We start from the raw sequence: 116,589 nt of genomic DNA, 5'->3' as shown, positions 1-116,589 counted from the left end.
AAGCCTAAGGACCCCAGGTTGAGGCTCAATTCCCCAGGACCCACGTTAGCCAGATGCACAAGGGGGTGCATGCATCGGGAGTTCGTTTGCAGTGGCTAGAAGCCCTGGTGTGCCCATTCTCTCTCTCTTTCTCTCTATCTACCTCTTTCTCTGTTACTCTAAAATAAATAAAAATGAACAAAAATTTTTTTAAAAATGAGAATAAAACTCCATTGAACATCTTTTAAAACTGATTACTGAATGCATTATTAAACAACACCAACTTTAATATTTTGAAGGAAAGGCTTGTAATAGAATTTAGCTTCTTTTCAAAGAGTATTTACTTACTTGCATGTGTGTGAACATGGGGAATATGCCAGTGTCTCTTGGTGCTGCAAACCAGTGCCTGTACTACTTTACATAGGTAACTGGGAATTGAACCTGGGTCAACAGACTTTGCAAGCAAATGCTGAACCATCTCTCCAGTCCCTAGAATTTAGCCTCTTAAACTTAAACTTCTTGGGGATTTGAACACCCCCAAATTACAATAGTGGAATGAACAATGGTTTTAGCATACATTTCTTTGGTTACAGCTTTGGAACTTACTTGTAATACAATTTTGGGGAAGTCATTTATTCATTCAACAAACATACACTGGGGGCCTACTGTGTGCCAGGATTCAACAGCTCTTGTCCTCCAAAAGTGCCTCCCAGCTCAGAAAGATGCACATGAATCGAAGTCAATGCTGTAAGTACAGTGACAGAACTAGTCACAAGGGAACTCAGGAGCACTGGCGAGAAATACTTAACCCCACCACTTCCTGGGAAGGAATAGAATAGCAAGCTCTGCGGGGGAAATTCACCCTTCACTGTTTTTAGAAAAATGTGCAACTAGAGAGCAAAGTTAGGCTAGCCAAAAATGGGCTCAAAAGCAGACAGAAACAAGGTTCCAGAGAACTTTCAATTTCTTTTTCAAGGGCTTTGGGTTTATCCTGAGAGTAATGAAATCAAAGGAAGGATTTGAAGCTCAGATCTATCATGACCTTGCTTGTATTTGAGCTTTCAAAGGCTTATGACTGACCAGAAAGGTGGGAGCCAGACCAGAGGGACCCTGGCAGACCTCTAGGTGAGAGATATGGTGAGCCTATGCTAGGGTTCCCATGTCTGTGCAGAGAAGTGACAAAACTCAAGAGACAGGAAGTAGAATCCCGGTTCCTACTACGTGGATGGTGAGGACCAGAGACAAACGTGACTTTCAGGTCCTGGTTTAGGGAACTGGGTGGACAAAAGAACCTCAATTGAAAGATTAGAAAGGTGCAGGGAGGCGTGGGGTCAGGGCAGGCGGGGTTAGGGGCAATACAGAAAGGTTGCATGTGCTTAACCCTGCCTGAGACACTGTAACCAAAGGTGCTTCTGTGGGCAAGGGAAGTTGCATATTGTATACATAATCTGTCTCAAGTTGGTGAATATAAAGGATATGGTTACATGTCCCTTGCCTCCAGGACTCCTCTGATAGCGGGTGAAATCATCCAAAGAGAATATATGTCCACTAAGGAGGCCATGAAGACTTACATTGCCAGACCAGGATAAGAAAACAAAAGAGGGACAAAGAGGAGAAAGTGAAAGTTCAGAGTAGTCCTGGAACAATGAAGCATGTGTGATTATCAGGGTGAGGGGCAGAGGGGACAGCCAGTGAGGTAATCACCAAAAAACATCCCCTGGATGTACCAGCCTGTAATCTCCTAAGTAAATAGTCACGTGTAATCCCAGCAAGAGGAGTTTCTATGGGTTAGAACCTAGAAAACCGTAGATGAAAAAAGTAGCACCTGTTTGGTGCAAATTGGAGAAAACAACTGTCAGTCTCTTATTTTTTTTGCCACCTATAAAGCAAGTACAATAATGCCTTGCATAATCATTATGGGAATTAAAGAATGCTGACAAGGCATATTAGTACATCGTCAAGAATACAGCAGGTCTTCACAAATAGTAAATAAGCCTTTTGCTATATAAATAAGAATGAATTACAGATAATTTGCCCTGATTGGCCTTTTTCTGCATTGTCCATCCAAGAAAGCCTTGCAATTATAAGTAAGTCCTGCAGGCACCTTCTCATTGCTGGACAAACACTACGACCAGAAAGAACCAGCTTATAGGAAGGAAGGGTTTATTTCAGGCTTAGAGTCCAGGGCAATAGCACCAATGGTGGAAGAAGGTGGCTCACTTCTATAGATGCAAGCAGACACCAAACCACCAGCAAACACCAGCCCTAGCAAGCCGCCTGAGCTCCCAAACTGCTCTTCAAACATGCGGGGGATTAACTCAAGATCTGTCCCCAAACACACCTTAGGACTGGATCCCAAGATCTGCCCCAGTAACACACCTCTTCCCCTGTCGGGCTCTGCCCACTGGAGACTCAAGATCCAAGCCTGAGTCTATGGGGCCATACATTCAAACTAACACAGTATCTATGAGAAAGCAGTTGAAAGCATGGGCTCTGCAGCCAGATTGCATACACTGGCATTCAGGTAGGTACCTCACTTCACTACTTTTTCTTTAGGTAAGTAAGTCATTTAGACAAAATGCCTTAGCATTCCTCACCTCTAAGTTGAGAGTGATTATTAATAGCACCTAACTCACAAGGCTGTTGTGAGAACTCAGACAGTCTAGTTACTACAGGATCGGGCACACAGGATGTATATAATACATGTTGGCTGTGTTTCTCACTGCACCATGATGCCTGCTCTCCCTGAACCCTGCACTGTCAGTGGTCACAACATCTGTGATCACCTCTGGCGATTGCTGGTGGCCACTAGTCTCTCACAGTTCCCCGGCGTTTTATTCTGTCCTGCCTTCACTTTGGGTTTGGGCACATCCCAACTTGGAGTGCTTCATATTTTCTTCCCTCATGGACTCAACATCCGTCTCCTTCTTACCGGCGTGTGCAGTCCTTGCTTCCCACTTGCTGTCTCCTAAGTCCCTTCTGTTCAGTTCCAGCTTGTCAAAAGCGAACACTACAAGCCACTTTTGCACTAGGTATCTCCTTTCTGCCAGGAATCGTCCTGAGACTTCCCACTCATACACATTTCCTAGTATACAGCAGACTTGCACGTTACGATTCTCTATCAGATGAAAACACATTGCTCAGAAACATTAGCTTACAGTAAACTACATAGTCAGGAAATCCAACTGACATGTCCTCACTCTAAACCTCACTCACCTTGACAATCTTCCAGTTAGCCCCCAAAGGGGTGATCCAAGATCAAGGAGAAGAAGGCAAACAGACCTCAAAATGGAATTCCAAGGGTATTTCCATCTAGATTTCAGAAGCAGGGAGAGATGAGCTCACAATTTGGCAATCTGGCTGGCAGAATGGCAGGAGCAAAGCCCAAGGACGGCAAATTTGAAAAGCACGCATGCTGAACCAGAGGGTGAAAGGGAAAAAAAGTTAAACAGGGAACACAACACCAAACCTTAAGAGTTTAAGGTAGTTAACTAGCTATACTTGACATAGGTTCCTGCCAAGACAGCCCTGCCCAGCACTGCCATCCTGACTAGAACACTATCTGCCAGTCCTTCACAAGCACCTGCAGGGAGACTTTGTTCTGAGCTCAGCACACACCTAAAGGGCATGGAGAGAGGACAATGTCATAGCTTTTGGATGACAGTCCTTCTCAAGCTTGGACCACGAGCCAAGAAGAAACTCAGACCCTCAACCTACACCCGAGGCTATGTCACTGGGCGAGGACATCTGGGCAGTAGTCCCTTCCACACTCAGCTCCACCTCAGCCTCATACTCTTGACTGACCTTGCCTCTCTTCTGCTTGGTTATTTCTATTTTTTATACTGTGCACACACTGGTGGTTATCCTGGCTTCACAATATGCAGTTTGGGCATGCCCAATCCAAACCATCCTCTAGCCTGTTGCTTACATTGTCTTTTTATCTATTTTTGCTTATTGATCATTTTGGTTTCTCAAGGTAAGGCCTTGCTATAGCCCAGACTGATGTGGCATTCACTATGAAGTCTGAGGGAGTGGGGGGGGGGGACTTCAACTCTTGGTGATCTTCCTAACTGCCTTCTGAGTTCTGGGATTAAAGGGGTGTGCCAGAAAGAAAAGTTCAATGGCCAATGAGACCCTGTAAGCCTTCTGAGCCCTACAGGAGGAAGGACTAAAATGGAAATACCTAAGAAAAAAATCAGAGGCACAACCTTAGAGCTGTGAAACACTAGGAGAGGTCTTCATGCCAGGTGGAGGTGAAAATGCCAAATGATCAATTACTCCACTCCTTTAACTTTATCCTGCCCTACTCAAATCAGGATTTCTTTTTTTTTCTTTTCTTTAGAGAGAGAAAGGAAAGAAGATAGAGTTGGCACTCCAGGGCCTCCAGCCAGTGCAATTGAACCCGACGCATGCACCACCTGACCTGACACCAGTCACCTTGTGCACCTGGCTTATGTGGGATCTGGGAGCTGAAGCTGGGTCCTTAGGCTTCACAAAGGCAAGTGCTTTAACAGCTAAGCCATCTCTCTAGCCCAAGGTTTCTTAATATTGACGTCCGGTTTTAGCCCATGTGACATTTGGCTGTGACACTTATTCCTCCACTCACCCCCCCCCCAAAAATCCTCCTTAGGCTCTTCAAGCCTGTTTTCAGAGCTTTCATATCCCTTTATTACTTCCTCTGAACATTTTGTCAATTTCCCAATCTCCTAAATATCTATTGTCTAGTCATCAAGAATCCCCCCACACACACCCCCCTCAATTCTTTCTTTAGGGTTAATGGGTGTAACATTCATCTTCCTAGAGTTATAAACGATCTTTTTTTTTTTCTTTTTGAGGCAAACCCAACAGACTGGCCTTTTTTTTTTTTAATGCAAGAGAGCAAGAGTGTGTGTATGAGACAGAGGGAGAGAGAATTGGTACACTGGGGCCTCCAGCCACTGTAATCAAACTCCGGATGCATATGCCGCCGTGTGTGTATATGCAACCTTGCACATTTGCGTCACCTTGTGTCTGGCTTACGTGGGACCTGGAGGGTCGAACAAGGGTCCTTAGGCTTTGCAGGCAAGTGCCTTAACCACTAAGCCATCTCTCCAGCCCTAATTGTTCATTTTTATGTAACATCCCCAACAACTCTTTTTTTTTTTTTTAATATTTTATTTATTTATTTGAGAGTGACAGAGACAGAGAGAAAGACAGATAGAGGGAGAGAGAGAGAATGGGCGCGCCAGGGCTTCCAGCCTCTGCAAACGAACTCCAGATGCATGCACCCCCTTGTGCATCTGGCTAACGTGGGACCTGGGGAACCGAGCCTCGAACCGGGGTCCTTAGGCTTCACAGGTGAGCGCTTAACCGCTAAGCCATCTCTCCAGCCCCCCAACAACTCTTAAAAATGGGTGCACCAGGGCCTCTAGCCACTGCAAATGAACTCCAAACACACATGCCATCTTGTGTATCTGGCTTATATGGGTCCTGGAGAATTGAACCTGGGTCCTTTGGCTTTGTAGGCAAGCACCTTAGCTAAGCCATCCCTCCAGCCTTTCTTTGTAATTAAAAGTTCTCCATTTAAATATTTCAATAACTTAAAAATGTGAAAAACAGAAACAATGTTCTGTAGGTGAACATCTATATAATACTCAAATCATGTTGGATGCAGTATTTCATTCAATCACTGTTGAACTGAATTCTCTGCTAAGCAGAACACTACATGCTGAAAGGCCAATTTTATCAGAGACCTCTTCTGACCACCCGGGATGAGTGAACACCCTCAACCGTACTCTACCGCCTCATTACCTGGTTCTATTTCAGAGCAGAGCTCATCTGTGGATACTGCACCACTAGAATGTCTTCTAAAAGCTTTCTGCACTTCCGCCTCCTCTTGCCAGGCCCGCCCAGCCTCACATCTCAACAATGGAAAAATCAACTGATAAAGAAAATGTTTGGTGGGGAATGGCTGAAGGGAGGGAAATTCCAATAACCTACTTTTTTCCTCTAGGCCCCACCTCCTAAAGGTTCTCCCACCCCCACCCCCCCCCAATGGTGCCACAGACTGGGGAGAACAAGAACCAAGCCTTCTGAAGGACATTCAAGATCAGCAGCCCAAGAAATATTTTCATCTTGAAACCAAGTGATGCCTGCATGGAATCAGCACCTGTTTTCTAAAATACCTCCCTTATCTATCTATAGCCCCCAAATTTATCAACTTCTAAAAATTTTTATGTTTATTTATTTGCATGGATGTATAGGGTGTATGCATGCCACAGCACACATTTTGAGGTCAGAGGACAACCTCGAGGCATCGGTTGTCTTCTTCCACCTTCAAGACAGGGTCTCCTGTGCTTGCAGACAAATTCTCATCTACCTAGACCTCAATCTGCAGATTCTCCTGGTTCCATCTCCCATTGTTTGTAGCAGGCTGGGACTAGAGCCACAGGCACCATTGCTTCTGACTTTATATGGGTGCTGGGAATCAAATTCAGGTCCGAAGGCTCTGCATGCATGAACCTTTAACCACTGAACCATGCCATGTCCTCAGCGTCAAGCTTATGAATTTTGACATCACTGCTTCCTCTGTAAGTGCTCAAACTAATTCTTGTTTAGCCTAAATTTTGGCAGCCTCTTTCTGGAACTCCTCTTTTTCTCTCTACAATTTTCCAAAGATATCTGTCAAGTTTCTCTGTAAAATATATGAGCCCAAAGGTTTGTAAAAAGCAACTAAATATCTTATAATGTGTCTATTTAAAATGTTATATAGAGCTGGAGAAATGGCTTAGTGATCAAGGCACTTGCCTGAAAAGCCCAAGGACCCAGGTTCAATTTCTCCAGTATCCACATAAGCCAAATGCACATGGTGATGCATGCAACTGCAGTTTGTTTGCAATAGCTAGAGGCCCTAGCATGCCCATTCTATCTCTATTTGCCTCTTTCTCTATCAAGTAAATAAAAAAATTAATTTATAATATACAAAAAATAAATGAGCTGGGTGTGGTAGCACACACCTTTATACCCAGCACTCAGGAGGCAGAGGTAGGAGGATCCACCAAGAGTTCAAGGCCTGTGAGACTACGTAGTGAATTCCAGGTCAACCTGGGGTAGAGAAAGACCCTACCTCAAGAACCCTAAAAATAAAAATAAAACATATTTTGTTGGGGCTGAAGACATGGCTCAGCAGTTAAGGCATTTACCTGCAAAGCCTAAGGATTCATGTTGGACTCTCCAAGTCCCACACAAGCCAGACACACAGTAACACAAGTGCGCAAGGTCGCACATGCGCACAAAGGGTACACGCATCTGGAGTTCAACTGCAGTGGCTGGAGGCACTGGCACGCCAATTCTCTCCCTCTCACTCTCACATTAAAACAAAAAAAGGCAATCTGTTGGGCTTGCCTCCAAAATATAGTCCCCCCCCAAAGAAAGTAATTGATGAGGTACATACAACATAGAGAAAATTAAGTAACTAGCTTCTGTACTAATTACAAGTAAAATTCACAACAGCCAGACAAGCTTTACATAACTTGAGTGGAACTGTTTAAGCCAGAATTTGAATGTCTAGCATACGTAAGGGCTTGAGTTTGAGCTTCTACACTGAAAAAAACCAAACCAGCCAGTCCTGCAGGTAACTAAAATGCTTGTTGCTCCTAAACCATTATTGTAGGAATTGAGCCAATTGGAATATAATGAATTGCTCTAGCCAGAAATCATTCTCAAAAGGGTTTAAAACAGTTTTTGGGTACATGGCAAATGATAATCAAAACTTCTCCTTCTGCTCTTCAAATCATCAAGTGCAGTTAACATTCTACTCATTAAGCAAGTTACAGCAGGCTGCATATACTTTCAGATCAAAAGAGTAGGTAAACTGGAAACACCCATTTTCTCAGTCATGTAGCAGCAAGAAACGAAGGTGTGGAGCCCTGCACGTGTTCTGCTTATCTGCGGGGTGTTAAGAACATGGCGCTGTTCAGTCACACAAAACATGCTGAACACCAAGAACAAGCCGACACTTCTGACCTAGCAACAAAGCCAGAATCATGACTTTTTTTTTAATCCACTTTGATTCAGAAAACAAAATCAAGGTATCATTTGACCTATATTGAACTTCCTTCAAAGAGTGACCACAGTTGTGAAGATTCTCAAAAACTCTTAAAAATATATACTTATATCTTCCTGTATTTTCTAATGAGTATTAACATGGAAAAGCTAAAGTTATAATGCTATATTCCTAATTTATTAACTTAGACATCAAGTGTTTCTGAAAGACAATTTCCAGATTCCAAGCCAAAAGCTCCCCTATAACAAGAATAATGGGGAGCAACATTAATAGCATTTGGAGATAAAAATTATGAGATTAAGAATTGACAGACTTTATTATATTATTTGAACCTTTTCACCATGTGCATTAGCAAAAATAAGGGTATCATCTATAATATAATAAGCTCTAGCTGATTATTAATTTAGGAGAATTCAACTGATGCTGTCAAGCTTCTCATTTCTAAAAGGAAACCCTAACTTTAAATGCTACATGAAATAATCCCCGTTTTTAGGTGCTATCAATACTTTTAAGTGCTGTATTATAAATGACTCATATCCCCAGGCTGGAAACTACATTTTAATACAAATCCCAGTAATACCTAACTACACAGCTGTTTTCTAAGGTTGTTCTCTTTAAAAAGTTACTTCAAGTAAAACTCATGCTTATAGAAATAAGGCACGGGTTTAAGACATCAAAGTGCACACTAGGTATTGCTGGTGCCCTTATTTCTGTGCACTCCAGTTACAAGAGGTCCATGCACTGTTTCAGCGCTCTTCTTGGGCTACTTTACAAAAACTCTGCTCTATTAACACCAGCTCACTCACTCCGGGGTTTGCTACAAATACCTGCATCTGTGATACAAGGCAGGACTTGCTCCTTTTTAAAGAAGTCTGTTTATTCATTGGCGGGGGAGACAAAGAGACAAAAGGAAAGCATTATCAACATTAATAATAAAAGAATGTTTACTATATACTCATTCTGCAACAAATTTTCAACTGTTTTTCTTAATGTTTGTAGGATTTTACAGCCGTAAAGGTAAGCATATGTAACTTTTATTTCCATTAAGCTTATCTACTCATAATTTCCTTAATAAACAAAGGAAAAGGACAATGAAATATGAATTAAAAAGCTTTAAGAGCAGTTACAGTAAAGGGAAAAATCTGCATACCAGTGCTTTAATTATACTTGTTGACTTCTCTTTCCTTAGTGGGAGAGGCCAGGGCTGCCACCCAGTGGCAACATCAGTCTTCAAATTATTTCAAGATTTAAATAAAAAATATTTAAACTAAAAAATGAAGAAAATAATCATAAATACACAACTTTCATTTTACCAGTTATAATTTTTATCTATTAAATGTTTGTTTGTAACAGCACAGAACAGAAATATTCTTATGCTTAGGCAGCATTGGGGCAATTTTTATGTGGTTTTAATAACATTAATGGCCACTTTTCTTAGATTTAGATCTCCAGAATAATGAGGGGAAAGTATGGCCATGAAATACAACAAACAACTGGTTTTCTTCTGTGGCCTACAGAAAACTCAATTCTTCAGTCAGTCATTCATACATGCAAGCTTCTAGTTGGTAAACAAAAACAATTTTACCTAACTATGAACACATTCCTTTTTCCCCTCAAGCATACCATTTTATCTGCCCCCCCCCCCCGCACACACACACACACACACACACACACACAAGGTAAGGTCTCGCGGTAGCTCAGGCTGACCTGGAATTCACTATGTAGGCTTAGGGTGGCCTCAAACTTAGAACTCATGGCAATCCTCCTACCTCTGCCTCCCAAATGCTGGGATTAAAGGCACACACCACCATACTCGGCTTAGGTATACCATTTTAGTGTCCCAGTTTACAAAGCTCAAATATCAAAGGAGGGGCTAGAGGAATCACTCAGTGGTAGAACACTCTAGAGGGAACACTGCTCAGCATGTGTGAATCTTGGGGATCAATCCCAGCAGTGCTACAGTTTAAAAATAAGCCTAATCTGATTTTTGGGGGGGGGGAGGCTAAAATAGCATTACATTGGCTCTCCAGCACTACACTACAAAAATAAAATAAAATTTAAATACATAAAAAGAAGGAAATGGGGGAGGGATGGTAGGTGGATGAGTTAGAAGGATTCAAAAAGGAATCACTATCCCTTACTGAGGTTTAGAAGGAAAGGAAGAACAAACAAACTCACACATCTCACTATCTACTACTTCCCAAAAACTTAGCCACAACTCACTTCACATTGGCATAATTTTCACATACTTTGGTCAAGTTACACTAGTAGAGAAAACAACACTAAAACATCCATTTAATTTTAAAAGCTAAATATGTCAAACACTGCTTTGCTCTTCTGAATATCTAGGTAAAAAATTCTTAATAATTTGGTGATTTCTGTTTAAAGTCATAAATTAAAATATGCAAGATGTTCCTAACCTATGTTCAATCTGTTCTGTGGTACAATAAAGACAATGAATTTTTTTTTAAATGGCACATACAACATACTTGATATTTACAATGGCTTGTGACAGATACAATACCTGAAAATAATTTCTAATTTTCCATTTATTATTGCTATTTAGTCACAGAAAAGATTAATGTTTTCCAAGAAATAATATTTTAGCATATGCCATATATAGATATAATTTTCTATGAAGAGAAACTATGGCGGAACATATAGGGTGCCTTTGCAAGGAAATAAAGGCAACCAAGAAATTTTCTATATAAAGACTCTGATCTGCATTTTCTGATTTTTTTTCAAAATGCAAAACCTTTAATTGTTAGAAGAGAAAAACAGCAAAGAAATGGTAAAATAGGAGAGCAAAAATAAAGAATTCTTCAAAGCAGATGCAGTGCATACGTAGTATATATGTATGTATGGATCGAGCTATAACAAAAATATGTATGTATTATATAGTTCATTCTCATACAGAGTTAGAAACAGCAATTTCCAATCAAGCACAACTGGACCGCTATTTTCTCAGTCTTCAATTGCATGGCGAATTAAAGCTGTGTGATCGGCAGTATCATGATAAATGCTTGACGAGATACAATTTTTCTCCTTGTTCACTTGTAAAAATAGGTGCCTTTTTGTAATGTTCTACAAGTTCTTCCATGGTGCTGAATTTTCGCTGCCCAATGCAGTAGACAGTATCTTTTAGTTGGACTTTAAAATGCTTGTTTTTCCCCTGTGCTTTTAGTGATACTGAGAAATCATTTGGCTAAAAGAGAAAAAAGGAGGGAAAAAAGTGAACATTTTGAAAGTCATCTATCCGCATTTTAGATTGAACTGCTAAATTATGAATGATAGCGAGATTCCTCAGTGGGTAAAGTGCACCTACTGCAAATGCAAGGACCAGAATTCACATCCCAGCACCCACAGAGAAGCCATTGTGCTGAAGGAGCTGTTACTCCTGCCCTAGGAAGGCAGAGAGAAGGATCCATCCCTAGGGCTCACTGGCCAGCTAGTCTCGCCCAACTGGTGAGCTCTATGTTCAGTGTGAGACCCTGTCTCAAAAATAAGGTGGAGAGTGATGACCTCTGGCCTCCACACATATGCATATACATGCATGTGACCACACACAAACACAAATACACACATAAATAATCTGGTAATATTTGATCATTAACCAAGGACTAGGCTCTGTGTCAAATTACTTACATAGATTATTGCCTTTACTCCTCAAAAAAACAAAAACAAAAACATCTTTTTTTAGTTGAAAACACTAAGGCTCTGAGAACTTGCCCAATTTCACTGATGTTGTTAGACAGGATTCACGCCTATGCATCAAGAGTCTCTCAATATCCACAGTGCCAACAGTGTAACATTCAGAGAAAATTCTTTAGTTTTTTGAGGCAAGAGCTATCTCTGGGCAAAAACATTAGAAAATGCCAGACATCCACGCCATGCCTTTCAATTTGGAGTTACCAATAACTTACTAAAAACACAATGCTCTGATTTTTTTCAAAGATAAGGATCAGACAAGTAAGAATTTATCTAAGCTCTAATAAAAGGTCAGAAACAGAAATTTTTAAGAGGGCCAAAGGAGTAATGTAAGCAGGTGTTAGAGTAGATGGAAGAGTGTATGGCTGATGTAAAGAAAGCAAATGCAGGCTAGAGAGATGGCTCAGTGGTTAAGGGAACTTGCTTGCAAAGCCTGTTGGTCCATATTCAATTTGCCAGTACCCATGTAAAGCCAGATACACAAAATAAAACATGCATCTGGAGTTTGTTTTCAGTTGCAATAGGTCCTGGCACAGTATTCTTTTCCTCCCCTCCCTGCCCTCAAAAATAAACTGTATGTATGTATGTTTGTTTGAAAGACAGAAAGCAGAGCTGGAGAGATGGGCTCTCAAAGCCTGATGGCCTGGGTTCAGTAACCAACATAAAGTGGTACATGTGTCTGGAGTTCACTAGCAGTGGCAAAGGGTCCTAGTGTATTTATTCTCTCCCTCTCTCAAAAAGTAAATAAATAAATAAATTTAAAGAGAAAGCAGACGCCTTTCATCTGTGATTGCTGTGGTGCAGAAATAGACTCAATGTGGACAGGTCTTTCAATTTTAAAGAGAAATCTAAAGTCTGGATTTTTTGGATTTGTTTTTTTTCTTTAAAAAAAGATTTTATTTTATTTATTTATTTACGACAGAGGGAGAAAGAGAGAATGGGCACACCACTGCAAACAAACTCCAGTTGCGTGTGCCACCGTGGGCTTACATGAGACCTAGAGAATCAAACCTGGGTCCTTAGGCTTCACAGGCATGCATCTTAACCACTAAACCATCTCTCCAACCCTTTTTTTTTGGGGGGGGGGCTTTCTGAGATAGGTTCTCAATCTACCCCAGGCTAACCTGGAATTCACTATGCAGCCTTAGGCTGTCCTCAAACTCACAGTGATCCTCCTACCTCTGCCTCCCAAGTGCTGGGATTAAAGGTAATCACTACCACTACCAGTAGAAATCTGGGTATTTTAAAAATAAAGCTCTCATTATTTATGTATGGGCAAATTCAAATGTTTTAAAAAACGTACAGGCCAAACAAAACACACCTATTCAAGACCTTTAACTTGGGGCTAGGAGAGGGGCCCAGTCTGTAAAGTGCTTGCTATATAAACTTAAGGACCTGAGTTCAGATCCTTAGTATCCACATAAAAGCTGGGTGTGGTGGTACATGCCTGTGATCCCAGCTTTGGAGAGGGGCTTTCTGGCTAGCAAGCCTAGCTGAATCAATGAGCTCCAGGTTTAGGGAAAGCCCCTGTCTCAAAAAATAAGGTGGAGAGCAACTAAGGAAGATATCCAACATCAACCTCTGGCCTCTGCCTAGATACATATGCATGCACACCACATATACAATGAAAGAAAAAAAACACTTCTAACTTAAAAATTATGTTGCCAAGAGCTGGGCGTGGTGGCGCACGCCTTTAATCCCAGCACTCGGGAGGCAGAGATAGGAGGATCACCAGGAGTTCAAGGCCACCCTGAGACTACAGAGTTAATTCCAGGTCAGCCTGGACCAGAGTGAGACCCTACCTTGAAAAACAGAAAAAAAAAAAAAATTATGTTGCCAAAAATAATACTATATTTTGGCTACTATTGTGCTTGACCCACAAGAACAAAATTCTGTATTTAACTGTGGTAGCTGTTTTCAACCTCACACTCTTCTTACAGCACATATCAACCTTAGAAGCCCATTTTATTCAGTTACCTCCAAAGTTCCAAATGGTGGGTCACACATCAGGCCTCTAACAGAGAATAGATTCAATTACTCCTCCATCCATCTGCTCTTCTGTGATGTTAAAGGCCCCACTTCCCTGAACTTCACATCAGGAAGTTCTATTAATCTCAATCTCTCTCACATACATATTCTTTCTTTCAACCTTCTTTGCAAATATAGGCATTTTTTAATATAAAACACATTCACACAAACCAACATTAATTATAATTTGATAAGTAGAAAAGTACTAACATCATTTATCAAGAGAAAAGTCAACTTTTAAGGAACATGAGTACCATCAAAATAAAATATCCAAGGCAACAACCAAGACACAAAAAACTATATTATCTTTGATTTGTATAGTTTTCTTTTCTTACTGGCACTGCAACATAGCATATTTTTATTGCAAGTACATTTCAAACAGCATTAAAATAGGTTGTTGAGGTACATAATAAAAGTGCATTTTAACTTCTAAACAGCTAATCTGTGAAGAAACTTATTTTTTTTCTATGTAGAGATTTCTTATAAGGGCTATGACGATCTTGTTATATATTATTCAGTAGCAATTTAAGATGTTTGCCCAATTCAAACTACTTCATTATTCTACCCTCAAAGAAAAAAAAAAAACAACCCACGGATCCATCTTCCAGTTTAACGAGAGAGAAAAATATTCCAGAAATACAAAACCAACCTAACTGGACAAGACCTAATAATCCAGCATAACATCACCACTACAGCTACTTTCTGTTCAGGAGCACAGACTTCAGATTCCCAATATTAAAATGTGGTGCTTGTCTTACAATGTGGCTCCCTTTAGTGAAGATACTTAACATATCCAAACCCAGTTTTCTAATACCCAGAGCTACACTTGCATTTACCTTGTAAATCAACTTACCGAAGATTCACTATCACGGATGAGGAAATCCCCTTCATGCCCTCTTTCATTTAATGCCATTTCTGCTTGATGCCTGGTGACTTTGCCATAATACCAAGGATTGCCAGCAAACTTTCCAGTGAGTGAAGGCCTAATGTAATCACATTGTGGAGGTGATGGTTCCAAACCTGAGGTTAATGGATTATTCTGCATAATGGTAACATAGTTTTTTGGCACTAGACCAACCATGCCATTGATTTTCCTGCATTTCCACCACTCTGGGTCATTTTCTGGCTTCTCAATAACATCCATTACATCACCTTTCTCAAAATTGAGTTCTTCGTCATTTGATGAGCTGAATGGGTAAAGAGCCTGTACCACATGCAATACTTGCCCTGTATTTAGGTTGTTGACAACTGCTGCTAATTTCTCTGACAGAGAACCCACATGATCACCCAAAGGACTGTCACCTTCTTCAGTTACATAGTTTGAAGGAAACCATCCAATTTGTCCGTTGTAGCTACCACGCCACCACCCATCACTGCATTTCTCCATGACGATCACCTTGGTCCCTTTTATCAGTGATAATTCATCTTCTCTCTCAGCCATGTAGTTAAATTTCACATAAGCAGGCATGTTGAGGTCATAGAGACGTTCCCCTGGGTCAACAAAGCTATCATCGGCAGGAGATGCAGTATCTGGAACACTAGGTTTTCTCTTCACTTTTCCAATGCCTGTTTAAAATAAAAAGAAGACAAAATATAAAAAGATCTTCAGTTTGGTGTGGTGGTGCATACCTTCCAGCACTCGGGAGACAGAGGGAGAAGCATCACTGTCAGTGTGAGGCCAGCCTGAACAACACAGTAAGTTCCAGGTCAGCCTAAGCTACAGTGAGACCCTACTTTGAAAAAAAAAATGAAGAAGGGCTGGAGAGATGGCTTAGCATTGCCTACAAAGACTAACCAAGGTTCGAATCTCCAGGTCCCACATAAGCCAGATGTACCTGGTGGCACAGGTGTCTGGAGTTCATTTGCAATGGCTCAAGGCCCTGGCATGCCCATTCTCTCTCTCTCTCTCTCACTCTGTCTCTAAAGTAAGTAAAAATAAATTTTAAATTTCTTTAAAAAAAATGAACTAACAAAAAAAGAAAGACCTTCCACTCTACATAATTATTTTAAGCTGTAAACATAGATAACAAATTTTTACATGGCACAATCCTCTTTTTGGAAATGAAATACAAATTCCCTTCCCATATCCAAATAAAGGCTTAATTTCAATTATGTGAGTTTTCCTTCCCATTTTTTCTTGCCAAAATCATGAAATAATTCCATATTTATGAAGTTATCAGAGTCGATCAATTTTCTCTTAATGTACTTTATTTTTCTTGTAGCTACAACCTAAATACATAGACATTCCATGCTTGCCATCTTGGTTTATTACCATAGATTTCATAATTAGCTGCACTAAAATAGTTATATTAGAACTTTATTGGCAATATGAAATAAGTTATTTCTTGGTAATCTTATTTGCTAATTTCATACTTCCCAGGGCTATTATCTGTTTATTAAAAAACAAAATATTATTTACTTTTCTCCATTGCAATCATATATAACTCCAGAAGGGCAGAGATTTGTTTGCTTTATTCACAGATAAAATCCAGAGGGTTTTATGGAGTTCTTAGCAAACAACAGACACTTTACAATACTCTTGCTGAAAGAAGTGAGAACACGGGGCTCTAACAGCAACCTTGAGGTTCATCAAGCACGACCAGCATCTTCAGGGCTCCTTCCTAGTTGGTCTGGTTGTGCTTTACTTAGAAAACTGGAACTTCAGGGTGCAGAGATGGCTTAGCAGTTAAGGCGCTTGCCTGCAAAGCCAAAGGACCTCGGTCAGATTCCCCAGGACCCATTGTAAGCCAGATGTACAAGGTGGCATGTGTCTGGAGTTTGTCTGTAGTGGCTAGAAGTGCTGGCTTGCCCATTCTCCTCTCTCTCTCCCCCCTCCTTTCTGTGCATGTGTCTGCCTCTTTCCCTCTTTTGCTCTCAAATTAATTAATTAATTTTTTAAAAAGAGGGCTGGGGAAATGGCTTAGTGGTTAAAGTGTTTGCCTGAGAAACCTAAGGACTCCAGTTCGATTCCCCAGGACCCATTTAAGCCAGATGCACAAGGAGTCACATGCATCTGGAGTTCATTTGCAATGGCTAGAGGCCCTGGCATGCCCATTCTCTCTTTCTCTCTATCTGCCTCTTTCTCTCAAATAAATAAATGTGTTTTTTTTTAAAGGAAAGAAAACTGGAGCTTTTCAGGCTGGAGAGATGGCTTAGCAGTTAAGGGGCTTGCCTGCAAAGCCAAAGGACCCAGGTTCAATTCCCCAGGACCCATGTAAGCCAGATGCACAAACTGGCACACCCATTCTCTCTCTCTACCTCTTTCTGCCTCTCTCTCAAATAAACAACATTTAGAAAGAAAGAAAGAGAGAGAGAGAGAGAGAGGAGGGAGGGAGGGAGGGAGGGAGGGAGGGAGGGAGGGAGGGAGGGAGGGAGGGAGGGAGGGAAAGCAAGCAAGCTAGCTTGAACTTTTCGAAGTAAAATGCTCAAATTCCTTCTCACTATCTTAAAAATACCATCAGTCCTACTCTCTGTGTTCAGTCAAAGCAGGAACGTTGATACTTCCAGGTTTTTTGTTGTTGTTTTTGTGGTTTTTTTTGTTGTTGTTGTTGTTGTTTTTAAGTTTTTCAAGGAAGGGTTTTTCACTCTGGTCCTCAAACTCGCAGCGATCCTCTTACCTCTGCTTCCTGAGTACTGGGATTAAAGGCGTATGCCACCATGCCCGGCTCCTCTGGGGTTCTTAATTATGTCCTAACTCTTGGTATTCTTAGCTATCCCTTTTTCTCTTATTCCATCTCATCTACCACCTAAAACCACACTAAAATTTCCTCTACTCCAAAGCAAAGTAAGTTTGCTATGTTTTTTAAACTGTGTCTTTCTTTAAAAACTAGTCTTCTACTTTTCTTTCAACTTTTTCACCTACCATTCACTTTCTTTATAATCTGGTTCTTTGTCTCTATAACTGTATCAAAACTATTTGATTAAAACCTTCCTTATGGGTTGGAGAGATGGCTCAAGTAAGAACAGTTGCTGTGTAAGTATAAGGACCCAAGTTCAGATCCCCACTGCCCACATGCAAATGACAGGTGTGATTGTGCATACCTCTAATCCCTGTGGTGAAAGGGCTAGAGACAGGAGGATCACTGGGGCTCACTGAATCAGTCAGTCTAAGTAAACAATGTAAACTCCAGGTTTAGGGAGTGATACTGTCTCAAGGAAACAAAAAAGAATGACAGAGGATACCTGGCATCCTCCTGTGGCCTCTTCTCATGTATATGCACATATACCATGCCATACACTCATCTACACACCAAAAAAACCCAAAATAACCCCTTTCTTGTGAAAACACTGCCATCTCCTTTCACCTGGAGTTCCAGGCCAGAGGCCTGCCCCTCCCCGCCTTCCCAGGGGGAATTCAGACATCAGACAGAGAAGTAATGATGGAAAGAATTTTAATCAACATGGAATGTTGAAAAGCTGGAGACCAAGCATCTCAGCCAAATTTCAGGGAAGCAACAGGAGAGAAAGAATTGTGACATAACTAAGCAATCTTGGCTAAAATAGGTCTACTTGATCATTGTCTCAGTCCTGTTTCTGCAAAAGTCCTTATTGCTTAAAGGGACAATATGGCCCACATGAGACAATTATTTCTTCTGGGGAGGAGGAATCTCATCATTTGAGGGCCTTGTCTATCAAACTTAACTATGGAATCCAAAGTGACTACAGATTTAGGAGAATAAAGGAGACTTTACAGGCACCTTTTCTAGGGATCTGGAACAGGATAGCATAAAGACATAAAAACAGTGAAATGCCTTAGCTACTCCTATCTTTTGTTTGTTAAGCCTTTAAAGGGGATGTGATAGGCTAGGTATCATCAATTTTCACACAGATACTCCTTGAATAAATTGCCTATACACAATGTTGAGCGGGAGGCTCAACCCAGAGTACTGAAAGGAAAGGAGACTGATAGAGTCACCAGGCTTTTCAGCAAAATAGTTTCTAAGTACCTGTTACATCCTTGCCACCAAATGAGTGTCCTTAGCTTTCTTAATCTCTTCAAGTGATACCTGAAATCATAGACTACCCCCCCTCCATGTTTTCATACAACTTTCTTGAGAGTCTTCTGTTTTTTCTCCTGACTTATTTATATATTCTTATACATAGGTTTTGGCTCCTTTAAACATGTAACTTTGCATTGTACTTGTTTACCTTGTTTGTTTTCTCTTCCTGAGGACAGAAAACTAGATCTTGCTATCTTCTATCCCCAGTGCTTAGCAGTACCTATTATTAGTATTCAGAACAAACTGACTGCTACAGAAGTAAACATGTCCTTAGTTAAAAGTATTTTCTAAGATGCTATAGTTGGCCGCCTCCTCTATTTCAAGGAAGTTGCCACTTTCTATGGAGAAATTTCTCAGATTCTTTTTTCTAAGATTTTACTATTTATTTATTTATTCATTAGAGAAAGTGAGACAGAATGGGCACACCAGGGACTCTAGCCACTGCAAACAAACTCCAGATATGCATGTGCCACCATGTGCATCTGGCTTACATGGAACCTGGGGAATTGAACCTGGGCCCTTAGGTTTTGCAGGCATGTGCCTTAACTGCTACGCCATTTCTCCGGCCCTCAGAATCTTTATGGATCTAAGCTCTTACTCTTTTTGGAATCCAAGTACTAGAGTTCTGATTGTTACTAGACACCTACAGATTATATTACCAGCACCTCAAACCCAATCCCCATGTTCCAATAAAAATGATTCCTTCTATACATAAATCAACTTTCTCAATTTTCTTCTTTTTAAAAATTGTATTCATTTATTTGAGAGAAAGGGAAAGAGGCAGAGAAAGAGCATGCGCCAGGGCCTCCAGCCACTATACATAAACTCCAAATGCATGAGCCACCTTGTGCATCTGGCTTATGTGGGTCCTAGGGAATCAAACTGAAATCCTTTGGCTTTGCAGGCTAACACCTTAACTGCTAAGTAAATTCTCTAGCCCAATTTCCTCACTTCTGGTTAATACTATCATCTTTCTGAAAAATCTTTACATTAGGACTGATATCAATAAAAATGAGAAGACAAATACTGTCGGTTAGGAGCTCTGGAATCTGATAAGAAAAGCAAAGAAAAACAACAAACACACAACAAAACCCTACGCCAAGGTTTAGTGGAGAAAGTTACTTCTGCTGCAGTACAGAGAATGTTGTGGCATTTAAGTTACCTGTCTACCATTGCCCATGCCCCAAGATGGTGAGGGCCGTGAGGACAGCAACATAACCCCTAATGCCTTGTGTTCGCCTGTCCGGGGGCATTTCAAGGGCTATGGTGTCTTCCTGGGTGGCTTTTACCTGAATCATTTGATTAATGCAGATTGAGGTAAGGGACTACTGGGACAAAGATCAAAGAGATCTCAAAAGCCTGAGAAGGAAAATATTAGGGAAGACTAAAATGGGAAAAAGAAGAGACTTTAAATGTTCCTATTTATTATAGGGACTCAAGAAAGCTACATGCATGCTAGAAAAGATGGTAGGTCTTCACCTGTCTAACCCACAAGTTCTGGGCATGTGCTTGGTGCCAACTGTAAACTACTTGGCTAAATGTTAAGAGTGTACAAATGTATAAGAATCTGCAAAAATGGATCTCCAGACCCACTCCTCACTTTTTCTTCTGGTTCTCCATGTCTAAGAAAGTAACACTAGCTAAAGCCAGGTGTGGTGGCCCACACCTTTAAGGCCAGCACTTGGGAGGCAGAAGTAGGAAAATTGCTGTGAGTTCAAAGCCAGCCTGAGAACTACAGTTTGAGTTCCAGGTCAGCCTGGGCTACAGTGAGATCCTGCTTAAAAAAAAAAAAAAAAAGCTAGCTGAAACAGATTTCAGTAGACACATGACTAACAATACAGACTTTACAAAAAAAATGTCAAATAGTCCCTCAAAGATGAAGACATTTAGATACTTCAGATATAAAAACTAAAGTAGTTCATCACTATTAGACCTAAGCTATAAGAAAGACTGGGCCCCTCTCCCCCAAACCAATAGAGACTACTGCCAGTACTCTTGGTTGCCCACCAAAACTAGATGATAAGATCCTATTGTTGAAGGCACCACAAGATCTGGTTGTAGGACAAGGAGAAATCAAGCTGAGACTGATATGAAAGCTTCCTTTCTGTTAAGAAGCTTTCATAGTGGCAGAAGGTGCTCTGCAGAATGCTGGGGAAGAAAAGTCTTACTCAGCTATGGACCCTGCATGTTATTTTAGTAACCTACCATCCAGGATGTGCCCACTGGTATAATAGTGCTATAACAGTTATGGGGGTAACCAGCTGCTTTCTCGTTGGATTTGAAGCCCACCCTACAAAGAGAGAATTCACATTTGGTACACTTGGTCAAGAGCCCATGACTACGGAGTTCATAGGTCCTAGCAGGAAAGCTACTCTGTTGTTCTGCAATATGTCTATCAAATTACCTTCTAATTATTTATGTTTATGGCCACAAATTATTGCCGCTCTCAGCTTTTGTCAAAGAATCTTCTTTTTGAAGTGAGCAGCAGTTACCAGAGAGACCCATGACTAGTCAAAACACTGAGAATAAGTGACTAATGAATACTAAGATCTAAACTGAGTATCACAAAGGAGCAGGCAGAAGAATTTATGAGCCAGAGAAAGAAGTGGAGTGTTGTGAAATGCTGGCTTCTATTAAGTTGCCCATGATTACATAAATAACCCCTCACTGCACCACTTATAATTAAACCTAATTACATTCACAAAATAAAAAGAAGAGGGGCTTTATCCCCTCTTTCCTTCTGTTGGACAGGATCTCTTCAAAATACTTCTTCTTTCTTTCTCTTAATGTAATAAAGTCTCTAGTGTTTACCCTTTGGTTTGTGGATTTTAATTCTTGAATTCGTAAGAATCTGGCTGGGGCTACAGGGTGAGTTCCAGGCCAGCCTGGCATAGAGTGGGACCTTACCTTGGAAAACAACAACAAAAACCAAAATATTGTAAAGCTATGTGTGGTGGTTTGATTCAGGTGTCCCCCATAAACTTAGGGGTTCTGAATGCTATGTTCCCAGCTGACAGAAATTTGGGAATTAACACTTCCATGAGGCAGTGTATTGGTGGGGGTAGGCTTGTGGGTCTTATAGAAAGTTTCCCCTTGTCAGTGTTTGGCATACTCTCCTGCTGCTATTGTCTACCTTACATTGGCCAGGGATGATGTCCACCCTCTGCTCATGCCACTGTTTTCCCCTGCCATCGTGGAGCTTCCCCTCGAGTCTACAAGGCAAAATAAACCCTTTTTTTCCCCAAAACTTCTCTCGGTCGGGTGATTTATGCCAGCAATGTGAACCTGACTGCAACAGCATAGTAAATACAATGTTTACTCACATAGAAAGAGTGCCTTCAAATAAAATTAATATATAATAAAAAATAATAATGTCTACGGCGCTCATGGCACAGGAAGTGAAGTATCCTCATTCCTAAGGAGCCAAACCCTAGGGCCATCAGAGACAGTTCCCTGAGGCCTCTAGATTCTTTGGGACTTTGCCTTGTTCTTTCTCCCACTCCTGCCTCACTTTAAACCTCAGACCCACTAGCTGTCACATATTAATGTACCCCTCTCCATCCTAACTCACAAAACCTTTAACTGTCATCTTACATGACTGACAGGACTTTGCGATTGTGGAATCCTGTGGCAGAGAGATTATCCAATTATCTGAGTGGGTCTGAGTTGTAAATGTCCTTCCAAGATAAAGACTAGAGAGTTAAAAAGCCATATGACACAGGTGCACAGATGAGAATGTTGGGGGGGGGGAGCCAAGAGCCAAGGGGTGTAAGCCACCACTAGAAGCTGACAGAGGCAAGAAGCATATTCCCCAGACATGAACCTATGTGAGACTTCTGGCCTATAGAATATGAGATAATACAACTGTGTTTGCAGTCTCTTGGTTCCTGGTAATTTGCTACATTAGCAAGTAGAAAGTTCATTAGCCATGTAAGAACCTCAATCCAAAATTTTCTCATCTGTGAACTAAGAATAATATGCCCACCTTGAGGTATTGTGTTAGAAAAAGTATTTGTTAAAAGCCTGGTTCATGCCAGGCATGACAGTGCATGCCTTTAATCCCAGCACTTGGTAGGCAGAAGTAGGAGAATCTCCATGAGTTCCAGGCCACCCTGAGACTACATAGTGAATTTCAGGTCAGCCTGGTATAGAGTGAAATCTTACCTCAAAAACAAAAAAAAAGGAGGAAATGAAAGGAGAAACAGACACTATCTGGGAAGAGGAATGGTATCAACAGCAGTGAGAGAAGGGCAAGAAATAGGTAATGAAGGGGGCATAAATATGATCCAAGAATATTACATACATGTATAAAAATGTCATGAGAGCCATTATTATGTATTATTAACATATGCTAATAAATGTACATAAATGTGAAAGGGAGTCTTCCAGAAGAAAAGACCACCAGACAGAAATTCAAAGTCATACAAAGTAATGAAGAATAATGGGAAAGGCAAGTTACAAGTAAATAAAAAGTAAGATTCCCCCTCCCCTTTTTTTGGTTTGTAAGTCCTCTTTTATTTTCATGTGATTTAAACTTAAAACACATAAAACTCTAATTTCAACCTAGGTAAATGGCAAACAGTATATAGAGATGTAAAGGAGCAGTTATATGTACTATTCAAACTAAGCTGGTATTGGCCTGGAGACATCGCTTAGCAATCAAGGCCTTTGCCTACAAAGCTAAAGGACCCAGGTTCAATTCCTCAGGACATATGTAAGCCAGATGCACAAGATGACACATGCGTCTGGAGTTAGTTTACAGTGGCTGAAGGCCCTGGTGCTCTCATTCTCCTCACTCCCACCTGTCTCTTTCTATCTCTCTCAAATAACTCAAATACTAAAATAAAAATTAAAAACAAACAAAAGTTGGTATAAATGTACCTTCACGTGTGTGTGAAGCCAGAGGACAACCTTATTCTTTAGGCAACATCTACCTGGTTTGTTCAGGTACGAGTTCTCATGACCTGGAAGTAGGCCAGACTAGATGACAACTGAGAAAGCCCCAAGGATATCTGCATGTCCTCCTCTAGGATTACAAGTGGGTACCACCACCATGCCCATCCATCTTTTGTCACTTGGATGGAAAATGGTCCTCATTCTTACAAGGTAAGCATTTTACTGATTGAGCTATCTCACCAATTCAATTATACATTCTTGAACGATCAACAGGTGAAACAAAAAACTTACAAATAGAATTAGAAAATATTTTTGGGACAAATATCAATGGAATCAGACATATATACTCTGCAGTAGGAGGACTGCAGTGAGTTCAAGGCCAGCCTATGGCTACAGAAATGAGTTCTAGGTCAGCCTGGACTAGCGTGAGACCCTATCTTAAGAAAGCCAAAAATTAATTAATTAAAACTAAATGTGCAGTCAGGTGTAGTGGTGCATGCCTTTAATCACAGCACTTGAGAGGCAGAGGTAGAGGTTCCACCATGAGCTCAAGGCCAGTCTGAGGTCTGCCTGGATTAGAGCGAGACCCTACCTTGAAAAACCAAAATAGGGCTGGAGAGATGGCTTAGTGGTTAAGGTGTTTGCCTACAAAGCCTAAGGACCCAGGTTGAACTCCCCAGGACCCACGTAAGCCAGATATGGAAAAAGACATTTGCTTACAATATGACAACAAGAAGGTGGAGCATCTTCTGTTTAGCAAAATGCAAATATCCACCAAAGCACCATGAGCATTAATTCTGGATTCACAAATGTTAGTAAGTATATGAATTCAAAAAGCAGAGTACTAACAAACCAAATCTAGCAGTATAGTAAGACTACACATCATGACTAAGAAAGATTTATGAAAAGATGGTTCAACATATAAAGATCAATGTAATATACCACATTTATAGAATGAAAGGGGAGACACAGTATCACTCTCAATTGATGCAGAAAAAAAAAAGACAAAAAAAACCCTTTCATGATAAAAGCACTCAGTAGCTTAGGATTAAAAAGGAATTTTCTCAATCTAATTAATACAAAGGCCATTTAAAAAAAAAAAATACAGCTAACTCCATACTTATTGGTGACAGACTTGGGTGCTTAACTTCTGAAGCAGCCATGTATTTTTATCATAAGCTTTTTTGTGTGTAAATGTTGATATAGCTTCAAATCACCCTGCTACTATCTTTACTACTATCTACTCACTCTCTCTGTTCCTCCTGCAATGTTTCTTAACCAGAACAATGCATTGTAAGTTCCTTAACCTGAGTTAAACCTTCTTCTTCCTGAGATAAATTTTGTACAAATGCAAACTTCCTTGTAGAACCTAGTTTTCAAATCCTTGATATTACTAGATGTCAGTAGTTGTGAGTAGTGAGTTTCTCAATACCATCATTAAAGTAGATAAATTCTGACATGCTTTAATTGGCCAGCACCAATATAGGGAAGCTACTGCATCCCACATCTAAACACCTCTCAAAACTGAATCAAGGGCTGGAGAGATGGCTTAGCGGTTAAGGCACTTAACCTATGGAGTCAGGGGTTCAATTTCCCAGTACCCACCATGAAGCCAAATGCACGAAGTGGTGCATGCATCTGAGGTTCGTTTGCAGTGGCTAGAGGCCCTGGTGTGCCCATGCATGCATTCATTCTCTTTCAAATAAATAAAGAAAATTAAAAAAACTAAATCAAGGCCCCCACAAACTGTGATGAGATTTTTACATTTACAGAACCACAGCTGCTCTTACATTTTTCTATATTCTGTAAGCTTTTTTTAGTTTCTTTTACTACATACTGCTCCAGCATCAAGCTGTCTTATTTCTGCATGTCCTTTTTATCTAAATCACTGAGTACATTTTCAAGAGACTGGATCCAAAGAAAGCATTACTGCTGCTTCTTATTCCCCAGTGCACCACTGTTTTGTTCTTATGCTCACTTCTTCAAAATCAACTCCCTGGTGGATTTCCCAATCCACATGACACACATAAGACCACTTGCCTACCAGGACTGTCATCAGATTCTAGAGTTAGAAGGTACTTTCCAGGATCATCTAGTTTTGTCCAACTCTCTCTATCCAAACAGGAAATCAGGAAATCACCCACAGGGCTACTATATGGTTTAGCTAAGTAATTCTAAATATAAATCTATGGCATTCTTTCTAATACAAGTTTTAATCTATTTTGTATTCCACTTATTTATTCATTTGAATGAAATAAATGCTAATCTTTTTGTTTTATCTACAACACTGTAAATTTTGTTTTCAAAGGCATTCTGGCTACCAAACAAGGAGCATATCTTGTTTTCTCTACTTTTCAAATCCATTCAGAGATTAGATGAACAGCCTGTCTTTACTCTGACAAGCTGCTTAGCAAAGTAAATATATATTTTGGAGTGCTGTAGAGATTGAGGAAAGGAGTATTTTAGTTATAAATCTCAAATTTTTTCTCCAGACTACAAACGTATTAAGATTAATCATGAGCCACCTTAATCCCAGCACTTGAGTCTGAGACTACATAGTGAATTCCAGGACAGCCTGAGCTAGAGTAAGAGCCTACCTTGAAAAACCAAAAAAAAACCAAAAAGGATTAATCATGAAATTTCTAAGACTCATTAGAGAGTATCACTGCATTAATAAAATGTTATAAACTGGGCGTGGTGGTGCATGTCTTTAATCCCAGCATTTAGGAGGCAGAGATAGGAGGATCGCCATGAGTTCGAGGCCACCCTGAGACTACACAGTTAATTCCAGGTCAGTCTAGACCACAGAGTGACCCTACCTTGAAAACAACAAAAAAAAAAAAACAAGATGTTATATACTTTATCACTGTATCAATAATATAAATTTCTTTTTTAATCTTTCAAACAGCAAGCTAGTTAATTTATGATCAACATCATTTATGACCACAACTAGATATGAAAACTACTGTATTTTTAATAAATGCTACCTATCATCTAACTCCCAGTAGAATGTGAGTACTATGAGAATTAGTATTCCACATTTATTTTTATCTGGCTTTCAGGAGGCTCTCAATAAAAATGTGTTGATAAATTAACAAACAAATTAATGTTATTAATAAAATTAATTGGAAAGGTAAATATCTAAAAACTTAGTAACTCTCCAAAAAGTAAATAAAGTTATGGACATATTCCAGAAGGATTCACTTAGCCATCAAACAAATGAGTCCCCATATTACAATTACAACATTCTTTTCTAACAAAGTGCTTACTCCTTTTCTGTTTTGCCCCTTTCCCTGGAATCTCTCGTTAATTTACTCTTTGCTTCTCTCTAGGGACCTTTATGCATAAAAGACTTCTAGAATAATTTCTCTGTTCATTTTTTAGAAAAACCAAGTAAATACACAAGGAGATAAAATTAAGTACACTATTACAAGATCATTAAAATGCCATCAACAACAGCAAATTAGTATTAGTATTTTACTGTAAATTAGTATTACTATTTCATTGGTGCTTTTATTACATGTTATCATGACACTGTTTCAACAAAGCCTAAGCAAAAAATAGCAAAACATACCATGTTTGTCCAAAGGTCAAGAATAAATAAAGTTTATTTACCTAATTTTCCCCTAATGTCTTTAATGTTTGTAATTGACTTAATTCACTTTACATGCCTTTGCTAAGTTGAAAGTTAATGAAACAGAATTAACTGCATCAAACTCAAACCATTAATATCTTTCCCTATTTGTTATGTAAATGTTCTTGTTAGAACATTCTAGACTTAGCAAGCCAAAAACAAGAGCATTTAAAATATCACCATTTATCTTTTATTTACATACATTACTAGCTTATATCAACCCACCATGTTCTCTTAATTTCCCTTCTATCACAAAAGTGAAAAAGCTAATTCAAAAACTACAAGAAAACAACAGATTTAATAAACACAATAACTTACTGAAAAAATCTTTAAAGATGTTTAACCAATCCATCTTGAATAAAAATTCTGTGCTGTTTTTTGAAAGTCTGTTGACAAAGCTCGGGATGATTTCCAGTGAGCTTCCTGGTCTGCTCTGTAACACTGAAACTTCCCACACCCAACCCATGTGACCTGGCCCACACCCAAGCAATAGAAAGTTTTCAAAACTAAGGATTCTCTCTTTCCAATACTGTTTCCCCCTGCCCTACACTATAAAAGAACCTGTAAAACAAGTAGTTTGTGGTGGCAAAAACTGACCTTGTCATTCAGACTTCATTTCAAAGAAACATTCAAGCAAGTATATTTTAATAGTTAAAAATTCATACACACATTGTCCTTTGTTTTCTCCTTTTCTTTAATTTCAAAAGAATGTCTCTACTAGTATGGTAATTATAAAACATAACCATTAATATAAGATACTCAAGTTACCAAAAAGGGTACAGAAATTCTCAGAAAAAAGAAGCAGCTGTCTGATAAAGAGCTAAATTTACATCATTATACAAGCTAAACATCACCAATCTAACACAATGTTTCCAAACACAAGAGAATATAGGTAGCAATAACTAATATTACAATAAAGTTAGCCGAGATTTTTAATGTTTAAACATAAAATGTTGTCTGGGAAGTCAATGTTATGGTGACTACATTTATTAAATTACCTTTAGGACACTGGAAATGCCCTTAGTTCAGAAAATTATTTATCAATAGATTATGGAGTTCTTACTTTGTACTGTACTATATTTTAGTTTTCGCAACTTACAATGGTTAAAAAAATTAAACAATTGTCTTCTATTGCTGACAATTTAAAGACTATAATAACAAAGTAACTTAAAATAAAATTCTGTATTTTTCAATCATGTTCAACCATTCCATCTTGAATAAACAGTTTCAAACATTTTGTGAGATTTTTGTATACATAAAGGTAAATTGTACATCTGACTGAACACAAAAATTAATTTATGTCCCTCCCAATTCCTTCCTGTCCACTAAGAACAGTTAAATTAAGAAAAAATGGGGGAGGCTAGTCTTTGCCCTTCTTATATCCTTCCTGTCAGCTTAGCCAAGGCCACAGTGAATTTAAGTAGGTTCTACCATCTCCAGCCTTAATAAAAGCCAGCAAACATTTAAAAACAAACAAAACTATATAAAGGAAGGAAGAGGGCTGGAAAGATGGCTTAGCGGTTAATGATGCTTGCCTGCAAAGCCAAAGGATCCAGGTTCAATTTCCCAGGACCCACATAAGCTAGATGCAGAAGGGGTTGCATGCATCTGGAGTTGGTTTGCATTTGCTAGAGGCCCCAGCACACCCATATTCTCTCTCTCTCTCTCTCTCTCTCTTTCTCTCTCTGTCTGTCTCTCTCCCTGCCTATTTTTCTCCTCTCTCTGTCAAGTAAGTAAATAAAATAAATTTAAATTTAAAAAAAGAAGAAAAAAAAGAGAAACAGAGCTAGGCACTGTGGCTCATGTCTTTAATCCCAGCGCTTAGGATATTTGCCATGAGCTCAATGCCAACTTGGAACACAGAGTGAGTTCCAAGCTGGCTTGGGCTAAAGTGAGACCCTGCCTCCAAAAACAAAACAAAACAAAAAGCCGGGGAGAGGGGAGGGCTGGAGAGATGGCTGAGCAGTTACCCATGTTCAACTCTCCAGGTCCCATGTAAGCCAGGCACACAAAAGGTGACACAAGCGCACAAGGTCACACGTGTACAAGGTGGAGCACACGTCTGGCATTCGATTACAGTGGCTGAAGCCCTGGTGCAACAATTCTCTCTCTCTCTGGCTCTTACTCTCTTGCATTAAAAAAAAAAAAAAAAAAGGTGGAAAGGGATCCCATGTTGGATGCTGACCTCTGAGCTCCACACATGGTCACATACAAACATGCATGCAAACAAACAAAACAATACCATAAAAAAATAAAGCCAGGAAGGGTGGTACATGCCTTTAGTCCCAGCACTTGGGCAAAGCAAAGGTAGGAGAATCACCATGAGTTCAAGGCAGCCTGAGACTACATAGTGAATTTCAGGTCATCCAGGGCTTAATAGACCTTACCTCGGAAATAATAAATAAATAATGAAGAGAAACTGGACAGCAGTGATCAACCCTACAGATGCTAATATACAGCAATAATACATAAGTGTCAAACTTATCAAATGAAAACTAAAACAATTGTTTTTTAAAGCAAATTTCATTAGATGACAAAATCTAGTAATGTGCCATGTAAAATAAATTACCTTGATGCCCAAGGAGGCAATTCTACATCTTACTTTTTCCTGTCCCAATTAGAGATAAAATTTGCTTGTAAATCTAGATTCCAACTATATTGCTCAACTACTGTGTAATTACATTGATCAAGGATCTCTTGCCAGAAGGTCAAAGTTCTGGTCAGCACCATTTGACTTTTGAACTTAGATCTCAATTTATAGAAACTGCTGACATAACTTCCACTGGGCTCCTGGCTTAACACCTGCGATGACCCAAACTTACATTATCTAGCTGAAATGCGAGACCTGGCCTTTTTTAGGTCAATTCTTTCCACTGCTATCAGGATTTTATACAAAGAACTAAACTTCAGAAGCCATTTAAAAGGAAGTTGCTGCTGTTCTGTTAATGCAAAAACAACTTACCTAGCCAGGTATGGTGTCACACGCCTTTAATCCCAGCACTCGGGAGGCAGAGGTAGGAGGATGGCTGTGAGTTCAAGGCCACCCTGAGGACTACAGAGTTAATTCCAGGTCAGCCTGGGCTAGAGTGAAACCCTACCTCAAAAAAAAAAAAAAAAAAAAAAAACACAACTTACCTAAAGTATCCTTTAGGTTTTTCACAATAGATGCTTTCCGAGCACTATTTTTCCTTTCCACATAGTTAGAAGGGACAAAACCCGTTTTATTCATGGAATTTCGAACTCGCCACCAGGATTTAGAATCATCCAGAAGCCATAACCTCTCATTCTTCTTGATATCCAGCTCTTGTTCTTGTTGGGCCACATAGTCAAATTTGGCTACAACCACCACTTCTTCTGCCATCTTTCAACAGCTCCAGCACTGTAACACACAGAAGATGTTTTCTTTCTTTAAGTTTTAAATTTAATTTAGCTATTTGAGAGAGAGAGGGAGAGAAAGAGGCAGATAGAGATACCAAGAATGGGCATGCCAGGGCCTTAGCCACTGCAAAAGAACTCTAGACACATGCACCACTTGTGCATCTGGCTTATGTGAGTACTGGGAAATCAAACCTGGGTCCTTAGGCTTCACAGGCAAGCACCTTAACTGCTAAGCCATCTCTCCATCCCTGGAAAATGTTTTTAAATAAAGCTCAATTAGGAATAGTCTACAACTTTTCAAAAAAGACATACTTAGAACTCAAAGGAAATTTGATTTGTGGAGGCTCATGCTTGTAACCCCAATACTCAGGAGGCTAAGGCAGAAGGACTGTCATAAGTATGAGGTTAGCCTGGTCTACAGAGTAAGAACCAGTCTCAAAACAAAATAAGGAGTAGGGGACAGGTCTGTAGTTTGGTTCAGTTTCCAGCATCACAAAGAAGATGATGAAGAATAAGGTTATAAATCAATATACCTATAAATGTGTCAATAAACACAGTAAAAGGTTAAATATGAAAATAACACAATAGCAAATACTGTTTTAAAAACCAGTGTAGCTATTCAATATCATATAAGCTAACTTTACAATAAAAACAACTGCTAGCAATAAAGGCCACTACACAAATGATAGAGGTAAAATTGAAACTTTTAACACACATGCTTTCTGGACCTTTTCCTTTCCACATAGATGGCACAAAACCAAAATAAACAGATACTTAGTAACAAAACAATTAGAGACAAAAAAAAATTAGAAAGGTTAGAGAAGAACTGGCACAGCATTATTAATTATAACAGACACATACAAAGTATTACTTCCAAACAAAGAATATATATAAACCAAGACAAATTTAAATGCCAGACTAAGGTATCACCCTGTAATCTTAGCATTCAGGAGGCTGAGAGGTTTTATCACAAGTACAAAACCAGCCTAGGTTACATAGTGAGACTCTCTTAAAAAACAATTTGTAATAATTTTCAAGTAGTATGACAATAGATGTATGAAAATGTATAATGAAACCCATTGCTCTGTATGTTAACCTACGAAATGAAATTAAAAAAAAAACTTTCATGCAACTGGCAAAATAATTTGTGAAAAGAGAGGCCTTTAGTTTTGTTTCATAGTATATTCTTTATTATTTTTAGTTAGTATACTAAATAACAAAGTCTTCCGCTATTTTCATAGATATATAATACTGTACTCTGCTCATATTGGCCTTTTCATCCTTCCCTATCATTCCTCTTAGCCTCTTGCTGGTTCCCTTCTTCCCTTCCAACAGTTCTCCTACTACCATCATGTCACATTGTGTGTGTGTGCAAACACATTCATATATTCCACATATGAGAAAATACATGGTATCATCTTTCTTCCCCTCCAAATACCTTTGTTCCTCCTTTTAGCTCACTTCTCCCTTTGTAGTCCCCTTCCTACTTGAATCACACACACACACACACACACACACACACACACACACACACGCTACTTGTCTATCTAAGTCTAGATAAATTCACTTGATTTTCTCAATTCCATCCTTTAAAATAACAAGAAAAGCTAAAAACAAAACATAAACCCAGCTGCTACCAGCATAGCCCAATGGGAGAGGAATGCTTGGCACTCAGTAGTTAATCCCTTGTCCCCTCTTCTCCTAAAAGAATAGCTAGAAATTAATTAATTGGCTGGGCATCTATCTTAAGCAAACAAAAAAAGTAAAATTTAAAATGTGGAAAGAAAATAACAAAAAGTAGGCAGAACTTAATGAAACAGGAAACAAAGATATACCATAAAGATTATATAAAATAAAAAGGTAGTTCTTTGTCAAAACTAATGAAAGTGACAGTCTGGAGAAACGAATTAATGGAAGTCAGAAAAGGTACACCCAGTCAGCTTGTGGCTCCTCTGCTTTCCTTGAGGCAGGCTATCTCATGGAATTTGGAGCTTACACTTTTTTGGTTGCATCAGTGGGCCCCAGCAATCCTCCTGTCTCTAACCCCAAGCACTGGGGTTACAGGTGTGTAGGCACACCTGCTTTTTATGTAAGTGCTAAGAATCAAATTCATTGCTTACACAAGAAAACGTACTTACCCACGAGCCATCTCACCAGCCCTTGAGCTGGGTGTGGCAGCACACACTCAGGAGGCAGAAGCACAGGCAGGAGGATCACCATAAGTTCAAGGTCACCCTTATCTACATAACAAGTTCAAATCAGCCAGGGCTGGTGGGGGAGGGGGTGTGGAAGGAGAACTCTGTCCTAAAAAGGAATTTTTTTGACTCAAGGCAAATCTTAAGTTTAGCCATACACCCAAGTGGTTTCAGCTTGTGCCAGTTTGTCATAAAGGCAACTGGATTTAGTTGTCTATGTGTAGCCCTAGTAAATTTAGATGACCATGTTGCTTTGTCTAAAACTGTAACACGAAGTAGAGATGGCTCAGTGGTTAAAAGCACTTGCTTGTAAAGCCTGTCAGCCTGGGGTTCAATTCCCCACTACCTATATAAGCCAGATGCAAAAAGTAGGGAATACATGTCTTGTTCTTTTGCAACAAGAAGCCTTAACATCCCCGTTTCCTTTCTTTCTCAAGAAAAAATGTACTTCTGTGATGAACTGGTTAATTTAAATTTGCTGATATGATCGTGTCTTCAGAACTGCAACATGGGGCTTGAGAGATGGCTCAGCAGTTAAGGCACTTGCCTACAAAGCCTAAGAATCCAAGTTCAGTTCCACAGTATCCATGTAAAGCCACATGCACAAGGTGGTACTTGAGTCTGGAGTTCGTTTAGAGTAGCTATAGGCCCTGGCACGGCCTTCTTTGCCCTTCTCTCATAAATAATTATTTAAACCTACAAAATACATTTTTCTAATGCTCCTAGTCAGTGGGGTCATTTTAGCATTTTATGTCTGAAGTACAGCATTTTCTGGAAGTTTTCCAAAGGGAAGGGGGCACTTAAAACATGGGTTATATGGGATGGGAAAATGGTTAGGTGGACAGGTAGAAGTGCTTGCCCTACAAGGATGAGGGCTTGAGATCTCAGTTGGATCTCTAGCACCCATGTTTTAAAAAGAAAAAAACAGTGATGCTAATAATTCTAACAGAAATTTTTCCAATCTAGTCCTTGCTTATGAACTTCATTCTTAGAAATGTCCTTTTTAAAAAATTATTTGAGAAAGAAAGAAAAAGTGAGTATGGACATACCAGGGCTTCCTGCTGCTACATGCACCCACCAATTTGTGCATGTGGCTTTATGTGAGCACTGGGGACTCAAACCCAGAACATCAGACTTTGCAAGCAAGGTCCTTTAATTACTAAGCCTTCTCTCTGGCTTCAGAGATGTCCTTTTTTCAATGGTACTGTTTTTGCAAAGTGTCAATGTAAAACAAGAACCCAGAGCCTCAGTGGCACATGCATCTGGAGTTCACGTGCAGTAGGAGGCCCTGGCATACCCTCCTCCCCCCCCCAACTCCATGTCTCTCAAATAAATAAAGTTAATTTAGAGACTAGAGGGGAAATGTCAAATGGAAATGAACAATGACCACTCCCTAAAAAGCAAGCAGGGCCAAAAAAAGATCACAGCAAAGTTAACTTTGTTAGCTATCCTTCCACCAGGTGGAGCTATTGGATACACTCCAACATTAGCCCCTTCTGCTCAGCTAATGGTTATTTCTTTCAGGTACAAGCAACTGGCTCTTTTTTTCTTATATGCTGTAGGTTCCCTTGTTGGGATCTAAGCAAATACAGCAATCAACACCCAACAAGATAATTCAGTGTTCCAAACTCCTCAAGACAGTAGGAGATGTGGGGAGGGGATTGAAATGGGGCCCAATTTTTGGTCCTATTCCCACAGAAATGGAAATGACAGCTTACTAGTGGAAACTTGAAAACAATGCTAACTCCATTTGTTTCTGACTCAAAACACCCTGTTCCATTTCATTCCTTCAGAGTTTTTCCTCTATAGTTAGCTTGGATCCCAGCAAGAGACCTGATGAACTTAAGGCAAAGAACTGAAAACTACCTCATAAGCAACAGAGACCTTCTCAGCACCAGCATGGCTCTAGATGGTCGACCCTGAGATAATGAACAGCCTGAGGTAATGATCAACCAGAATAGTCAGATCTAGAAGATCTGTACTGTTACTATGGAAACCCCTAGTACTTACCCTTGTTTCTCTTTCCCATAACACAGAGACCTGCCGTAAGCACTAATGCAGATTTTTCAATCATTAGAGCTAGGTCTTTCCAGGCCTGATCAGTTATCTCTTTAGCACATGCTAAATCTCACTCACACCGAAGATGCTTTACCATAATGCAGAACGAAAATCTTTGCTACAAAGTTGGTCAGTCTTATGCTTTGAATGAGTCTGTCTTTAACCAATGAAACTTAATGTCCTGTTGTTCAATATAAATATTCACTAAGTTCTGCATACCTTCAAAATGTTCATTTTATACACTATCATCAAAATTCATGGAGCCTGCCAAATATCCAGAATGAAAAGAAAATTAATATCCTTGTATTATGAAAACAGCTTTGAGTTTATAAGATCCCTTCAACTTTAGAAACCTTAGACAACTACTAACTTACATGTATACATGAATACCAGATGAAATTCATAAAGCCTGTACTTATAGTCATTAGGTGTTTGTCAAATGAAATTAATTACTATACATGATATACAAACTGTGAGGAAGGATACTGTTTCCCATATATGTGTGCGTGTGCGTGTGCGTGTGTGTGTGTGTGTGTGTGTGTGTGTGTGTGTCATGATGTGATCTTTCTTGGCAAGTCATTACTTTATGAAGAAAAGGAACCAACTAATGGCAGAAAAAATCATCTAAAAAGAAATCTATCATGCTACTACAAACACATTTTTAGACTCTGCTGTACTTTAACACATAACTTGACAATTTCCTGTGTCAGATAAGAATCAGCTAAGTAACAATACTCGAGTAACTAAATCAGGAAGTTTGGCTAGTTACAAATCTCTTAGTTAAACAATGAAGGGAGAAAAATCCACAAATAACTTTGATATGACTTAAGGCAAAAAGACAAGTTTTAACTAACAAGAAAATTTTACTATTCTCAACTTTTTAAGCCCAAACAGCTTATCTAGTAATTTTTTAAATTTACTTACTTGAGAGCGACAGAGAAAGGGGGGGGGGGAGGAGAGAGAATGGGTGCACCAAGGGCTCTAGCCACTAGATGCATGTGCCACCTTGTGCATCTGGCTTATGTGGGTATAGGGGAAACAAGCCTCAAAACAGGGTCCTTAGGCTTCACAGGCAAGTGCTTAACCACTAAGCCATCTCTCCAGCATGTTGTCTAGTAATTTTTTTTGAAAACATTCATTTTATTTATTTATTTAAGAGAGACAGAGAAAGAGGCAGATAGAGAAAGAGAGAATTGGCACATCAGAGCCTCTAGTTCCTACAAACAAACTCCAGATGCATGTGCCACCATGTTCATTTGGCTGGCATTGGTCCTTGGGAATCGAACCTGAGTCCTTTGGCTTTGCAGGCAAATGCCTTAACCACTAGGACATCTCTCCAGCTCTATTAAACATTCTTATTAACAAACCTGTTAAGAGTCTCAGTACTCTCTACCCATCCCTCTCTCTCTCCTCCACAAGCTGGCCATGGGACTCTAAGTGTAGTGGAGGGCAGGCCACCTTCCCCAGTGTACAACTTTGAACACTACCCAAGGCCCTACTCACTGGCAGGGCAACTTCTCTCGTCTCTCCATCCCTCACTAGTTCTGTCTCCCCTGCTTCAGGTGCATGCAAACTCCCCTTTCCTCCCTCCCCTCAATATGTACCCCCATTTCTCTCTCTCTCCTTACCCCTTCTCCCTCTCCCCATTACAATAAAGTCTTAGATCCAAGAAAGTATGTGCCTTGGTCCTCCACTGTGAACCTCGAAACTAAACAAAAACAATAGATGAAACCTTCAACCACTGGCAAAAAAACAAAATCTTGAAAGACATAAGTAAATGTTAACTTAAAATCAAGGTTGTTAAAACTTAAAATCGAGGTTGTTTTTAAGATAGTGGCATGTAGCCTAGGCTGGCCTCAAGCTCACTAAGAGGATGACTCCTGATTCCAGCACTTAAGCATTGGGATAACAGACCTGAACTGCCACACCCAACTAGGTTTTGTATGTTGTTTTTAGCCTTTGGGGTAGATAAATAAAATGTCATCTTATTCCATTCACTTTTGGAAATAGTACCTTGAAAACATCAACAATAAGAAAACATAGACACGCAAAGCAAAGCACTGTGGATAAGAAAATTCACTGTTCATTCAACAAATGTTTACTAAATAATTATAGATTAGAAGGAATCTCAACCAAGTAATGAGAACTAAGATATGTCATTCTAGTAACTTGCTCATAAAAAACTCAATTCTAGTGGTATTGCTTCAACAGTTTTTAATGCCTTCTACACATCACAAAATTTTACTTGGCATCTTCTCTAAATTATAATAAACTGATCTGAGATCAAATTAATCAGAAGATAATATTGATAACATTTCATCCAATCAAAAAGTAGCCATGGTGCCGGGCGTGGTGGTACACGCCTTTAATCCCAGCACTCGGGAAGCAGAGGTAGGAGGATTGCTGTGAGTTCAAGGCCCCTCTGAGACTACACAGTGAATTCCAAGTCAGCCTGAGCTAGAGTGAGACCCTACCTCAAAAAAACAAAAAAAAAGAAAAGAAAAACAAAAGCAGCCATGAGCTGGAGAGATGGCTTAGTGGTTAAGGCACTTCATTTCAGAGTCAAAGGATCCAGGTTTGATTCCTAGTACCAAAGTCAAAGGATCCAGGTTTGATTCCTAGTACCCACATAAAGCCAGATGCACAAGGTGGTATATGCATCTGGAGTTTATTTGCAGTGGCTGGAGGGTCCTGACATGCCAATTCTCTCTACCTTCCCTTCTCTCCTTGAAAATAAATAAAAATATTAATTAAAAAAAAACTTTAAAAAGCAGTCATTATGTCACCACTAAAGTAGTATATAATCTTGATAAGCAAATTATGAACACAATTACAGTATAAATATGAAAATGTGCAACATAATGAAAAATGTCATAATTACAACAAATGTTGAGCAAACTGCTCTAACCCTTATTGTACTGCATCTATTAAACACAAATGAGCACATAATTGACTATAACCATATCTTGTTTTGTTTTGTTTTGATTTTTTTTGAGGTAGGGTCTCACTCTAGCTCAGGCTGACCTGGAATTCACTATGCAGTCTCTGGCATCCAACTCACAGTGATCCTCCTAACTCTGCCTCCTGAGTGCTAGGATTAAGGCATGTGCCACCATGCCCAGCGCTTAACTTTTTAATTGTGATAAAAATAAATCTTATGGACTGAATTGAATCTCCTCAAAATTTCATATGCTGGGACTATATGTAGCATGCAAGAGGCCCCATCCTCAACACAGCAAAAACAATAACAAAATCACATGTTCAAGTCCAAATCTCCACTCCCTCGCATATAACTGTATTTAGATATAGAATCTTTAAGGAGGCAAATGAGGTTATTTATAGGTCTTGATCCAGTATGGCTAGTCTTCTTATAAAGAGATTAGTTGAGCTGGGGAGATGGTTCTGTGGTTAAGGCGCTTGCTTGTAAAGCCTACTGGCCTGAGTTAAGCCCAGGTTCAACTCCCCAGTACCCACATAAAAGCCAGATACAGAAAGTAGCACATACATCTGGATTGTATTTGCAGTGGCAAGAGGCCCTGATGCATCCATTGTTCCTCCTCCTACCAGGGACACCCTCCCCACCCACCCACCCACCCCGCCTCCTCACAAATAAATAACTAAAATGCTAAAAAAAAAAAATAATCTGAAAGTGAAGCAGGGAACTAATAATAATAAAATAAAAATAAAACAAGGCTGGTGAGATGCTCAGCAGTTAAAGGTACTTGCTTGCAAAGCCAGCTGGCCTGGGTTGACCCAGGTTCGATTCCCCAGTACCCATGTAAAGCCAGATGCACAAAGTGGTGCATGCATCTGGAGTTCATTTTCAGTGGCTAGAGGCCCTGGCAAACCCATTTATTCTTTCTCTCTCTTTGCAAATACATAAATAAACATAATAATAATTAATAATAATAAAAGTTCAGAGGAGGCTCTCAGGAACTATGCTGACACTTTGATCTCAGACTTACAGCTTGCCAAAATTGTGAGGAAATTGATTTCTGTTGTTTAAGCCACTAAGTCTGTGGTACCTTGTTAATGGCACTCTTAGCAAACTAATCAACACACATAGAAATTACTATGTGAGCAAAGTTTTAACCATTTTTAAGTGTAAAATTTACAGCATTAAATGCATTTACAGGGGTTAAGGAAATGGTTTAGTGGATAAAGTTCTTTCCAAAATGCAAGCATGAAGACCTGAGTTCAGATCCCCCAGCACCCACATAAAAGCTGGGTCCATAGTGCATGCCTATAATTGCAATGCTGGGAGGCAGAAACAGAAGAATTCTTGGGGTTTGCCAGCTGGCTGGTCTAGCTCAATCAGTGAGAGACCCTGTCTCAAGAAAGTAAGTTGGAAAACAATAGAGGAAGACACCTGTCAGCCTCTACTGTCCACATGCACGTGCTTGAGTACACACATGCACAAACGCAGTTTTTCATGCTTCCCATTACCCTTTTAGCCCGTATATGCCATACCATCTATTGGAGGTATATGGAACCAGTCTACTATTTAAAAATTCCAGCTATGCAGCTGAAGAGATGGCTCAGCAGTTAACATTTCCTGTACAAGCACAAAGGCCTGGGAGACCACTAAAGTTCACCTGGGTGTGGCTATATATGTCTATAACCTCAGCTGGACAAGGAAGCAGAAAACAAAATTACTGAAGCTCACACACACACACAAAAACAAAAAAAGGCTAAAGAGATGGCTTAGCAGTTAAGGCACTTGCTTAAGAAGCCTAAGGACTCATGTTCAACTCTCCAGGTCTCACATAAGCCAGACACACGGTGACACAGAGAGCAAGGGCACACCTGCACACAAGGGGTAGTGGTGCATATGTCTGGAGTGTAAGTGCAGTGTTTGTAGGCCCTAGCACACCAACACACACACACTCACCTCCCCCATGCACACACAAGGAAAAAAAAGGCAGTCCATTGGGTTTGCTTTATAAATTCTAAGGTTTATGTCACAGCAAACACACATACACGTTTTGGGTTTTTTTTGGTTTTTGGTTTTTCAAGGTAGAGGTAGGCTCTCGCTGTAGCCCAGACTGGCCTGAAATTCACAATGTAGACTCAGACTAATCTCTAACTCACAGCAATCCTTCTACCTCTGCCTCCCAAGTACAGCATGTGTCTCTATGCCTCTTAGAGACCTTCTGCTATGTCTCAAGACAACTTCTGTTATACACTATCATCCAGTAAACAGTATCACCATTAATCCAGCTATCTGGATTAATGAACTCTATCAAGTCAACCTCCATTTCAATTCATGTGACTTTTACCCTTAGAAAAAGAGGGAGGGGAGCCGGGCATGGTGGCACACGCCTTTAATCTCAGTACTTGGGAGGCAGAGGTGGGAGGATCACCATGAGCTCGAGGCCAACCTGAGACACATAGTGAATTCCAGGTCAACCTGGGCTAGAGTTGAGACCCTACCTCAAAAAAACAAAAAATAAAGGGGTGGGGCTGGAGAGATGGCTTAGCGGTTAAGGCATTTGCCTGCAAAGCCAAAGGATCCGGGTTCTACTCTCCAGGACCCACGTAAGCCAGATGCACAAGGGGGGCATACATCTGGAGTTTGTTTGCAGTGGCTGGAGGCACTGCGGCACCCATTCTCTTTCTTTCTCAAATAAATAGTTTTTTTTTTTTTTTAAACTGTGTGTAAGGAAGGTAGGAGACACACACCATGCCCATAACGTGCATATGGAGTTCAGAGGACAACTTCAAGATATTAGTGCTCCTCCACCTTCTTTGAGACATGTCTCTTGACCTGCAAACGAACTGCCAAACTACATATGGTATTCTTATAATAGCAAAATGGTCTGTTACAAAAGGTACTTGGCAGGTCAGGAACTTTAGATCGTCTGCTTCTGCTAGGAATGCTGGGATTACAGGCTGTGCTAGCTTTTCTTCTTCCTTTTCCTTTTAATATTTGAGTGAAACACCAAATATTTTAAAAAAGCTCGTTTAGAATGGGAAATGCAGATCATGCAGATCTATTCTTTTATGAAACAATGATAGAAAAAATAGAGCAGAGTCTGAGAGTTAGGTCAGTAAATGAGTACTTCCCAGTCCTACTTTACTCCCCAGAACTCCTCCTTACCCTTCCCCCAAAAGAATCAAACTGGAGTTGTAAAACACATAGGCTTGCTTAAAAGTGCGGTAAATCTGACTATAAAAAGTCAGAAATACAATCCTCAATGTAGTACTAAAGCCTTGGTACCAGGATTTAAATGTGAAAATAGGCTTGAGGTAGTTCTCAATTCATGTTCTTCCAGGTTACAGGGGACAGGAGAGTTACACCTGATAATGCAGACCAGAGTCGGGGACACTGAGTAAAATCAGAGATAGGGTGCAATTTGTTATACTTTTGAGTAATAATAATTTCAAATACTGGATAGTTCCAAAATTATGACCAAAACTAATAAACAATATTCCTGAAGAAAATAAATGATAAAGCATTAGGTGAACACAGAGGACATAGGAAATAGCTCTAAGAATCAACAAAGAGGACTACATGAAATTTGAATGTTTCTGCAGAGCAAAAAAAAAAAAAAACATCAAGAAAATGAACCAAGGTTCGATTTCCCAGGACCCATGTTAGCCAGATGCACAAGGGGGACGCAAGTGTCACACCAACGATTAATACATTTCTGCAAACTCATTAATCTTGATGCCTAACTATAGAATCTTGACATATTGTACTTCAAGTGTTTAGAGGAAGGACCCAGGTTTGTTTCTCCAGTACCCATGTAAAGCTAGGGGAAGAAGGTGACACATGCATCTAGAGTATGTTTGCAGTGGCTGGAGGCCCTAGTGGACCCATTCTCTCTCTCTCTTTCCTCTCTATCCCCTAAATAAATAATTAAAGTGTTCAGTGGACAGTTCACAAAATCTGCTAAGTGTTTTAAAACATTCATCTACGGGCTGGAGAGATGGCTTAGCGGTTAAGCGCTTGCCTGTGAAGCCTAAGGACCCCGGTTCGAGGCTCAGTTCCCCAGGTCCCACGTTAGCCATATGCACAAGGGGGCGCACGCATCTGGAGTTTGTTTGCAGAGGCTGGAAGCCCTGGCGCGCCCATTCTCTCTCTCTCCCTCTATCTCCCTCTATCTGTCTTTCTCTCTGTGTCTGTCGCTCTCAAATAAATAATTAAAATAAAAAATAAAATAAAGTGCCAGTGTTACAACTCTGATTTAAAAAAAAAAAAATTCATCTACACAGCAACTACATGAAGTAAAATTACTATTACCATTTGTAACTGGAGAACAAAGCCTTCCAAAGTTCAAAGAACTCGCCCAAGGTCATAGATAAGAAGTAAATCTAATTCTCAATTTTATAACTTTTATTTTACAAAATCTAAGGCAATATTAGGGGCTGGAGGAATGGTTCATCAGTTAAAGGTACTTGCTTGCAAAGTCTGGCATCCCCAGTAGCCATGTAAAGCCAGATACAGAAAGCAATACATGCATTAGAGGCCCTGGTATACCCCTTCTCGTCTCATCTCATTTTTCTTTCTCCTTGCAAATAAGTAATATTTTTTTAAATAAAGCATACATTTAAGATAAAATGAAACATTTAACCTCATTACTTGAAACCTGGCATGGTGGCACATGCCTGTAATATCAGCACTTGGGAGGTGGAACAGACAGGTCATCCTCAAGTTATAGGGTAAGTTGAGGCCAGCCTAGGATCCATGAGACTGTCTCAAAGAAAAAAAGTTTTTAAATAAAAATAAACTCGGGCTGGAGAGATGATTCAGCAGTTAAAGGAGTTTGCTTGCAAAGCCTGCTGGCCCAGGTTCAATTCCCCAGCACCGAACTAAGGTCAGATGCACAAAATGGCATGTGTCTGAAGTTCATCTGCAGTGGCAAAAAGGCTCTGGCAAGCCCATCCCCCACCCCTTCCATTCTCTCTGCTTGCAAATAAATATTTTAATAAATAAATAAATAAACTCATTACCCAGCTACAATCATCAAGTCAAGGGCATTTTTCCACGTCCAAGAATTCCCAATTCCTCACTGTATTACTGTGAAATAAAATCCTTTTATCTCTAACCATGTACGCCTGTAAAAGTATTTTTTTGTTGAGGATTTATTTATAATTATATTTATTGGTGGTATTAACAATGAATGAAGAGCATATAATACAACAAAATCAGCAGTTAAACAATGATCTTGAAAATGTGACATATTTATATGTATTGGCTAATCTTGAATAGCTATTTATATTATGGAGGTAAAGGTAATTCTAATTCTTTTGTTCTGAGCATACTTTGAACTTGAGTTTTAAATCTAGCTTTTTTTAATGCAAGCCAAACACAATTAATTATACCAAACACAATTTAACTAAAAGTAATATTCTGCAAGCAGAACCTGAAGCAGCCAGCCAGTCAGGATAAAAATATTTTATCTATAAATATTTCAGCATATATTTCTATAGAAACTTAAAATTCTACCCCTTATAATACTCAAGCTATACTTTCTCAGAGAGAAGCAAGCTCTGACCTCAAAGTACCAATGAAGTTAACATTTCAGCAGCTTCAAAGGCACACCACAAGAAGCAGATAAGCTAACCCTCTTTCTTGAAATTCTCTGCTGTTTTCCCTAACCCTATATTGAATTGGTTCTCTTCCTCCCCCCTTTTACCTACCTCTATTTCTTTTTTAATTTTTATTTATTTATTTGACAGAGAAAGGGAGTGAGAGAATGAATGGGCACACCATAGCAAACAAACTCCAGACATGTGTGCCCCCCTGTGTATTGGACTAATGTGGGTTCTGGGGAATCAAACCAGGGTCCTTTGGCTTTGCAAGCAAGCGCCTTAATCGCTAAGCCATCCCTCCACCCCCTACCTCTGATTTCTATTCCTGACTTCTCTTTGACCTCCTTCTCAAGCCATCTGTTCTACTCAATACACACCTTATGTTTTGTTAACATTTACTTTCATTGCCTCATCACTTTCACTTTTGCTGGTTAACTCCCAAATCCGTAATTCCCATTTTGTTTTCTTATCCAAGCCACTGTTCTTCATTATTTCTACTTAAATGTCTTGCTAACACTTTAAACTCAACATGGACCAGTATCAACTCATCATGACCTTCAAACTGCAGGTCTTCCATCATCTTTTCCAGTACTGTTAATTATAAATCTTCCCTTTCAACTTCCCTTAAGCTATACATTGATTTGTGTTCATTTTTCCTCTGCAATGTCTCTCATGCAGCCTTTTCTGCACAAGTACCCCATACTAACCAATTGTGCCCGGGAGCTCCCAACCACTAAAAATTCAATCCTTCAGCAATTCACCTACCTTAAGAACACTTGATTATAATTTATTCTCTCCAGCCTCCAGTCTGTTCTATTCAATAGCCATTCATTCTTAAAACCCATTTAGTAAATAATTAGTGCATGCTAACTACTTAGCTAGGTGCTGCTGGATACCATAGCAAGCAAGACAGACACCTTTTTTAGCAAAGGGCACATTTAAGAAAACAATTTTTTGTGTGTGTGCACATGCATGTGCATGTGCCTGCATAGGCCAGAGAAGAATTCCACTGCTCCTCCATCGTTCACCTGCCTGTTTTTCTTCAAGATGGAGCCTCTTGTTTATTCCAAGGCTTGCTTTTACCTTTCCTCCTCCACCCATTACCTCCCCCCACTCACATGCCCCAGTAATTCTCCCATTTCTGCAGCCCACAGGACTGGGGTTACAGACGTGCATGGCCATGCCTAACTGCTTACACAGATACTGTGGGTATCAAACTTGGGCGGGCTCAGGCTCCCAGATTTGTTAAGTCTCAACTGGTCTTTTTGCTTTTATTTGTTTTAATTCCTTCATACAGCAGCCAGAGAAATGTTTTTAAGACTTTTACATTAGTCACATGATATGCTAACAAGTTTAATAAACCACAGATCCTAGTGACTTAACACAGTAGAAGTTTGTATTACTTTCAAACTCACTGTCCAGGCTGGAACATCTTTGCTGCATCCAGTCACTTAGGCAAAGTATATCCATGTTGCTGGGCAGTCAGTCTCAAATATTTTTCAATTCTTGCAATATGTAAACTTCATACCCATTAAACAGACCCCCAGCCCCTGCCTCCTAGCACCTGGCAACCACTTACTATTTTGCTTTCTTTTGCATTAAAATTGTTTGCTCACAAGTGAAATCATACAGCAATTGCCCTTTTGTAACCTGGTTATCACACTTAATGTCTTTGAGGGCCACCTATTTTGTAATTTGTATCAAAATCTCCATTTTCTGGCCTTGACATTCATGACCTCAGTGGCTGATGCTATTTACACAAGACCTGCTTAATAGGAGGGAAAAATAAATGATGACATCAAAATAGAAGAAAGACTAGTTGGAAAGAAGGGACTCAGTGGTTGGTGGGATCGGGGAAGAGGGAGAGTGGGGGGAGAGGATTATGATCATGGTATATATTGTCTATGTGTATGGAAGTTATCAATAAAAAGCTTAATATTAATATTTAAGATGAGACTGAAGCAGGTAGATCCCAAGTTCCAAAAGCAGCCTTGGTTGATAATAAAGACTGTTTCAAAAAAGAAAAAGAAAAAAAGAAACAACTTTTCAAGGTGACTTTTATAACAATTTAAAAAAGTAAGTTAAGAGCCAGGTGTGGTGGCACACGCCTTTAATCCCAACACTCAGGAGACAGAGGTAGGAAGATCGCCATGAGTTCGAGGCCACCCTGAGACTATATAGTGAGTTCCAGGTCAGCCTTGACTAGAATGAGACCCTACCTCAAAAACTAAAAATAAATAAATAAATAAATAAAGTAAGTTAAGAGACCAACAATCCAAGTAAAGCGATTGAACTAGAATACGGAAAAGAAAGGTATCACGTATGACACAGGGCTTTTAGCAACTAAGTAGACAGAAATAGCATTCAATGAAGTAGGAAGACAGAAGAATGGACAAATGCAGATGGTGGATGTGACTCAAACACAAGTTAGAATAAAGAAATCAAGAATTTGCTGATAGTTATGAAACATGAGCAGCAGCATCACAGATAATGCTCAGTATATGTGGCAAATTAGGTTTTTCAAAGATGGCTATGATAATATCCAAAAACAGCTCCTCGTGTGACTTTGACCCCACTTATCAGAGGAGGGGACACTTACTGTTCCCGTTCTTGGCTAGCTACAGCAGAAGTGAATCACGCAGGACAATATATAGATTGCTTATTCTTGAAGTCCAGCCACCATGCTATGATGAAGCCCAAGAAGCCCGTGAACAGCTTCAACCCACAGCCGAGGAACTCCCAGGCCAATGTTAACAGCAACTTGACAGTAACTAAAGCAGCTTAAAAATTCCAGGCACCAAGGGAGCACATAAAACAGAAGCCCCCTTTATCCAAGCCCCACTCCAAATGGCAGATACATGAGCAAAAGAAAAGTACTACTGTATTTATTTTCATTGTCATTTTTGGGTTTTCGAGGTAGGGTTTTGCTCTAGTTCAGGCAGACCTGGAATTCACCACATAGTCTCAGGGTGGCCTCAAACTCACAGCAATTCACCTACCTCTGCCTCTCAAGTGCTGGGATTAAAGGCGTGAGCCACCATGCCCAGCATACTACTGTCTTCACAGCACTCACGCAAGGAGTGGTTTTTCACAGCAGTTGATTAACACAGGACTAAGCTCAGAGCTTGCCTGAATACATAAATTTGTCAATTAGATACCAGTAATACTACTAATTCCCAAGTGACGTTCTAAAACCAATATAAAAGGCATCACTAGTTAAACTCTAAAGTCTTCATATAAACTTCCTCCATCAGATTTTCTATTAATTTTACTGATACGGTTTCACCAGAACCTTCTGTCATACTCAAATTTACACAGTTTAAAACTGCTAATAATTTAACATTCAGGGAATTTGCTATTATCACCTTAGGGAGTCCCTTTATCTCTCTAGAATTTAATCTCCTGGTTCTTATTTGCCTTACCTTTGTTGAAGTTTACTCCTTTTTGGCACCAAATCACATGTGGAAAAGGGCACTGGAAAGAGAAATTTTGCTTGTCTTAAGTATCTTTATTCTAAATTGTTTGCTTGTTTTTGTTTTGTTTTGTTTTTAGAGCCAGGGTCTCATTCAGCCCCAAGCTGGCCTCAAACTTGCTATGTAAGAGAGACTGCCCTTTAATGCCTGATCTTCCTGGCCACCATCCAGATGCTGGAATTACAGTGTGTAGCACCACACCCAGCTACATTCTATCTTGCAAGGTTACAGCTGAGAATACTAAATTGAATGTAACTCATTTCTCATACTATCCTTGGAAGGCTGTAAACCTGTGTCCTACATAATGTGAAATTTCACAATGTCTGTCCCTTGGCTTCAAAACTATTGCTTTTGGCATTTTGTGTTTTGCCTAGCATTTTCAGAACAACCTCATCACACTTCCTATGATACCGTTACTTCCTGATAACAACTGCTCCTCAGAAATTGAGTTTTAGCTCCTCTGGGCTGCTCTTCAAACTTCTAACTTCCAGTAATCCCAATCCCTGTTACTCCATCCCTAGGGCCGGTTATTACTTTTCCAAAATTACTTTCTCTGTGATACTTCCTTCAATCATCTTTTTTCTTTCTTTATGAGACAGGGTGGGTCTCATTATACAGGCCAGGCTAGCCTCAAACTAACAATCCTCAGATTCTCCAGGCTTACTCAGCCAAATTCTAGGATTACAAGGGTTTACATGCATGTACCACCATACCTAATCATTGTGTTTATTCCAATCATCTATTGTTGTATTAGTTGTCCAGGGCATCCTTGTAAATAAAACAACAGAAACTGTCTCTCAATTCTGGAGGCCAGAAGTCCAAAACCGATATACTGACAAGGGCCAGTTCCCTCTGAAAATGTTAAGGGAGGATCTATTCCCAGCTCACTCTTAGCTTCTTAGTCTTGGACATTGCTTAATACGACGACCATTTTCTCCCTGGCTTTCTCTATGCATTTGTGTCTACATTTCATTTAACTTGATTACTTCTGTAAAGAGCCTTCTTTCCAAATAAGGTCATATTCTAAGAGGACTGGGGCTTCAACATACCACCTGCAGAGGGGGGAACATATAATTCAAAACATAACATCTGGATAAACAATTCTCTTTAATATATTTTATTTATTATTTGAGAGAGAGAAAAAGGGAGGGAGAGAGATAGAGAGACTGGGCATGCCAGGGCCTCCAGCCACTGCAAACAAACTCCAAATGCATGAGCCCCCTTGTGCATCTGGCTTCTGTAGGTCCTGGGGAATCAAAGCAGGATCCTTTGGCTTTGCAGGCAAATACCTTAACCACTAAGCCATCTCTCCAGCCCCAACAATTCTTCATATTAAGTTATATAAGTTGTTTGGTTCTCATTCTCCTGACTAGACCCTAAATAAAAATATATATCTACTTCCATTCATTTTTCCAGGACACCCAAAAAGACTCTCAGTCTAGAAAATAATGTTCCTCAACTGAGGGCATTTTTCTTCAACATTTTACTGGTAAATTTAATTTCTTTGCTTTTTATGTTTTTTCTGTGTTCTTTTCCACGAGCACTTATTATTTAGAAGTTGACCTTTTAAGTCAACTTTTTTTTGGCATGTGTTATTTACATGTATATGCAAATGCACAAACCCCATGCACACAGGTACAAAGGCCAGAAGAAGACATGGGTATGTGTTCCTGTACTGCTCTTCCACCTTAGTTCACTGAGACAGTCTCCCTGAACCTGGGCCTTGCCTCAGTCCTGCTGTCTCCTTGTGTTGTTTCAAGCACAAATGGCTATGCTCAACTTTTTTATATGGGTGCTGTAATCCAACTCAGGTCCTCATGTTTGCACAGCAAGCACGCTTACCCCTGAGCCATCTCTCCAGCTCCTTAGAGTGACTTTAAATTTATCATTTGCTTTCTATTTTCTTTGTGGAAAGGTCAGCTAACTTGCATCCTTTATTATTTTGTTACTTTTGTACACTCTTTCAAGGACTTTTTTTTTTCATTCTGATTAATCCAAATTCTATTTTCCTATTTTTTTTTAACAACACAAATGTGTGCATATGTGGGCATGTGTATGGAGGTAGAGGACAACCTTAAATGTTGTTCCTCAGGAATGTCATCCACCTTTTTTTTTTTTTTTTTTTTTGAGATGTGTCTCTCATTGGTTGGCCTACAGCTTATACCACTTACCAGTTAGTCCACACCGGTTGGCCAGCAAGCCCCTGGCACCCTCCTGTATCTGAACCCCCAGCTCTGGGATGACAAGCACATGCCACCACATCCGCTTTTTTTTTTTTTTTTTTTTTTAATGCACACACCAAGGTCTCATTGCAAATTCATGCACCATGTAATTTTGAGTGCTGGGGAATAAAATCCAGGCCAACAGTCTTTGCAAACATGTTCCTTTAACCACTGAGCCATCTTCCTGGCCCATATCCAGAATTTTTACATGGGTTCTGAGATCTAACTCAAGTCCTCATGCTTTCAAGGCAAGCACTTTACTGACAGAGCTATCTCCACAGCCCTTTTTTCTTATATGGAAAGTTTCCCTCCTGTGATGCTTGATTGCTCAAACTGAAGCATTCTCTCATTTTTAAATAATCTCACTATGTAGTTCAGACTGGCCTTGAACTCTATCCTTCTGTCTCTGAGTACTATGATTACAGACATATGTGACCACACCCAGCTCTAAGAACTCCTCAATTATCATGTAACTGCCAAGATAATGGGAGCAAGAAATGAGGCTCAATAAGGGTACAATACTGGCACTTTACTTTAGTCAGGAGATTTCTCTGGGACATCTGTCCTTTAACTGTTGCTAGTATCCATCCTCAAATGCACACTGCAGCACTCATACAGGATACATCTTCAGTCTTCTGCTGTGGCACTAAGGCAGGCAGGCAGTCATTCAGCTATACATCTTACTACTACATTACATTTTACATTTATCACATTTTTGTAAGTTTTACTGAAATATAATTCATATGCTAGAAAACTCACCTATTTAAAGTATACAGTACTTTTTAGTAGATCCAGAAAGCTGTACAACCGTTACAAGTCAATGTCATTATTCCATAAAGAAGTATCATGTCCTTGAACAGTCACTTTCCACTTTCTTATCCTCCCCACTCCCAGTTCCCAGCAACCACTACTTTACTTGGTCTTAAGAGATTTACATTTCCTGAACAGTTCACACAAACAGAATCACACATGTGAGGTCTTTTTATATCTTTAGCATTATGTTGTAAGGTTTATGCAAATTAAAGTGTGTATCATACAATATTGTAGTTTTTATGACTGGGTTCTTTCACAGCACAATGTTTCCAAGAATGTTTCCAAGGTTTATCCATGCTATAACATGGATTAGTATTTCAGTCCGTTTAGTGCTGAATAATATCCTATTTCACTGACCTATTTATCAACTGGTGGGCATTTGAGTTATTTCTGTATTTTGGCTATTATAATTGAGCTATTTGGGGGAAGGACGTTAAAATTCTATTTCAAGCCTTGAATAGCTTAGACCATGGTAGATTCAAGACCTATGCAAAATACCATACATAGCTTCTCAGCCTTTTAGCTAAGATCGAGTGTAAAATAGCATACATTAATTTACCAAGACACCAAAAAGTGTAGTAAAATTAGCACTTTCCATTGTAAGAAGTGTTACGAAAAGATGACACATTTCTATAGATACAGTTCAGTCTTTACAGGCAGGGTCCATAGGTCTAGGCTACAGAGCAGCAGTGGGAAGCAGATCTTCCGATCTGGCACTGGGTAACCTGATAATAAAACTGGTCCCTAACTTTTATTTTTTTTTTATATTTTTTTAATTTTTTATTTATTTATTTGAGTGCGACAGACACAGAGAGAAAGACAGATAGAGGGAGAGAGAGAGAATGGGCGCGCCAGGGCTTCCAGCCTCTGCAAACGAACTCCAGACGCGTGTGCCCCCTTGTGCATCTGGCTAACATGGGACCTGGGGAAACGAGCCTCGAACCGGGGTCCTTAGGCTTCACAGGCAAGCGCTTAACCGCTAAGCCATCTCTCCAGCCCTGGTCCCTAACTTTTAAAGTTGGATGAATGTATTGCATTTTACATCATGTATGGTTATCAGTTTATGGGGGTCATGGGCAGAATATGGTGGCTTGATTCAGGTGTCCCCATAAACTTAGGTATTCTGAATGCTAGATTTCCAGCTGATGGAGATTTGGGAATTAATGCCTCCTGCAGGCAGTGTATTGTTGGAGGCAAGCTTATGGGTGTTATAGCCAGCTTCCTCTTGCCAGTGTTTGGCACACTCTCCTGTTACTGTTGTCCATCTGATGTTGGCCATGAGGTGATGTCCACTGTCTGCTCATGTTGTTGTTTTTCACTGCCACCATGGAGCTTCCCCACATGTCTATAAACCAAAATAAACCCTTTTTATCCCCCAGAAAATAAAATAAAATTGGTCCCTAATACGGCTCTGGCCTCACAGGCTAACCTGAAGTAGAGCTCTGGAAATAGTAAACAGAATACTTTCTAGAGGGGAGAACTTTAAGTAAGATACACACGTGACAGGTCATTATAAAGTTTGTCAAGTTAAGCTGATACATACTTGTGTTCACTTTGTATCCAAAAACAGTGCATGCCATCAGCTGCTGTTGCTGCTACATCAGTACAATAGGTAGTTTATTCAGACAGCCAATGCCTCACAGGCACTTCCCGTAATTTGTATTGCTCTGACCTCCACTTCCACCACTACCTCAGTTGCCTCAGTAGCAGTGGTTTCCCCATTTTTGCGATTATTTTTTACTTAAGAGTCTACTATGTTGCTCAGGCTAATCTCAAACTCTGTCCAACTTTAGCCCCCAAATAGCTGGGACTCCAGCTGTGATTCACTGTGCCCAGCTTCCTTTCCACCATTCTTCAATGTCTATGAACCTCAGTTCTGCACTTCCATGACAAAGCAAAACAATGGACATAGATACTATTTTCTGTGACTTCTAACATTTTGCTTTTTTACTCTTTACAATTTCACATTAGGGCGATTTAAAGTGGCTGAATGGAGGTGCCTGGCACATTTCCCTCCCTCCACAGGGGAAAAAACAACAGCTAATTTACTAAAGTATTTGAAGTAGTGTTGGGAGTATAGTGGGTATAGTGGGAATGTGAGAGAGGTATGAAAACATACAGTGGCCTCATTAAAAAAAAAAAAAAAAAAAAAAAAAGGAGGGGAGGCTGGAGAGGTGACTTAGCAGTTAAGGCATTTGCCTGTAAAGCCAAAGGACCCAGGTTTGATTTCCCAGGACCCACATCAGCCAGATGCACAATGGGATGCACACATCTGGAGTCGCTGGCATGCCCATTCTCTCTCTCTCTCCCCCTCCCTCTCCTTCTCTGTCAAATAAATAAAAAATAAATAAAATATTTTTTAAAAAGGAACTAAAGACACAGCATTTGAGATCAACCCTGAAAGTCAGGAAAGAGTAACAAATAAGCAAGAAGCCAAGGTATTCCTTACTTATGCCACAGACATCTGAACTCAGTTTGGCTTCTACACCATTGCATTACCACGGAAAAAGAGCCCAGTCACGATGTACCCTCCTTACATCCAGGTTCTTTCCAAATACAGCCATCTTAAAACCCCACTCATCCAGGGTCATATAAGGTATCTAGGCAATTGCCTCCAACAGCACCTTCAATCCAGCTCTCTATTCCAAACACACACACACACACACACACACACACACACACACACGCACGCACTCCCCCTCTCCCTCTCCCTCCCCCTCCCTCCCTCCCTCCCTCCCAATGCCCTAGCAGTAGCTGGATGGTCACACCATGCACATCAAAAGCCTTCAGTGAAGCCCAGTGTGGTGGCACATGCCTTTAATCCCAGCACTCAGGAGGCAGAGGCAGGAGGATCACTTGAGTTCTTTGAGGCCACCCTAAGACTACATAGTGAATTCCAGGTCAGCCTGAGCTAGGGTGGGACCCTGCCTCAAAAGATCACAATAAATAAATAAATAAAGCCTTCAGTGAGCAGTTTGGCTAACAGTTGCCCAAAAGTAGTCCCACCCACCTGTGACCCCAAGAGACAGTAGAGCACCTTTCCTGACAGACTTCACTTGCCAAGGCCCCCAGGAAGCATCCTGTGGTCCCAAGAAGTTGAGTTGATGTTTCTAAGAAATTTGACCTTGATGCTAAACAGCCATGTTCACCCACCCCTGTGGCTGGGCTGAGCTACCTGACAGGGTGCTCATCTGAACCCTCTGGTGAGGCTTGACCACAAGCAGCCCTCAGACACTGGCAGGCACCACACTCTGCTCCCCTCTACCAACCATGCTGTGTCACACCCACCTAAGCCCACTGGGGTAAGTTTGCTCGCACATGGCCTGTGGGAAGATATGAGCACCCTATACTAACAGCTGGACATACCACACCTGGAGCTACTAGCAAACCCACTTTGTCCAAGTGAGTGACATCCTAGAGTACGCGCAGCCCACAATCCTCAAACCCAGGGTCCCTAGAATACCTGCAGACATTGCTAAAATTAACTGTAACTGATAAAAACTATACAGACTACACCTGGAATCAAAGCCAATGCAACAAACACATCCAACCAACACTCTAGGAAACACTGGCAACAAAAAGTCCTTCACCATAAGTCATTCATAAACTGGCAGAGGGCTATCAGATGCACAAATTCCAACACAGGGACATAAGCAACATAAGGAAACAGTAACAAGATACCTCCAAACAAGCTGCTGGAGGCAGTCAAACAGGATGCAGTCTGAAAAGCCTACCTACATTTTAAGAAGTGTGAAACAGGGATGGACAATTTAGTGACATTTTGTTGTTCACTTAATCTTTACTGACCTTGATTTCAGGGAGGGCTCAGCTCAGGAGAAGAAAGAGCAGGACGTGATACTAGTGCCAGTAGGTAAAAGAGAAGCTCAGAGTTTCTACCGTTGGCCTCATCACTTAGGGAGGCTTAGCTTTGCTTGAGGTTTGAGCCATATGTCCACAGATTCATTTAATTCTTACTAATTTCACTTTCCTGAAAAGGGGAAACACACGCGCGCGCGCGCACACACACACACACACACACACACACACACACACACACACACACACTGATGCAGAAATGCAGAAGGCATAAAAGGTTTACTTAAGCTGTTGAAATATGTGTCTGACATGAAGGATGTAAGTCACTCAGCTTTCTGTTCTCTAAGCCAAATAGTGTTTGTCTTCAGTGTGAAATTTAATTGTAAACACTGTTGTATAATGTCAAGAAATTATAGAAACATTAATAAAATGAACATGGACCTAAAAAAAAGATACCTCCAAACGAACACCATAATTTTAAAAAAAGAAAAGATACACAATTATTGCCGGGTGTGGTAGCGCACACCTTTAATCCCAGCAATCAGGAGGCAGAAGTAGGAGGACTGCTGTAAGTTCAAGGCCAGCCCAGGACTGCATAGTGAATTCCAGGTCAGCCGGGGCTACATGGAGACCCTGACTCAGCCAAAAATAACAAAATTTTTTAAAAAAGGGCTGGAGAACTGCTCCATGGTTAATGGCACCTGCTTGTAAAGCCTGGTAGTTCTTGTTTTAGTCCCCAGTGCCCATGTAATATCAGATACACTAAGTGGCGCACGCACGCATTTGCAATGCCAAGAGGCCCTGGTGTGCCATTCAGTCCCAGTCCCATTCTCTCTCTCTGCAAATAAAAATATTTTTTAAACAAAAGCAGGCACAGGCACACTAATCCATTTAGCTTACTTATTAATCACCCAAAGATTATTCACACCTACAGTAAGCCTCAGACATCAAAGAGACTAAAGCAAACAGAGAAAACCAAATTACAAGAAGCTTAAAAAAAAAAAGCCATTTATAGCCTGAGAAATCAGAGATATTATATGGCATCTCTTGCAAAGGGCAAGAGCTGCTATGTAAAAAAAGGAACTTGGGGGTTGGGAAGATGACTCAGTGAATAAAGCACCCACCACTCAAGCTACAGAAAAGCCAGGAGTCCTGGACAGGCTTCGGTAACCCCATTGGCTGAGATAGGAAGCAGAAACACCAGCAACCAGACAACAGCACCAAGAATGAGAGAAGCCAGGCATGGTGGCACGCCTTCAATCCCAGCACTGGGGAGGGAGAGGTAAGAGGATCACTTTGAGTTCAAGACCACCCGAGACTACATAGTGCATTCCAGGTCAGCCTGGACTAGAGTGAGACCCTACCTCAAAAAGCCAAAAAAAAAGAAAAAAAAAAAAAAGAATGAGATATTCTACCTCAAAAGAAGATAAAGATCAACTACTCCCCAAATGGTCCTCTGACCTCCACAAGGCACCATAGCATGTATGCACCCACACCTGCACATGAACACATAAACCTCAAAAAATCAATCTTTACAGAAAAAAAAGAACTCAACAGAAAGTTTGGAAAAGAAAGGACATCTTCCAAATAAGATTGAGCAAAAAGAGGACATGAAAAAAGAAAATTAACAGGCATGGTGGCACACGCCTTTAATCTCAGCACCTGGGAGGCGAAGGTAGGACTGCCATGAGTTCAAGGACAGACTGAGACTACATAGTAAATTCCAAGTCAGCCTGGGCTAGAGTGAGACCCTACCTTGAAAAAAACAAAAAAAGAAGAAAAAGGAACATCAGAAAATTAGAAGTAGTCTACTGCTGGGCATGGCAGCTCATACCTTTAATCCAATACTCAGGAGGCTGAGGCAGAAGGATCACTGTGAGTTCAAGGCTAGCCTGAAACTACATAGTGAATCCCAGGTCAGCCTGGGCTAGAACAAGACCCTGCCTACACACACACACACACACACACACACACACACACACACACACACACTGCAAAAGAAAAGAAGCCGTCTAAGAAGCAAGAAACAGTGGCACAGACCTATGTAATCCCTGCACTCAAAAGACTGAAACAGAGGAATCTCAAGTTTAAGGCTGTTCTGAACAGAGACAGAGGGAGGGAGGGAGGGAGAGAATAATATAGACTAGCCTGAGAGACACGAATGACAGAAGTTTCGGGGGGTGGGGGAAACAAAAAGGAAGCCACTGTTATACAATGAATCACATCCCCCTTTCATGTTGAAGTTCTAACTCCCAATGTGATGGATGTGAGAATATTTGGAAAACGAGCCTTTAAAGAGGTAATTAAGCTGCATTATTCTCAAAAGGAAATAGAATCAGCCTAAATGTCTATCAACTGACAAAAGGATAATGGGAATGTGGCACATGTGTGTGTGTGTATACAGATATACATGGAATTAAATTTTAGGCAGCAATAAAGAAAAATGAAATTATGACAGGAAAACACATGGATCTGTAAAGTATTAAATTAAGCAAAGTGACACAGACCCAGAAAGACAAAGATCAGGCTGGGGAAGTGGCTTAGCAGTTAAGATGTTTACCTGTGAAGACCAAGGACCCCAGTTCAATTCCCCAGGACCCATGTAAGCAAGATGCACAAGAGCATGAATGCATCTGCAGTTCGTATGCAATGGCTGGAGGCCCTGGCAAGCCCATTCTTTCTCTCTGCCTCCCCCCCACACTCCCTTCATTCCTCCCTCCCTCCCTCTCTCTCTCTCAAATAAATAAGTAAAATACTTTGAGAAAAACAATAATAATTATATACTCTCTCAAGCAGATCCTAACTTTTAATGTATATAAGCATGCATGCATGTATATATGTATGTAAGTAAGTAAGAGGGTAGGAAAGTGGGTATATTTGATGAAGCTAAATGAGGTGTTTGGAGGGAGGGAATAAAGGACACATGACATGAAAACAAAAACTATTGGGGGGGGAGGTGGAAAAAGGAGGGCAGAGGACAGAGGAGGGGAGGACAAAAAAAACAAAAACTGTGTTTGAAGCCAAGCATGGTGGGTGGCACATTCCTTGAATCCAAGCACTCAGGAGACACAGGTAGTAGGACTGCAGTGAGTTTGAGGCAAGCTTGGAACTACAGAATGAATTCCAGGTCAGCCTGGGCTACAGTGAGACCCTAACTCAAAAAGAAAGAAAGAAATTAAGAAATTCAGTCTGGAGAGATGGCTCAATGTGTTAAAGCACTTGCCTACAAAGCCTAAGATCCCAGGTTTGATTCCCCAATACCCACGATGTAAGCCAGATGCGCAAGGTGGTGCAATGTTGTGTCTAGAGTTCATTTACAGTGGCCAGAGGCCCAGATGTGTCCATTCTCTCTATTTCCCTCAAAATAAACAAACTTAAAAATATTGTTTGTAAAATGCCCTATTGAGTGATTATAGGAAACTGCTTGAAAATAGGGACCTGGAGTTCAATTCCCAAGCTACCCACATAAGCCAGATGCAAAAAGTGGTGCAAGTACTTGGTGTTCATTTGCAGCAACAAGAGTCCCTGGCATGCCTATCAGCCCATTCACCCATCCATTCATTCTTTCACACACACACACACACACACACACACTCAAATAAATAAACATTATTTTAAAAAACAAAAAAGAAAAGAAAAAGAAAGCAGGGTGTGGTGGCGCACGCCTTGAATCCCAGCACTCAGGAAGCAAAGGTATCACTGAAGAGTTCAAGGCCACCCTGAGACTACAGAATGAATTCCAGGTCAGCCTGAGCTAGAGTGAGACCCTACCTTGAAAGACCAAAGAAAAGAAAGAAAGAAAGAAGGGAGGGAGGGAGGGAGGGAGGGAGGGAGGGAGGGAGGGAGGGAGGGAAGAAGATAGATGGATGGATGGATGGATGGATGGATGGATGGATGGATGGGTGGGTGGGTGGGTGGGTGGGTGGGTGGGTGGGTGGGTGGGTGGATGGATGGATGGATGGATATGCTGGGCACAGTGGCACACGCCTTTAATCCCAGCACTCAGGAGGCAAAGGCAGGAGGATCACCATGTGTGTGAGGCCAACCTGAGACTACATAATGAATCCCACGTCAGCCTGGACTAAAGCAAAAATCAAAACAAAACAAAAAAGCTAAATGAAGTCATATGATGTTCTAAACCATAAAGTTTCATCAGAAACTAACTCTAATTGGCACCATCATCTTAGACGTCCAGTCTCTAGAACTGTGAGAACATAGACTTTGCTTAAGCCTCCCAAGTCTGTGGTATCTTAACAATAGCCCTAACAGACTAGTATAATCATTACTGAAATAAAGCTACAACAAAAATACAGGGAAAAAAAAAATAGACGCAAGCCAAGTTATCTCCTCTTCAAATTTCAGAATATAGTAACTATACAGAATTCCAGAAAGGCCCAAAACATTTTTCCTATCAGTAATTGTAATGTTGGGTCTAGGAAATAGCTCTGTGTGGTAGCCTAGCATACAAGAGGTCCTAGGTTCAATCCTGGGACGATGGAAGGGAAGGAGGAAGGGAAGGGAAGGAGGAAGCGAAAGAAAGAGGAAAGGAAGGGAAGAGGGAAGGGAAAGGGAAAACGGAGGAAAAGAAAACAAAGTGAGGGAAAGGTGGGAAGGGAAGGAAAATGGCAGGGAAGGGAAAAGGGAAGAGATGAGAGAATGGGAGTATGGATGGGAGGCATGCAGATTTCTCAAAATGATAAGTAGAAAAGCATGGACAATATCTTCAGAATTCTGAAGGGAAAAAATAATTTAAACCTAGAATTCATTACGAGACACAAAACTGGTCAAAGTGGTAAGAAGTGACAGTTAAGTGCTCAGTACCAAATTTTGCACGTGTGAATTCATGTGGAGTGTGCACATGCATGTGTGTGAGTATAAAGGGAATAACCTCATGTGCCATCCTCAAGAATGACATCTACTACAGGCTGCTAAGGGCAAAACCTTAAAAGTACCTCCCAGTGAGTTGTTGGCCAGGGAGACCTCTCAGGCCCCCAAAACAATACATGCCATTGCTAGTGCTCTTGGTTGCCCACCAGAACAAGATGGTAAGACCCTACTGCTAAAACACCACATGTTTTCATTGCAGCACACTGAGAAATCAAGCTGGATCTGAGCTGGAAGCTTCCTCCCTGATTAGCTGTCACAGTGCTAGAAATGCCATGCAGGCTGCTAGGGGAGAAAAGCCATTAACAGTCTTAACCAGCAGTAAGTAGACCCTGCAAGTTACACAACTGGCCAGCCAGGCAAGATGTGCCCACTGGTGCATTAGTGGCACAACTATTATGCAAGTAATCAGCTGCTCTTTGACTGGACTTGAGCCCCACTTCATGAAAGAGAATTCATACCTGGTACTGAAAACCTAGTCAAAAGCCTATGGCTGGGAGGGTCACAGGCCCTAAGAGGGAAGTTATTAGTGTTGTTTGACTAAAACAGATGTTTTGCCCATAAAAAATGCCCTCCATTTATGTATATGTCCATATATCAATGCTACTCTCACTTTTGGTGAGAGAAGCTTCTTTTTGCAGATGATAGTGACTACTAAAGAGACTCAAAATTCATCAAAATGATGAGAAGTGATAGTTGAGTACTCAGCACCAAATGAAACATCCCACCCCTACAAGGTTCAGGGAATATTGCAGAAGAGGTGTAAAAAGAATGCACAGGAGAGCTAGAGAGATGGCTCAAGGGTAAAAGGCACTTGCTTGCAAAGCCTAACAGCACAGGTTCAATACCCCATCACCCACATAAAGCCAGATGCACAAACTGGCACAGGTGTCTAGAGTTATTTGCAGCAGCCAGCCATTCATGTTCATTCATTCATATTATCTTTTTCTCTAAAAATAAGAACCAAACAATGGGGAGGAGTGCTCTGGAATGCTACCTTCTGGAGGGGACAAGAGCAAGTCACCTGCATTAGACCTGCATAACAGGGGCCCATCAGCAAGTCATTATGAAAGATCAAAGAAGGCAAAGGAAAAAAATGACAACAGCACACCCAGTAGCCATAGAGTGTTACCAGAAAATTTTCAGGGCCAGGGATGGTACTTTCCAGTGAGTTGTTGGCCAGGGAGGTCCCTGATACCTCCCCCCACCAAAAAAAAAAAAAAAAAAAAAAAAAAAAATTGCAGGCTACTGATAAGGCTCTTGGTTTCCCACCAGGAATAGATGGTAAAACCCAATTGCTGGAGACTCCACATATTTGGGCCGCAAGGTCACTGAGAACTCCTGCTGAAACTGAGCTAAAAACCTCCTCAGTGTAGACCAGCTGACAGAAAGCAGGAAAAAGCTATGCTAAATGCAGTTCTATGGAAAAGAAATCACCAGAGGAGATAAACAGCAGGGGACAATATGAGTCTTAAAAATGGCCAACCAGCCGGGCGTGGTGGCGCACGCCTTTAATCCCAGCACTGGAGGAGGTAGAAGGATCACTGTGAATTCGAGGCTACCCTGAGATTACATAGTAAATTCCAGGTCAGCCTGAGCTAGAGTGAGACCCTACTTCAAAAAACCAAAAAAAATAAAAAAAATAATAAAAAAAAAAGGCCAACCAGGCCAAATAAGCCAACAGGTGCCATATTGGCACATCTGTTATGGGGGAAACCAACCACTCCACAGGAAGGGAATACATGCCTGATATTGAAAACCTATGACAAGGGAAGTCATGAGCCCTAAGGGTATAACATCTGCTGGTGTCTGGCTAAATGTATATACTATGCTCACCAAACTGCCCAGTAAGCACTTCTCTTAATATTTATACCCACATATTAATGCTACTCTCACTTTTGGTTAGAGAAGCTTCTCTTTTCAGATGACAGGGACCTTGGGATGACTCACAAGACACCATAGTTCTGAGAGGTGACAGAGGAGTGCTCAGCACTGAACCATGCCTTACAAGGCCCAGGGTCCATTGCAGAAGAGGTGGTGAAAAGAATATAAGAGCCAAAGGAAGGGTAGGACTCCTTACAACGTGCTCCTCCAGATACAAAATGGCCTGGATATCCATGACCTCAGAGTATCTGACACTACCTACACAAGACCATCATAAGAGGATAAAAGGATAATGACATCAAAATAAAAGAGACTGATTGAGAGGGGAAGAGGTATGATGGAGAGTGGAGTTGCAAAGAGGAAAGGGGGGGGGAATTACCATGGTTTTTTGTGTACAATTATGACAGTTGTCAATTTAAAAAACATGTATATATATATTAACACCCATGGTATCAAAATAGAAAAGGAAGTAGTTGCAAAGAAGAGGAGAGTCCATGAAAGGGAGGATAGAGAACAAAGGAAAGTAACTGGAGGGGACTGTGATCAAAATATATTATGAACATATCAGAAAGAACTATTTTTTAAGAAAATTACTGTAACAGTAGGCCAATATTAAGGTTTATGTCTGGGTAACTGAAAATAAAATGTTAATGTCACCAAAACAGTCAGCATATGGAGTCGGTTTTGAAGGGAAGATTTGAGTTTTTTGTTAAAGGTTAAACTGAAGAACATCCAACCCTGCCAATGTCTTCTTAAACCAATACAGCAAAGTTCTTAGGATGGGTCTATTAAATGTTCAGCAATTCCTAGAGTCCCCTTCAGTTTTACTTATCAACCAAATAATCACTTTATTTTCTGGTGTACAGAATATTTGGGTCTTTTTTTCTTATTATCAAGGTGAGTACATTTCTTTCAAGTTTCCTGGACAAAGAATTTACTACAATAATCACATCAAATCTTGAACTTTGGAAACAAAGTTCTCAACACAAAATAAAACCAACAGTATTAAATATCACTTAATGTCTAACAAAATATTACATATATATGTCAAATATATACACATATATATACTAATGGATCCTACAAAAATCTTGACAGAATGCTTAGGGGGGGAAAGGTAAAAATTTTTAAATTTAATTCATGAACATGCAGCTGCGCAGACCTGAACATTACGCAAACTGTTTATAGATATCATAGCCAATTCCTACACATTACAGTTTTCTCAAAGAAATCACACATGAACCAACTGAAACCAGTACTAACCCACCAACACACATTTAGGTTACTATCAAGATGTGAATGACATGTCTATGAAAGAATGAGACACAACTCATTTCTAGGTGCTTTAAGAAATCGCTACGGGGGCTGGAGAGATGACTTAGCAGTTAAGGCATTTGCCTGGAAAGCCAAAGGATCCCGGTTCGATTCTCCAGGACCCACATATGCCAGATACACAAGAGGGCGCATACGTCTGGAGTTCATTTGCAGTGGCTGGATGTCCTGGTGCGCCCATTCTCTCTCTCTCTCCCCTTCTCTCCTTTCTTTCTCTCAAATGAATAAATAAATAAAATATATTAAAAAAAAAAAAAAGAAACCGCTTTGGTTGTTTTGTTCCAAATCTTACACAAGTTAAGGTTTGAAAAATGACTACTACTTGCAACACTTCCTCGTTTGGCTGGACACAGCCTCACCGCTGCTCCTCAACCAAGATGAGGGGAGGGGTCACAAAGTTTTCTGAGCCTCCTTCCCTCCCGACTCCCCGCCCTCCCCCCGTTTCTATCAACACACACCCCTTAAGGACTCTTACCTAACTAACATAACGGGGCAGAATGACGTTCGGTGGATTTCTGATCAGTCCGACAATGGACCGAGCGATTATAAAGACGGCCCTCAGCCCTTGAACCGAAGCCGACCGTGAACTTGGGCGGAATTCCGCACAATAGGAAATGGGACGGAAACCCCAAACTAGCGAGCCGACGGCGATGGGTTCTTCCACAGGACACACCGCCCCAGCCAAAAGCTCGCGGAGACCAAGCAGCTGGAGCGCAGACCCATCGGCCGCGGCTCGGCCCTGGGGGCGAGGGGGGCGGGCGCGTCCGGGGATGCCGTCCCCTCGTCCCCGCGACTTCCTCCGGCTCCGGGCAGGAGGCGCCGGTGCCCTGCCTGCCTGCCTGCCTGCCTGCCTGCCTGCCTTCCCCGCCGCGTCCCGACCTCCCCGGCCCCGGATGGCGACGCCGCCACAGGCAGCACTTTCCCCCGGTGCCCCAGGAGAAGGCAGCTCGCAGTAACCCCGGTCGGGGTCCTCCCTCGGGCCCGGCGGGGCGGCGCTGGCCGCGGGGAGAGGCCGCGGGGCTCGCGCCGAGCAGACGCCCCGCGCCGCCGAGCGGCCTCCCCGCCCCCCTCCGCGCCGGCGGACGGCGCTCACTTCGCCCCGGGAAGAGGAAGCGACGCGCTAGCCACCGGGGCCGTCCGGACCGACGGGGGGACGGGGACGTTAAAGGGCTCGCGTGCGGATGTGTCCGCCCCAGCGGCAGGGCCCGTCTCACCTTCCCTCCGCCGAGCCCGAGCGGCTCCAGTCACCTGACGACGGCCCCGCGGCTGCACGGATGGGGCCGTTACGGCACGAGGCCCGCGCGCTCCGCCGCCGCGTAGCTCTCGGGGAGGGGGCGGGGCGCGGCGCGGCTGGTGGGCGGGCCCGTGCGCGCAGGAAACCCGCTCCCCGCCCAAGCTGATTGGCTCGGAGCGCTGCCTTCCCTCGGTTCCCCTCTGAGCCGCGCCGGGATTGGGCGGACTCGGGTGTCCGTCAAGCGCTGTGCAGCTGGGTGTTCCGTGAGCGGAGGCTGCGCGGCGCTCAAACCCGGGGAGGGTGCCGCTCGCTGGGCCTGGCGCTGACTTTCCTCGGCTTCTTGCTTGCTTTCCCGGACTGGTTACTTTGAGCTTATCTCAGCGCTGCTGGAAGCCACCCAGCGAAGAATCACTGCGCCCGGGAGAGGACAGCCCTTTAACTGCCCTGGTTTCTGCACAGGAACGGGCCTTGCAAGCTGCAGAGTCTTAGGGACAGGGTGCAACAAAGAAAAACAAAAAGGCCTAGGGAGAAGTCAGGCGGATGCTTAATTTAAACCACATCCTAAATGAGCTGTCTGAGAGCTTCGGAGCGCCGGGTGCACGCGTGGGCAGCTTCACCCTCGGTTTCCAGCCGGATTAAAAGGACAGTAACCTTTGGAGTTTCAGCTGCCCATTCTCAGCCCCAGCCACCTGCTGAGGGCATTGCCAGTTTTGCAGCGGCCCGTAACTTTCCTCTTCATTTTTTTTTCGACCCATCTTTGTTGCTTAATTTAGATGTGGCACCTAAAGAGAATACTCTGGGTTCAGTAGCCTTCTTGAAATACGGGTATTTTTTTCCCCCATCGTAGTGCATCCTCGCATATATATTGCAGAGTCCATAAATCCAAATCCGGCAAAATTACAACAGCATTCACTTTCCCCTAATACCTAAGTACATCATTGTCAATAAACTTGTTGGAATATTAATATATCCATCTTCCTTTCCCTTTAATCCTGATCATAACCGTAAATCCTGAAAATTCCTTTTTCTACATTTAACGTAAAAATTGGTCATTTGCATGCTAATGGGTACAAAGATGTTGGCCTACCTCTATGTTGGATGTAGGAGTATAACGTAAAGCACAAATTACGTATAACCCATCCTAGCCTGAATTTAACTGAGAAAAGCAGACTATAAAACTGAGCCACACCCAGATGCCTTTACTCCCAACACTCTGGAAGCAGAGGTAGAAAGATCACAGTGAGTTCAAGGCCAACCTGGAACTTCAGAGTGAGTTCCGGGTCAGCCTGAGGCCCTACCTCAAAAAATAAAAAATAAAATCTGGGCAACAGCTACTCTATCTACATTCTATTATTATCATCCAACATGAATACTGAAAATGAATTTTTATTTTGCATTCAGCATAACAGTATTTGAAACTGAGGGTTTGGATAACTGAGTTACCCACTATAGACTGAATTGTATTCCTGCAAAATTTATGTGCTAAACCCCAAGTATAATTGTATTTGGAGAAAAACCTTTAGGAGGTAATTAAAATTAAGTGAGGTCATAAAGGTAAGGCACCAATTAAATAGAATCAGTGTCTACTTTTGATTTGGTCAGGGTTTTTTGCAGAAGTTTATATTTGCGTTTTATGATATAAGAGGGATCTCTCCACTACGTGAGGATTCACAAAGAAGATAGCCTTTTTCAAGCCAGGAAGAAAGTCAGCACCTAAAATTAACAATGCTGCCATCTTGATCTTGAATCTCCCAGCCCCCATACTTTTAGGGGAAAAAATAATTCTACTTTTTTTTTAAGGTAGGGTCACACTCTGGCCCAGACTGACCTGGAATTCACTAAATAGTCTCAGGGTGGCCTCTTACATCTGCCTCCGAATGCTGGGATTAAACGCATGTGCTTGGTCATATTTCTATTTTAAAGCCATCTAGTCTGGTATTTAGTTATAGCAGTACAAGTTAGTATAACAATTTTCCTATTTCTTGTTATATTTTATAAAGTTTATGGATTAAGATACTATTGCATTCATTTCTGAAAAAACTGTCTAGAAATCACACAACAAACAGCAGGACCTGCTTTAAAATGAATCCCAGTTACATATTTAACGTGATTGGCAGAGGGCATGAAGACAAAAACAAGTAAAATACAGTCCTTGCTGTCTCATAACTTGTATGTAATTAACCCAGAAAAATATGCTTAAGTCATAAGTTTACATTTTATTTTATAAGAAAATTTCCAGTTTGAAGGGGCCAATAATGTGAACGTACTTTCAAGACCGATCCATCCTCTTCGGTACTGTGTGCACCTGCGGGTTGAGGGGGTTGTAGCCCAGTGGGAGAGCATGTGTTCAACATGTACAAGGCTCTGAGTTTGAGCAAAAACAACATCATCAACAACAACAAAAACCTGCAAGTGAAAGAGAAAGCTTAAAGAAAGTCCTCCCATCAAAAATAATATGAAAAAGAATGCCAGGTGTGGTGGCGCACGCCTTTAATCCCAACACTTGGGAGGCAGAGGTAGAAGGATCTTTGTGAGTTCAAGGCCACCCTGTGAATACAGTGTGAATTCCAGGTCAGCCTGGGTTAGAGTGAGACCCTACCTCAAAAAAAAAAAAAAGAAAAGAAAAGAAAAGAAAAAAAATATGAAAAAGAAGAATTGAAGGCTGGAGAGATGGCTTAGCAGTTAAGGCACCTGCCTGCAAAGCCAAAGGACCCAGGTTCAATTCCCTAGGACCCATGTATGCCAGATGCTTATGATGGTACATGCGTCTGGAGTCTGTTTGCAGTGGCCAAAGGCCCTGGCACACCTGTTCTATTTCTGTCTCTATCTGCCTCAAACTCCTCTCCCAAGTAAATAAAAGAAGAAATGAAGAAGAAATCTGAATGAGGCATGGTGCACCATGCCTGTAATCATTGCACTTGTGAGTTAGAGGCAGGAGGGTCAGGAGTTCAAAACCAGCCTACAGGAGGAGGGAAGAGGAGAAAAACCATCAACAAAAGAGGATAGTATGACCAGCTGTGGTGGGACAATCCTTTAATCCCGGCACTCTGGATGCTGAGGTACAAGTATTATCATTAATTAAATACCAACCCGGATTACAGAGTAAGTTCCAGGCTAGCCTGGATGAAAATAAGAACCTGTTTCAAAACATAACAAAAGAAGAAGAAGAAGAGGAGGAGGAGAAGGAAGAGGAAGAAGAGGAAGAGGAGGAGGAAAGCATAGGCATAGAGTGGAAAGGTAGATAGAAAAAAAAAATCTTAAATAAAGTTACACTTAGAGGAAATGAAGTTGTTGTTCCTAATGGGAGTTGCTCCAAAGACTTCATTTCATACACACTGTTCCCCCAACTTCCAAACCCAAACAAGGTTGGTGGTTTGGATATAAAATGTTTCCCATAGACTCCTATGAGTACTTAGCCCCTAGTTCATGGCACTGTTTGGGAAGGTTGTGCAACCTTTAAGAAGTTTCTAGAGGAAGTATGTCACTGGTGATGGAGGTTGAAGCTCCAGGTATTACAGCCCAACCCGGCTTGCTCTCTCTCTTGCTTTCTTCCTGTTGATATGAAGGTATGACACAGGGTTTCTGCTCATGTCATGCTTTCCTCAACATGGTAGACTTTCCCTCAAAACTGTAAGCTGAAAATAAACTTCCTTAAGTGTTTCTGGTCAAGTGGTTTGTGCAACAAGAAACAATAACTGATACAGCAAGCAAGTGGCTGCTTCTTTCCCTCTTTCAGAACTCAAACCAAAACAGTTACCTTTGAAAATTTGTGCTGAGTATACCAGGGATTAACCAGAATCAGGCAACAACAATATCTGGTTCAAAACTTGACACATGGTCTGGAGAGATGGCTTAGTGGTTAAGGCGCTTGCCTACAAAGCCAAAGGACCCAGGTTCAATTACCCAGTACCCACATAAACCAGATGCACAAGGCAGTGTCTTTATCTGCAATTTGTTTGCACGAACACACTCATTCTCTCCCTCTCTCTCTCTCTCTCTCTCTCTCTCACTCATTCTCTCCCTCTCTCTCTCTCTCTCTCTCTCTCTCCCTCTCTCTCTCTCTCTCTCTCTCTCTCATCTGCCTGTTTCTCTTCCTCTCAAATAAATAAAAATATTTTTTTTAAATTAGCAGAAACAAGGAAGGACAGACTATAGCAGAACAACATCTTGAAAGTACTAAACTCTACAAAAAAAAAAAAAAAAACGAACCTATCCTTCTTGCCTATAGGATAAAATCTAATGTCCTTGTCTTCCATTTCTAGAGGTATTGCTTAATACCCTTGTTTGTTATACTTTTTTAATTAATTTATTTATTTGAGAGCAACAGACACAGAGAGAAAGACAGATAGAGGGAGAGAGAGAGAGAATGGGCGCGCCAGGGCTTCCAGCCTCTGCAAACGAACTCCAGACGCGTGCGTCCCCTTGTGCATCTGGCTAACGTGGGACCTGGGGAACCAAGCCTCGAACCAGGGTCCTTAGGCTTCACAGGCAAGCGCTTAATCGCTAAGCCATCTCTCCAGCCCAAATAAAAATATTTTTTAAAAAACTTGACACATGAGCAGCTAAAGGATAAAAACATATAAGCAACTCATTCTATTCACCACCAAGATAAATAAACTATTTATTTTTAGATTGGGGAAGATAAGGAAAGGAAAAATGAGTCTCTGTTCCTCAAAGCCTTTCCCAGGAAATTTAACAGCTAATAGTAAAAGACGAGATACTTAGAATGAATTTAACAGCACTATCAGACAGGAGTGTTTAGGGGGAAAAAAAGAAAGAAAACTACCTACCAATTTGCAAGAAGTAATCACAGGCCTGACTCTGAGGTCTAGAATTAGTGGGCTCTGGTAACTAAATTTAAGTTCTGCTGTTGCAGGACAGGGGCCACTTTGTGGTAGGTGCTACAGAGAGGTACTGGGTGTCTAAAGAACAGTCCACACCTTAAAGGAGCTCAAGCAATGTCAGAATGAAATTGGAACCAACATGTATCATTAATATATGAAACACCACACCGGATGCATACAAGGTGAAGGGGGCATTAAGTCACAAGACGAAGGCCGATATGTGGGAAGGAAATTAACCAGGCTGAGAAGGGTTTTCTACATCAAAGGGCCTGTATAACAAACAAGGGTATTAAGCAATACCTCTAGAAATGGAAGACAAGGACATTAGATTTTATCCTATAGGCAAGAAGGATAGGTTCGTTTTTTTTTTGTTGTTTTTTTTTTTTTTTGTAGAGTTTAGTACTTTCAAGATGTTGTTCTGCTATAGTCTGTCCTTCCTTGTTTCTGCTAAGAAAATAGTAGTAATTCTGATCATTTTCTGTGTGTCTTTTTGTTGTTTTTGTTTTTGTTTTCTGGCTGCTGGTAAGATTCTGCAGCTTTCTCTCTGTTGACAGTTTATACTGATATCCACATTTCCGTACCTACAGTCACACTGTTTCTAGAGTTTTCTTCTTTGTATTTGTCCTGCTAAGGGTTCATCTGGTTCCCTGCTCACTGGCATGCTGATGTTTATTTTCTTTCTTTCTTTCTTTTTTTTTTTTAAGAATGTTTCAATGTTTTTAATGGAACAATTTATTTTTATTTATTTATTTATTTTTGGTTTTTCGAGATAGGGTCTCACTCTGGTCCAGGCTGCCCTGTAATTAACTATGTAGTCACAGGATGGCCTTGACCTCTCAGCAATCCTCCTACATCTGCCTCCCAAGGTCTAGGATTAAAGGCGTGAGCCACCACACCCAGTTTCTTTCTTTCTTTCTTTTTTAAATTTATTTTATTTGAGGGAGGGAGAAAGAGGCAAAGAGAGAAAGAGAGAAACGGGTGCACCAGAGCCTTCAGCTGCTGCAAACAAACTCCAGACGCATGTGCCACCTTGTGTATCTGTCTTACGTGGGTCCTGGGAATCAAACCTGGGTCTTTGGTTTTGCAGGCAAATGCCTTAACCACTAAGCCATCTCTCCAGCCCTATTTTCTTTTTTTGATCAAACTTGGAAAAATTTTGGTTAATAATTCTTCAAATATTTTGCCTGCCCATTTTCTGCTCTTCTGCTAAGAAAACCATTACATTTATGTTATACTTAGCACAAATTTTAACACTTTATTTCCCCCCACACCTTCAAGTCAGATTTCTTTTCTAACTGCATTTGTGTGTGATGTGCATGCATGTGTGTGTAGTCATGTGAAAGCACACATGAGTACAGGTGCATGTGCACATGTGTGTGGAGACCTAAGGTTGGTTTGGGGTATCTTCCTCAATTGCCCTTTACCTTGTTTTTTGAGATAAGGTATCTCAGTGAACTCAGAGCTCACCAATTGGGCTAGATAAGCTAGCCAACAATCCCCAGGGATCCTCCTGTCCTCGCCTTTCCAGCACTGGGGTTATGAACACACCACCTGGACATACCACCTTGCACATATTTTATGTGCTGGGATGCTGGGAATCTTAATTCAGGTCTTCATAGCAAGCTCTTTACTGACTGAGCCATCTCCCCAGTCCTCCACCCCCAACACACTCCCAATTTTAGGTGCCGAAAATTGAACCCAGGGCCTCATGCATGTGAGGCAAGCCCTACACTGCTGAACTGTATCCCCGACCCTTTTTATTTTGCTCATTTTGAAACAGGTCTCACTAAATTGCCTAAGATGACCTCAAATTTAGCTACATCCTCCTAAACAGCTGAGATTACAAGTCTGTGTCACCCTGTCAGGCTCCACTTACGTAACTTCTATTGCAAGCTAATGTCTAGTAATCTCTGGGGAAAAAAAATCTAAATGTTGACATTTCCCCAAAGCTTATGAACCTTACAAATGTGGGTTTGTTTGGGGATGATTTGGAGGCATGGTAGCCAGGAAAACAGAAATCACAGGATCTCACAGTGGGGAAAATTTAGTATCCTGTGTGCTGATGGACTGAAATAGCAAAAAGAGAACACTGAACCCAGGCACAGTGGCTCATGACTGTCATCGCAACACAGAGGCAGGAAGATTGCTGCAAGTTCAATGTCAGCCTGGTCAACAGAGCAAGTTCCAGACCAACCAAGGCTACATAATGAGACACAGTCTTAAACAGACTCCCCTACCCCTGCCAAGTGTGGCGGTAGATCCAGAGGCAAAGGTAGGAGGATCGCTGTGAGTTCGAGGCCACCTTGAGACTACAGAGTGAATTCCAGGTCAACCTGGCCTAGAGAACAAGACCCTACCTTTAAACACCGAAAAAAAACAGTCCAGGCCAACAGTGTATGTTGTCTTCAGCAGTAGGGTCTCACATTAGCCTCTGCATGGTTATTAAGTACTCTGACAGAAATCTGTCTTGTTTGTTTTGGGAGATCTAGTAGGTCTCTCTTACCAACAGATCATTGTTGATGTAAACCATATCCTGGTACAGGGAATTATAGGCCAGCACCAAGGGAAAAGAAAAAAGAAAAAGACAGAGAAGAAAGAGAAATGGGAGAAATTTGAGGTTAGGTTTCATCTCACCTTCTCCAGGGCCCTTCGATTGAGGTGCTCTCCCTGAGGCCCTCTTAAGGGTTCCACCTTTTTTTAAAAAATTTTTTTTGGTTTATTTTTATTTATTTATTTGAGAGCGACAGACAAAGAGGCAGAGAGAGAAAGAGAGAATGGGCATGCCCGGGCTTCCAGCCACTGCAGACAAATTCCAGATGCGTGTGCCCCCTTGTGCATCTGGCTAATGTGGGTCCTGGGGAATCGAGCCTCGAACCAGGGTCCTTAGGTTTCACAGGCAAGTGCTTAACCGCTAAGCCATCTCTCCAGCCTGGGTTCCACCTTTTAATCTTACATGCAGGATATAGGATTCTAGGGTACCAGTTCAATTTGGGTTCAGTTTTATGACCCACTACCCTTTACCTTCCCCAAGCCCTACCCTCCCTATTGTCCAAGCCTCAAGATGCTATTCAGTTATGTCAGCAACTTGGGCTGATCCAGGTTACGAAATGCAGATGAGTGAGATTATGCAATGGTTGTCTTTCTGTGTGAGTTCACTTAGAATAATCTGTTCCAAGTTTGATCACTTTTCTGCAAATTTCAATGTGTTATTTTTTCTTACTGCTAATTAGAATTCCATCCTGTAGATATACCACATCTTGGTTACCCATCTATCCAATGATGGCCACCTGGGTTAATTCCAGTTATTAGCTATTATGAATTGAGCAGCTATAAATATGGTTGAGCAATTATCTCTGAATTGATATGTGGAGCTTTTAGGGTAAATACCCAGTAAGGGAATAACAGGGTCTACTACTAAAGACACCATATGCTGTTGGCATGGATCAAGAAGAGACCTAGTTGGAATCTGGTGGAGAGCCAGTCCCCAGACAATTGTCCCATCTAGTGCTGCAAGGCACTACATGACCTACTGGGGGAAAGTGGCCAACATCTGTCTAAGCAACTCAAAGTCTAAGTGACTCAGAGTCAAACAACTTGACATGATGCTCACATAAGTGCAATAGTGGCACACAGCCATGGTGGGTAACCAACTGCTCATGGATTGGCTAACTGATCCACTCAGTGGAAAGGAAACCACATCTGGAACAGGGAAACAAGTCAAAATCATATCCAGATAATGATTCTGCTTTCCATTATCAAGATCCCACTAACCTTGAGCTATAAGAGGGTCTACACCCTTTTAATTCTCTCTAAATTAATAATGGTTATCCCACTTAACTGGTGCCGACTTCATTCTCCATTGGAGAATCTGGTTCTCTTTTCCAGATCAGAGCTGGACTTGAGGAGATAAATGACCCAGTGAGTGGAGTCACCCCAACCACAGCTGAAACCACAGAGGAATTGGGAAATGAGCAAGAGTGCTGCTTTCTTAGTGAACCAGATATCAGCACAAGGGTGAAAGAGATTGACACTGAGGACACTCACCACCTATCAAACCAGAGATCCAGAGGTTCCTAAGTGCCCACCACTGAAGTAGACTTAAAATACTCCCAGCGTGGCTCAGAGAATTTTGTGGAAGAGGGGGCAGAAAGATTGTTAGAGCCACAAGTTGGGACATTTTGCACAGAGACATTGCCTGTCCCCCCATAATGCATGACCCACAATTCCCATGGGTTGATCTGCCTCTCAAAGGAGGAGGGCCTCATCAGAAAAGGGGCAGGGAAGAGGGAAAGAATGGTACCAACATGTGTTGTTTACATACTAAATATGTCCATATCTAATAAAAAATTGCTTAAATAAAAAAAAAGGAAGAAAAAAAGACCCTGCGCGCACACACACACACACACACACACACACACACACACACACACACACAAAGGCTGGGGGAGACACTGAAATACCTGAAAGGTGATGGCTGCATGGCTCAGCTGCCACTCCTGCGGCTAATGAAAAGGGAAAATGAGATTTGGACTAAAGAGTCTCAGAAGCATAGCAGAATGACCAAGCTGAGATACAGTTCAGACGTATGAGAGGGCTATCTAGCTGCTTCTACTGCTGAGAGGGAATGATGAGATGGATGCTGTAGGGAAGACAATACTGAAAGAAAAAAAAAAAAAAGCTTAAGGAGATAATCAATTGCTGCTGATGAGTGCTAGGGTAGCAAAGATGCTAAAAGCAAATGGAAGAAGTAAGTCCCTTTTCTCTTTCTGCCTTCTAGTCTCCCTGGAATGACTTTCTTCTTTTTCTTTCTTCTCTCTTCAGAAACTCTGGGGATTGATTGAACCTAGGTCCTGCCACATGCTAAGTAAATGCTATATCCCCCTTTTTCTGCTTTTTGAGATAGGGTCTCACTAAGCTGCCCAGGTTGGCCTTGAACTTGCAATCCTCCTGCTTTTGCCTCACAAGTCACTGAGATTACAATTTGTACCATCAGACCCATTTTTCTCTAATGTTCTTTGTGGACAAAACCCAATGAGATACCAGGTAACATCAGAAAAATATAATTTGGAGGGTCTGAGCCATAGCATCATATAGGAAAATATAGATAGTTTCTATAGTAGAGTATAGATATACATATAGGAGAATATAAGTAATTCTTTTTTTTCCTATACATTGCCTAATGTGGGCAAGAAAGAGAAGAATAATTTTTCATTCTAATGTTGGGCCCACTATCACAGAAAAACCATATCCTTTCCTGCTCCCTCACTCTTATCTCAAGACAAGGTCTTTTAACCACTTTTATGACCTCCTAGATTTTCTTTGTTGGGAGTGTGTGTGTGTGTATGTGTGTGTGTGTGTGTGATGTATGTTCATGTGTGCGTGGATACAGGTTCACATATATGTGGAGGATGGAGTTGGCATTGGGTGCCTTTATAGATGTCTCTGTACTCTGTTTACTGGGGAAGGATCTCTCACTGAACCCACAGGTGACTACCATGCCCACCTGGCTATTTTTCACGTGGGTGCTGGGACTCAAACCTCCTGTTCTCACTCTTGAGCAAGTGCTTTATCCACTAAGCTATTGCTCCAGCCCCAAATCCTTATGTTCCCCATGAAAGTAATGGCAAATCATAGCTTAGTGTTCAACATTTCAACTTGTGAATGAATGAAGAATTCAGTGTATTGAAGGATGTAATTGTAAAGACACCAGGTTCATGATATAGTTCATATGTTTAATATTTATATTTGAATATAATCATTAGAATATTTTTCTGCATCTGCTCATTATACATTATATAGCACTCTGTCAATTATATCACAAAGGACATCTATAGTTAAATATTAAAGTGGCAGTGTACATATTGATAACTAGACATTAACAAGATCATAACAACTGGTATTCATTTAATAGGAGAGTTTAATATTTCTTGATAGTCTTCCCTTCTTACATTTCTCCAGTAGAGTTTGTAGCCAGCAAGGACAAATACACTAGTCATAATGATCACTCCTCCAAAGACATCATAGACACTAGGAAATATGTGTAGCACTAATAGCTGTAAGACCATAGCTACAACGATTTCCAGGTGCTGCACTGTGCTGACCAGAGCAGGGTGGAATTTGTCTAAGGCATAGTAAACTCCTAAGAACGCCACAGTGGAACAGATGCATATAGCAATGAGGTAACTCCATGTTTCTCCATCTAAAGGGATGATGGGCTCCTGAAGAACGAACATAGTAGACACTCCCCAGATTGTTCCAGTCCAACCAAAGGTAAACAATGCAGTCCACATGCTGACCTTCTCCCTGATGGATCTGTAGACTATCATAGAAAGAGCAGTGGTCAGGCCAGCCATCACAGTCATTGTGTACCCAAAGGCTTCTTTCCAGGCATTTAACAAAGAGTTGTCTTCATCCACAATGTTGGGGATCATGACAAGACAAACGCCTAGGATGCTGCAAACAACGGTAGCCATGTCGACATAAGCCATTTTCTCATCTACAAGCAAAAATGCCAAGACAGCACTGAAAACTGTGGTTGTGGCTCTCCACATTGTGGTCCCGTTGCTGGGAGGAACTATTGAAAATGATGTGTAAGCACAGGTGATAGAAATGACATTGCAAACACCATAAAAGAAGAGCCGTAATCTGTATCCACTGGGTCCGAAGGGAGCCTCCTGATAGTAACACACGACTAACACAGAAAAGACCTGCAAGACGGAACGGATAAAGATCAGTTCTAAAGATGGGACTTTAGAACGGTCAGAAACAAGCCGAGTGATAAGAGCTACACATCCATGAGCCAAAGCAGATCCAAACAGCACGATCCACATTTTTCGGGACTGGAAAATATTTTTTTCTGCAAAGCTCTGGAAGTTTCCGATCTCACTGGTCATTGGGTCTTCTCTTGGTGGAGGTGGAGTATCCATGGTTCCAAAGAAAGTTCTTCCTTTCCTTTTCATTTCACTCAGCAGCCCTTTCTTTGGATTTTCTTCCATAAAATTTCCATAGTCTTCATTGATTTCTTCATATCCGTCATCCCCAGGCTGGGGGTAATGAGAAGTATACTTCACCATTACTGTGTTGGGATGTATTTTCACCCGTTTTTTAACTGGGTATTTTTTGGATGGAGAAGTATCCATTTCTTCAGATCATCAATTCTATTTAAAGGGGGAAAAAAACAAATGTACATAATTATTCCATGGAAAATTTTCTTTCTTTCTTAGGTGTGTGATGTGCTGCTCCGTGTGGTATGTGTGTGTGCACATATGGTATGTGTGTGCACACATGCAGTGCCCCACGTGTACACAATGAGAAAGTTGGGTGTGTTCCTCCATTGCTCATCCACTTTTCCTTTGAGACAGTCTCTCCACTGATTCTGAGCTTGCTGTTTTCAAAAGCTCCAGTGATTCCCCACAGGACTGGGGCTGTATATGGCCATACCTAACTACATGTGTTCAGGAGAACTAAGCTCAACAGTCTCAGATCCCCATGCCTGCACAGGAAGCTGTCTTAACCCCTCAGCCATCTCTTCAGCACCAAATATATATATATTTGGGTTTTTTTGTGGTAAGGTCTTACTCTAGCCCAGGCTGACATGGAATTCACTATACAGTCTAAGGGTGGCTTCAAACTCATGGCAATCCCCCACCTCTGTCTCCCCAGTGCTGGGTTAAAGGCATGTGCCACCACGTCCGGCTCTCCTTCTTATTATTATTATAGCAATAAAAATTTTGGAAAGCCTGGTGTAGGAGGATCACAGTGAGTTCGAGGCCACCCTGAGACTACATAGTGAATTCCAGGTCAGTCTGAGCTAGAGTGAGACCCTACCTCAAAAAAACAAACAACACAAAATAAGGAGAAATAATTCCATGATGGAAAATAGAGTTGTGACAGGAGTCTAGAAAAAGAATACATAATAGGGGCTAGAGAGATGACTTAGTGGTTTAAGGTGCTTGCCTACAAAGCCAAAGGACCCAGATTTGATTTTCCAGTTCCTACATAAAGCCAGATGCACAAGTGGTGCATGCGTCTGGAGTTCATTTGCAGTGGCTGGAGGCCCTGGAGCATCCATTCTCTTTATCATCCATTCTCTTTATCTGCCTCTCTCTCTCAAATAAATTATATATATATATATATATATATATATATATATATATATATATATATGTAATAGATCCAGAAAATACCTTATCATATACATTGAGCTTCCTGGAATTGCCCACCCTTTTTTCACTCTCACCCTCAGTCTGCCCCAATTTCTTTTCTTCTTGTTCCTTATCCCATGCAGCACTTTTTCTTGAGGAGGAGTGGTATTTGCGACAGAGACTCATGTAGCCCAGGCTGGTCTCAAACCAGAGGAGGACTTTAAACTCCTATCTCCTGCCTCCACTTCCCAAGTGTTAAGACTGCAGGCATATACCCATGCCTAGCCTCTCTCATTCAGCACTATTTCCCATCTTTACACAGCCCTGAAAACTTCCCACCTTTTCATTCCTACCAAACTAAAATGGAAAACACAGAAACATAAAAACTTCATGGGCTGGAAAGATGGCTCAGTGATGAAGTCTTAGCACATCTTGCCCAAGCATGAGAGCCTGAGAGGCCTGGAACCACCTGAATTCACATCTCCAGATCCCACATAAACAGCTGAGTGAGGCCACACACGCACATAACCGCTGTCTTGCAAAGGGGAGCAGAGACCAGGGAATTACCCAGGCTTATGGAAAACAGCAAGCTCAACTAGTATTAAGAGACTCTGGCTGGGCGTGGTGGCATACGCCTTTAATCCCAGCACTTGGGAGGTAGAAAAATGAAAATAGATCCTTGTCTTCATGCACAAGAATCAAATCCAAGTGGATCAGGGACCTTAACATCAGACCTGAAACTCTGAAATTCCTAGAGGAAAAAGTAGAGGAAACCCTTCAACATATTGGCACAGGTAATGACTTTCTGAAAAGAAACAACCTACAGAATGGGAGAAAATCTTTGCCAGCTATACATATGACAGAGGATTAATATCCAAAATATACAAAGAACTCAAAAAACAGAACAATAAGAAATCAAACAACCCAATCAAAAAAAATGGGGTATGGAACTAAATAGAGAGTTCTCACCAGAAGAAATACAGATGACATGTAAACATCTAAAAAAGTGTTCTACATCCTTAGCCATCAGGGAAATGCAAATTAAAACTACCTGGAGATTCCATCTCACTCCTACAGAATGGCTACCATCAAAAAAAACAAATGAACCAGGCATGGTGGCACACACCTTTAAGCCCAGCACTTGGGAGGCAGATGTAGGAGGATCATTGTGAGTTCGAGGCCATCCTGAAATTACATAGTCAATTCCAGGTCAGCCTGAGCTAGAGTGAGACCCTACCTCATAAAACTAAAAAAAGAGCCGGGCGTGGTGGCGCACGCCTTTAATCCCAGCACTCGGGAGGCAGAGGTAGGAGGACTGCCATGAGTTCAAGGCCACCCTGAGATGACAGAGTTAATTCCAGGTCAGCCTGGACCAGAGTGAGACCCTACCTCGAAAAAACAAAAAACAAACAAACAAACAAAAAAAAAAAACTAAAAAACTAAAAAAAGAAAAAAGAAAGAAAGAAAACAAATGACAATAAATGTTGGTGAGGATGTGGTAAAAGGGGAACCCTTCTGCACTGTTGGTGGGAATGTAATCTGGTACAGCCGTTGTGGAAATCAGTGTGGAGGTTCTTGAGACCACTACAAATAGATTTGCCATATGTTCCAGCTATAACACTCCTAGGCATATATCCTAATGACTCTTCTCACTACCTTAGAGATATTGGCACAACTATGTTTATTGTTGCTCTATTCACAATAGCTAGGAAATGGAACCAGCCTAGATGTCCATCCACAGGTGAATGGATAATAAAGATGTGGTACATCTACACAATGGAGTTCTATTCAGCGGTAAAGAAAAATGAAATTATGAAATTTGCAGAGAAATGGATAGATCTGTGAGGTAACCCAGGCCCAGAAAGCCAAACGTTGCATGTTCTCTCTTATATGTGGATCCTACCTACAAATGTGTATACTTATGTGTGATCTAGAACCAAAAATCAGTAGCAGAGGTCCATAAGCTAGAAAAAGGCTATAAGGGAAAGAGGAGAGGGAAGGTCTTAAAAGGATGGAGGTATATATGTAAGTAGAAGAACAGATTACAGGGAGGAAAAAGGCCTAAGTGAGGTTAGGGGAAGAGATTGTATAAAAGAAAGGTGGAAGGGAGGGTCAATCAAAATTCAAGATATTTTGAATAAGACATATGAAAATCTACTTTCTTAAATAATGGCATGTTCAGAGCCATAGATTGTTACTAGAAAATTTTCAGTGCCTGGGATGGGATACCTTCCAGTGAGTTGGCCAGGGAGGTCCCTCTTGCCTCCAAAACATTATAGGCTATTGCCAAGGTCCTTGATTCCCCATGAGAAAGAGATGGTAAGACCCTCTTGCTGAAGAGTTCACATGCCAGAGAAGCAAAGTCACTGAGAAATCAAGTTGGTGCTGAGCAGAAAACCTTCTCCCTGTAGCCCAGCCAGCTGAAATCTGGAAAAGCTGAACTGTATGCAGTCTTATGGGAGACAGAAGTCATCAACAGTGAAAACAGTGGACACTGGAAACCTCAAGTTTGGCCACACAGGTCAAATGACTGAATGAGTGCAATAGTGGCATGTCTGCTCTGGGGGAAACCAACTGCTCTCTATTTGGACTGAAGGCCCACTCTATGGGAGGGAATACATGCTGGGTACTGAAAACCTATTCAAAAGCCTATGGCAGGGGAGGTCATGAGCCTTAGGGGTATAAAGCCTGCTCTTGTCTGGATAAATGCATATATTACTCTCACCAAATTGCCCTGAAACCACTGAACTTAATGTTCATACTCATATATTAATGCTACTCTCACTTCTGGTTAGAGAAGCTTCTCTTTTCAGATGACAATGACCACTGGGATGACCCAAAAGGCAACATAGTGCTGAGAAGAAGGTATGGAGGAGTGTCCAGCACTGAAACATCTCCCACCCTCCAAGGCTCAGTGTCCATTGCAGAAGAGGTGGAGGAAAGAATGTAAGAGCCAAAGGAAGGGTTACCACTCATTACATACAACTGTCTGGACAAAATTTGGCCTCGATATCCAAGACCTCACAGTGCCTAGCAATACCCACACAAGACTCTCATAATAGGAGAACAAGATGATGGCATCAAATTAAAAGAGAGACTAATGGAGAGAGGGAGGGGATATGATGGAGAGCAGAGTTATGAGGGGGAAAGTGGGGGAGGGAGGGGAGGAGAGGAGATGGAAATACCATGGTTTATTGTCTGTAAGTATAGAAGTTGTATATACATATATCTATATCTCTTTATCTATATCTATATCTATATCTATACACACACACACACACATATGTATATATAAAATGTTCTACAACCCTAGCAATCAGGGAAATGCAAATTAAAACTACTTTGAGATTCCATCTCACTCCTGTCAGAATGGCTCCCACCATGAAAATAAATGACAATAAATGCTGACAAAGATGCATAAAAAGAGGAACCCTTCTACACTGTCGGTGGGAATGCAATCTGTTTTAGCCATTGTGGAAATCAGTGTGGAGGTTCCTGAGACAGCTAAACATAGATCTACCATATGACCCAGCCATACCACTCCTAGGCATATATCATAAGGACTCATCTCACTACCTTAGAGATACTTGCTCAACCATGTTTATTGCCACTCTATTTGCAATAGTCAGGAAATGGAACCAGCCTAGATGTACCTCAACTGACGAGTGGATAATGAAGATATGACACACTTATAAAATGGAGTTCAACTCAGCAGTAAAGAAAAATGAAATTATGAAATTTGCAGAAAAATGGATGGATCTAGAAAGGATTATACTTAGTGAGGTAACCCAGGCTCAGACAGCCAAATGTCACATGTTCTCTCTCAGATGTGGATCCCAGCTACAAATGATTGGACTTCTAGGTGAGATGGAATAAAACTCAGTAGCTAAGGCCAGTAAGCTAGAAAGGGGATATAAAGAGAATAGAAAGGGAGGGGAGGGACTTAATAGTATGGCATTGCATATATGTCAGTAGAAGAACAGATTACTGGGGGTGGAAAGACCTAAATGAGGCCATGGGAAGAGAATGAGTGAAGGAAAGGTGGGGGAGGGCATATTAAAATCTGAATGGGTATGAATAAGTCATACGGAAACCTGCTTTTTTGAACAATGGGACACCCATAAGCCATAGATTGTTACTAGAAAATTTTCAGTGCCAGGGATGGGATACCTTCCAGTGAGTTGTTGGACAGGGATGTTCCTGATGCCACCAAAACATTAAGGCCATTGCTGAGGCCCTTGGCTTCCCACCAGGAATAATAGATGGCAAGATCCTATTTCTGAAGACTCCATATACTTGGGCTGCAAGGTCACTGAGAAACCCTGCTGGAGATGAGATGAAAACCTCCTCCATGTAGACCAGCTGACAGAAATCTAGAAAAGCTACACTGCATGCAGCTCAATGGGAGAGGGAGAAATCACCAATCGAAATATTCAACTGTGGACACTGCAAGCCTTAAATTTGGCCAGCCTGCTCGAATGAGCCAATGGGTGCAATAATGGCATGTCTGTTATGATGAAACCCAGCTGCTCTCTAATTGAAATGGAGGCCCACTCCACAGCAGGGAATACATCCCTGATACTGAAAACCTTTGACAAGATAGTCATGAGCTCTACAGGTGTAATGTCTGCTATTGTCTGGCTAAATGTACATACTATGCTTCCCAAACTGCCACTTCTCTTCTCTTAGGGCACTTCTCTTAGTGTTCACACTCATATGTTAATGTTACTCTCACTTTTGGTTAGAGAAGTGCAGTGGGATGATTCAGGTGTCCCCCATAAACATAGGTATTCTGAATGCTAGTCTTCCCAGATGATGGCAATTGGAAATTAAAGCCTCCTGGAGGCAGAGTATTGTTGGGGGCAGGCTTATGGGTTTTATAGCCAGTTTCCCCTTGGCAGTGCTTAGGCACACTCTCCTGTTCCTGTTGTCCACCTAATGTTGGCCAGGGGGTGAATGTCCACCCTCTGCTCATGCCATCATTTTCCTTACCATCATGGAGCTTCCCCCTTGAGCCTATAAACCAAAATAAACTTCTCCTCCCCCTACACAAGCTGCTCTTGGTTGGGTGATTTCTACCAGCCATGTGAACTTGACTACAACTAGAAGCTTCTCTTTTTAGATGGAGTGGGGTTGCTGATAGACACCTGACTATGTGGCTGTGGCTTTCTGGAGCTGAGTTTCAAGAGGAATGTGGTAGGATTTGAAATCTTGGTCTAAGATATGCCTTGTAGTGCTGTAAGTACAGCTTGATGGACTGTTCTGGTCAAAATTAAAAGACTTCACTGCAGTAAGAACTATGGAGTGTGAGGTTTGGTTTATGAGGGTAAGAAAGAGCTTTGTTTAGACTGTGCTGGAAGAAGTTTGTGTGAAAAGCTTGCTGTTATGCTCATGTGCTGAGAAGTTGTGCAGGATTGCTTTACATAGAAATGAACTGGTGTGAGCAGAGGGATATGGCACAGAAAGAAAAATATCTGGGTGAACTACTGCCTGTTCAGCTGCAATTGAGAGATTACAATCTTTGATATTGGGCTAGCTGACCTTCACTGGGTCAACAAAAGAATGTAGACTCTCTTGAAGGGGCCTGAGTACTCAAGGAGTGTCCTGTTCTTCAAAGTCTGCTTTATAACCCCCACCGACCAGATTAACAAATTGGCACCCTACCTGGTATTGTGGAGTATAAGAAATATAGGAAAGAGGGAGCCATTGAGTTTTCAACATGGTCTTGTTTTGGAAATGGCCATGGGCAGTATGAAGCAGGTTTGTTAGATGCCTGCATGGAGACCATAGGGCCATGAGAATAAACCGTGGATTACAGTAGATGGCTGCCAAGGAGAGCTGCCCACCCTGGATGAAGTTTTCCAGGATTGTGAGTAGCCTAGCTGGAGGGATGGAGTTGGAATGCCAGAGACTTATTGCTGGTTAGCATTATCGGACTTGGATATTTGTCACTGACTAGAGTTGTTGGACTTGAAGCTACAGAGTTTGATGTTTGCCCTGGTTGTTTTAAATCTTGTATTGATTGAATATTTCTTTACTATGCCCAGTGCCATCCTTTGCAGCGTGAATGTTTTCTGTGCCATTATGCATTTTGGTTTTTGTTTTGTTTGGAATTTTTTTTTTTTTTGCATTATGGCTCAGTTAAAAGACCTTGGATTATGGAGATATATGAACATCATTGGAATTGGTAAAAAAAAAAAAAAAAAAAAGCATACTTTTAAAGTTGGATGAATGCTTGCATTTTACATCCAGTATGGTTATCAGTTTATGGGGGCCAGTGGCAGAATGTGGTGGGATGATTCAGGTGTCTCCCATAAACATAGGTATTCTGAATGCTAGTCTCCCCAGCTGGTGGCAATTGGAAATTGAAGCCTCCTGGAGGCAGATTATTGTTGGGGGAAGGTTTATGGGTTTTATAGCCAGTTTCTCCTTGGCAGTGTTTGGCACACTCTCCTGTTCCTTTTGTCCACCTGATGTTGGTCAGGGGTGATGTCCACCCTCTGCCCATGCCATCATTTTCCTTGCCATCATGGAGCTTCCCCCTTGAGCCTATAAGCCAAAATAAACTTCTTTCTCCCCCCCACCCCCACAAGCTGCACTTGGTTGGGTGATTTCTACCAGCCATGCAAACTTGACTACAATGAAAAGTTTCTCTTTTAAGATGGCAGCGACCTTGGGATGACTCAGAAGGCACCATGGTGCTGAGAAGAAGTGACAGAGGTGTGAAATATCTCTATCACACCTTCCAAGGCTCAGGGTCCACTACAGAAGAGGTGGCAGAAAGAATGTAAGAGCCAAAGGAAGGGTAGGACTCCTTACAATGTGCTCTTCCAGACACAAAATGGCCTGCATATCCATGACCTCACAGTTCCTGACACTACCTACACAAGACCATCATAATAGAAGAAAATATGATGACATCAAAATAAAAGAGAGACTGATTGAGAGGGGGCAGGGTTATGATGGAGAGTGGAGTTTCAAAGGGGAAAGTGGAGGGAGGGAGGGGATTACCATGGGTTATTTTCTATAATTATGAAAGTTGTCAATAAAAATTAATTAAAAATCTAAATTCCTATTAAAAATCACAATGTAGTCAGCCTGGGCTAGAGCGAGACCCTACCTCAAAAACAACAACAACAAAAAATTACAATATAGGGGGCTGGACAGATGGCTAAGTGGTTCAGGCACATGTTGGAAACCCTAATGGCTCAGGTTTGATTCCCCAGTAACCATGTAAAGCCAGATGCACAAAGTGCTGCATGCATCTGGAGTTTGTTTACAATGGCAGGAGGCCCTGCCAATGCTAGTTCCGTCTCTCTCTCTGTCGTAAATAAATACATAAACAAAGTGACAAGGTAGGTCTTTCTTGAAATGGGAATGTATTCCACCTATAAAGAATTTGAACTTGACACAGTGCCAGCATATTTCACCTATCATTATCTTGCAAAATCCTGGGCTTCTTGCAATGTTATTTCTTTTATACCTTACTTTTACTTACTTACTTTTTTCCTTTGAATAATTTCCTATCCCTTAATCCTGCTCAATGAATCTTCTCTTCTACCTAAAAAGATAATCTGATATATGCCTTACCAGATACACAGAGTCCCCCTGAAATTGTCCGCTCTCAAAGAACAGATGGAGAGCAAAGAGTAGGAGAGTAAAATAGAGAGATGATTTTTCCCTCTTGTGACTCCCTGGTTCCTGGCCAAAATCCATCAGTTCCAAGATCTTAAACCATGACCCAAAAAACCAATTCCAATTCTGTTATTTTGACACCATCTGGATATCCAACTGTTCTGTTGACTGCTTGTTATTCTAAAAGTCACCCTCTTGTGCTGGAAGAAGTCATGAAAAAATGTCAACTGTTCATAACTCCACAGTCTACAGTTTCCTAACATGCACCTCTCCTTTGCAGTCCTCCCAGGATGCCACCATCAGGCTAACCTAACTATTTTTATATTTATTTAGTATTTGCAACAGAGATGGGGGAGCGGGGAGTTAATGGGCGCACCAGGACCTCTTGCCACCGCAGAGGAACTCTAGACGCATGTGCTGCTCTGCGCATCTGGCTTTACGTGGGTACTAGGAAAACTGGACCCAGGCCACCAGGCTTTCAAGCAAGCACCTTTAACTGCCAAGCCATCTCTCTAGCCCTATTCTTTATTTTTTAACTCCTATCAAATTTCCACTTCAAGTCATGGTTTCAGCTTCAATAAACTCAAACTGAAAGAAACAGTCTCAACCTCCCAAATAGATTCTCACCTATGTTTGTGGTCTCGCCCTTCTTCTAGATTCCCAAGTGAGAAATGAAGAAATAGTCTGAGTTGTGCTTTCTGCAATAACTCTCCCATTTTGGCCATGATTGTTACTGTCATTGTCTTTGAATTCCTCAGATTTTCCCTTTGTCTTTCCATGTCATTTTAACTTTATGATTCTTGATCAAGTGATTGTGAATTCCAACCTATAATATTATACCAGCATCCTATCTCCTTTAAAACCCCAGGCCTCTTTTAAAATTCCTTCTATTATCTTAGTGCCAGGTTAATCTGCCTTTAAAAGATTCAAAACCAGGGCTGGAGAGATGGCTTAGTGGTTAAGGCACTTGCCTGCGAAGCCTAAGAACACATGTTCAAATCTCCAGGTCCCATGTAGCCAGAAACAAAGTGACGCAAGAAGGCAATGTCATACAAGCATACAAGGGGCACATGCGCCTGGAGTTCATTCATGGTGACTGAAAGGCCCTGGCATGTCCATTTTCTCTGTCTGCCTCTTGCTCTCCCTCTCTCTCAGCCTCAAAAAAAAAAAAAAAAAAAAGAAATAATAATAAAAATTTCAAAACAGCGAGGCATGGTGGTGCACGCCTTTAATAATCCCAGCACTTGGGAGGCAGAGGTAGGTTGATCACTGTGAGTTCAAGGCCATCCTAAGACTACATAGTGAGTTCCAGGTCATCCTGGACTAGAATGAGACCCTACCTTGAAAACCAAAAACAGAAAGAAAAAAAAAAAGATTTAAAACAAAACAAAGACTTCCTGGAGTGGTGAGATGACCTAGCCATTAAAGAACTTGCCTGCAATGCCAAAGGACCCAGGATTCGATTCCCCAGGATTCCTGTAAGCCAGAGGCACAAGGTGGTGCATGCATCTGGAGTTCATTTGCAAGTGGCTCGAGGCCTTGATGTGGTCATTCTCTCTCTCTCTCTCCCCCCTCCCTCTCCCTCATTCTCTCTCTCAAATAAATAACTAAAACTAAAATATTTTTTTAAAAACTTTCCTCCAGTTTTCCCCATTCAAGAACCTAGAGTTCTGTACAGACCCCCCTCTCCACTCTATCAGATACCTAATGTACCCCTATCATCCAGCACTTGGGAGGTAGACGCAGGAGGATCAGGAGTTCAAGACCATCTTCAGGTAAGTAGTGAGTTTAAGGCCAAGCTGACAGTGACATGAGTCACTGTCTCTAAAAATAAAAATAAAATAAACTCTGCCAGGCTCTCAATATCCTTCCTCACATGCCTGGGTCAATGCTTAGCTCCTTAGCACCATACTCTGCTTGACAGCAGTCTGATATGGTGTCCTCCTTGACCTTGCTCCCTGGGTACAAATCATTGTCTAAACCTTTGTTCTCATATTTCCCCTCTGCACCAATGTTCTGAGCACTGCTCATCTGTTAAGGCATAATGCAAAGTCTATACTTAGAAACAAGCCTTCTGTAACCTCTCCTGCCAGTTTTTCTTCTTTGTTTTAAACATTTGTAGTTGTTATTCTAATGTAATTTTTATAATCTCATCACCTTGTTACCTGCCTGGATCAACACAGTGGAGTTTTACATGTTTGCAGTTTCACTAGGTTCAATCTGCTGTCCCTGATTGACCCATCATTACCTTCATAACAACTGAGTTTGAGTCTATAAATTCTCATTGGCTGTCCTTGTTAAATGTTTACCTTATAGCCATTCAAAGCTTTCCCTTTCCCATTGCAGGCCAGATCTACAGCTCCAGGGGCATGTTAAGGAGGGAGTGTGGCCTGCTATTTCACTCCTTCCATGCTCTCCTTATGGGGCCTATGAGAAGGGTATATGTCTCAGATGTTTCAAGCTCTGTCTTGCAGGTTCTAACTTGTCTAGGGTCCTGGCATAGGACGGAAAAGAAAGGAAAGACACATGTGTCTCATATACTGGCTCCCCTTGTGTGATAGATTTTTAGTGTATATACTTGACTAGGCTGAAATTAAGACCCCATTTATTTCATCTGACACAAACCTATTCTCTAAAGCCCAAGGAACCTCTAAGAAAAAGGGGTGGAAAGAATGGGAGAGCAGAAGCGTGGGAAGGAGGGCTGCAAAACACTGTCTTCTGCATATAAAATGAATGGTAGACCACAGTGGTGACAATAGCTGGTGACAATTTGGGAAGTGGCATGTCCTGGAGGTAATGTATTGTTGGGGCAAGTTTATAGATGATATATTTAGCTTCCCCTTGCCAGTGTTTGGTATACGCTCCTGTTACTTGTTGTCCTCCTGATGTTTGGCAGGAGGTGACGTCCACCCTCTTCTCATGCCATCGTTTTCCCTGCCAACATGGAGCTTCCCCCAAGTCTACAAGCCAAAATAAATCCTTTCTCCCACAAGCTGTTCTTGGTTGGATGTTTTCTGCCAGCAACGCGAACCTGATTGTCAACAGGGGGTATAAGAGTACAAGTTTTTAATTAAAAAAATCAATAAATAAAAATTTAAAAATGAAAAAATAAACATTTAAAAGTTATATATAGAGAGATTAATATAGAAATATTTACACGAAAACTTATTTATTTATCGGCTTTTCAAGGTAGGGTCTCACTCTAGCCCAGGATGACCTGGAATTCACTATGTCATCTCAGGGTGGCCTGGAACTCGTGGTGATCCTCCTACCTCTCACTACCAAGTGCTGGGATTAAAGACGTGCACCACCACACCTGGCACAAAAAAACTTTTTTAATAAAAACCACATAGACTTAAGTGCTGTTGTGAAAGAATTTTGTCAATGTGATTAAAATGTTCCAAATCATTTGACTAAGTTAATCAAAAAGAATAAATGAGGGTTGGAGAGATGGACTAGTGGTTAAGGCACTTGCTTGGAAAGCCTAGGAATTAATGTTCAACTCTCTGTGTCTCACATATGTGAGATGCACAAAGTGACGCAAGTGTGCAAAATCGCACATGCACACAAGAGGGTGCATGTGTCTGGAGTCTGACTGCAGTGACTGGAGGCCCTGGCATGCCAATTCTCTCTCTCAGTCTCTCTTTCTGTCACTCTTACTCTCTTGAAAAAAAAATAGTCTGTTGAGCTTGCCTCAAAAAAAAATTAATGAATGATTATATGTCAGGGAAATGCAAATTAAAACTTCTTTGAGATTCCATCTCACTCCTGTCAGAATGGCTATTATCAAGAAAAAAAAATGCAACAAATGCTGATGAGGATGTGGAAAAAGAAGAACCCTTCTACACTGTTGGTAGGAATGTAATCTGGTACAGCCATTGTGGAAATCAGTGTGAAGGTTCCTGAGAAAGTTAAAAATATGTTTACCATATGAACCAGCTACACAATTTCTAAGCATACATCCTAAAGACTTGACACACTACCTTAGGGATACTTGTACGTCCACGATTTTTGCTGCTGTATTCATAACCAATAGGAAATGGAGCCAGCCTAGATGTCCCTCAACTGATAAGTGGATAATGAATGTGTGGTACATTTACACAATAGTGTTCTATTCAGTGTTAAAGAAAAATGGAATTATGAAATTTGCAAGAAAATGGGTGGACCTGGAAAGGATTATACTTAATGAGGTAACCCAGGCCCAGAAAGCCAAGTACCACATGTTCTCTCTCATATGTGGATCCTAGCTACAAATGTTTGGACTTGTATTTGAATTGGAATAAAACTCAGTAGAAGAGGCCAGTATGCTAGAAAGGGACTATAAGGGAGGGAGAAGCAGGGAGGACTTAAAGGAATGATATTGTATATATGTAGGTAGAAGAGCAGATTACTGGGGGGTAGAAAGGCCTAAGTGAGGTCAGGGGAAAAGAATGAGTAAAGGAACGGTGGGGCGGGGAGCATCAATCAAAATCAAGAGGGTATGAACAAGTCATATGGAAACATGTTATTATTTTTTTGGACAATGGCATACCCAGAAGCCATAGATTGTTACTAGAATTTTTTTTTTTTTTTGGTTTTTTTTAGGATCTCAGTCTAGTCCAGGCTGACCTGGAATTCACTCTGTGTTCTCAGGGTGGCCTTGAACTCATGGTGATCCTCCTACCTCTGCCTCCCGAGTGCTGGGATTAAAGGCATGCGCCTCCATGCCTGGCTTGTTACTAGAAATTTTTCAGTGCCAGGGATGGGATACCTTCCACTGAGTTGTTAGCTGGGGAGGTTCCTGATGTCCTCCAAAACATTACAGGCCATTGATAAGGCTCTTGGTCCCTACCAGGAATAGATAATAAGACCCTACTGCTGGAGACTCCACATACTTGGGCTGCAAGGTCACTGGGAAACTCTGCTGGAACTGAGCTGAAAACCTCCTCCATGTATACCAGCTGACAGAAATCTGGATAAAGCTATGTTGCATGCAGCTCCATGGGAGAGAGAGAAGTCATCATTAGAGATATACAACAGTGGACACTGCAAGCCTTAAAGATGGCCAGCCAGGCCAAATGAGCCAGTGAGTGCAATAGTGGCATATCTATTATGGGGGAAACTAACCACTCTCTAATTGGACTGGAGGCCTGCTCCATGGGAGAGAATACATGCCTGATACTGAAAACCTATGATGGGGGAGGTCATGAGCCCTAGGGGTATAAAGTCTGCTGGTGTCTGGCTAGCTACATATAGTATGCTCACCAAACTGCCCTGTAAGCAATTCTCTTAATGTTCATACCCATATATTAATGCTGCTTTCACTTTTGATTAGAGAAGCTTCTCTTTTCAGATGGCGGTGACCTTGGAACAACTCAAAAGGCACCATGGTGCTGAGAAGTGACAGAGGAGTGCTCAGCACTGAAATATCTCTATCACACCTTCCAAGGCTCAGGGTTCATTGCAGAAGAGGCAGTGGAAAGAATGTAAAAACCAAAGGAAGGATAGGACTCTTTACAATGCACTCTTCCAGACACAAAGTGGTCTGGAGATCCATGACCTCACAGTGCCTGGCACTACCTACACAAGACCATCATAATAGGAGGAAAAGATGATGATATCAAAATAAAAGAGACTGGTTGAGAGGGGTAGGGGATATGATGGAGAGTTGAGTTATGAAGGGAAAAGTGAGGGGGAGAGAATTATCATGGTTTATTCTCTATAATTATGGATATTGTCAATAACACATTTTTTAAAAAAGAATGAATGAATGAACTCCTGAGCATATGCCCTAATTTACAGTTTAGCACAGAGATACTAGCTCAGCCAATTTTGTTGCTACTCTTGTCACAATAGTTAGGAACTGGAATGAGCCCAGATGCCCATCAACTGATGAATGGATAATGAAGATCTGGTACATGTGCACAATGGATTTCTATTCGGTGGTAACGAAAAATGAAACTCACAGGAAAATGGCTGAACCTAGAAAAAAATTAAACTAAATGAGGTGACCCAGGCTCAGAAATACAAATACCACAGGCTCTCTCTTATTCTAACATGGAATAGTTTGATTTGTGTATAAACTGTAGTAAGCATGAGTCGTCCTGGGTAGGAAGCTAGAGTGAGGGTTGGAGAGAGGAGAAGCTGGGAGAGATTAAAGAAAGAGACAGTAGACAGGCAAGTGGAGTGACAGAATGCAGGGGTGGAGAGTCTGGGAGAGGACAGGGTAAGGGAGGGAGAACCGGAGGGATTCGCAAAACTAGAGATGGCATGAATTAACACTATATAAACTTACTTCTTTGTTAGCCAATTAAAGATATAATTCTCTGAAAAAAGAGAGCATGAAGGATAGTTTGGGCTGAAGTTCCCTCCTGGGATAGGCAAAGATGATCCTGAAACCATAGGTTATTGCTCTTAAACACCAATGCAAGAATTAGTTCAACCCCGACAGTGTGCTGTTGGCCAGGGAGGCTCATGACACTCTCAAATCAATTCAGACCATTGCCAAAACACTTGGTTACACACCAGAACTAGATGGTAAGACCCTATTGCTGAAGACAACACAGGCTGCAGTCTCAGGACGTTGAGCAATCAAGCTAGGACTGAGATGGAAGCTAGTTTCCTGCTCGCTAGCTCTCATGGTGCTAAAAAACACTTTGAGAATTGCAAAGGGGGGAAAAGTCAGCAATAGTGTGAACAGTGAACCCTATAAGCTACACTACAGAATCAACCAGCCAGGCAAGATGCAGACACCAGTGTGCACTATTGGCACATAAGTTATAGGGATAAGCCACTGTTCTCTGATTGGATATGAGGCCTGCTAGGTGGGAAGGGAATTCATGACTGGTACTGAGAACCAAGCCAGAAGCCTATGGCTTGCAAGTTCATAGAGTCTAGAGGGAAGCTCACACTATTCTTCAGCTAAGTGGAAAGGTTGTTTCCATCAAAAAGTTTGATGAGTGGCTGGGGGGAATCCTCAGGGGACAAAGTGCTTGCTATGCAATCATCTCCAGAACCCACATAAGATGCCAAGCATCATGGTAAGTGCCTGTAATATGGGTACTGGGGAAGCAGACAGGGATTCCCTAGAGCTCATTGGCTAGCTAGTCCAACTGAGTCTGTGAGCTCTAGGTTCAGGGAGAGACTTAGGCTCAAAGATTAAAAGTAGAGGAGATCAGAAAAGACACCTGACATCTACCTCTGGCTTCCACACACGTATGCACACACATATGAACACACACACACACACACACAGAGAGAGAGAGAGAGAGAGAGAGAGAAAGAGAGAGAGAGAAAAGATGTTTGTTATTATTAGATACAGAAGATATGTCCCCTCCCACTGAAAATAGGCATGCTTTTATGACTTTTCAACAACAGATTATGACAGACGTGACACAGGGTGACTCCTGAAGCTAAGTCATGAAGCTATGCCTTTCCAGCCAGAACACTTGTGCATGGGTACGCAGTCTGCTGAGGCCATCACACTTGAGTAAGGGAGCTCAAACGAGCCCACAGAGAGAAACCACACCCGGAGGTTCTGCGACCACAATGAGAGAAATAATGTCTGGTGAGCCCCTACTTTTCCAGCTCTACCTACCCATCTTACAAGTATGTGAGACACCCTGAGGCAACATGAGCCAGCCATGCCCCTTCCAAATTCCTACAAAAATCACAATACATGGAACAATAATTTTCATAGTTTAGATCATTAAGTTTTGAGGTAATCTGTTACCTGCAATAGATAACTGAAATATCACTGGGTCATGATGGCTCACACCAGCACTTGGGAGGCTGCGATGGGAGGATCGTGAGTTCAAGGCCAGCCTGCATTATAACTTTGTCCCAGACAACTACAGCAACACTATTTATTTATTTAGCTTCCCCATATCTGTCACTAGTTTTTAATCTTAGATCTTTCAGATTGCCTTTTTTGTTTTTGCACATTCATGTGTGTTGTGTTTGTTTGTACGTGTGCATATGGAGACCAGAGGACAACCTCAGTGTCATTCCCTAGGTACACCACTTACCTCTTTTTGAGACAGGTTCTCTCATTGACCTGGAGCTCACCAGCTAGGCTAGACTGGCCAGTGAGCCCCAGGGACCCTCCTGTCCCAGCACCAGGATTACAGGTATACGTCGCCATGTGCCGCATCATACAGGTATTCTGAGAATCAATTTCAGATCTCCATGCCTTCAAGGCAAGCAGTTTATCAACTGAGCTATCAACCCAGCCCTCAGATTTCCTTTAACATTAAGTTCCTCAGGCACCACTGAATTGTTCTTGAGGTAATCTGTATTATCCGACTTTTCATTTCCTTGGTATGTATATATGTATGGAGGTCAGAGGACAGCCTCAGGGTGGTGGTCCTCACCTTCTGCCTTGTTCTTAGACAAGGTCTTTCTAGTCTAGGAATTCCAGAATGGCTAGCCCATGAGCTTTGGGATTCTCCTAACTTTTCCTCCCCTTGCTTTAAGTGCATTGGGATTACAGGTGCACGCACACTACTTGTAGCCTGGCTTTATGTGGGTTCTGGGGATCTGAGTGCCTGTCATCAGGCTTTGAACCGCTGAGCCACCTTCCCAGACCATGTTTCTGCTTTTCCAAGTGAGCCATTCTTAATCAATTGTGAAGTACACTGGAGACACATGTCTTGCAGCCCCTCCATGCTGAATTTCAGTTGCTAGCTCCCCATTTCCAAGAGTACTGCACACCTCAGAGTCTAGCCCAGCCAAGTGGGTCCCAGCACCAACAAATCCACAGGACTGTGTGTCAGCATCTTCCCCATGGCTTGGCATCCGAGATTGCAAGCTTCTGCCTCAGAAGCTATTTGCCACCATCAGATTTCTAAATTTAAAAGAAGTATTGGGGCTGGAGAGATGCCTTAGCAATTAAGGCACTTGCCTGCAAAGCCTAAAGACCCAGGTTTGACACCCCCCCCCCCCGCCTACATAAGTCAAATACACATGGTGGCACATGCTTCTGGAGTTTGTTTACAGTGGCTACAGGACCTTGTGTGCCCATTCTCTCTATCTATCTATAAATAAATAAATAAATATAAAGGAAGTATTTGGGGGCTGGAGAGATTACTCAGCAGTTAAGGTGCTTGCCTGAAAAGCCTAAGGACCCATGTTCAATTCTCCAAATCCCATGTAAGCCAGAGGCATAAAGGCGAGGCAAGCCCAAGGTTGCACATGCCCACTGGGTGGCTCAAGCATCTGGAATTCAATTGCAATGGCTGAGGCCTTTGTGTGCCAATTCGCTCTCTGTCTCTGTCTCTCTCTCTAAAATAAAAAAAAAAAAGTATTTCATTTTCTCTATTAGAAAAGAAATACATGATTACTGTGGAAAATACAGAAATGTAGGAGAGCAAAGAAAATAAAAATCACTCATTATAGTACTACCAAGAAAGAACTACTGATCCTTCTAGTAATTCTTTTTATTGATAATATAAAACATAGTATCCCATTTTATAACTTTTCCATTTATAACACATTGTAAACACTTTCCATATCATTAAATACATTCTGTAATGACATTTTTGTCTAGAACTGGGGATCAAAACCAGGATCTTGGGCTTGTTAGGTAATTGCTCTACCACTGAGCTATACCTCCAACCCTCTAATAACTCCAAACCCTCTTGGCATTTTTAATCGAGGTCTAGTTATGTAGCTCACATTGGTCTCAAATGTGCCTCATCTTCCACCTTGCTTTTTAAAAATATATTTTTTATTTTTTTAAATTTTTATTTATTTATTTATTTATTTGAGAGTGACAGACACAGAGAGAAAGACAGATAGAGGGAGAGAGAGAGAATGGGTGCGCCAGGGCTTCCAGCCTCTGCAAACGAACTCCAGACGCGTGTGCCCCCTTGTGCATCTGGCTAACGTGGGACCTGGGGAACCGAGCCTCGAACCGGGGTCCTTAGGCTTCACAGGCAAGTGCTTAACCGCTAAGCCATCTCTCCAGCCCATATATTTTATTTTTACTTGAGACAGTAAGTTATTGTGTATGGACATGCCAGGGCCTTTTGCCATTGCAAATAAACTCCAGACACATGAGCCACTTTGTGATCTGCCTTTATATGAGTACTGGTGAATTAAACCCAGGTGAGAAGGCTTTGCAAGCAAGTGCCTTTAACTGCTGAGCCATCTTCTTAGCCCCCTTCACCTTGTTTTGAGACAGTCCCTCTTGCTGTTTGCTACTGTTAACACAATTAGCTGCAATCCTCCTGCCTCAGTCTCCTGAGTGTTGGATTAGAGTTGTACACCACTATCTTTATAATGTATTTTAAATGTAACAGGCCAGTCATTAACTTCAGTGCTCTAAGAATTAAAAGGTGACTAACTACCCCCAAGACATAACTACCACCAGAAATGCCACATATGTGAGAATGAGTAGATAACAATTTTATAGCTTTTCCTTGGAATTTGTAGGCTTTTTAAATCATCAGGGAAAGATTTCCAAAAAGGAGAGACACATCAAGAGTATTCATGTTTGGGCTCCTTCTCATTTCAAGGTCAAAGAAACTCTATGAAGTAGGTATTGCAACCCCTTTCCCCAGGGTTTGAGCCCAGGGTCTCACACATATGAGACAAGTGCTCTACCACTGGGTTGTAGTCTCAGCCCAATAATCTTTGCTTCATAGGTGAGAAAATGAGTTTTGAAACATTGGGTGACTTGACGGTAGGTGATGTAACCAACTGATGGAAAAGTCAGATTCAGATCTGTTTTATCCCTGCAAAGTAGCAGTCCATGGTAGGCAGAACACTGCCCATACCCAGTGGAAATGTTTGCATTCTAACTTCAGAATTTGAAATATATTGTCTTACATGGAAAAGAGAATTTAGGTGCCAGATGGAATTAAGACTGATAAATTAGTTACCTTAAAGTAAGGGAACTCAGATGACTATGATAATTCATACCTTTAATCCCAGTACTTGTGGGGCTGAGGTAGAAGAATCAATTTGAGTTCAAGGCCAGGATGGGCAACAAAGTGAGTCTAAGGTCAGTCTTGGCTACAGCAAGATCCTCTCTCAACGATTAAAAAAAAAAAAAAAAAAGGAGCTGGAGAGATGCCTTAGTGGTTAAGGCACTTGCTTGCAAAGCCTAACGGTCCAGGTTCAATAACCCAGTACCCACATTAAACCAGATGCACAAGGCAGTGCTTGCATCTGGGGTTTGTTTACAATGGCTGCAGGCCCTGGTGCACCCATTCTCACTATCTGCTTCTGCTTCTTCTTCTTCTTCTCTCTCTCAAATAAATAAGTAAAACTAAAAGAAAATGGGGAGACTTTCCTGAATCATTTGGTTTGGTCCCATGTAATCTGAAAGGTGTTTAGGAGTAAAGATGGAGGCACGAAAGTCAGAGTGAATGAAAGGATGGACAGAGCAGTGTAATATAGGGACTCCGTGTGCTCTTGCTTTCCCATTAAAGGTAGAAGGGATTGTTGAGCCAAGGAATGCAGGCAGCCTCTAGAAGCTGGGAATATGTTCTCCCTTGCAGCCTCCAGAAAGGAGCACACTCTGTCCAAAGCTTGGCTTTATACAGTGATGCCCACGTTCAACCTATGACCTAGCAAGAAAGGTAAGTAAGTCTGCATTGTTTTAATGACTGTGTTGGTGATTACACACTGTCATTCTGTGGATGTCTAAAGATCAGCATTGTCTTCTTACTCAGACAGAGACTATGACACAGACAAAACAATTGCCTTCCAGGCTTGTCCAACCTGTTGACATTGCAACACAGTGGTGTCATCTACAAAGCTTGAGAACCATGCAATTTACAAAAGAAATACATGTATCTATATCACATAAGGGGTTTTAAACTTTTATTTATTTAAGAGAGAGAGAGAGAGAATGGGCACACCAGGGACTTCAGCCACTGCAAACGAACTCCAGATGCATGTGCCACCTTGTGCATCTGGAATTCATGGGCCATGGGAAATCAAAACTGGGTCCTTTGGCTTTGCAGGCAAGTGCCTTAATCACTAAGCCATCTCTCCAGCCCATATATCATATGTTTTTTAAAGTAAGTTTACAATTTTGTGTTGGGCCATTATATCAGTTACTTTCTCATTGCTGGGGAACATACCTGATCAGAAGCATCTTGGAAAAAAAGTGTTTAATGTGGCTTAGAGTTGCAGGGGGTAGAATTTATCATGATTGGGAAGGCATGGCACGAGCAGTAAACCAGCATCAAATTGTCACACCAGCAGAGAGGAGAGGCACAGAGAGTGATGAATTCTGTTGCTTAGCCAGCTCTCTCCTTTTGTAAATCAATTTTTTATGTATTTTTATTTGAGACAGAGAGGGAGAGAAAGAGAGAGACTGGGTGCACCAGGGCCTGTAGCCACTGCAAATGAACACCAGACACATGCACCACCTTGGGCATCTGGCTTACGTGGGACCTAGAGAATCCAACCAGGGTCCGTAGGCTTTGCAGGCAAGTGCCTTAACCACTGAGCCATTTTTCCAGTCCCCTCTCTCCTTTTTGTATACTCTAGGACCCCAACCCATAAATTATGCCACCTGGAGTTTAAGGTAGGTCTTTCTACCTTAATTAACCTAATGAAGATAATCTTTCACAGACATGCACAGAAGCTAATCTAATCTACATAATCCCTCACAGGTGATTGTAGGTCCTGCCCAATTGATAGCCAATACAAACCAGCTCAGTCCCATTCATAGCTATCCTGGGCCACATCAGCCTATGGGCTGCAGGTTACACAAGCCTGATGGAAAAGAATGTTCAACCTTAAGTATCTTGAAAAGTGTTAGATGAGACCACAAAGACATAAGTCAGTGATACAGGCAAGGTGATGTTAGACTGAAATAAAACCTATGTGCAGGCTTCTTAGCCCTCTGTGATCTTTTTGAAATGTCTGGGATTTTTGTTATTGTTGTTTGTTTGAATAATGTTTTTGCTGCTCCTGGGGACCAGACCCAGGACCTCTGGCCTACTAGGCAAGCACTCTACTGATAACCTGGAACTGGCTTTGACTCCCATTACCTGAGCCTCCTTATCAGAGGCAGCCCACCCAACCCATTCAGCAAAGAAAAAAACATATCGAAATGGAAGTTAAACTGGATTAAATAAATGGCTAGTGGCAAGTATTTATAATTCTTTTTTTAATTCGGGGGCTTGGGAGATGGCTTAGTGGTTAAAGGTTCTTGCTTACAAAGCATGCTGGCCCAGGGTTCAATTCTCCAGTACTCATGTAAAGCTGTATTACAAAGTGGCAGATGCATTTGTACCAACATGTAGCAACTTGGCATGTTCATTCTCTCTCTCTCTGCTCACAAATAAATAAATAAAAATATTAAAATATATTTAAAAATCAGAGGGCTATAGAAATGGTTCATTGGGTAAAGTGTTTGCCATGTAAACATGAAGACATGAGTTCAAATTCCAAGAACCCACATAAAATTCTAGGCATGGTGCCACATGTAATCCTACCATAGGGGAAACAGACTGGAAGATTCCTAGGACTTGCTAGGTAGCTAGTCTAGCTGAATCAATGAGCTCCAGGTTCAGTGAGAGGCCCTGTCTCAAAAAGTAAGGAAGACAGCAATTAAAGGAGACCCCTGATGTTGACCTCTAGTCTCCACACACATGTACACATGCCTGTATGCTCACATACACACAAATACACGTACTCACATGCATACACATTACACATATATTATAAAATCCTTTACTTTTTTCTATTTCAAATTTGTGGTTGGAATTAGATATACCTTGAATCTATGTAAGAACAATAAACATTGACATTATGATTAGCTTTATGAAATATATTTATTTCAAAATAATCATCTGTATATTTATCAGAAATATTATGATAGTTTCTTAAATCCTGCATTAAAAGTGATTGCTTAATTACTAAGTACATTTATTTAGAGAAAGAGAGAGAGCAATGCAGAGAGAGAGAGAGAATTGGCACGCCAAGGCCTCAGCCACTGAAATTGAACTCCAGATGCTTGTGCCTAGTGGGCATGTGTGACTTTGCACTTGTCTCACCTTTGTGTGTCTGGCTAACCTGGGATCTGGAGAGTAGAACATGGGTCCTTAGGCTTCGCAGGCAAGTGCCTTAACCATTAAGCCATCTCTTTTGCCCAAGTGCTTTTTATTTATACTATCCAAAAATGACTGCTTTCTACATTTTAGGTTTTTCATAGTAAAAATATTTAATTTTAGACTGGACATGTATATGTGTGTGTGCATGTTATAATATGTGTGGACATTTTTAAAGTATTTTTAAATGTTTTATTTATGTATATATTTGAGAGGGAGAGATGGAGAAAGAGGCAAATAGAAAGAGAGAGAATGGGTGTGCCAGGGCCTCTAGCAACTACAGACTACGGTTGCATGTGCCACCACTGTGTAAATCTGGCATTATATGCATCCTGGGGAATCGAACCTTGGTCCTTAGGCTTAGCAGGCAAGGGCATTAACAGCTGAGCCCTCTCCAGCCTTTGTTATTTTATTTTATTTTATTTTATTTTATTTTATTTTATTTTATTTTATTTTATTGAGGTAGGGTCTCACTCTAGCTCATGCTGACCTAGAATTCACTAGGTGGTATCAGGGTGGCCTCAAACTCATGGTAATCCTCTTACCTCTGCCTCCCAAATGCTGGGATTAAAGGCATGCACCATCACACCTGACTTGTTTTATTTTTATTTATTTGAGAGAGGGAGAAAGAGAGAGAGAGAGAGAGAGAGAGAGAACGAGAGAGAAAAAGAATGGGCACACCAGGGCCTTCATCCACTGCAAACAAATGCCAGAAGCGTGCACCCCCTTGTGCACATGTGCACCATTGTATGCTTGCATCACTGCATCTGGCTTACATGGGACCTAGTGATTCAAAATTGAGTTCTTAGACCTCACAGGCAAGTGCCTTAACTACTAAGCAATTTCTCCATCCTCCTTGTTTTCTTTTTCTTTTTGCTTTATAAATTTTAATTATTTATTAGAGAGAGAGGGGACAAATAGAGAATGGGCATACCAGGGCCTCCAGCCACTACAAATGAACACCAGACGCATTCACCACCTTGTGTATCTGGTTTACCTGGGAAATCAATCCTGTATCCTTAGGATTTGCAAGCAAGTGCCTTAACTGTTAAGCCATCTCTCCAGCGTTCCCCTTGTTTTCTTATACACAGGATGTCATGTAGTCTAGGCTAGATCCAAACTTTTTATTTTCAAGATAAGTTCTTGTTCTAGCTTATCTGGAATTCACTACGTAGGCTCAGGCTAACCTCAAACTCCCAGGGCTCCCCTACCTCTGTCTCCTAAGTGTTGAAATTGAAGGTGTGCACCACCAAATCTTTTGGCTAAGAGGTTTTTTTTTTTTCCAAGGTATGGTCTCACACTAGTCCAGGGTGACCTGGAATTCACTATATAGTCTCAGGGTGGCCTTGAACTGACAGCGATCCTCCTACCTCTGCCTCCCGAGTGCTGGGATTAAAGGCGTGTGCCACCACACATGGCTTAAGAGTATATTTTAATGAAATGGAAAAGTGTTTACAATGTGTTGTTATAAATGGAATATTTATAAAATAGGATGCTATGTTCTATACTATTAATAAAAAAAAAAGAACTACTAGAAGGATCAGTAGTTATTTCTAGCTGGCACTGAGTGATTTTTATTTCCTTTGCTTTCCTATATTTCTGTATTTTCCATAATAATCATGTATTTCTTTTTTAACAGAGAAAACAAAATACTTCATTTTTTAAATTTAGAAATCTGATGGTGGAAAATAGCTTCTGAGGCAGAAGCTTGTAAACCCAGATACCAAGCCATGGGGAAGACATTAACACACAGTCCTATGAGTTTGTTGGTGTTGGGATTCACTTGACTGGGTTCAAACTTATGTAAGTGAGGATGACCTGAACTCCTGATTCTTCTGCCAGTCCCTGCTCAGTGCTGTGATTACAGGCCACCATGAGAGATGTGTTTCTTTTTAAGATCTTTTTTAGGACTGGAGAGATGGCTTAGCAGTTATGGCACTTTCCTGCAAAGCCCAACAACCTGGGTTAAATTCCCCATACCCACGTAAAGCCGGATGCACACAGTGGTGCACGCACCTGGAATTTGTCTGCAGTGGCTAGAGGCCCTGGCAAGCCCATTCTCTTTCTCTCTGTCTCTCCTTGCAAGTAAATAAATAAAATATTTAAATTCTTGGGGCGGGAGAGATGGCTTAGCGATTAAGGCATTTGCCTGCAAAGCCAAAAGACCCAGGTTCTATTCTCCAGGACCCACGTTAGCCAGATGCACAAGGAGGCACACACATCTGGAGTTTGTTTGCAGTAGCTGGGGGACCTGGCTCGCCCATTCTCTCTCTCTTTCTCTCTCACACACACTCTCTCTCGAACAAATGAAAATAAAATTTAAAAAAATATATTTAAAATCTTTTTAAGTAAAAAAGAGTGGGCGAGTGGCACAGGTGGTGGCAAATGCAGCGGGAACTAAGGCGAAAGTAGTGGCTGTGGCGATGCAGGCGATGATGGCGCCAGTCACAGTAGCGCCAGTGGCGATGAGGATGGTGGCTAGGGCGGCATGAGAGCTCCATGGGGGCTGGGAGATGGCTCAGTGGTTAAAGGACTTGCTTGCAGAGCCTGATGGTCCAGGTTCAATTCCCAAGCCACCCACATAAAGTGGTGCAAGCATCTGGCATTCTGCTTGCAGTGGCAAGAGGCCTTAGCATGCATGCACACACACACATGCAAATAAAATAAATAGATATATTTTTAATAGTTTTATTTATTTATTTGAGAGAGAGCACGAGAGAGAAAGAGGCAGACACAGAGTGAGAGTGAGAATGAGAGAGCGAATGGGCGCGCCAGGACCTCCAGCCATTGCAAACGAACTCCAGACGCGTGCGTTCCCTTGTGCATCTGGCTCTTACGTTGGTCCTGGGGAATCAAACCGAGGTCCATTGGCTTTGCAGGCAAACGCCTTAACCGCTAAGCAGGCCAGCCCAGGCTCACCTGAAACCCATGGCAATCCTACTGCCCTCAGCCTGCCAAGGGCAGAGGTTACAGGCATGCGCGCCAAGCCTGGCACAGGGTTTGGCTTTTCGTTCCCTGTTTAACCCTTGTGTGAGACAGAACTTTGCCCTCAGACAGCCCCTGGCCCGGGGGTGGGTAGTGACGCAGGGCGGGCTCGGGCAATGCCGGCAGCATCTCCAGCTCTTTGCGTGCAGGGCTGGAAGCGCAGATGGGTCCCAAGCAGCAGGTGTACCCGGCCAGGGTATCTCCCACTAGGGATGGCTAAGAAGTGAAAGGCAAGAAGAAGGCACACATATGAGGGTGCTGCTCATGTGTCGCCCCCAGACTTGATGATTTGCTCAATGTCTCTGAAGATGCTGTCCTAGGTGTCATGTTCCTCAGGCATTCTCTCAAGGTCTGGCCTCACAAGGAGCCAGTCTGCGCGTCTGAGGTCACCAGCGTCTCTTGCACAGTACTCGGGTACGGGCAGACGTCATCTATCTCCTCTCTAGCCTCAGAGGGTTCTACACATCACGGGGAGGGTGTCATAGAGCAAGACCGTCCGTAACAGCTCATAGCTCGGCAGCCAGGCAGCAGAGAAAAGGGTAGGCTGGATTTCTATTCTTTTAAAACCTATATGTAGTTATCTATTTATTTGCAAGGAAGGAGAGAGAGAGACTGAATGCATCTCCTACCCAGTCAATCATCTTGTAAATCATCTTTCTTATACAAACTGGAGAAGGAATATGGATAAGTCAGTCCAAATCCACCACCACCACTGTACCTTGCTGGTGACAGGTCCGTGGTGACATCTTTGTGAGGACAACTCCCTGCAGTGCTGAACAGATACACAACTCGACCCAGGCTACAACAAAACTCAGCACACACCATGCTAAATTATCATTAGCCAAAAATCAGCTACCTGGGTGAGAGAGAATCCTGGTTCGAGGCTGAAAGACAGAGGCTCGTCAAGAGGGTGTGAGTGAAATCTGCTTTGAAGAGTGGGCTAACTGGAGCTGGGGATGTCACAAGCTAGTTGGGGATGAAGGCTGCTTATAGGTTCAACTGGGAAAGATGATACTGGATTCCAGAATGGACCACATTGGAAGCAGCAGAGAAGTTTGTGGACTAAGGTGACTAAAGAAGAGGTAGGCTGAACTGAGCTGTGAGACAATGGAAAGGAGGCATGGGGATTGCTCTGAACTGGGTCAGTCTGGCTTATAGGCAAGACCTTTAAAATATAGTTAAGGGACTTAGAGGTGAGAAGTAAGAAGAAAGCCCTGAAGGGAGTGAAAAAAAAAATACTAAAGAGGGAGGCTAGCTCACCTTTGAGTTGGAGACTCAGCTGAGAGTAATAGAACTGGAAGTCAGGAGGAGACAGCCAGGGGTTATCATCAGCTGTGCTGAAGCTGTAAGGATTCAACAGCTGGCTCTAGAAGGGAAAAGACTGGAGCTGGAGAGATTGCTTAGTGGTTAAGGTGCTTTCCTGCAAAGCCAAAGGACCCAGATTCAATTCCCCAGGACCCATGTAAGCCAGATGCACAAGGGGGCTCATGCATCTGGAGTTCATTTGCAGTGGTTGGAGGCCTTGGCACACCCATTCTCTCCGTCCCTCTCTCGCTCTCTCTCTCCCTGCCTAGTTTTCTCACTCTCTCAAATAAATAAATAAAATAAAATTTAAATAAAAGAAGGAAAAAGACAGAAAGGAAGAAAGAAAGAAAGAAAGAAAGGAAAAGAAAGAGGAAGTATTGAAAAGGGGAGTTAGGGGTTAGAGTTACTGATCTGCTTAAAGCAGGACTAAGCATTCCACATGCCATCCATCTGCAAGCAGCTGGACATATTTGTTGAAGGAAGAAGGCTAGCTCATCACTACTCAGTGGTAGCTAGTGACTTTGGTAGACTATAAGTGGGCCATGTATACCAGAAAAAGAAAAGGTTTTTAAAAGCCCTTATGTGGCAGTTTTCAAACAAGATTTGGCTGTGTAACAGTGATGATGCCTGGTTTGGAACCAAGCAATGTATATTGTGACATGTTAAATCCATTCTGGCACACTAATGAATGTGTCAGCTGGCAGCTAAGAATGTGCTAGAATATAAGACTCTCACCATTTATACTTTACTTCTATGTGATTCAATTCTGGGGATTGAACCCAAGACCACATGCATGTCAGACAAACTCTGTACCACTGAGCTACAACCCACCCCCAACTTTCACAGTTTAAAACCAATACTTCCCCCTCCAGAAAAGAGCTTTTCTAGTCTCAGAAAAGTAGGGCTGGAGAGGCAGCTTAGTGGCTAAGGTGCTTGTTTGCCTGCAAAGCCTAAGGACCCAGATTCAATTCCCCAGTACCCATGTAAAGCCAATGCACAAGGTGAGGCATGCGTTGGAGTTTGTTTGCAGTGGCAAGAGATTCTGGATCACCCATTCTCCCTCCCTCCCTCTCTCTCTCTCTCTCTCTCTCTCTCTCTCTCTCATAAATAAATAATTTTAAGAAGCTTTATTTCATCTTTTTAGATGGTTTTGAGAGCCAGGCATGGTGGCACACACCTTTAATCTCACCACTTGGGAGGCAGAGGTAGGAGGATCACCATGAGTTTAAGGCCACCCTGAAATTACATAGTGAATTCCAGGTTTGCATGGGTTAGAGTGAAACCCTACCTTGAAACTCCCCCCCCCCCCAAAAAGTGGTTTTCTATGCCATTATCCATGAATACATGTGTATCATCTACCAATTATTTTCCTCCTGCTTGAAAAAAAATATTTTATTTATTTATTTGAGAGAGGAGAGAAAGAGGTAGAGAGAGAGAAAGAATGGGTACACTGCAAATGAACTCCAGATGTATGCGTCACCTTGTGCATCTGGCTTACTTGGGTCCTGGGGAATCGAACCTGGGTCCTTTGGCTTTGCAGGCAAGTGCCTGAACCACTAAGCCATCTCTCCAGCCCAGAAACAAACAAACAAACAAAAAATTTAAAGAGGAATCAATTACAGTGAAAGCAGCTCTGCTGAGTCTACTGAGGACAAGAGGAAGCGATGTCTAGACGGGGTGGGAAGAAAATAAACTTCTTCTATTTTTATGATACTTTTGGGGATAGTTAAATCATCAATTGGTTAGATGATAATTAGATGTAAAAAAAAATGCATGAGTTGTTCCAGTATGCTTATTAAAATTGTCTTTCTTGGTTGCTTAAGATCAAACATGCCAGCTGAGTTCAAAGAAGCCTCCCAACCTTCCCAGACACGCAACAATTCCCTAACAAAAAGGGAACACCCCAGTATCAACAGTCCACTCTCAAATCGCTCAGACACTGCAGGCACCAGTTGCTTGTGCTCATCCTGGTCTTACACCTGTTTATCTAGGTGATCACCTGGGAGTCAACTTAGGGAAACCCCACAATGAATTAGTCTAGAAACTTTACAAATTTGATTTGGCTTAATCATAAATGATTCCTCATTGATATCACTCACTAGCATTACAACTTAGTCACCTCTTCCCAGATACTATATTTTATTAAAAATACATAGATAAGCTGGGCGTGGTGGAGCATGCCTTTAATCCCAGCATTTGGGAGGCAGAGGTAGGAGGATTGCCATGAGCTCGAGGCCAGCCTGGGACTACAGAGTGAATTCCATGTCATCCTGGGCTACAGTCAGACCCAAACTCAAAAAAAAAAAAAATTACATACATGTATGAAAATTGTTGATAACTTTTTTTTTAATTTATTTATTTGAGAGCGACAGACATAGAGAGAAAGACAGATAGAGGAGAGAGAATGGGCACGCCAGGGCTTCCAGCCTCTGCAAACGAACTCCAGACACATGCGCCCCCTTGTGCATCTGGCTAACGTGGGACCTGGGGAACCGAGCCTCGAACCGGGGTCCTTAGGCTTCACAGGCAAGCGCCTAACCGCTAAGCCATCTCTCCAGCCCATGTTGATAAATTTTTTAAGAATTACAAAGTTAAAGAAACTGGCTGAATACATAAAAGAAAATAAAAATTCAAAAACCTTAAGTTGTTTTTACTTGTGTGAACACTCCCAGCCATGCCATTTCCAAGAAGAGGAGATTCTAAGGAGATAATCAGTAAGGCATATGAAATGCATCTAGAACTGAGCTGTTGCATTTTTCAAAGCAGGCTCTCACTCTAGCTGACGTTGGCCTCATAGTGATCCTCCTACCTCAGCCTCCCAAGTGTTGGGAATAAAGGCATGAACCACCGCAGCCAGCTTTCAACCTATTTTAATCAGAGAGAAAACAAATCATTTATCTGTATCTTAGACTAGTCACCCAAGAAGCCAAATGTAGCTCCTCTATGTCCATGCCATCTGTGAGAAGAAAAACTGTGGATAAACAGACCACATTACAGAGAAAATATGAATGAATGGTGTCTGGTGCCCAAACCAAAACAGAGGTAAGAGACTACAAACTGAGGAGGATGCTTTTATTATTATGTTTGAAAAAAAAATTCAATGTGTGTGTGCATGTGTATATGTTATGATATTTTCATGACTAACCAAAAATATAATGTAGATTCCAAGTGGCAGCAAAGAATGCAGCATAATTACCATTGACTTTTCTTACATAAGTTACCGCCCCATAAATCTTCACATTAATGTGGGAAAATCTGACCTGAACAGATGGACCTCATGCTGTTCTCTAACACATGCACAGATTTCTGATCTTCTGCACAGGAAATGAAGTCAGCCAAAACACTAGTCACTATCTCCATCTCCCAGAACCTCAATTTAAGAAGATGCTTGTAGTAGACAGCCTCAGGTCGCTGGAATGGCCCTCCAGACCAGGAACAGTTATGGAGGAAGGGATATTTATTGAAGCTTACAGATCCAGAAGTTCCATAATGGCAGAAGAACCTGGTCCCCTTTCACGGGTCCACACAATTAAAGAAAAAGAAAAAGCCCCAAGCCACCACCAGAGCCACAAACAAGCACACTTCAGGGACATCAGGCCCTACTCAGGCACTTTGTACATCTTTAGACTGGAATTCTAAATCCAACTCCATACCTTAGGGCTGGACCCTAAGATCCACCCAGTGACACCTCCCCCAGCCAGGAGCTGCAGATCTAAACAATGAACTTTTAAAAATCCTGAATATACTGGGGGCCATCCATTTAAACTACACACTGCTCATAAAGCATGCTTCTCTCTTCATAAATAAAGCCCAGCGGTATGTCTATCTCAATAGAATGTGCTCTTGAGGCAATTACAAAATACAAAAGGGTGTTTGTGGCACCAGGGGTGTGATGTGAATGTTCTCTGAACCATTCCAGTTTTGGAGAATTTTCTCACTGTAGTTCTTAGTAGGCAACAGCATTTACCCTTGACCTTGCAGGTTTCTTGTGGAAGGTACTTGAGGGCATGGGGGTGCCGATAGTCTTCTTGGTTAAAGCTTCATTTCATGACCCAAGGGCCCCTTTTCCATGAGCATCTTTAGAAGAGCAGTTTCATAATAGACCCCCTTGGGCTTGAAGGCCCAATAACAGGTTCTCTCCCAGGTAATTGGCATCTTTGGCATGTACACTCCTGCTTCACAATTATCTAGTTCTTCAGAGTTGTGAGGAGGCAAGCAGGACTGAGTCTGAGGAGAACTGGGGTCAAGGAGGTGGGTGATGGGTCATGGGATAAGTTACTTAAAAGGAAAAAGAGAAAATAAATATTATTAAGGATAATGGAAGCCACATTCTCAGCATCAGAAATAGCTACAAGGCCAACCATTTAAAATTAAGACCATCAGTGACTGGTGACCTACATGGAAAAGACTCTCACTTCCTCCTCTGAGCTCTGGAACTTTTTCTTCTGGGACATTGCAGTCCTTGACCTATTGTAAGCACAGCATACACTGTTACCACCCCAAGAACACAGATTATGTTTATCTTTTTTCTTGCTATCTTGAAGGTCCTGCCTTAAAGCCAGACTCAGCTTTGGAACAACAAAGGAACCCTCTAGCTTAGTTGACCTGCTTTGAAGAAAGTCATGAACTTAACTAGAGACCTCACATTCTGGATGAAATTAATTGTGGTACAGAGCTTTCATTTCACCTTCTGATCTGTACCTCGGAGACACCTTCTACTTGACAGGTGTTGATGTTACCTTTGATTTGCTGGTACACTACAGCCCACCAGGAACAGCTTATAGGAGGAAAGAATTTATTTTGGCTTATAATCTCAAGGGGAAGCTTCATGACATGGACAGAGGCTGGATGTCACCTCTGCCAAAGGCAGGTGGAAAACATAAGCAGCAGAGTGAGCCAAGCTCTGACAAGGGGGAACTGGTATAACACCCCTAAGCCCACCCCCAACAGCACACCTACTCCAGCAAGACTCCACCTCCAAAATTGACAGCACCTGGGGACCAAACATTCAGAACACATGAGTTTATGGGGGACACCTAATTCAAACCACCACAGTAAGGAAATGTCAAAGGTGAATCTATCAAAACTGGCAAAGGAAAGGCATTGCCCTGATTACTATTCTCTTTCCTGCATCCAAGCCAGAGGCTAGCAGGCAGCGGTGTCAGTGTAGCACTTTGGCCACTTGGGGAATCTGTTAGTGAGAGATGAATGGCAGGAAAAAAAAAATAAGTGTGGTGATGGGAAAGGAGATTTTGCCTGCTTTTTTAATCAAAGTAATGCACACACTAAGTGAGAAGGAGGAATCAGCAGTGGCTCACATCATCCTGGAACAGTGTCAGTGCTTAAGACAAGGTGGGTTCAGGCAGCAAACTAAAACAAGTCTCTCATCACTAATTAGCATTTTAAATATATTTTATTTATTTATTTGAGAGAGAAAGAGGCAAATAGATAAAGAGAATGGGCATGTCAGGGCCTCTAGCCACTGCAAATGAACTCCAGACACATGCACCACCTTGTGCATCTGGCTTTATGTGGTTATTGGGGAATAGAACCCGGCTCCTTTGGCTTTGCAGTCAAGCACCTTAACCTCTGAGCCATCTCTCCAGCTCACTAATCAACAATTTTAATGTGCTCAAAAATGCCTCAATTACAGTATGGCTATTGCTCTCAACCCCCCCCCCCCCACCTTGCATCAAAAAATTCCAAACCAATGGATAATTAATTTATAGTCAGGAAGCAGACTCATTTAGAACTTAATAAATGAGGAGAGCTCAGTTCCTCTTGTGATAACCATAAAATGTTAGACTGCTAGGAAATCCCCTGGGAGAACCTAAGTGTGGGGGTCAATGCTGTCCAAACAAGCTGTATCCAGGAATTCAGTCATCTGTGTAAATTAAAGCATTGTGAAGAATGGGGCTGGGAAGATTGCTCAGTGGTTATTGGTACTTGCTTGCAAAACCCGCCAGCCCTGGTTTTGACAGGTAGACCAACACAGATAAAGAAAGCCTATTAGATATTATTCAGAAACAAGAGTTGGTAACTAGATGAATACAGTATGACTACCATGAGTTGTTTTCAGAGCGAGATCCTGAAACACTTATACACACACACACACATACATGCACAAGTAAATAAATAAATAAATGGAACAGAGAAATATCGATTTTTACCACTTAGGTGATAAGAATGACTGATTAGCTCTACCATAAGTGGGCAAAGTCTCAGAACACTGCTCGTTGAAAATCAAAGTGACTCTCCCAAACCCATTACTTTCATTTTGGAATTCATCATTAAAAACACCATTATACAGAGTAATTAAGCTGTCACTAGTCTAGATGTACATCAATGCAATATTGACTAATCCAAAACAATGTTCCAATGAGAAAAGATTTATATTTATATATTAAAAATAACAAAAGCAGGGGGCATGCTTATAACCATGTCAGCAACCTGAGAGGCTGACGCAGAAGGATGGAGAGTTAAAGGTCAGCCTGGCTACCAAACCTAATAATTAACTCCTTCCAACAAACATACACACACACACACAAAAAGAGATAAAACATATATCATGATCCTGTTTATGACATAATAAATTCACGATGTACATTTTTTAATTTCTAAAGTTAAAATGTATCTTAAAATTGGTGACATCTCACATTTAACAAAGTACATGGCGTTTCAAATTTTTTATTTAATTATTCATTTGAGAGGGAGAGGACGGGTGTGCCAGGGCCCCTTGCCACTGAAAGTGAACTCAGACACATGCACCACTTTGTCCATCTGGGTTTATATGTGTACTGGGAACATGAACCCAGGCAACAGACTTTGCAAGCAAGTGCCTTTAAATATTGACTTGATACCAGCACAATGGGGAAGGAGACCAACACAGAGAAAAATCAACTCCTACCAAATTAGAGAGACAGAGCCCCAGAGGCCCCCAACACCTCATCACTGAAGCAGACCAAAAATGAACTCAACATGGCTCAGGGAAATTTTGCGGAAGAGGGGTCATAAAGAATGTCAGAGCCACATGTTGGGTCATGATATACAGAGACATTTATTGTACCAATAACTGTGGGCTAACTCCACAATGCACGACCCATATACCTCAACAAGGAGGGGCCAATGGAGAGGGGGTAGGTCACGGATGAGCCTAATAATGGTAGCAAACTGCCTGTACTTGCAGAATAGAAAACTAATAAAAATAAATAAATAAATAAATATCGAGTTGTTCTGCAGCCCCAAATGCATGATTACTTATGAATTTAGTAATATAGAAGTATTTACTGCAAACTAGTATATTGTGGTTATCTGTGGAAACTGGGGGCTCTAATTTTCTACTATGTTGTTTTATTCCTTTTAGTCAAGTATGTTTTTAAAAATATCTCATAAAACAATGAAATTATTATTTCTCTTGGTCTGTTCCAAAATGACTTTAAAGCCCAAGGGAAAAACTAACAGAATTATATCAATACCCAAAGAAACATTTTTGGGGAGAAAAAGTTATTTTGACCCTTAAGGGATCCAAAAGGCACTTGATCCACCTCATGTGTACAGTATACATTGCTATATGTGGGTGTCTCTCTTTTCAGAACTTCAAAAGTTGGCAATATGACTAATTAATAGACTTTGTCTCATTTTCTTCATCTACAAAAAACTTCTCTAAAAAAGAGTTTCTTGGGCTGGAGAGATGGCTTAGCAGTTAAGGCACTTGCCTGAGAAGCTTAAGGACCCATGTTCAACTCTCCAGGTCCCACATAAGCCAGACGTACAAGGTGACTCAAGTGCACAAGGTCATACATACGCACAAGATGGTGTACATGTCTGAAGTTCAACTGTAGTGGCTGGAAGCCCTGGTGTGCCAATTCTCTCTCTCTCTCTTTCTCTGTGTGGCTCTCCCTCTCTCATAAAAAAAATTTCAAAAAAAATCAAAATAAATAAGTTTTAAAAGAATAGTTTCTTTTTTAAAAAGATTGCATAGTAACAAGTTAAAAATACTATAATGGGGGCTATGGTGATGTCTCAGTGGGGAAAGTCCTTGTCTGCAAGCCAGGCATGGTGGTGTGTGCCTGTGAGCCAGCACTGAGGTACAGGCAGAAGGAAGAGTGACCCCAGGACTTACTGGCTACAAGTCTATCTGAACTGGTGAGCTCTAGGTTCAATGTGAGACTGTCTCAAAAAACAAGATACTTTTGTGAAAATAAATAAGTATATGAATAAGTTATTGTATCAAAAAATAAAAATACCTATCCTTTGAATCACAAATTTAGTTCTAGAAATTTATTCTAAGATTAGAAACAAATGTAAAAGTGTTTGTTCAAAGATGTTATATGCAAGGATAAGCAATCTAAATGCCCAACAACACATGAATAGATTTAAGACATGGAGTATACATAAATATAAGGGAATATTACTTAACTTTTTAAAAAAATTTTTATTAACATTTTCCATGATTATAAAACATATCCCATGGTAATTCCCTCCCTCCCCACCCCCACACTTTCCCATTTGAAATTCCGTTCTCCATCATATTACCTCCCCATTACGATCATTGTAGTTACATATACACAATATCAACCTATTAAGTATCCTCCTCCCTTCCTTTCTCCACCCTACTTAACTTTTTGTTTTGTGTTGTTTTGATTTTGAGATAGGGTCTCTGCTCTAATCCAGGTTAACCTGGAATTCATTATGTAGTCTCAGGATGGCCTTGAACTCATAGAGATATTCCTACCTCTACCTCCTGAGTGCTGGGATTAAAGACATGCACAACCACGCCTGACTATTTAACTTTAAAAAAATTTTATTTACATATTTGTAAACAGAAAAAGAGAAACACACATGTATACACACACACACACACACACACACACACACACACACACACATATATATAGAGAGAGAAAGGGAATGAGCATGCCAACATCTCTAGCCACTGTGAACAAATCTAGACATACAAGCCACTTTGTACATCTGGCTTTATGTGGGTATTGGAGAATCAAACTGGGTTATTAGGTTTTGCAGGCATGTCCCTTAACTGCTGAGCCATCTCTCCAACCCCTATTTAACTTTTCAAAATAAGGAAATTCTATAACATGCAAAAATATGCATGAAATTTAAGGCTTATGCTAAGTGAAATAAGCCAGTTATATATAGACAAATACTGAGTTACATGAAGCATTTAAAACAGTGAAAGTCATAGCAAGGAGTAGAATGGTGGTTGCCAGGGTCCTGCAGGGCAGGAAGAACTAGCAAATTACAAATCAATAAGCTAATGACATGAATAGTCTCCAAAGAGCTGGACATTGCTCCTGTTGTCAGCCATCATGTGTTACTGGTGGCTTAAAACATATAAAATTTTAGGAAGGTAGAACTCATGTTGTGATCTTAATATATACATATATATGTATATACACACACATATATATGTATACACACACACACACACACACACACACACACACACACATATATATATAGTATTTTTAAAAGCCAGTTTGTCAGTGAAATCTCAGTCAGTAAAGTGCTTGTCTTGCAAGCATGAGGATCTAAGTTCAATCCCCAGTACCAACATAAACACGCCAGGCACAGTGGTACACATCTGTAATCTCAGCACTAGGAAGGCAAAGACAGGAGGTGCTCTAGGGCTCAGTGGCCAGCCAGTCTAGACCTTGTCTCAAAAGGTGGTGGGTGGTGTATCTGAGGAATGACACCTGCAATTGCCCTCTGGCCACCACGTGTATGCACTCACTCACACACACACACACACACACATACAAACACAAATACATACATGTACACACACTACAAATTCATATACCAAAAAAAGAAAGAAAGAAGAGCTGGAGACACGGCTTAACGGTTAAGGTGCTTTCTGCAAAGCCTAAGGACCCATGTTCAACTCTCCAGATCCCACAGAAGTCAGATGCACAAAGGTGAGGCAAGGGCAAAGGTGCACATGCCCACCATGTGGTGCAAGCATCCGGAATTCAATTGCAGTGGCTGAGGCCTTGATTCTCCGATTCTCTTTCCCTCCCTCTCTCTCTCCCACACACACATACATAATAAAAAAGTCTTTAAATTTTAAAAAGAAATAAATAGGTACAAAATAAAAATGGTATTTATAAGGCTTGGTGGTTAATTCCTGTAATCCCAGTATTTAGGAGGCTGAGGCAGAAGGATCTTGAGTTCAAGGCCAGCCTAGCAAACATAGCTAGACATAGTCTCATAAACCAAGCATAGTGCCAAAAAACCAAAGCCAGGAGCTGGAGAGATGGCTACGTGGTTAAGGCATTTGCCTGAAAAGCCTGGCAACTGGGGTTCAGTTCCTTAGAACACATGTAAAGCCAAATGCCCAGAGTGGTGCATGCATATCTCTCTCTCTCTCTCTCTCTCTCTCTCTCTCTCTCTCTCTCTCTCTCTGTCTCTCTGTCTCTCTCTCCTTGCAAATAAATAAATAAATTTGAAAAAAAGACAAAATAAAACAGAAAAGATAGAATGTATAAGGTTATGTGTAATAGCAAAAAAAATTGGACATTAAAAATAAAAATGAAATAAAAAGTTGGGCAATGCCGGGCGTGGTGGTGCACATGCCTTTAATCCCAGCACTCAGGAGGCAGAGGTAGGAGTTCAAGGTCACCCTGAGACTACTGAGTAAATTCCAGGTTAGCCTGGACTACTCACATCAGGGAAAAAATAAATAAATAAAGTGGAAATTACATTTTTTAAAAGTTGGACATTAATTTGTGTTCTATCCATGTAGTGAAATATTAGACAATCTTTTAAAAATAACATAAATACTTATGTTTAGAAGACATATCAGCAGGTTTTATAATGAAAATACAACACAAACGATAGATCCAATTCAGTGCATGTGTGCTCACCTAACCTGTTTGTGTGGTTTGCTGTGGTCTTATGCATTTATTATCCAAATTTCTTTATATGAGTATAACTTATTTTAAAATTTTATTTCTGAGAGAGAGAAAGAGGGAATTGTCACGCCAGGGCCACTAGCCACCACAAACAACTCCAGACACATGGGCTATCTTATGTGTATGCATGACCTTCAGATCTGGTTTACATGGGTTCTGGGGAGCTGAACCTGGGTCCTTAAGCTTCACAGGCAAATGCCTTAATGGCTAAGCCATCTCTTGAGCCCAGGATAACTTTTTGAGGAAAAATAGACAATATTTTGAAAAATACATATGTAACCTTTTAGAACTTCACAGTCAATCCATTTGAAATAATCAGTATTATAGCACATCTTAGTCCTGTTTTCCTCAGGTCATACATTTTATAAGAATATTACTTTGCTGGACGTGGTGGCACCCTTAATCCCAGCACTCGGGAGGCAGAGCTAGGAGGATTGCCGTGATTTTGAGGCCACCCTGAGACTCCATAGTGAATTCCAGGTCAGACTGGGCTAGAGTGAGACCCTACCTCAAAAAACCAAAAAACAGAATATTACTTAGATATTTTTCTGTTTTAAAAGTTAAATTAGGCTGGGCATGGTGGTGCATGCCTTTAATCCTAGCACTTGGCTAACTGAGGTAGGAGGATGAGTCTGAGGTCACCCTGAGACTACAGAGTGAAGTCCAGATCAGCCTGGACTGGAGTGAGACTGATAAAATAAAAAAATAAAAAGTAAAGTTAAAAAAAATAAAAAAGTAAAGTTACATTAAGGGCTGGGGAGATAGAAATGGCTCAGCAGTTAAAGGCACGCCTCCACTATCCTGCTCAACCAAGTTGGCTCTCATGCACTCAAGTAAGGCTGGATAAAAAAAAGGACATGTGTCTATAATCCCAATACACCTACAGTAATGGGCCTTGGAGCCACAAGAATCCAGAAGTGACTATTAGACACACACACACACACACACACACACACAGAGAGAGAGAGAGAGAGAGAGAGAGAGAGAGAGGTGTGAGAGAACAAAAAAGGAGATCCTGTCTCAAAAGAATGTAGAAGGCTGACACCCCAAAGTGGTCCTTTGACCTCCACAGGAGGCATGGTACATGTATGCACACACACATGCACAGATTTAAAGTTATATCACATCTTTTTGCTTCATCTTCCTTTATGGGGCTAGAGAGATGGCTTAGCGGTTAAGGCATTCCTGTGAAGCCTAAGGACCCAGGTTCAATTCCCCAGGACCCACATAAGCCAAATGCCCAAGGTGAAATATGCCTCTGGAGTTTGTTTGCAGTGGCTAAGACCCTGGGGCATCCATTCTCTTTCTCCGTCACTCACTCACTGCCTCTTTCTCTCAAATAAATAAATATAATCCAATACTTAAAAATATTTAATCTTCCTTTAGGGAAGTGGGTACACACACACACACACACACACACACACACACACACACACACACGGCTTTCTTTGGGAACGTTTTTGCTCAGTTTTAATTTTACATCTTTTTACATCTTGTAGGCTACTCTTCCTTGGGGGTGGTTGCTGAGGAGCCAACACCAGGCCTCATGCATGTTAAGTCAGTGCTTTCTTTACCACTGCTTTACGCCCCCAACCCCACTAGACTAGCTTTTTCTGAAATTTAAATATGTATGAATACTTACTTGTTCAGTCAAATACCAAACACTTCAATCTACAGGCTCAGTGCCTTTGGAACAGATGAATATGAAAATTAATGGTACTGCAGGGCCCAGAAACACTTGGAGGTGTCAAAAACTAAAGATGGATTACAAAAAGTTCTGGGAGATGTGTGTCTTGTGGTGCATGATGGCTTTAAAAAGAGATAAGCGTTATGTTTGTGTGCGTGTGCATATACTCACAGATATATCCTCCACACCTCTCTCTCTCTCTCTCTCTCTCTCTCTCTCTCTCTCTCTCTCTCTGTGTGTGTGTGTGTGTGTGTGTGTGTGTGTATTTTGAACTAAATTCCAGTCTGCAAAGGCATCAGTGTCTGGAGGGTTCCGCTGAGCCCACCTGCCTGGGAGATAGGTTATTTTTGGCAAAGATGCGGAACAGGACAAAGCAGGAAGTCAGGGCGCGTGGGGCAATTCAGCGCCCGGAACACAGGCGACTCCATTCGAAGTCCTTTCCCTAGGGACAGCCAGAGGACATCGCCTTTAGATCCGCTCTCCCACCCCCATCCTCTCCGCAGGGTGCCCTCGGTCATTACTGGACCTTGGGGTCGAGCTCCTGGCCCAGCAGTGGGAGCCTGGACCTAGATGCCGCCGGTCCGCGCAGCGTCCCCAGCCGCCCTCCCGAGACCCTCCCCTTCTCACCCAAGCCAAATGCGCGCGCGCGGCGTAAAATTCTAACCCTGAGGACCGTGGGGAAGAGGTTCGTGATTTCCTCCCGGCGGCTAGATGAGGTCTGCCTCCCTTGCCCTGCATACCAGGCCCTTGCTCCACTATCCTCTCCCAGGAGAAAGACTTCTACAACCTCGGAAACCTCCACCTACAGATCACACTGGCGTTCAAGGGTCCTGGATATGGGACAAGAAAAGTGATGGCAGATGCAATTTCTTGGTCAGATACCTAGCACCACCCAGCTTTTTTATTTTATTTTTTTCCCCCTAAGTTGCGTATAAAATTGATCCCATGACGCCACAAGCACTCACCCTGGCTTGGGCAGGCTCCTGGACCAGGGGAAGGCAATCGAGCTCCCGACCTTGGTCGTGGAAGCTGGGGGAGGGCCCTCACACGTGATGGTGGCAGGACGCGGGGAGCAGGGCGGGCGATGATGGTCCCTTACGGAGCCGGTGCTCGGGTTCTCGCGGACAGAACTAGGGACTTTTCGGCATCCTTCCAGAGACGCGACCCCCTCGGACCCCTCAGCCCAGCTGTCACCCCCAAACGCAGCGCTCTGTGCCCCCTCAGCCGCCAAGGGCCAAAAGCGGGTGGTGGGCTCCCTCCGGGTAGGCACAGGGGAAGGGCAGGGTAGTGGTCCCCGGACCGCCCTCCCGGCGCTGCCCATCAGCCGCTGGGGGCCCCGGTTACCTGCGAGTGGCTGGCGAGGCCGGCGCGCCCCGAGCGCGAGCCCCCGGGCGCCGCTGCGGCTCGCCCGCTCCGGCCTCGGAAACCCACGGAGGCCGCCGCGCGCTCCGCGGGCACAACAGCGGGCCCCAGGGCTGCCAGGGGCGACCGGGAAGGGAGAGGGGCGCCACGGGCGCGGGCACTGCGCCTGCGCTCTCCGCTGCCCCAGCCCCCACCCTGGACGCCGCGGGAGTGCCAGATGACAGCGGGACCACCAGAGCCTGGACCACGGCGACTTCACTGCCAATGCCCCCGGAAGGAGCGAGTTTGAAGCCTTCGCTCATCAGCCTGGGCGACGTGGTCCTCTGGAAGGGGAAAAGGAGGCAGACTCGGGTTAATGTCTACCTGGCGGCTGTGCATGTGAAAGGCAATTCCTTGATGTTTAAGAAAGATGTCCAGCTCCGGAAAAACCGCTGTCTGGATAGGTCTTCGGGCATCCCTGAGCCTTCTTTAACATCTACCCATGAGGCCATGAGGTCTTTTCGAAAAATGTCTTAACACCGCAGAAGTA

The 116,589-nt window shown here is 41.7% G+C and overlaps 2 protein-coding genes across 7 annotated transcripts; both read right to left on the bottom strand.

Moving 5' to 3' along the window:
* Positions 1-9,713: 9,713 nt before the first annotated feature.
* Nck1 (NCK adaptor protein 1) lies at positions 9,714-63,209 on the bottom strand. Of its 3 annotated transcripts, none has more exons than XM_045137039.1 (4): positions 63,097-63,209; positions 30,425-30,668; positions 14,613-15,325; positions 9,714-11,228 (listed from the first exon to the last, which is right to left on the bottom strand). In XM_045137039.1, exons 2-4 carry the CDS (start codon positions 30,648-30,650, stop codon positions 11,034-11,036), a joined length of 1,134 nt encoding a protein of 377 aa, XP_044992974.1. In that variant the 5' UTR covers positions 30,651-30,668; positions 63,097-63,209; the 3' UTR covers positions 9,714-11,033. The 3 variants fall into 3 exon arrangements, with proteins under 3 accessions (XP_044992974.1, XP_044992973.1, XP_004664409.1); XM_045137038.1 differs by lacking the exon at positions 63,097-63,209 and adding an exon at positions 62,358-62,580; XM_004664352.3 differs by lacking the exons at positions 30,425-30,668; positions 63,097-63,209 and adding an exon at positions 27,608-27,681.
* Positions 63,210-73,671: 10,462 nt separating this feature from the next.
* On the bottom strand, positions 73,672-116,102 carry Slc35g2 (solute carrier family 35 member G2). Of its 4 annotated transcripts, none has more exons than XM_004664350.3 (2): positions 116,043-116,100; positions 73,672-75,117 (listed from the first exon to the last, which is right to left on the bottom strand). In XM_004664350.3, exon 2 carries the CDS (start codon positions 75,097-75,099, stop codon positions 73,861-73,863), a length of 1,239 nt encoding a protein of 412 aa, XP_004664407.1. In that variant the 5' UTR covers positions 75,100-75,117; positions 116,043-116,100; the 3' UTR covers positions 73,672-73,860. The 4 variants fall into 4 exon arrangements, 3 of the variants coding, with proteins under 3 accessions (XP_004664407.1, XP_044992179.1, XP_044992180.1); XM_045136244.1 differs by lacking the exon at positions 116,043-116,100 and adding an exon at positions 115,664-115,999; XM_045136245.1 differs by lacking the exon at positions 116,043-116,100 and adding an exon at positions 102,036-102,098.
* Positions 116,103-116,589: the final 487 nt, after the last annotated feature.

The sequence above is a fragment of the Jaculus jaculus genome, chromosome 17 (genome assembly GCF_020740685.1).
Source record: "Jaculus jaculus isolate mJacJac1 chromosome 17, mJacJac1.mat.Y.cur, whole genome shotgun sequence".
NCBI lineage: Eukaryota > Metazoa > Chordata > Mammalia > Rodentia > Dipodidae > Jaculus > Jaculus jaculus.
The sequence above is the reverse complement of the archived record's forward strand: the minus strand, read 5'-3'. Positions and strand labels throughout refer to the sequence as shown.

What these genes read in the sequence shown, in the direction of transcription:
- Slc35g2 (XM_004664350.3), bottom strand. Translation starts at nt 75,099, where the DNA reads ATGGATACTTCTCCATCCAAAAAATACCCAGTTAAAAAACGGGTGAAA.
- Nck1 (XM_045137039.1), bottom strand. Translation starts at nt 30,650, where the DNA reads ATGGCAGAAGAAGTGGTGGTTGTAGCCAAATTTGACTATGTGGCCCAA. An exon ending in AAACCTAAAGGATACTTTAG is followed by an intron (nt 15,326 to 30,424) that starts GTAAGTTGTGTT and finishes TATTTTAAACAG; the next exon opens with GCATTGGAAAAGTGAAGAGA. An exon ending in TCCGTGATAGTGAATCTTCG is followed by an intron (nt 11,229 to 14,612) that starts GTAAGTTGATTT and finishes TTTCTCTTTTAG; the next exon opens with CCAAATGATTTCTCAGTATC.